At 46.5% G+C, this 144,179-nt stretch overlaps 1 protein-coding gene and 1 long non-coding RNA gene across 2 annotated transcripts; one reads left to right on the forward strand and one right to left on the reverse strand.

Annotated features, from left to right (window-relative positions):
* The first annotated feature begins 1,128 nt into the window (after positions 1-1,128).
* KLHL14 (kelch like family member 14) lies at positions 1,129-82,857 on the forward strand. Its single transcript, XM_068134260.2, has 8 exons — positions 1,129-2,603; positions 53,360-53,481; positions 69,422-69,511; positions 69,797-69,875; positions 70,763-70,953; positions 71,129-71,287; positions 73,342-73,499; positions 80,068-82,857. The coding sequence occupies exons 1-8, from the start codon at positions 1,726-1,728 to the stop codon at positions 80,206-80,208; spliced, it is 1,818 nt and encodes a 605-aa protein (XP_067990361.1). The 5' UTR covers positions 1,129-1,725; the 3' UTR covers positions 80,209-82,857.
* Positions 35,896-37,832, reverse strand: LOC144888662 (uncharacterized). Its single transcript, XR_013621199.1, has 2 exons — positions 37,571-37,832; positions 35,896-36,999 (listed from the first exon to the last, which is right to left on the reverse strand). It is a non-coding gene; the product is annotated as an uncharacterized LOC144888662 (long non-coding RNA).
* Positions 82,858-144,179: the final 61,322 nt, after the last annotated feature.

A 144,179-nucleotide genomic window follows, 5' to 3' on the forward strand; every position in this document is an offset into this window, starting at 1 on the left:
GAAGGGACCTCGCAGTCTCGGTCGCGCCAGGAGACGCGCGGAAAAAGGGCGGCGCAATTTTTTCCCCGCAAAGCCCTTTATTTTGCAGCTGCGGAGGCGTCTCGCTCCAGCGATCCGGACATCAATCCAGGACGTGACCGGGCGCTCCCGATCTCCGTCCCTCGAAAAGCGCACGCGCTTCGCGCCCCCCCCCCCCCAAAAAAAAGTTGCCGACGGGAAACGCGCCTAATTGTTCGAGGCGTCTCTTTCCGTCAATTCGACGGGAGATATAACGTGGGGCACCAGGAGAGCGCGTCTTCCTTGGCCGCCAACGTCTCTCCGCACAGCTCCCCTTTTTCACGCACAACAGTTTTACTGGAGCCTCGGGTAATTATTTCCCGCCGTCTCGAGGCTCCAGCCGCGTCACCCTCCGCCGACGGCGCGAGACCGTTTGCCTCCCCGACCGTGCATTTCCCATTACTCTTGTCACGTCTCGGTGCGTTCCCTGGCCCAGGGATAATGACGTGTTGTTTCTTGCGAGCATAATTTGTCATGCGTACCTTCCACCGCTGCTCTCGCATTTCTACCCTTCGCTTCTCCCGGCTGGAAGCGCCCGTCGGAGGCACAAAGCCGGGGCCATGAGCTCGGGAGCCTTCGTCGCTTCACTTTGCGCTCAAACGTCGCGGCCGTTCGACGTCTGAGCGAGAGACCTCGGGGCTTCGTGTCCTCTTGGCTCCCGAAGGTTCGGTTCGGATTTTCGGACGGGCCGAGTGGACCATCATCTTGGGGGTGAGTATGTGGAACTTTGGGGACCACGTGTGCGCTTTCCCGACACCACGAGGGACGGTCGCGATCGCTTCTCCGGGACGAGACCCGTAGCTCGCACCGCGACGGTCCGAGTCGGGCGAACGTTCTTTTTTTTTTTGTTGGTGTTTTCGCAACTTACGAGTAGATGGAAGTCGGACTCCTAATCGGTGTTTCTTGGGATGTTATTAGGATCTCTTTCCGAGAACTTTTTGAACGGCGCTCGAGAACGCATTTAATGCTCAAAAAGCGCACAAACCTGCTCGACCCAGGTGACTCGACCCACGGGGTTTTTATTTATTTATGACGGTGTTTGGTAGTGGTCTAGTCGTTGCGGGTCACGGTGCCCGTAAACTTTCAGAGGTTCGTTGCGAGTCCGCGCTCTAAGGCCGTTCATATTTAAAGGGGCTTCGACCGCGACGACGGGGGGGTCTTGCAGGGGTCGTTCACCTGGGCTAGTCCCAAACCCCCCGAAGTGGATTCCCGAGCGTAGTTCGCGATATTATTGGTTCGATTCCATGAAAATTTGCCTCCTCCAGGCTCTTGGCACACAACGTGCTGCATCGTTAGATCTATAGGGATGGCATGATGACGTGGACGCCATGACCCCAGGAGGGTCTCTCACGTGTCCAGGTCACCATGTGCTGCGCTCTTTGCGAACGTGGACCCCGGACGGACGTTAGTACCCAGGTAGGGCGTGCAGACGGACGGGGTGCGTTCAGGGTCTACTGGGTTCGTACCAGTGTAGGTATAGTGCATGAGCGCCGCCCTGCACGCGCTGCACGCACCGCACGGCGCGTGGTCCTAGAATAATGGGGGCGCGCGCGCCCGTGGGAACGCGCTCGAGCACGCGCGCTGCGCACTCCGGCGGGCGGTCAGACGCTCCCGAGACCGAGTATGTGACGGTGTGCTCTTGTGACCTCGTGCGTGTCCGCTCAAGAAATGTCCAAGGCGGCCGAGCGCACGTCCACGTTCGACCCGACGCACAGCGACAACGTGCTGAGCGGACTGAACCTGCTGTGGCGGAGGCAGTTCATGTGCGACGTGACCCTGTACGTGGGGGAGCGCGAGTTCCGCTGCCACCGCGCGATCCTCGCCTCCTGCTCGCACTACTTCCGCGCTCTCTTCGAGACCGGCCTGGCGGACCGAGACTCGCCCTGGCGCGACGCCGCTCACTCGAGCCCTCGGAGCTCCCCGGGCGGGGAGGCGCCCACCGACGCACCCAAGGTGGCGCCCGCCAGCAGCCTGACCCTGCCGGGATGTCCCCCGGGGGGGTTGGCGCTCGTGCTGGAGTACATCTACACGGCGAACATCACGCTCAGCATGGACACGGTGGAGGAGGTCCTGGTGGTGGCGAAACACCTGCACATGAGCGCCGTGAACAAGCTGTGCGCGCAGTTTCTCAACGACCAGATCTCGGTGCAGAACTACAAGCAGGTGAACCGCCTGGCGGCCGCTCACGGTCTCGACGAGACCCGCAAGCTCGCCAACCGGTACCTGATCGAGGACGTTCTGGCCCTGAGCTTTTCCCGGGTGTGCGCCGTGCTCGACGGACTCCCGCCTCCCGTGGATTCGGAGCTCGCGCTCTTCCAGATGGCCGTCATGTGGTTGGAACACGACCGGGAGGAGCGCTTGGTGCACACGCCCGAACTGATGCGGCGCCTCCGCTTCGCGCTCATTCCCGCGTCCGAGCTCGTGGAGCACGTGCAGTCCGTGGACTTCATGCGCACCGAACCCGTTTGTCAGAAGATGCTGTTGGACGCCATGAACTACCATCTGATGCCCTTTCGGCAACACTTCATGCAAAGCGCTTCCAGCAGGTGACTCGTCATTCAATCACTCTTCCAATCGCTCGCACAACTGTCATCCTCCTCCTCCTGCACATTCCTCCTCCTCCTCCTACATTTGCAGGCTACACCTATACCTATATCTACATGTACACCTGCATCTACACCTCCTCCTCCTGCACCGCTCTCCTCCTACACCCCTCGCCTCCTACACTCCTCTCCTTCTACACCCCTCTCCTCCTACACCCCTCGCCTCCTACACCCCTCTCCTCATACACCCCTCTCTTCCTACACCCCTCTCCTTCTACACCCCTCATCCTCCTACACCCCTCTCCTTCTACACCCCTCTCCTCCTACACCCCTCTCCTCCTACACCCCTCATCCTCCTACACTCCTCTCCTCCTACACTCCTCTCCTTCAACACCCCTCATCCTCCTACACTCCTCTCCTTCTATACCCCTCTCCTCCTACACCCCTCATCCTCCTACACCCCTCTCCTCCTGCACTCCTCTCCTTCTACACCCCTCATCCACTTACACACCTCTCCGTCTACACCCCTCATCCTCCTACACCCCTCTCCTTCTACACCCCTCATCCTCCTACACTCCTCTCCTCCTACACCCCTCATCCACCGACACCCCTCTCCTTCTACACCCCTCATCCTCCTACACCCCTCATCCTCCTACACCCCTCTCCTTCTACACCCCTCTCCTCCTACACTCCTCTCCTCCTACACCCCTCATCCTCCTACACCCCTTGCCTCCTACACCCCTCTTCTCCTACACCCCTCTCCTTCCACACCCCTCATCCTCCAACACCCCTCATCCTTCTACTCCCCTCTCCTTCCACACCCCTCGCCGTCCTCCTCCTCCTACACCTACATGTACAACTGCTCCGTGCATGCCTCATGGTGTTAGACCTTCTTTGGTCTTATTCTTATGACATTCATTTGTTTTCGTTTTCATTCTGCTTCTCTCCTCCATCGAGTCATTGTTCTTTTTACTCCTCTTTTTGTTTCTTTCTTCTCTTTTTTTGTCTTGTCTAAACTTACACGACACATTGTCTCACCTTTCATGTCTATTCATATCATTTACTCCATTAACTCAAACATGCACATCACACCTGTACACTCATAAGTTTACTCTGGTAACCTCACATGACCTGTATCTGTAACCTCTGTAATTAACATCTGTATATTCACATGGTACTGGTAGGATCGGCTATATGTATTCACACTCCTCTCTGAGCTGTCTAGCCCAGGTTTGAATCCCAACGCAGCTATAAACCTCCATCCTGGTGTTTCACATCCAGGGCGAGGCATCAATGTGTGCGCCGTCCACCGGATGGACGTTCAAACGGAAGACCCACCTGTCACTGGCAGCGTTAGTTGTTGCTGAACTTCCAAGATCTCACGGTGTCTTTTGCGAAGAGGAGGTGAGTTATCGCCGACACCCTGAACAAATTTATCATTCCCGCCATCTTCAATCGAGTTTCCTGTAACAGAAGTGGCAATTTATGTTCATGCCTGTTTCAACCCTTGAAAAGTTTCTCGATCTGTGGTGGATACCCCAAAGCTCAAGAATAAGGGCCTATCCGCCTTTATTAACCTCATATGCCCTGTACCTTCATAAATTAACTTTGGTACTGTCACATTACCTGTATCCTCACAAAATGACTTTTTGATCCTCATACTACCTGTACACCCAGGAATCGCTGTTTTTTTTTTTAATCCCATACGACCTGTAGACTCATAAATTGACTTTGGCACCCCCGTATGACCTGTAGGCTCATAAATTGACTTTGGTACTCTCACATTACCTGCAGTCATAAATTGACTTTTGTACCCTCATATTACCTGTAGACTCATTAATTGACTTTTATACCCCTGTATGATCTGTAGGCTCATAAATTGACTTTGGTACTCTCACATTACCTGCAGAGTCATAAATTGACTTTTGTACCCTGATATTACCTGTAGACTCATTAATTGATTTTTATACCCCTGTATGACCTGTAGGCTCATAAATTGACTTTGGTACTCTCACATTACCTGTAGAGTCATAATTTGACTTTTGTACCCCTATATTACCTGTAGACTCAGTAATTGCCTTTTATACCCCCGTATGACTTGTCAGCTCATAAATTAACTTTGGTACTCTCACATTACCTGTAGAATCATAATTTGATTTTTGTACCCCCATATTTGCTGTAGACTCATGAATTGACTTTTATACCCCCCATATGACCTGTAGAGTCATAGTTTGACTTTTGTACTCTCATATTACCTGTAGACTCATAATTTGACTTTTGTACCCTCATATTACCTGTCGACTCATAAATTGACTTTGGTACTCTCACATTACTTGTATCCTCACAAAAGGACTTTTTGATCCTCATATTACCTGTACACCCAGGAATCAGCTTTTTTAACCCCCGTATGACCTGTAGGCTCATAAATTGACTTTGGTACCCCTAAATGGCATGTAGACTCATAAATTGACTTTTCTACCCCTATATTACCTGTAGACTCCTTCATTGACTTTTATACCACCGTATGACGTGTAGGCTCATAAATTGACTTTTGTACTCGCACATTACCTGTAGAATCATAATTTGACTTTTGTACCCTCATATTACCTGTAGACTCATTAATTGACTTTAATACCCCCGTATGACTTGTTGGCTCATAAATTGACTTTGGTACTCTCCCATTACCTGTAGAATCATAATTTGACTTTTGTACCCTCATATTACCTGTAGACTCATTAATTGACTTTAATACCCCCGTATGACTTGTTGGCTCATAAATTGACTTTGGTACTCTCACATTACCTGTAGAATCATAATTTGACTTTTGTACCCCTATATTACCTGTGGACTCATTAATTGACTTTTATACCCCCGTATGACTTGTCGGCTCATAAATTGACTTTGGTACTCTCACATTACCTGTAGAATCATAATTTGACTTTTGTACCCCTATATTACCTGTGGACTCATTAATTGACTTTTATACCCCCGTATGACTTGTCGGCTCATAAATTGACTTTGGTACTCTCACATTACCTGTAGAGTCATAAAATTGACTTTTGTACACTCATATTACATGTTGGCTCATAAAATGACTTTTACATCCCCCATATGATCTGCAGACTCATAATTTGACTTTTGTACCCTCATATTCCATGTGGACTCATTTATTGACTTTTATACCCCCATATGACCTGTATCCTCATAAATTAACTTTGGTACTCTCACATTACCTGTATCCTCACAAAAGGACTTTTTGATCCTCATATTACCTGTGCGCCCAGGAATCAGCTTTTTGTTTTTTTTACCCCCATACGACCTGTGGACTCATAAATTGACTATGGTACCCCTATATTACCTGTGGACTCAAAAATCGACCTTTATACCCCCGTATGACCTGTAGGCTCATAAATTGACTTTTGTACCCCTATATTACCTGTAGACTCCTTAATTGACTTTTATACCCCCGTATGACGTGTAGGCTCATAAATAGACTTTGGTACTCTCACATTACCTGTAGAATCATAATTTGACTTTTGTACCCTCATATTACCTGCAGACTCATTAATTGACTTGTATACCTCCGTATGACTTGTCGGCTCATAAATTGACTTTGGTACTCTCACATTACCTGTAGAGTCATAATTTGACTTTTGTACCCCTATATTACCTGTAGACTCAGTAATTGACTTTTATACCCCCGTATGACTTGTCGGCTCATAAATTGACTTTGGTACTCTCACATAACCTGTAGAATTATAATTTGACTTTTGTACCCCCATATTTGCTGTAGACTCATGAATTGACTTTTATACCCCCCATATGACCTGAAGAGTCATAGTTTGACTTTTGTACTCTCATATTACCTGTAGACTCATAAATTAACCTTCATACCCCCATATGACCTGTATCCTCATAAATTAACTTTGGTACTCTCACATTACCTGTATCCTCATAAAAGGACTTTTTGATCCTCATATTATCTGTACACCCAGGAATCAGCTTTTTGTTTTTTTAACCCCCATACAAACTGTGGACTCATAAATCGACTTTTAACCCCCGTATGACCTGTAGGCTCATAAATTGACTTTGGTACCCCTAAATGGCATGTAGACTCATAAATTGACTTTTCTACCCCTATGTTACCTGTAGACTCCTTCATTGACTTTTATACCCCCGTACAAGGTGTCGGCTCATAAATTGACTTTGGTACTCTCACATTACCTGTAGAATCATAATTTGACTTTTGTACCCTCATATTACCTGTCGACTCATAAATTGACTTTTCTACCCCTATATTACCTGTAGACTCCTTAATTGACTTTTATACCACCGTATGACGTGTAGGCTCGTAAATTGACTTTGGTACTCTCACATTACCTGTAGAATCATAATTTGACTTTTGTACCCTCATATTACCTGGAGACTCACTAATTGACTTTTATACCCCCGTATGACTTGTTGGCTCATAAATTGACTTTGGTACTCTCACATTACCTGTAGAATCATAATTTGACTTTTGTACCCCAATATTACCTGTGGACTCATTAATTGACTTTTATACCCCCGTATGACTTGTCGGCTCATATATTGACTTTGGTACTCTCACATTACCTCTAGAGTCATAAAATTGACTTTTGTACACTCATATTACATGTTGGCTCATAAAATGACTTTTATATCCCCCATATGATCTGCAGACTCATTAATTGACTTTTATACCCCGGTATGACTTGTGGGCTCATAAATTGACTTTGGTACTCTCACATAACCTGCAGAATCATAATTTGACTTTTGTACCCCCATATTTGCTGTTGACTCATGAATTGACTTTTATACCCCCCATATGACCTGAAGAGTCATAGTTTGACTTTTGTACTCTCATATTACCTGTGGACTCATAAATTAACATTCATACCCCCATATGACCTGCATCCTCATAAATGAACTTTGGTACTCTCACATTACCTGTATCCTCACAAAAGGACTTTTTGATCCTCATATTACCTGTACACCCAGGAATCAGCTTTTTGTTTTTTTTACCCCCATACGACCTGTGGACTCATAAATTGACTTTGGTACCCCCGTATGACCTGTAGGCTCATAAATTGACTTTGGTACCCATAAATGGCCTGTAGACTCATAAATTGACTTTTGTACCCGTATATTACCTGTAGACTCCTTACTTGACTTTTATACCCCCGTATGACGTGTAGGCTTATAAATTGACTTTGGTACTCTCACATTACCTGTAGAATCATAATTTGACTTTTGTACCCTCATATTACCTGTAGACTCTTTAATTGACTTTTATACCCCCGTATGACTTGTCGGCTCATAAATTGACTTTGGTACTCTCACATTACCTGTCGAGTCATAATTTGACTTTTGTGCACTCATATTACATGTTGGCTCATAAGATGACAATTATATCCCCCATATGATCTGTAGACTCATAATTTGACTTTTGTACACTCATATTACATGTTGGCTCATAAAATGACAATTATATCCCCCATATGATCTGTAGACTCATAATTTGACTTTTGTACACTCATATTACATGTTGGCTCATAAAATGACAATTATATCCCCCATATGATCTGTGGACTCATAATTTGACTGTTGCATCCCCCCGATATTTGCTGTAGACTCATGAACTGACTTTTATACCCCCCATATGACCTGTCGAGTCATAGTTTGACTTTGTCCCCTCATATTACCTGTAGACTCATAAATTATCCTTCATACCCCCATATGACCTGTATCCTCATAAATTGACTTGGGTATCCTCACACATGGCCTGTATCCTCTACATTGTAAGCGGAGTATGAAAGCAATGATGCTGTACAAATGGCATTGTGTTTTATGAGGAGTTTTAAGATGTTTTATGATGAATCAGTGATTAATTCCTCGATGAATGATGCACGCCCAAATGTTAAGAGTTCAAATGTAGCCGGTCTTGCCAGATCTTGGAAGTGAAGCATTGATCCTGGTGGCTATTGTTGTAGTACTTGGATGGGAGTTCTCCACGGAACATCGAGTGCTTTTGGCCGACGAGCGCTGTGGACCATGGGAGTGTTTCATACTGATGGAGTGCTGTATGCTGATGGGTTGAAGAGCAAGGGAGTGTTTTACTGTATTTTTCTTTTTTCTTTTTTATATATATTTTTGTATACAAAGTCGAGGCTCGGGTAAGAGCTGACACATAAAACAAATAATGGATTTGTTCTGTATTATACCAAAAAAACTGCAGTTGCAGTTTCGGCACAATAGTGAGCAAAACTCTACTGCAGTTGGCTGAAGAAGTGCAGTCGGCCAAGGTAGCGCTGTAGACAGAGGGAGTGCTATAGGCTGATTGAGTGCTGTACTGCTGCAGGCCGAGTGACTGCAGTATACCGAGGGAGTGCTGTACTACATGCAAGCTGAGTGAGTGCTGTATACCGAGGGAGTGGGCGCTGCAGACTGAGTGAGTTCTGGAGACTGAGTGTTGTACGGCGCTGCAGGCCGAATGAGTGCGATAGGCCGAGAGAGTGCTGTACGCTGTAATGTTCTCATTCGTTCCTTTGTAAAGTAATTACAATTGAACCCTTTCCCTCTTGGTGCAGTGCTTGTCGGGGGTGCTGCATCTAGAGTCTTTGCAGTGGGGCCAGATGTCCCGTTTGCATTTAGACCATGAACGTAACAATATTTTTCTACTGAAAAGAGCAGGTCATTGCGTGGTGGCACCCTGAGTGAAACTGTCTGTGTAGGAATTAAATGGGGCAGGTAAGTTAATGAAAAAGTTTGCCTTTTGGCATTAATTAATTGTTCAAGATTCTAGAATCCCAGGGTCAAATCCCCATATTTTGTCTCGAAACGTCCCTGTGGTTAAGTTAATGTAAAAATACAATGAGGTCTCATCTTGCCTTTCCCTTTCATGCAGTGGATGGAAAGATCCTCCAGAAGTCAAAGATTACAAAATAAAGAATAAACAAGTACAGACACATTCAAGGTACACCGCCCCCATGCCAAATAAATATATATCCTCCAGCGCGCGGCATTGCCGGGGAGCCTCTGGCGCCCTTCACAAATTAAAAAAATTAACTTAACAGCCCTTTACAGCCAAATCACTTGGTCATTGTCATGTCCAAATATCAGCTTCCTAACTCAAAAGGTGCCTGAGATAATACCCCAATGAGAAAGGAAATAAATAAGTGATTAATCAATAGATAATAATTAAGTAATTAATCAACTAATCAATTAATCAAAAAACAAAAAATATCGTTTTTGCCAAAGCAAGTTCTCACTATTGTACCGAAATTCCAGCTTCCTAGCTCAAAGGATGGCTGAGATATCACCCGGACAAACAAACAAACAATTAAGCAAGAAAACAAACAAACAAACAAACAAGAAATAAACCAGAGTGAAAACTAAGTACTACCTTTCAGCGCGCTTCATTGTATCATGATGTCATGCACCACCTGGTGATGGAATAGGAAAAGAGCGGTGTACAAAATTGTTATTTAGATATTGTGAGGTTAAGTTCTTGATAAGTACAGTATGTAGGTGTGGGACAGAAGGTATGCAGCACAGCCATGTTGGGCCAAATAGCCACATTTACTTTCTTCTGCTGCGAACTGCATATTGTACACCGCACCTTTCCTATGCCATCTCCAGGCATTGCAAATCGTCATTGCCGGGCACCGAAGGGGGCTCGGCAATGACGCACGCCGAAAGGGAGTACTCAGTTTTCACTCTGGTTGTTTGTTTGTTTGTTTGTTTTCTTTCTAGTTTTCTTGTTTGTTTGTTTGTCCGGGCAATATCTCAGCCATCCTTTGAGGTAGGAAGCTGAAATTTCGGCACAATAGTGAGCAAGTACTTTGTCAAAAACAGTATTATTATTTTTATGATTAATCAATTAATTGATGAGTTGTTTAATTATTAGCGATTAATTAAGTACTTATACATTTCCTTTCTCTTCTGCCCATTATCTCAGTCACCTTTTGAGTTAGGAAGCTGATATTTGGGCATGCCAATGACCAAGTGATTTGGCTGTAAAATATATTTTTGATTTATTGATTAATCAATTAATTGATTAGTTATTTAATTATTAGTGATTAATTAAGTACTTATAGATTTCCTTTCTCTTCTGGCCATTATCTCAGGCACCTTTTGAGCTAGGAAGCTGATATTTGGACAGGACAATGACCAGTGATTTGGCTGTCAAGGCTGTTTTTGATTTATTGATTAATCAATTAATCAATTAATCAATTAATAGATTAATTATTTAATTATTTGATTAATGACTAAAAAAAAAATCCTTTTAAGTAACAGATTCGGATGAAATGGTGGTGGTTTATGTGTTCTATTAGGCAATTGATTAATGTTTTTTAAAAACCATTATTATTTATTTATTTTCATTAATAATCATTTATTTATTTTCTTTCTCATCTGGCCAATATCTCAGGCACCTTTTGAACTAGCAAGCTGATATTTGGACAGGACAATGACCAAGTGATTTGTCTGTAAACGGTATTTTTGATTTATTGATTAATCAATTAATCGATTAATTATTCATTGATTGATAAATTAATTATTTGATTTTTTTAAATTAATGACTTATTTAATTAAATTTCTAAAAGTTACATCTTTGGATGAAGCACGAGTGGTTTAGTTATGCTATTAGCCAATTGATTAAGAAAATATTTTATGACAGCCTTTTATTGATTTTAATTATGCAATTAATTAATCAATTAGTGTGTACCTCTCCCTCCAAATACAGTCTCCATGAGCTGCACGGCGGTATTGCCGGGCACCGGAGGCGCCCCGGCAATGTCGCGCTGTAGGATATTTAAATATTTGGCATGGAGGCGGTGTCCTTTGAATGTATCTGTACTTATTTTTGTCTCTGTCTCTCCATATTGTACACCGCTCCTTTCCTATGCCATCTCCAGGCGCTGCATGACGTCATTGCCGCGCACCGAAGGGGGCACGGCAATGACGCACGCTTAAAGGGAGTACTCAGTTTTCACTCTGGTTGTTTGTTTGTTTTCTTGTTTCTTGTTTTATTTCTTGTTTGTTTGTCCGGGCGATATCTCAGTCATCATTTGAGCTAGGAAGCTGATATTTGGACATGACAATGATCAAGTGATTTGGCTGTAAATACTATTTTTGATTTATTGATTCATCAATTAATCGATTAATTATTTAATTATTCAATTAATGACTTAATTAATTAATTTTTTTTATAGTTACAGATTCGGATGAAATGGTGGTGGTTTATGTATTCTATTAGCCAATTGATTATCTATTTAATTTTTTTATGATTATTATTTATTTATTTGAATTATTTGTCATTTATTTATTTTCTTTCTCATCTGGGCAATATCTCAGGCACCTTTTGAGCAAAGAAGTTAATATTTGGACACGACAGTGACAAAGTGATGTGGCTAAAAAGGATATTTTTGATTTATTGATTAATCAATCAATCGATGAATTAATTTATTGATTAATACATTAATTATTAAATTTTTTATTAATGACTTATTTGATTAAATTTCTAAAAGATACATCTTCAGATGAAGCATGAGTGGTTTAGTTATGCTATTAGCCAATTGATGAAGAAAATATTTTATGATAATCTTTCATTGATTTTAATTATGCAATTAATTTATCAATTATTGTACACCTCTCCCTCCCAATACAGTCTCTATGAGCCGCACTGCGGTATTGCCGGGCACCTTAGGCGACCGGCAATGCCGCGCTGGTGGATATTTAATTATTTAGCATAGGGGCAGTGTACTTTGAATGTATCTGTACTTGTTTGTTTTCTTGTTTGTTTGTCCGGGTGATATCTCAGCCATCCTTTGACCTAGGAAGCTGAAATTTCGGCACAATAGTGAGCAAGTGCTTTGGCAAAAACGTATTTTTTGTTTTTTGATTAATCAATTAATTGATTAGTTATTTAATTATAATCAGTTAATTAAGTACCTATTTCTTTCCTTTCTCCTCTGGGCAATATCTCAGGCACCTTTTGAGTTAGGAAGCTGATATTTGGACATGACAATGACCAAGTCATTTGGCTGTAAAGGCTATTTTTGATTTATTGATTAATCAATTAATCGATTAATTATTTAATTATTCGATTAATCACTTAAATCATAAAAAAATTGTAGTTACAGATTCGGATGAAACGTTGGTATTCTATTAGCCAATTGACTAATTTATTTAACTATCGTTTCCGGTCCCTCGAACAAGGAAGCGACTTCAACCTCTGTACGGCAGCAAAGTTAAAGTATTTTTTCCATTCGTGTCTTCATCAATTTCTACTCGTTTTTTATTGTGCATGTGCTGCAGTGTGTTTTCCAGTTGGTGTTGATTTGCAATTCATGCAAACTTTTGTATAATTTAATCGTTTTCTGTTCCCCCCGTGTGCGCGGCCTGGTTTCTCTCGGCTTCCCTCCCCCCATCGGTGTTTTGTGAATTTAAGTTCTTTCCTTCGCTGTATTGCTTATTTCTTAGATTTTCTCTTCTCCCCCTAACTTCCCCGAACATCGACCACTTGTCTAACGTTTTAAATACCGTCTGGCAAATACCGTAATTAATCGTGTTCTGCTCCTCGTGTGCGGCCTTGTACCCCCATCGGTGTTTGTTAACTTAAGTCCCCTACTTCGTGTTTTGCTTGGTTCTTAGATTTTTCCCTTCTACCCCGAACATAATACTCTTTGTCTGACGTTTTAAATCCCCACCCCCCCAAAAAAAAAAAACCCAGAAAATAAATAAATAACCAAAAACATTTATTTTCCTTTCTCCACATGTGCTGTTGTCTCATCCTGTACTTCTGTCCAGGTGTGCTGTTCGCCCTGCCCCCATTATCTCCTTGCCATCCACCTTTTGCCCTGTTCACGTGACTCATGGTGGTCCCTCTTGGCCCTCCCCCCATTGGAATTTTGTGCATTTAAGATTGTTCACGGTTCTGTTTAAATATTATTTAAATATGTTTAAACTTTCCCCTTCAGTGTTTTATTCAGTGGTATATTACAACACGCTGTTTTTCTTCATATTTAAAAGGCTTCTTTCAATTTTCTCTCCAACTCATTCCACTTCAAAAAAAATAAATTCAATCCCTTACACCTCTAAATCACTGCATGCTCTAAATTCACATTCATTCCATCCCTCCTCCATCGTTCTTAATCGGATTGCTGACTTGAAAATCACAATAAACCCAATTTGTTATCAATGTTCGTCTTTCATTAATCATCCACTTTCTAAACTCCCTTCTTGCCCCTCCCCTCCAAATCCCCCCCTTGCCCCTACAGCCTACACTCATAAACTCCCCCCTTGCCCATCCACTCCTAAACTCCCCACTTGCCCCTCCACTCCTAAACTCCCCCCTTGCCCTTCCCCTCCTGAACTCCCCCCTTGCCCCTCCCCTCCAAATCCCCCCTTGCCCCTACACTCCTAAACTCCCCCTTTGCCCCTCCCCTCCTAAACTCCCCCCTTGCCCCTCCCCTCCTAAACTCCCCCCTCACTCCTCCCCTTCAAAACTCCCCCCCCAACCACTCCCATTCAAATCTCCTCCCATACCATTCCTCTCCAATTCTCCCTCCCCCCTCCTCCTCCTCAAAGCTGCCTCCTCCCCTTCTACTTTCCTCTGCCCCCCCTCAAACAACCCCTCACTGTGCCTCATCCCTTCACCATCAAACCTTTCATTGTCCTCATCCTTCCCTTTCTTGTAACTCTTCTGTAATCTCTGACACATCATCAACTGCTCTCCCTACCTCCCCCTCTCATCCTTCATCTTACCCTACCTCTCCCCGCCCCTGTCCTGTACCCGATGCTCCCCCTCTCTCTTCATTAACGGTATGGACCTCAAACATCTGGGGCCTTCGCTCAAACCTGACTGATCTCTCCATACAGGTTGCTTCTGACAATCCAGACTTGATCTGCTTAACAGAAACTTTCCTCCTTCAAGATGTCTCTGATTCCTTAATATCCCTTCCTGGTTACTCCCTCCTCCGGTATGATAGACCTGAGCCTCGTCCTGGTGGTGGGGTGGCTATCTTTATCAAAAACTCTCTTCCTCACTCTCCTTGCACTGCCCTCTCTCCACCTCACCCCCAGGAGTACCTCTGGCTATGGCTTCCTCTCTGCTCCCACCTTTTGTTCATATGTGTTCTGTACCGTCCTCCAAACATTGATGACTCCATTTACATTTCACTGTCTGACAACATGGACCAACTTCTATCCACTCATCCCAACTCTCTCTTCCTCATGTGTGGCGACTTCAACTGTCATCATGCCAGCTGGCTGGTTGTGGGTTCATCTCTCACCAGCCATGGCACCTCAGCAAAGGACTTCTGCGACTCACTGGGATTGACACAATCTGTCAATTTCCCGACCCAGATCTCAGCCAATGGTGTATCTTCTCTTCTAGACTTGATTATGACAAACTTCCCTGCTAATGTCTGCTGCTCTTCTTCTGCCCCAATCGGTTCTTCTGATCATGTGCTTGTTAAAGTCTGGCCATTCTCAGAGAGCCTCCTCAGCGTCGACGAGTCTGGCGTTTCACTCAGGCCGACTGGCACGGGCTGCAAGCAGCCATCAATAATCTGGACTGGACTCCCATCTCTACTGCCTCTGACATCAATTCTTCCTGGGAATTCTTCCAAAGCAAACTGCTCTCTCTCATGCACAGATTTATCCCATCTCGTCTTCAGTTGTCTTACCCTTCCTCCCGTCCATGGTACACTGAAGCTTGTGGTGAGGCAGTTGCCATGAAACAACTTGCCTTTGCCTCTTGGAAGGCAAATCCAACTGAAGGCAATCTCAGTTCCTTCCACCAAGCTCGGAACAAGTGTGTGTCTACCCTCAGGAGTGCCAGGAAGCACGATCTCTCCACACTCAAGAATGAACTCTCAAACCTGTCTCCTTCCTCCAAATCCTGGTGGCGTCTGGTCAAATCCGTTTCTGGTGTTTGTTCCCCCTCCATCCCCTCCCTTACCTCAAATGGCTCCACAGTTGACACCGCACGTGACAAAGCCGAATGCCTCAACTCTGTGTTTGCCTCAAAATATTGTGTCCCAAACCCATCTCCCTCTGTTCCCACCTTACCCAGTCGAACTCAACTGTTCCTGGACTCTGTGTCCTTCTCTCCTGACAAGGTGGTGGAGTTTTTGTCAAACCTCGACTCTGATTCTGCAACTGTACCAGACGGCATCAGCCCACGGGTCCTAAAATCCTGCTCTGCCGCTCTATCTCACCCTCTCTCTGTTCTTTTCACCCTCTCTTTTGCTCAAGGTCATCTGCCAGCATCCTGGAAATCAGCAAACATTACTGCTTTACACCAAAAGGTGCAAAAACAGATCCTTGCAACTACAGACCAATCAGCCTGCTTGCTCCCAATTATCAGCAAAGTCATGGAATCCATCATTGCATCGGATATCAAATCCTTCCTCTTCTCCAATGGCTTGATCTCCGATCATCAATTTGGATTCAGACCAGGTCATTCTACTCTGGACATGCTGTTTCTGCTGTCTCAACAATGGATGGAGGTCCTCAATGCCAAACAGGAAATCAGAGCCGTCTCCCTTGACATATCACGTGCCTTCGATACGGTCTGGCACCCAGCTCTGCTCACCAAACTCTCCTCCTATGGTATCCATGGAAATCTCCATGCATGGCTTGCGGACTTCCTCTCTGATCGTAGACAACTTGTGGCCCTGAATGGATTTCTCTCATCTCCCCTTCCTGTTCAGGCTGGAGTTCCCCAAGGCAGTGTTCTGGGCCCTGTGCTTTTTCTGGTCTTTATCAATGATCTCTCCGACTCTCTGGAAAATCCTCTCTATCTCTTTGCTGATGACTCCACTCTCTGCCGCTCCATTCCTCTTCCCTCAGACCGGCAGTCTGCAGCCTCCTCACTCTCTGAAGATCTGGACAAAATCACAGACTGGTCAAACAAGTGGAACATGTCTTTCAATCCTGACAAATCTCACACTCTTACTATGTCTCTCCGAAAAGATCGACTGGACAACCCTCCCATCTACTTTCTCAACAATCCTCTCCAAGAAGTTCTGTCGCTCAAGCTTTTGGGTCTCACTATCTGCCATGATCTTTCTTGGGAAAACCACTTTTCCAAGCTGGCCTCCAAAGCCAGTCGCCGACTGGGCATCCTCCATCGTGCGAAGTCCTTCCTCGGCACACCTGAGCTCCTCACCACATACAAGGCTTTCATCCGCAGCTCAATGGAATACTGTTCTCCCCTATGGGCCGGTGCTCCTGCCTCACACCTAGCTCGACTTCACGCTGTTGAAACCAAAGCTTTCAGAATCATTGGAATCTCCCTTGATGAAGCTATCTCCGAGGGCCTTTCACTCACTCACCACAGACAGGTAGGTGGTCTTTCTGTCTTCTACCGACTCCTATCCGGACTTGCTCCCCCAGCTCTCTCTGTGCTTTGTCCCCCAAATATTCCTACAGGTCGCACAAGATCTGCCAGCGACCCTCTGATGGTTAAACTGCCGAAATCTCGGCTCTCTGCTCACCTTCACTCTTTCAATTCCTCTTTTCTCCCGCCTCTGGAACAAACTCCCACACTCCCTTCAATCCCACTCCTCCCTCCAGGTCTTTAAAACAGCTGTTCACCACCATCTCTTATCTTTCTCCATCCAAAACCTTGATCTTTTCTACACCCACTAATTCACCCCAGATCCACCTTGTTTGAAATTCCAACTTCTTTCGTGGAAGCCCTGGCAGTGTCCATATGTTTTATACCTCTCCCACCCCCCCTTCCCATGCCTTCCCCCCCCCCAAAGCCCTCTCCCTCCCACAGATCTCTCGATGTCCCTGCTCTCAGATGTTGTGTTTGTGTTCCTCCCCCTCTCGCCCCATCTTGTTGACCGCTCCCCATGTTATATGTTTTATGTGTCGGTTTGTCTTTCTGTGTGATTAATGTTAGCTCTTTCACGAGCCTCGATCTTGTATACAAAAAAACAAACAAAAAAAAACAAAAACTATTTTATGATTATTATTTATTTATTTTCATTATTAATCATTTATTTGTTTTCTTTCTCATCTGGGCAATATCTCAGGCACCTTTTGAGATACGAAGCTAATATTTGGACATGATATTGACCAAGGGGTGTGGCTTTAGAATATATTTTTGATTTATTGATGAATCAATTAATCGATTAATTAATTATTTAATGACTCATCAACTAATTTTTTTTCTCTTTCGATTAATGACTTATTTAATTAATTTTGAAAAAGTTATAGCTTCGAATGAAGCACTGATGGTTTAGGTGTGCTATTAGCCAATTGATTAAGAAAATATTTTGTGCTCATTGTTTATTGATTTTAATTATGCAATTAATCAATCAATTATTGTACACCTTTCCCACCCAATTCAGTCTCGAAAAGCTGCATGTTGGTCTTGCCGGGCGCCACAGGTGCACCGGCAATGCCGCGCTGGAGGATATTTAATTATTTGGCATGGGGGCGGTGTACTTTGAATGTATCTGTACTTGTTTTCTTTCTTTCCTGTTTGTCCAGGCGATATGTCAGACATCATTTGAGCTAGGAAGCTGATATTCGGACATGACAGTGACCAAGTGATGTGGCTATAAAATATATTTTTGATTTATTGATTAATCAATTAATCGATTAAATATTAATTGATCAGTCATTTAATCAATTGATCATTTGATTTTTTCAATTAATGACTTATTTAAATCATTTTCAAAAAGTTACAGCTTCATATAAAACACTGGTGGTTGAGGTATGCTATTAGCCAATTGATGAAGAAATTATTTTATGATTACTATTTATTGATTTTAATTATGCAATTAATCAATCAATTATTGTACACGTCTCCCTCCCAATACCATCTTTTTGTGCTGCATGGCGGTATCGCCGGGCGCCTAAGGTGCCCTGGCAATGTCGTGCTGCAGGATATTTATTTATTTATGTGGCATTGGGGGGGTGCACTTTGAATGTATCTGTACTTGTTCTATTTATTTTGTTGATATCAGCATTCTGGGGCTGGCAGGATATCCTAGCGGTGTGCACTCTAAACTCTGAGATGGTTTTGAATCTCAGCTCAGCTATAAACTGCCATCCTGGTGTTTTGCAGGCATGGAGAGGCATCAATGCCTGTGTCGTCCCTCAGATGAACGTTAAGCCGGGTGTCCCGTGTCCTAGCATCAGTTGCCTTCATGAATAGTGGGCGAGTTATCACTGGCACCTTGAACAAATTCTAAAGTTTTACCCTGACTCCCTGTGTCAGAGTCATGAGCCATTCAGGATTGTAACCCCAGCCAAGATACTTCTTCAGCAGAACCGACAATCCGTATAGAGGATGGCACATGACGATAATGATGATGACGAGTGGCAACAAATTTCAGGACATTTTCCACATTCATAACTGAGACTTGGAAATTTAACGAAAAGTTTTGGGACTCATTGTTGGAAGCGACTGATTGAATAGTTTACACGACGAGGATTGGTACAACAGGATTTGGGACAAAATTGTGGTCAAACGCTGATGACTTAATTCATTTTCTTTGAACTTATTTTATGTCTCAAGAACATGTTTTTGAACCGTCACCACCAACAACCACCCACAGCCACTCCCCACACATACCTGATGGCTATTCCAAAGGATTCAAATACATTCCATATCTTATCGATTGCACAATCTCACTTTTTGAAATTTCACTCCAGACCTTTCTTTCGCTCACAAGAGTCAGGTTGCTTCTGACCGATTTGGTTATACTGCTGTTTCTGTTTTTCATTAAGAGTTGCAGCCAACTTTTTAACGTGTTGGTAGGACAGTTGTTTTTTCACTCCATAAAACATCCTTCACAGGTGAACACATGAAAGTTGATAACGCTTGGTCTTTGTGGACCTCCGTAGGTGGGCACATACTCCTCTAGATGTGGCAAGGCAGTCCGATGTCCCAGCCATGCTGCGTATCATGAGTATGAATCCTTCTTGCTGTAATAGCTATCGGACTTGCTAGAGCAACGAGGTGGAAAGACCGATGACCATAGAATTTCGTCATCAGCTCATTCTACCAGAAACATCGCCATCGCATCACATCACTGAGCATCTGCTCCGTGGGTGTTCATTCCACCAAAGAGTGCATCCGCATTATTATCCGTGAAAATGCAAACAAAAGGACAGCACATGAGCCACACAAGCACATATAACTGTGTAGGCACGGAGCAGACAGCTATAAACTTTTACAACCACCGATGAATAAAATTGTTCAACATTAAAACAATGAAATGGTTAATGACATCGGGACTGAGATTGAACAAGGGAAACAAAAATCCACTGAATGTGTTATATCCCATTGTCATATATATATATATATATATATATATATATATATATATATATATATATATATATATACACATACACATTCGTGTTCAAAAATATTGGCGCCCTTGCATTAAAAAAAAAAAACTCACAATTTTCTCTAAAAAGAAGTTGAAATTGACAAAAGTATTTGGTCTCCACCTTTATTTCACTGTTAATATTACAAAACCTTTGTTTTTGATTTAGAACTTAATATATTCTTTTAAATCAGAAAATAAAAAGAAATGGCATTGACAAAATTATTGACACCCGAGACTTAATATTAATTGGTAGCACAACCTTGGACAAAACAACTGCAGTCAAGCACTTCCTATAGCCATGAATGAGCTTCCTACACATCTCTACTGGCAGTTTGGCCCACTCTTCTTTTGCAAACTGCTCCAGTTCTCCCAGATTTGAAGGGTGCCTTCTCCCAACTGCTATTTTTAGATCTCCCCACAGGTGTTCAATGGGATTTAGATCTGGACACATCGCTGGCCACTTCAGAACAGTCCAGCGTTATGTCGAACCATTTCTGGGTGCTTTTTGAAATGTGTTTGGGGCCATTGTCCTGCTGCAAGACCCATGACTTTCGTCGGAGACCCAGCTTTCTGACATTGGGCTGAACATTGTGCTCCAAAATGCCTTGGTGATCTCCTGATTGCATGATGCCATGCACACATTCAAGGCACCCAGTGCCAGATGCAGCACAGCAACCCCAAAACATCACTGAACCTCCTCCATGTTTAACTGTAGGGAAGGTGTTCTTTTCTTTGAAGGCTTCATTTTGTTTTCTGTAAACATAGAGATGATGTGCTTCACCAAAAAGCTCGAACTTGGTCTCATCTGTCCAGAGGGCATTCTCCTAGAAGGATTTTGGTCTTGTTCAGGTGTGTTTTGGCAAACTCCAGTAAGACTTTTTTGAGTTTTTTTGGAGTTAAAAAAAATCTCTCTATAGTGCCGAAGCCTTTTTGATTAATGACACTTATAATTATATACAAGTACACATTCACATAAATAAATACAAAACCCAAACATTTGAACACAAAAAATCAAACAAATAGTAAAGCTTCTTCTTCTTCCTGAAAGTCATCATACTTAACTCAGAGACGTGATGAACCACCAGCAGATATTCAACAAAAAGGTGAAATGATGATTTGACATTTGTGATGGATTCTGATTTGGATGGAATTGCTTTTCCATTATATTTGCCCTAATTTCTCAGTGAGGGCAAATATAATCTCAGACATCAAAAATTTCAAATTTGTTCATGTTTCTTTTTCGCTTGAGCAACACCGTGTACTCCAGCTAAAAACACATATACTTTACTCGGGGTACAAATACAAATACAACTTTGGCTGAGGGGTAACATAGGCTAAGTGACCACGGCCTCATTTGGGGAAATGGGGGACCGGGAGAGTGGCATAAATTCTCTCTGTAAATGTGTACGGTGTAGCGCCACCGGGTGATGGTGGCAGGGGTTATTACTATTTCCTTTTTTTTTACCTGGGCAACACTGAGGTTAAAGCACTCTTTCACGGGTAAATTTTTCCTCCTTCTCTTACCCCCTCCACAACAACGGAAGAGCCTGTCAAAGCTCATGTATGTAGTATATATTTTCCCTCCCACTCCCTTCCCCACTCACCCCCTTCCACTCACCCCCTTCAACTCACCCCCTTCCACTCATCTCACTCCCTTCCTCAACCCTCTCTCTCCAACCTCCCCCACTCATCCGGCAACGCCGGGTACTCCTGCTGGTAAACAATAACAAAAAATATGTCGTGCATAGATACACGATACTTGCGAAATTACTAAAATAAGTTGTTGGCCTATGATGACCTCAAAAATAATTGGTGGTTGAATTCAGTGACCTTATATGCAAATCTTCTTCAAATTAAGTTAATCGGATGAAAATTGTCAATTTTAGAAATTTGGCCTATGTTGACCTTTTGGCCGATGTTTACCTCAAAAATAGTTGGTGGTTGGTTTCAGTAAGCGGATATGAAAATCCTATTCAAATTTAAAGTCAATCGGATGAAAATTGAGGATTTTAGAAATTTGGCCTATGTTTACCTCAAAAATAGCTGGGGGTTGAATACAGTGACCAGATATGCATACCGTCTTCAAATTCTAAGTTAATCATATGAAAATTGACAATTTTAGAAATTTGGCTTATGTTGACCTTTTGGCCAATTTTGATCTCAAAAATAGTTGGTGGTTGATTTCAGTAAGCCGATATGAAAATCCGATTCAAATTTCAAGTCAATTGGATGAAAATTGAGAATTTTAGATACTTGAAAAAAAATGGTTGACCTTTGGCCTATATTTACCCTTTTGGCCTTTGTTGATCTCAAAAATAGTTGGTGGTTGAATTCAGTTAGCCGATATGTAAATCCTATTCAAATTTCAAGTCAATCGGATTAAAATTGAGGATTTTAGAAATTTGAAAGAAAGTGGTTATGTTGACCTTTTGACCTTTTGACCTCAAAAATATATAGGATTTTGTCGGACCACGTCCGCTACCATGTGGTGAAGTTTTGTGAGGATCGATTTGAAATTATTGTGACCTGTAGGCAAGTATAAGTGAGCGGACAGACAAACAAACACACAAACCAGAGTGATCAACATACTTGTCCAAAAACGTTTTTTTGCCAAGTAATAACGCACAAGACCAACCAATATATTTGAAAAATCTTCAATTTTCGCAAGTAATAAACAAGCAAGAGCCGACCCGTGAGCAGACCCCGTCTCAGACATCGTTTCACCTGCTTCCCAGCAGGCTTCCTCAGGCGTGTCCGTTTTTATTATTGAGGCAACCATCCATTTCTGGTCATTGGTGGTCAAAATTTACCCATGTGCCGATGCTCGAGGTCAAATGAGGAGCATTTTTATTTTGTCATACTTCAAGCAATTAAACGTAAATCACATCATCGATGGTCTGCTCTGCTCTTTTTATTATTTACTCGTGATCTGGTATTGTACTTGTGTCAGTGAGTGGGTGTGTCTGCTTGTTGTAGTTTTTGTGTTTCCAGGTAACCACGTGGCTGGGTTCATGTCCAGGTATGACGTGATGATACAGTCACGTGAAAAAGTAAGTACACCCCTACATTTATCACTACTTCAAATACCTAAAATTAGAATCAGGTGCACCAGATCAGGTGCAAATGATTAGAACATGGTTAGAGAGGATCTTGGAGGAACATGTCTTATTTAAACCTCAGACATTTAGTTTGGTTTGCTCTTTGTTGTTGAAGTGTGCGGCGTCACCATGCCTAGATCAAAACAGCACTCTGAGGCCTTCAGAAAGAAGGTTATAGATGCCTACGAGTCTGGGAAGGGATTTAAAAAGATCTCCAAACAATTTGAAATCAATCATTCAACTGTCCGGAAGATCATCTACAAGTGGAGAAGATTCCAAACAACTGCTAACTTGTTCAGGCCAGGCCGCCCCAGCAAGTTCAGCCCGAGAGCAGACCGCAAGATGCTGAAAGAAGTCTCTAAGAACCCCAGAATGTCATCATGGGACCTACAGGTAGCTCTTGCCACTGTTGATGTCAAAGTGCACGAGTCTACCATTAGAAAGAGGCTGCACAAATTTGATCTACATGGGAGGTGTGCCAGGAATAAATCTTTGCTATCCAGAAAGAACATCAGGGCAAGACTAAAGTTTGCCAATGAACACCGAGGCAAAGACCAGCACTTCTGGAACAATGTGCTCTGGACAGATGAGTCAAAGGTAGAGCTATTTGGCCACAGTACCAGAAGACATGTTTGGCGAAAACCAAAGACAGCATTTGAGCACAAGAACCTGATACCAACTGTAAAGCATGGTGGTGGAAATATTATGGTTTGGGGCAGCTTTGCTGCATCAGGGCCTGGGCAGCTCACCATCATATAATCCACTATGAATTCTTCATTGTACCAGAGGGTGCTTGAGGATAATGTGAGGCCATCTGTCGGGAAGTTGAAGCTCAACCAAAGGTGGACCTTGTAACATGACAATGACCCTAAACATTCCAGTAAATCCACCAAGGAATGGCTGAAAAGAAAGAAATGGAGGGTTCTGGAATGGCCAAGTCAAAGCCCGTATCTAAATCCCATCGAGATGTTGTGGGGAGATTTGAAACGAGCTGTGCAGGCAAGAGAATGAATGGGATGGCAACATAGAGAGTAACCCAGTTTTAGGACCGGCAGAGAAGATAACTGAGAAGGAAGTTGAGGAAGCGATAAAAGCAATGAAGAGTGGAAAAGCGGGAGGGCCGACGGGAGTTGTGGGAGATATGTTGAAGGCAGCAGGAAGTTGGGGTGTGAAGAGAATGACAGAGATCTGTAATCTGGTGGTGAAAGAAGGCCGCATTCCAGTGGCTTGGGAACTGAGTACCCTCGTCCCTCTATACAAGGGGAAAGGTGACCCTCTGGAGTGTGGCTCGTACCGAGCGATAAAGTTATTGGAGCATGGAATGAAGGTATTGGAAAGGGTGTTGGAGAGGAGGATAAGGAAGAAAGTGAAGATCGACGAAATGCAGTTTGGATTTATGCCAGGAAGAGGAACGACAGATGCGCTTTTCATTGTGAGGCAGTTGCAGGAGAAGTACATGGATAAGAGGAAGAAGTTGTTTTTGGGTTTGTTGATCTGGAGAAAGCATTCGATAGGGTTCCACGCAAAGTATTGACATGGGCATTGAGGAAGTTAGGAGTGGAGGAATGGTTGATCAGAGTAGTGATGGCAATGTACAAAAGAGCATGCACAGCTGTAAGGACGAAGGACGGGAACAGTGGTGAGTTTGAGGTGAAGGTGGGAGTGCATCAAGGGTCGGTACTAAGTCCACTACTATTTGTAGCTGTGATGGAGGTGCTGGCTCAGACCGTAAAGGAGGGTTTACCGTGGGAGTTGTTGTATGCAGATGATCTGGTGTTGATTGCGGAAAGTATGGATGGACTGAAGGAAAAGATGAACAAGTGGAAGGAATGTATGGAGACAAAAGGTCTGAAGGTGAATATCGGAAAGACAAAGGTGATGGCAAGTGGTAAAGCATGTGGTGAGGTGGAAAGAACTGGGAAGTGGCCGTGTGCTGTGTGCAGGAAGGGTGTCGGAGTGAACTCCATTCAATGTACAATGTGTGCTGAGTGGGTTCATCAAAAATGTAGTGGTCTGAGAGGGTCATTAACCAGTGTGGCAGCTACATTAAAATGTAAGGTGTGCACAGAGGGAGCTGCAGATGGAGGAAATGTTGAGTTGGATCTTGGAGACGGCGTGAAGCTGGAAGGTGTGAAAACATTTTGCTACCTCGGAGACATGCTGAATGGAGAAGGTGGATCAGACTTGGCAACGGTTGCTCGAGTGAGATGTGCATGGAAGAAGTTTTGGGAACTGAGTGGCGTGCTGATGAGGAGGAGAGTGTCGCTGAAGCTGAAGGGAAAGGTGTATGCTGCATGTGTGAGAAGTGTTATGATTTATGGGAGCGAGACATGGGTAATGAACGTAGAGCAGCAACGAAGGCTGGAAAGGGTGGAAATGCGAATGGTTCGATGGATGTGCGGAGTATCGTTGAGAGAGAGGAAGACAAATGATGAATTGCGAAAGATGATGGGAATATTGCCTGTGATTGATGCTGTGAAGAGGAACAGGTTGAGATGGTTTGGTCATGTATTGAGGAAGGATGAAAGTGACTGGTTGAGAAGAGTGATGGAAGTTAATGTAGAAGGAAGTAGAGGACGGGGAAGACCGAGAAAGACTTGGCTAAAGATGGTGGAAGAAGAAATGCGGGCAAGGGGGTTAACAAGGAGAGATGCAGAAAATAGGGCAAAATGGAGAAGATTGTCATGGGGACCACAAGGCTAACCCCCGCTCTAGCAGGGAACATGGCCTTAAAATGCATGTTGTTGTGTTGTTGTTGTGCATGCAAGAAACCCCTCAAACATCGCACAACTGAAGGAATTCTGCATGGAGGAGTGGGCAAAAATTTCTCCCAGTCGATGTCAGAGACTGGTAGACAGTTATAAGAAACGCCTACTTGAGGTTGTTTCTGCCAAAGGGGGCAATACCACCTATTAGAGCCAAGGGTGTACTTACTTTTTCCACATGCGAAATTTGCATTTATGTTTATTTAAATTATACAATGGACTACAAAATGTAAATGTTTCATGATATTTGTTATATTATATCACCTTTATCTATCAATATTGTTGAAATGAAGATCAAATAGCTGTATGTTGAAATATGTTGAAAAAGTCAAAACTTTGCATGGGGTGTACTTACTTTTTCACATGACTGTATGTGGGTTGCGTGGTTGATGGAGCTTTTGTTCGGTGTTGTGCATGTGCGGGTGTGGTGTTGGAGACTGAGCACTGTTTTTGCTCTCCTTGTCCAGTTGCTTGCACTATATCCAGTTTTTGCCTTTTTTATCAGAGGTGTGTATTGTGTGGTATGTGTGCACAGTCTCCCCAGTTAGACTACCATGTCGGGTGTTGAAGTGCCATGCTTCCTGTATCAATCTGTGTTGTTTGTTGGATGTCATGTGTAGGATACGGGTCCCATCCAAGTCAAATTTGCGGCCAGATTTCAGGCAATGCCTCACTATGGCTGTGGTGTCACCTTTCCAAGCCGAACTGCTCTATCATGTTCACCTAGCCATTGTTTAAAATTTGTTCTAATTTCACCAATGTAGAATTGATCACAGTCTCTGCATGACGAATGTTAAGCTACTCCATATTTGTCACTAGTTGGTATTGTGTCCTTTAGTGTTGAAATGACTTTACGGATGTTGCGTAGAGGCTTGCAGGCTACACCAATCAGTGCGCTGCATACTATCCTTCCAAATCTTTTTGGAAAGGCCATGGGTAGTACGGCAGAATGCAGTGCCCAAGCATGTCTGGCTCCTTCTGTTCTGTCTATTTTGGTTCTTTCAGGGTAGTGAGTATCCCTTTGCTATACCCATTTTTTAGCAGGAATCCTCTAACTAATCTAATTCCTTTAATTGCATCGGCTTTGGAGGACGACACAGCCGATGCCCGAGCTGCCATGGACCGTGCTACATTGTGTTTGTGGGTGCTTGGGTTGCAGGAATTGAAATCCAGTAATCTGTTAGTATGAGTTTGTTTCCTGTAAACCTATTAATGAAAACTTCGAAATTGATCACTTGGCGTTTTACGTCACAAAAACTCTACAGTGTTGTCCAGCAAGGCAAAATATGACGACAATATGTCCCAAAATTTCAGGTTTACAGTGTGTCCCAAAAAATATAACTTTGTGGAAAATTATATTTTTGTTACAGCACAAAAACATTGCAGTATGGTCCAGCAAGGCTGTTTACAGAGTATAATTTTTTTTCAAGTGTCCAGTGTGTTCCAGAATATAGTATCACTTTGTGGAAATACCACCACTTTAAATTGCCCACGGAGGTGGGCCGAGTGCCAATGCTAGTATACTAAAACCGGAAACGGCCATTCTGACCCAACAAAATCAACACAACATTAAACGTCATAAACATACGGTGCCTTCAGAAAGTATCCACACCCATTGACATTTTCACATTTTGTTGTGTTACAGCCTGAATTTAAAATTGATTAAACTGAGATTTTTTGTCACTGATCCACACATAATACCCCATTATGTCAAAGTGGAATTTGGTTTTTCAAAATTTTTACCAAATAATTTAAAATGAAAGACTCATTTAAATAAGTATTCACCACCCGTGAGTCAATAACTCGTAGAAGCGCCTTTGACAGCAATTACAGGTTTGAGTCTTCTTGGGTATGTCTATCAGCTTTGCACATCTGGATTTGGGGAGTTTTTCCCAATTCTTCCTTGCAGATTTGCTCAAGCTCTATCAAGTTGGATGGGGAGCATCAGTGAACAGCAATCTTCAGGGCTTTCCACAGATTCTCAATGGGATTCAAGTCTGGGCTTTGGCTGGGCCAATAAAGAACTTTCACGTTCTTGTTCTGAAGCCATTCCACTGTTGCTTTGGCTGTATGCTTCGGGTCATTGTCCTGTTGGAACGTAAATCTTCACCGCAGTCGAAGGTCCTTTGCACTCTGAAGTAAGGTCTCCTCAAGGAGTTACCTGTATTTGGCTCTATTCACTGTTTTACATAAAAAAAACCTAAATGCGTATGTAAAAAAAAAAACCTCAATCTATATCTAACATTTGAAAATTGTAATTTATATAACTGTAAACCGTGACATTAAAATCTCAATGAAAATTTACGTAAACACAGTAAATGCTTCCGGGAAATTATAAAAATAACCAAATTGATATCTCGTAGCAGGTCAGTGGTGCTTGCCTATAATTCATAAAACTTCTCTTTATTATGTACCTATGTACAAAGTACGGTTTGTTATTGCTTACACAATGTGTAAGCATACCCCCACGCCAATCGGGGAGCACACCATATGTACCCTCTGGCGGTTTCCTTTGTTCCTAGATGGAAATTTAGACGGCGGAGCGAAAACCGTTGGTCACCGTCAGAGGGATGCTCATGTCGTTACGGTGGATGTTAACCTGGATACGAACAATGGCGGATCAATGAAGGAAAAGACATTCATGGACAGAGAGAAAAGGAAAACGTTTTCACGATTTGATTTATTACAAATATTTACAGTCTAATTATTAAAATAGCAAAGAAAAAGGGGTAGAAGCAGAAACGTAGCTTATTCTACGCCTTATGACGATTACTATGGATAAACTTCACATGGGTCCAGCACACTTTCACGGGGAGGGGAGAGGAACAAACGAACGTGGGGAACCTGATAGCACAAATTCCACGATGCTCCGGATACCTACCAACACGGTGCCAACCGTCCCGTTGTCGCCACCGAGAAGCATGAGCAGGTAACGATTATCCCAACACGTACAGGTAGAGTGAGATCGATCATCAGCCCAGGCCAAAAGAGGAGCACACATGCCAGGCCAACCATCCAGGCCCCAAGAGTGGAGTACACGTGCTCAGTGAACCCAGCAGAGTGAGCCAGGCCTGGAGTCGCCAACGAGACAGGTCCAGAGTGTCGCAATGCAGGTGTCGAGGCCTTCGAGAGGGCTACCAGCCAAGAGCACAAAATGTCCACTGACTGAGTGGGGCGATAGAAACCGGCCAGAGAGCAAAGTAACCGTGACCGCTTCTGATGCTAGCCACGAAATAAGAAAGTCAAAAACGTGTTCAATATCCCTTTGTTCACCCTCCAAAGGGGGGGGGGGGGGTAAGAAATATTGGAGGTGTCCTGGCTCCCTATTGGTCGAGCCCAAAGCCCCCCCCCCAAGTTCCCCCACAGTAACTTTCACCCCGATTGGTGGGTTCCTGAACCTGGACACCATGGTGTGCCTTGGAGCCTGCTGCATGCCTGGTAAATTATCTCTTATGGGTGGAGGACCTATCTTTCCTTTCCCCAACCCATAAAGACATACTAACCCGAAACGGCTGGGCCTGTCTATGAGGTCCATTTAGAGGCGGGGCTTAGTCTGATTGGTAATGTTCGGGTTCTGTCGGTGGTTGTCGTTAAATGGAGGTTTTTGCATGGCCGGCTTTGTAAATGTAAAACGTAAAGGGAAAATCACACAGGGAAATCAAATACTGGGGAAAACTAACCTTAATCCCTAAATAATTATCACTGCTTTGCCCCTTGTGTGTTGCGTGGTGTTTTGCGCCCCTCAGCCAATGATGCCTCCCCTCAGCCAATGATGTCGCCCCTCAGCCAATGATGCTACCCCTCAGCCAATGATGCTACCCCTCAGCCAATGATGCTACCCCTCAGCCAATGATGCTACCCCTCAGCCAATGATGCTACCCCTCAGCCAATGATGCTACCCCTCAGCCAATGATGCTACCCCTCAGCCAATGATGCTGCCCCTCAGCCAATGATGTTGCCCCTCAGCCAATGATGTCGCCCCTCAGCCAATGATGTCGCCCCTCAGCCAATGATGTCGCCCCTCAGCCAATGATGCCACCCCACACATAAACAATCTTAAGTGCAGTCTCCCTACTTAAGTACATTGAGATTTCTCTTACACGTCCATGGTCCATGCTAGATTATACAATCATACCTTTACTATGGGATTCTTTAATCTACCCCCATAAACATACAATAATATATACACACATACATTTACATCCAAATATAATATGTGAGGGCATGTTGAAAAGTAATGCCTCCTGTTCTTTTTCTCCAAAGCAGATAAAGAAAGATGTTCGCATGAAACAAAGCACAGTCCACATATTAGGTCTTTCCACCACTGAGAGCGAAATTTCATGATTCTGACATGAGATGTCTTAGTGGCTACATTAGTCAAGATGGCAGAGGGCAGCACGACATTGTCAGTGCTGTGAAGCATGAAGTGCTGGAGATGAGAGTTGTATGACTGATCGGATATGAGATGACTGCAGATGAAAGTTGGGATAAATGACTGGAGATGAGATGACTGGAGGTGAAAGTTGGGATAAATGAATGGAGTTGAAAAGAGTTGGAATGACTGGAGATGAGAATTGTGTGCACCGTTACGATCCTGTGAGTAAGAGATACTCAATGGAGAATCACCAGCCCCGACTTGGCTCCGTCAGATTTTCATCTCTTCCCCAAACTTAAGTAACAGCTTCATGGAGAACCTTTTTATTCTGGCAATGATGCCAAGGCCACGGTGAAGAGGGTTCGAATTCTTATTGAGGTACCTCCACACGCAGGTTAAGTCCTGCTGGTTAAGTCAGCTGGATGCGCAATTCTATTGTGATGGCATCACAAAACTACTTGAACGTTGGCAGAAATGTGTGGCCCACAGTGGTGATCATGCACAGTATTGCAATACATTGTGTCAACAATAGCAGAAGCAGAAGCAACAAATTCTCAGAAAGTGAAGGCTAAAAGGAAGGCACATAGCACCATGAAAGTTGAACTTGAGCAGGCACAAAAATTCCAGAATCCATTCCATTACTGTATTATTTTACAACGGTGCTTGTGAATTGCAATCGCGAACTACGACAGCATTCCATGCCGCGAGAGTAGTTGCAAAAGTGAAAAGCGGGCTTTTGGTCTTGAGTATCACAGACCACCAAACGTGGGTAAAATCACAAGGATGAGAAAGAGCGTGTGAGGGATCGGATCATCCTGCTAGGCTAGATCATTCCTCCAGATAAGATCAACACCAAAGTTCATGAAAACATCTTTTGTGGTCCTGTCAACATGGTCATTTAGATCTGTGTTCAATCACAAAACCAGATATAAACATCCAGTCCTAGATAGAACTGTTGGTGCAGAAGGAGAATTGTTGCAGGAAGAAACCGTAGATTAATTTGTCGCTGCTTCAGAAGCAGTAGGGTGTCCTACAGTTAGTTGAACGAATCATGGGAATGTTCAGCAGTAGGAAAATCACAATACATTCACAAGAACAATAATTGTTCAAATTCTTCTTCTTATCATGTCCACAGAAAGTCTATACATGGCCCAGTCAAAACTGGACACATTTTTGCGCCTCGTTGTTGAATTCGTCAAGATCTGCAACAGTGCAGGGTTCCTCTAGCGATGGACATTGCAGGAGATGTTGCATGGTCTGTGGCTCAGTTCCACATTCGCAAGTTGTCGGGCTGCTTGTACATCCCCATTTGTTTAGTGACACCTTTGAACGACCTACACCAGTCCTAAGTCTGTTAAGGCACTTCCATGTTATCTGGTTGCAATTAGCTCTTGGGGGAGGCTTTCATCAGGTAGAATTTCCATCGCTGGGGGTTGTTCGAGACTGGCAAGCCAGTCTTTCCACAAAGCGATGCGGGCTTCAGATGGGTTGAATGTAATGAAACGATACTGTTCTTGAAGCTCTTCCTTGACTTTAGGCGGCTGAGTGTTGGTGTGTGGCCATGCAGAGAGTGCCTCTCTTCTGATGTTTGACAGAGTTGCTCTTTCTTGCTGGGTACTGTTCTTCTTGTATCAGGGGGAGCTATACCCGCCAAGATATATAGGCTGTTGGTGTTTGTTGGTTTTAAACAACCTGTGATAGATCGGCAGCTTGCATTCAGAACGGTATCCATTTTCTTAGCATGAGTAGATCATTCCCATACAGGGCAGGCGTGTTCAGCAGTGGTACAGCAAAGAGCAAGTGCACTGGTTCTCAATGTTTTCGAGCTTGCTCCCCATCTTGTGTTCGTGAGCTTATTCAGGGTGTTGTTTTGTGCGCTCACTTTTGCCTTTATCTTCTCGATGTGGTTCTTGAAGGTAAGGCATCGGTCAAGAGTGACTCCTAAATAGATAGGGTGCTCGCAATGCCTCAGTGTTGCTCCACACCAGGTTACTTTAAGCTGGTGTTTGGCTTTGTGGTTTCTGAGGTAGAATGCACAAACTTGCGTCTTTGTTGGGTTTGCACGAAGGTGGTTTTCTTCATAGTAGGATATGAGTCCCCCCAAGGCCTCAGACAGCGTTTTCTCCACGGTGTGAAAATCAGTGCTTTGGGCAGTGACACATAAGTCATCAGTACATATAAAACGGTGTGTAAAACCGTCTATAGGTTGGTCATTTGTGCACATGTTGTACAGCAACGGTGCAAGCACGCTTCCCTGAGGAAGACCATTCTTCTGAATGCGCCACCTGCTGCGCTTCCCACCTAGTTCAACATAGAACGGACGATTCTGAAGCATGCTTTCTACAGCTCTGTTAAGTGGATATATTTTATCATCTCTAGGATGTTGCAGAGGAGACACCTATGGTTCACTGTATCATATGCTGCTGACAGTTCTGCAAAAACAGCACCTGTTACCATCCCTTGCTCAAAAACCATCTTCCATATGTTGTGTGAGGTTGAGCAGTTGGCTTGTTGTTGATTTGCTGGGGTATGAACCTGCTTGCTCTGGAATGATCCTCTCCTCTACAGCTGGTGTTATCCTATTGAGCATCAGGCGTTCAAACAGCTTATCGGTGTGGCAAAGCAGTAAAATTGGCCGAAAACTCTTAGGATCAGAGGGATCTTTTCCAGGCTTTAATAGTGCTATTACATGTACCTTCTGCCAAATCTTAGGTAGTTTGTGTGTTTCCAGACGGTGGTTAAACAATTATTGTAGGAGCCATTTCTTTGCTTGCTGTCCAAAATGCTTTATCTTCTCCGTTGCCATGTTGCCAAGACCAATTGCTTTCCCGTGTTTTGGACTAGATATACCAGTTTCCAGCTCTTTCATGGTGAATGGTCTAGTAAAGCCAAAGTCATTGCTGTATCATTGTTTTTGTACAATTATTGAACACAATCCGATTTGGTATCATCTGCTAGGTTTTAGCACCCCCTAATTTCAGGTGAGGAATTACTAAACTACAGGGATAACTCGATGCAGGTTGTTATTAGTCATCCAGACAAGTTAAATCAGTGAAAGTTTATAATTGAAAAAGCTGGACTTATCTTGCCTTGTTCACGGCAGATGTTGAAGTGAAGAAGAAGCTTGAAAATCGCCACGTGACCTCAACCGTTGGTAGGGTGAATTGGTCTGTTGACCAATACAGGAGTCCTGTGCTGATTGATGATCAAATCGCATATCGCCCTTTTTGTTGAGAGACTGCGATTCAACTCTTTCCCAAATGGATTCCTTTGCACCTTGAGCAAACCACTTTTTTATTTGTCTAAGATGACCACTTCACTGTTATGAAAGCTGTGATCATGCAGGTTCAAGTTCATATATACAGCAGAGTTCAACACCTCTTTTTTTAAGTGATTCTTCACCATTGAGAGATGGGGCCAAAAGCAATATATAGCATGATATTTCAAAAAGTTGGGGTGGAGTTATAATAAAACTTGATGGACGAGTTGGTTTGGTGACAAGAACAAGCCGATTCTATTTTGGTTCAGGTCCGAATCCAGATCCGGCACATCAGTGGGATACAAAACAAACTGTTCAGCCTGGCGGAGCCTGGCCTGGCGGAGTGCTCTACGAGAGCCATTCTAGTTCAGTCCTGTAGTACAGAAGATATCATTAATATTTTGACCCTACATTTAATCACAACCATTTTGCTATAATTTACCAAATGTCCGTCTGTCTGTCTGTCCGTCCGTTCGAAGGTACCGCAAAAACGGCTAAACCGATCGCAACGATATTTTGGGTGGTTAATCCTGGGATCTCCTGGAGTAAAATAGGCTATATATTTTTTTCCAATTTCAGCTTTGGCCTCCAGCATTTTCAGGTTTGGACTCCCGCATAACGTTATTTTCCCGGGTGCCGCACAAACGGCTGCACCGATCGGCTGCACCGATCGGACTTGGTGGCCTCGGACAAAGACCTTTTATAAGGACATGGGTTGAATCCCTGCTTGAGAGAATGCCAACCCCCTCCCCGCCATCACGGTCGTCTCTCCAACTCACAATCCCATGAGATATGCGGAAAGAACGACCCAAAACCAATTATCTTCTTTTTGATTCGTATATAAACATCATTAAAAGTAAATAATGACCTCGGCCAAAGTTCAAATGACGTGGGTTTAATCTCTACATGAGAGAATTCCACATGGCTATTTGGGCGGTGTATAAGCCAACAGATCGCTGTCTCCATCGATCTTGCCAAGACCGCAACACCTATTGGCTCAAAATCCTTTTAACTGTTGACTTGGTAGTTTTTACAATGAAGGAAACTTTAACAATGTTGTTAAAAGTTTATTTGTGATTAATTTGTGATTGGAGTTATGTTGTTTGGAATCAAAAAAGAGATATCGAGTTCAAGTGAATGACGACATGCCGTGATGGTTTCTACTTTCTGAACGTGAACTTCGCGGATCGCCATATGCAGATTCGTCACGGTCCCACGATCGATGTTTCTATACGTGAACGTACCCGTTTGTTTGCGAAAGGGTACGTTTTTCATGGAAGTCTTTCAAGAACTTGCTGTCCATGTCTGATGTGCGACTGAAGGTGCTACAGGAATGTGGAATTTATTGGTTTCATGCTTTAGCATTCGCCGTATCTGCATTGCCTGTTTGCTTCTGGCCTCCCACCCATGTGTATCACGGGTATCTCACTAGTCGGGGGTAATATAACATTCCGCCAGGAAACGTCAACAGCAACCATCCTCTTTGACTCAACTTCTCTTAGTAGTCAGGGCCCTTCGGGATATTTTGGTTCAAATTCTTCCAAAAGCATCAAATTTGGCGCAGATGTTGCCCATACCATACTCTTTCGATTTTTGACGGGCGCCAAGGGCGGTATGACCCGGGACCACGGAGGTATATAATATGGAGAGCCAATTGGCCACCTCGCAGCATTAGCCGCCGTGAAGCCACCGGAAATAGTCTGGTGGCCATATTGGGAAGCCGATTGTTTTGTAAACAAAGCCTGTCAAAGCAAAGGCGTGGCGCAATGATGATGCAGCTGGAGCGAATTTTAGGACCGCCGACTATTTAATTAATATAGAATACTAATATTTGAACTGATATTCGGGCTCAGAATCCCGTTCTTTAAGGAAATGGTGTTCATTAAGTTTGAAGTTGATTTTAGACGCATTTTTCCTGAGGAATCCAATGGTTTAGAGCTTGTTTGAAAAAAAAGTGCCCAAAATTACCGCTCGGTGTTCTTTATCGTCCTTCTCATGACCCAATCACCCACTAGTAGGAATAAGAATCCTGACATGTTACACCCCTGTTTAACTCCTGTCTTCACCTTGAACCATTCTGTTGTTTCACCTTGGTCGACGACCGCACATTGAAAGTCTTGGTAAAGGGCTTTTACAAGGTTCACTAATTTTCCAGGTATGCTGTATTTCTTCATTATGACCCAGACTTTCTCTGGGCAAGGAGTCGAAAGCTTTCTAGAAATCTATAAAATTGAGGTACATCGTCGTTTGCCATTCTTTGGCTTGTTCTATAATATTCCTCAATATAAAGATCTGATTTGTTGTCATGTTATATGATGTTACTTAATTCAGTCATTATATTGTAACTAAGATGTGTATGTTTCTATTACCGAGATGTTAGAAACCAGTCACATAAATGACATGAAACGCTGTCATGTAGTTAACCCACACAATTCTTGGGTTTCGGAAGTTTTTGCTATTCATAACATACAAGACTTACATGTTGCAATGGAACGTTCAGCAGGACATGGTAATTGTTACATGAATAATGGAGCGGAGATATAGACATCTCATGCAACACATCTTTTACAGTTTAAATATTTACATGAAGTGTTGGTGAACTCGCCATATCAGACAAAGGGCAACCCACTTGCAGACTTGATGTCATGTCGCATCAAGAGGCGCTTATATGCGGCAACAAACTGCCGGGCCGTTGGGTTATTCCCACTTCCACATGCAATGCGGACCGCTCCAAAGAAAAGTTCAATGTGGTCTTGGCTCATTTTGTACGTGAGCAGGTATCGCAGGGGAGATGAGGCAGGTTTGACATATGTGAAATACAAAATTGTGACACTCTCTATGCAGATCATGAAACCAATGAAGGGGGTTTTCAAACGCGTATTGGTCATAACTTGACCATTCATGTTTTTGATGTTGGACAAGTAACTGTAGGCAGTATCCAGGAATGGCAGGAAAAGTCCTTCTTGTGATGTCATGAGTGGTGCCTTGTAGTTTCGTGCCAATGGATTGCGAGAATTTAGAATGTCAAACAGTTTGTCCAATGTTTCAATGTATTGGCAGGTAGCCTCACTGCCCTGAAATTCTGATAGTTGCAAAGTGTCCCTGCAAAACCGAATTGCATCTGCCACACTAGTGCTCAATGTCTGAGCGGCTGTGTCCACCTTCATGACATTGCTCTTCCACTCGATGTGTTTCCGGGAGAGCTTATTTCCCAGACGCAAGCCTTCCCTCTTCTGCAGATCAAAGAGTGCCTGGATGTATTTCCACGCGATGACTTTTTTGTTGCCATCCTCCATCATTTTCATGGATCCAAGACAGTTTCTTGCAAGTTTAAGCATGTGACATGCATCGAGTACTTCGAGTACTTCGGCTTCAGTCGGACGGTTTGACCAGTCCTGTCGAAGTCACTCTCATTGAAGTGATCACTGCACAGAACTGTGGTGCCTGGGGTGGGGTAGAAGGACTCCCTTCTCAGGGCAGATGTCCATCGAGAGCACAAGTCCTTATCCTTTGGAAACCTTGAAACAAAATACATTGTGGTCACAAAATGTGGTTGCGGGTCAAAACCTCAGAGGGCAGTCAAAACATCCGAGTCAAAACGACTCCATATCAAAATAATATTTTGAGTTTCATATGTATAGTTAAATACAACTTCATCTGCTAATGTTTGCCATGTGTCGGACTTTCGTACCTTCCACAAGTAACCCCCATTTGCTCTTTCTGCTCACGAGTGACACAGGAGGGCATGGAAACCCTGACAATAGTAGACTGGACAATTAAGTTAAGCTCATCACAAATTAAATCACTTGACAATGATCACGAGCTGACGAGTCAATCTCGATACTTCAATCTGAATCAATGAATGAGTCAATCAGACATCAGTCTGACATACTCACATAGCCCGAGTGAATACACAATACAGTTATATTTGAGATCTGTGTCGTATTGCACACCCTGCGCGTGGTCTAACATCATCAAATTCAAACACAGTGTTCAAACTTCATTGAAACTTAATTACCTAGCCCCACCACCGTGACCACGCCAAAAACTGAAAAAGCAGAACACCCGCGATCGCGGTTTGTCACTGACTTGTGAAATGTGCATGTGGAGGCCTTCCCTGAGGTATTTGTGCAGTCAAATGCAACACACTGTGGCATTTTGAAACAGCGCGTTCACAAATAAGACTCCTTACAGTCGGTAAGCATCCAAAATGAATCAGAAATTGTGAGATCAGCTGATTGTGAGATCAAACACGGACGCAGACACAATCGGCTTCCCAATATGGCCGCCAAGCAACTTCCGCTAGCTTCAGCCGACAGCCGTCATTGGCTCTCCAGGTTTATTATATACCTCCGTGCCCGGGACCATACCGGTCCATCCCGCCATGTCACCTGACCTATGACGTCATAATTAGGATATGCATCCAATGACATGGCGTACTATAAGTGGTCAAAGTTCAAAATGAATCGATCGAAAAATGAAGGCAGGGATCCATTTTTAAGGTTTTCATAAAATCCAATATGGCCGCCAGGTCACATGACCTATGACGTCATATTTATGACATGTATACAATCATGTATACATGAACCCGGATCATGATCGCACAAAAATTAAACACAAGGATATGGCATACAGTTCATAAAACATCAAAATCCATACCTTTGTAATTAGACTGATGAACTGCATATGCCTGAAAATGAGGAAATAGACATGTAAATATTTCCTCTAATTGTCAAAAATAAGGTCAGAGTTCGATGACCCAACCCAGAAACATAAAATGTTGAACCTCGCGTAAATCTTGACAAAAAACTCAAAAACCGACATGTTTGACTCAAAAATGACATTTAAGATGACCTTGAGGGTTGACCTTGACCTCGAATCATCAAAATAACATTTGGATTCCTCGACCTCGAAAACCCCTGAAAAGTGGTATTAAAGCGCGGCGTTACGCGCGCTGCTTGTGAGCAAGGAGGAAGCGAACAAGCGGTAACATATAAACGTCTTTATTGAAAGACTACACTGTAACACTAAACTCCTCCGGGCTGGTCGCCCGGGGTATATCATGAGGCCACGCCTACCCCTCGGGCGTGGCCACCGCCCACTCGGTGCGTGGAATGATGTCACCACGCCAGTGGGCTTTTGTGTCCGCCACACGCGCCCCCCCAGAATTCCCGCGCACCTGGAGGGCCAGTTTGCGGGGCAGACGAATGACCCGGCCGAAGCGCCCCCTGGCGATCGGCGGCGTCCGGGGTGCAGGGATACCAGGTGGGATGCCCCTGGCTGCCCCTGGGATGGGTGCAGGACCGGGGGGCGCCGTGGCGGCGGGGCTGGGCGGTGCCGGGGGTCCGCCCGCAGGAGGGCGGCCCCGACGTGGGGGTCGGGCCACTGGCGGTGGATGGTCCACATCGAGGTGGGCCGGCTTGAGGCGGTCTACCGAAACGCGGTCAGGAGTACCGCCGATGTCCAGGGTGAAGTGCTTCGCCCCGGTCTCCAGCACGCGGAAAGGCCCGTCGTACGGGGGCCGCAGTGGTGTCCGATGGGCATCGTGGCGGACGAAGACGTACTCCGCCGTGCGAAGCTCCGGGGCGACGTGCGTCGGTGGGTGCCCGTGGCATGCCGTTGGCACCGGGGCGAACCTCTGGGCGGTCTCTTGCAGAGCGGAGCGCTGCTGTGCCGCGGACCATGGTGCCGTGGAGTCGGGGAGGAACTCGCCCGGCACCCGCAGCGGTTGCCCGAAGACCAACTCCGCCGCGGATGCGCGCAGGTCCTCCTTGGGCGCCGTCCGGAGGCCCAGCAGGACCCAGGGGAGCCTGTCGACCCAGCCGCCGTCGCGGAGGGTGGCCCGGAGCGCGGCCTTCAATGAGCGGTGAAATCGCTCACACAGGCCGTTAGCCTGGGGGTGGTAGGCCGTGGTTCGGTGCAGCCGGACCCCGAGCCCCTACGCAACCGCCCCCCAGAGCTCCGAGGTGAACTGGGGGCCGCGGTCGGATGAGATGTCTGAGGGGGCGCCGAACCGGGCGACCCAGGTGGCGATGAAAGCCTGCGCGACATCGGCCGCCGTTGTCGACGCCAAGGGCACGGCCTCCGGCCACCGGGTGGTGCAGTCCACCATGGTGAGGACGTAGGTGAAACCCCGCGAGGGGGGCAGAGGTCCCACCAGGTCCACGTGGACGTGGTCAAACCGGCGTTCCGGCACCGTGAACGGGGCCAACGGGGCCTGGGTGTGCCGGTGCACCTTGGCGCGCTGGCACGCGAGGCACGTCCCGGCCCAGCCGCGGACGGCCTTCCGGAGGCCATGCCAGACGAACTTGTCGGCGATCAGCCTTTGGGAGGCCCTCGCGCCCGGGTGGGACAGGCCGTGGATGGCGTCAAACACCTGGTGCTGCCAGCCCGCGGGCACAATGGGGCGAGGACGCCCGAGGGAGACGTCGCACAAGAGAGCCGCGCCCGCGCCGTCGAACGGCACCTCGGTGACGCGGAGGCCCGTGACGGCGGTCCGCAAGGCCTGGACGTCGGGGTCAGCGGCCTGGTCCGCTGCCATCCGGGCATAGTCGATGCCGAGGTGGACTGTGTGGGCGACGGCCCGGGAAAGGCAATCCGCCACCGGGTTGTCCTTCCCCGCGACGTGCTGGATGTCCGTCGTGTACTCGGACACGGCCGAGAGGTGACGCTGCTGCCGGGCCGACCACGGCTCGGTGACCTTGCCCATCGCGAAGATCAGCGGCTTGTGGTCGACGAAGGCAGTGAACGCCCGGCCCTCGAGCAGATGGCGGAAGTGCCTGACCACCAAGTGAAGTCCGAGCAACTCGCGGTCGAAGGTACTGTAACGGCGTTCGGGCGGGCGAAGCTGCCGGCTAAAGAACGCCAGCGGTTGCCAAGCTCCACGCACCCATTGCTCGTGCACCGCGCCCACCGCGTAGTCCGAGGCATCGGTGGTGAGGGCGATCGGTGCATCGGGCGCCGGGTGCGCGAGCATGGTGGCGTTAGCCAAGGCGAGCTTCGCGCCCGTGAACGCCGTGTCCATCTGCTCGGTCCAGGTAACGTCGCCTTTGCCCGGCTTACCTCGGAGAGCTTCGTGCAGGGGGCGCAGGAGCTGGGCGATACGGGGCAGGAACCGATGGTAAAAGTTCACCATGCCCAGGAACTCCTGCAGCCCTCTGATCGTGCGGGGGCGCGGAAACCCCTTCACCGCCTCCACCTTGGCCGGCAGGGGGACGGCGCCGTGCCTGGTGACACGGTGCCCCAGAAAATCGATTGTGGCGGCGCCGAACCGGCACTTTGCGGGGTTCACAATCAGGCCATGCTGGCCCAGGCGTTCGAAGAGCGTGCGGAGGTGGCGTAGGTGCTCTTCGCGGGACGCGCTGGCGACGAGGATATCGTCCAGGTAGACGTAGACAAAATCCAAGTCGCGCAGGACGCTGTCCATCAGTCGCTGGAACGCCTGAGCCGCATTCTTCAGACCGAAGGGCATGCGCAGGAACTCGAAGAGTCCGAATGGCGTGATGACCGCCGTCTTCGGGACGTCCTCCGGCCTGACGGGGACCTGATGGTAGCCGCGTATGAGGTCCACCTTCGAGAAGAAGGACCTGCCCGCCAAACGGGCGGAAAAGTCCTGAATGTGGGGGACGGGGTAGCGGTCGGGAGTCGTGGCGTCATTGAGATGGCGATAGTCCCCGCACGGTCGCCATCCCCCGCCGGGCTTCGGCACGATGTGCAGCGGCGACGCCCAAGCGCTCTCTGAGCGCCGAACGATGCCGAGTCGCTCCAGGGTAGCGAACGCCGCTTTTGCCACCGCCAGCTTCGTCGGCTCGAGGCGGCGTGCCCGGGCGTAGACCGGTGGCCCGACGGTGGGGATGTGATGGGCCACCCCGTGCTTGACGGCCCCCGCCGAGAAGGTGGGCCGCGTGAGGGCCGGGAAGCCGGCGAGGAGGCGGGTGAATGCGTCCGTTGCCGGAAGCGTACAGACCAACGTGGCCGGAACCGAATCGTTCGGCAAGCCGCTTGGCAAGCCGCTCGTTGAGCTGGGCAACGCACATGCGAGCGAGCTGAACGTCTCGGCCTGGACAAGCCGTCTGCGCTTGACGTCGACCAGGAGCCCATTAGCGCACAGGAAGTCCGCGCCAAGCAGTGCCATGGGCACGTCGGCGGTGACGAACGTCCATCGGAAAACCTGCCCTCCAAACCGCAGAGAGAGGCAGCGTTTTCCGTACGTACGGATGGGCGTCCCGTTCGCGGCAAGCAGCGCGGGGCCCCCACCCGCGGCGTGCTTGTCTGACGTGCCGGCGGGAATGACACTCACCTGTGCTCCCGTGTCGCACAGGTAACGGCGCCCGGAGAAGGTGTCCGTTATGAACAGCAGGCTGCTCGAACGGCCGGCGCTCATCGCCACAATTGAGCGCCGGCCCGGGCGTTTCCCGACCCGTTGAAGGAGCACGGCGGATGACACCGCCGAGCTTCGTGGCCGAACTTGGCGTGGAACCAGCACCAGGTGGTGGAGCTGGAGGAGTGCGGCTGGCTCCGCCAGGCCGGTGGAGTCGACGGGTTTCCCCGCGGTGGCGGTTTTCGCCGCGGCGGTGGGCGGGGCGTGGCGGCGTTCACGAGGTGCGTATCAGCATGCTGCTGAACCACAGTGTGCTGTAGAAGATGATGCTGTGGAACATCAGCGTCCTGTAGAAGATGATGCTGTGGAACATCAGCGTGCTGTAGAAGATGATGCTGTGGAACATCAGCGTGCTGTAGAAGATGATGCTGTGGAACATCAGCGTCGAAGGCCGTGACGGCCACGCCAACGCTCGCCCGCGTGTCCGAAGCGGCGAAGTACTTGTCCGCCTCGGCCGCCAATGCTCGGGGTTCCGTTAGCCCGGTCCCGGCCAATGCGAGGCGAACCTGCGCTGGAAGTTGGCGACGGAAAAGCGCCCGGAATAGCGAACCGGGGGCTTCGTCGCCCAACAGTGACAGCATATGGTCCATTCGGACCGACGGGCGCGTCTCACCGAGCTCGGGGAGATCCAGGAGGCGGTCGGCCCGTGCGTCGTCCGTGAGGCTGAACGTGGCTAGGAGTAGCCGCTTGAGTGCCTCGTACTTGTGGCCGTCCGGTGGGTGGCGAAGGACGGACACAACTCGAGCGGCCGTGCCGGGCCCGAGGGAGGCGACGACGTGGCAGTAGCGCGTGTCATCGCCGGTGAGGTGCCGAAGCTGAAATTGGGCTTCGGCCTGGACGAACCAGACTTCGGCCTGAGCCTCCCAAAATTCCGGAAGTTTGACGAAGGCGGCCATGGCGATGGCGTCGCGTGTGGAAGGATCGCTCCGGCAGATCCAACGTCGAGGGTCACCAGTAAAGCGCGGCGTTACGCGCGCTGCTTGTGAGCAAGGAGGAAGCGGACAAGCGGTAACATATAAACGTCTTTATTGTAAGACTACACTGTAACACTAAACTCCTCCGGGCTGGTCGCCCGGGGTATATCATGAGGCCACGCCTACCCCTCGGGCGTGGCCACCGCCCACTCGGTGCGTGGAATGATGTCACCACGCCAGTGGGCTTTTGTGTCCGCCACAGTATCATACATGATTCCAACCCTTTTGGTTATTTAACTGATTTTCCTCTAATCCGGGTGGCGGCCATTTAGTATTTCGCCCATATGCGCCCCCGGGGGGGGGGGGGGGGGCGCCCGTCTTGGCGCCCGTCAAATATCGAAAGAGTATGGCATGGGCAACACCTGGGCCAAATTTGGTGCTTTTGGAAGAATTTGAACCAAACGGCTCCAAAATATCCCCAAGGGCCCTGACTATAGGAATTGAAAGGAATTGTATTAACGAACTGGATGTCTTTTATCATTTAGCTTTAGCAGAATAATTGAGGCCCTTGATCATCATGTTTCTGGCGCTATTCAAACCCGAGGTGGTAGAATCCACTACTGCATTAGGTTCACAATATTAGGTTCACTTTTTTGTCCAATGTTGTTTCGTATGTAGCCTGTGGCTGCTGGTTGCATGATTTCTCTGGAAGCACGTTTGTGCCGCTGATGCAGTGCCCCAATTACCAGTGAGCTTTTTTTTTTTTTTTTTTTTTTTGTATACAAGATCGGGGCTCGTGAAAGAGCGAACATTAATCACACAGAAAGACAAACCGACACATAAAACATATAACATCGGGAGCGGTAGACAAAATGGAGAGAGAGGGGGAAGGACACAAACACAACATTTGAGAGCAGGGACCGAGAGACATGGAGACATCGAGAGATCTGAGAGATCTGAGAGAGGGCGAGGGCTTTGGGGGGGGGGGGGGCATGGGAAGGGGGCGGTGGGAGAGGTATAAAACATATGGACACTGCCAGGACTTCCAGGAAAGAAGTTGGAATTTCAAACAAGGTGGATCTGGGGTGAATTAGTGGGGGTAGAAAAGATCAAGGTTTTGGATGGGGGAAGATAAGAGATGGTGGTGAACAGCTGTTTTAAAGACCTGGAGGGAGGAGTGGGATTGAAGGGAGTGGGGGAGTTTGTTCCAGAGGCGGGAGAAAAGAGGAATGAAAGAGTGAAGGTGAGCAGAGAGCCGAGATTTCGGCAGTTTAACCATCAGAGGGTTGCTGGCAGATCTTGTGCGACCTGTAGGAATATTTGGGGGACAGAGCACAGAGAGAGCTGGGGGTGCAAGGCCGGAGAGGAGTCGGTAGAAGACAGAAAGACCACCTACCTGCCTGCGGTGAGTGAGTGAAAGGCCCTCAGAGATAGCTTTATCGCGGGAGATTCCAATAATTCTGAAAGCTTTGGTTTGAACAGCGTGAAGCCGAGCTAGGTGTGAGGCAGGAGCACCGGCCTATAGAGGAGAACAGTATTCCATTGAGCTGCGGATGAAAGCCTTGTATGTGGTGAGGAGCTCAGGTGTGCCGAGGAAGGATTTCGCACGACGGAGGATGCCCAGTCGGCGACTGGCTTTGGAGGCCAGCGTGGAAATGTGGTTTTCCCAAGAAAGATCATGGCAGATTGTGAGACCCAAAAGCTTGAGCGACAGAACTTCTTGGAGAGGATTGTTGAGAAAGTAGATGGGAGGGTTGTCCAGTCGATCTTTTCGGAGAGACATAGTAAGAGTGTGAGATTTGTCAGGATTGAAAGACATGTTCCACTTGTTTGACCAGTCTGTGATTTTGTCCAAGTCTTCAGAGAGTGAGGAGGCTGCAGACTGCTGATCTGAGGGAAATGTAATGGAGTGGCAGAGAGTGGAGTCATCAGCAAAGAGATAGAGAGGATTTTCAAGAGAGTCAGAGAGATCATTGATGAAGACCAGAAAAAGCACGGGGCCCAGAACACTGCCTTGGGGAACTCCAGCCTGAACAGGAAGAGGAGATGAGAGAAACCCATTCAGGGCCACACTTTGACGACGATTAGAGAGGAAGTCTGCCAGCCATGCGTGGAGATTTCCATGGATACCAAAGGAGGAGAGTTTGGTGAGCAGAGCGGGGTGCCAGACCGTGTCGAAGGCACGTGATATGTCGAGGGAGACAGCTCTAATTTCCTGTTTGGCATTGAGGACCTCCATCCATTGTTGAGACAGCAGAAGCAGCATGTCCAGAGTAGAGTGACCTGGTCTGAAACCAAATTGATGATCAGAGATCAAGCCATTGGAGAAGAGGAAAGATTTCATATCCGAAGCAATGATGGATTCCATGACTTTGCTGATAATTGGGAGAAGGCTGATTGGTCTGTAGTTGCTAGGATCTGTTTTTGCACCTTTTTTGTGCAAAGCGGTGATGTTGGCTGATTTCCAAGCAGATGGCAGTTGACCTTGAGCAAAAGAGAGGGTGAAGAGAACAGAGAGAGGGTGAGATAGAGCGGCAGAGCAGGATTTTTGGACCCGTGGGCTGATGCCGTCGGGTCCAGTTGCAGAATCAGAGTCGAGGGTTGACAGAAACTTTTCCACCTTGTCAGGAGGAAAGGACACTGAGTCCAGGAGCAGCAAGGTACGACTGGGTATGGTGGGTACAGAGAGGGATGGGTTTGAGACACAAGATTTAGAGGCAAACACAGAGTTGAGGCATTCAGCTTTTTCACGTGCGGAGTCAGCTGTGTCGCCGTTTGAGGTAAGGGAGGGGATGGAGGGGGAACAAACACCAGAAACGGATTTGACCAGACGCCACCAGGATTTGGAAGAGGGAGACAGATAAGAGAGTTCGGTCTTGAGAACGGAGAGATATTGTTTCCTGGCTCTCCTGAGGGTGGACACACACTTGTTTCGGACTTTGTGAAAGGAAATGAGATTTCCTTCCGTTGGATTTGCTTTCCAGGAGACGAAGGCAAGTTGTTTCTGGGCAACAGCCTCACCACAAGATTCCGTGTACCATGGACGGGAGGAAGGGTATGACAACTGAAGACGAGATGGGATAAATCTGTGCATGAGAGAGAGCAATTTACTTTGGAAGAATTTCCAGGATGAGTTGATGTCAGAGGTGGTAATATGGGAGACCAGTCCAGATGATTGATGGCTGCTTGAAGACCGTGCCAGTTGGCCTGAGTGAAATGCCAGACTCGTCGACGCTGAGCAGGCTCCCTGAGGATGGTCAGAGAGATGTCCACTTTAACAAGGACATGATCAGATGATCCGATTGGAGCAGAAGAAGAGCAGCAGACATTTTCAGGGAAGTTAGTCATAACCAAGTCCAGAAGAGAAGATGTTCCGTTGACTGAGATCCGGGTCGGGAAATTGACAAATTGTGTCAGTCCCAGTGAGTCGCAGAAGTCCTTTGCTGAGGAGCCATGGCTGGTGAGAGAGGTACCCACACCCAGCCAACTGGCATGATGACAGTTGAAATCACCACATATGAGGAAGAGAGAGTTGGGATGAGTAGATAGAAGTTGGTCCATATTATCAGACAGCGAGATGTAGATGGAGTCATCACTGTTTGGTGGACGGTACAACACACATATGAACAAGAGGTGGGAGCGAAGGGGAAGCCGTAGCCAGAGGTATTCCTGGGGGTGAGCTGGAGAGAGTGCAGTGCAGGGCGAGTGAGGAAGAGAGTTTTTGATAAAGATAGCAACCCCACCTCCAGGACGAGGCTCAGGTCTATCATACCGGAGGAGGGAGTAGCCCGGGAGAGATACTAAGGAATCAGAGACATCATAAAGGAGGAAAGTTTCTGTTAAGCAGATCACGTCTGGTTTGACAGAAGCAACCTGTATGGAGAGATCAGTTAAGTTTGAACGAAGGCCCCGGATGTTTGAGGTCCATACCGTTAATGAAGAGGAAGGGGGAGCATCAGATACAGAACAGGGGAGAGGATGGGTAGGGTAAGATGTGGAAGAGGTGGAAGAGGTAGGGAGAGCTGTTGAAGGTGTGTCAGAGAGTTCAGAATAGCTCGGAGAAAGGGAAGGATGGGGCGGACAAAAGGTTTGATGGTGATTGGGTGAGGCACAATGAGGTGTTATTTGAGGAGGGGGAAGAGCGAGGCAGAAGGTTGGGGGAGATGGAGGTGAGAGTTGGAAGGGGGAAGAAGCGGGGAGGACGCTTTGAGGAGGGAGAGTGAGAGGGGGGAAATTGAGAAGCAATGAGGGTGGGGAGATTTGAAGGGGAGGGGCGAGGGGGGAGTTTGGGAGGGAAGGGACAAGGGGAGGGATTTGAAAGGGATGGGATATGGGGGAGATTTGGAGGGGAGGGGTGAGGGAGGAGTCTAGGAGGGGAGGGGCGAGGGGGCGTCTTGGCGGGGAGGGGTGAGGGGGTAGTTTAGGAGGGAGGGGGCAAGGGGGGAGATTTGAATGGGATGGGTGATGGGGAAGATTTGGAGGGGAGGGGTGATGGGGAAGATTTGGAGGGGAGGGGTTATGGGGAAGATTTGGAGGGGAGGGGTTATGGGGAAGATTTGGAGGGGAGGGGTGAGATTGGATTTTAGAAAGTGTACGATTTATGGGAAACGAACATTTATTGCAAAAAGAGTTTCTTGTGACCTTCGAGTTAAAAATACGTTTAAGGACGCTGGATGGAGGATGGAGTGCAGGAGAGTTTATGGAATGTCGAAAAAAGGCACTATAGAAGATGGATATTTTTTTTGGGATGAATTGATTTGGTGAGCAAGTCGAAAGCAGCCTTTTAAAGAAGAAGAAGAAAAAGGTGTTATAATATATGACGGAATACATAACTTGAGGGGAAAGTGTAAACATTGAAGGTTAATAACAGTGAAAACTATCTGGGGAAATGGGAGAAACACGTGGTCGAAGAACGAACGAACGAATAAGAATGAATAAACGAATGAGAACAGAGAAGGAAATGATTTTTTTTTTTTTTTTGAGTTGAGATTTACACAAGGAAGTAGGCTATGGGTTAAAAGACTGGGAATACAGAGAACGAAAGTTATTGGATCACAAACGACGGACCGCTGAGAGTAAAACAAAGCCTCAAGGTTGTACAGTGTACACTGTACAAGGCCTCAAGACACGACACGAATTAACACGATTTTCAATACAGGTATGAAAGATTTGCAACGAAAAATCTTCGTCAGGACACAATATACGTACAACACCATAAATAAATACAGTTTTAACGAAAATACAAATGGGAACAATCACTTAACTTCGATTTCAAATCGTTCGCGACGCGGCAAACAGACGATCAATTTATGAAAGATAAACACCGAGAAACAACCAAAGTTGCACACAATAACTTCACACACCGAAAGATAAATACAGTTTCGACAAAATACAATTGTGAACAAACTTAACTTCGAAAAACGTGGAGACCGTGTGGAGCTTCGAAAATCCCTGCCACCGTCTCCGAGATCTCGCGAGATCTCCAATAAAGCACAAATGCTGAATCACGTGGTCAAATAGACACATGCATCCCAGCCAACAGGGTCAGGGTCATACAATAACTTTATCAGTTGGCCACCCTTTGCACAAAGTAAAGACAACTCAGAAAGTGAACTGAAAATGGCAGAACTCAGAAGCTGGTACTCAATTTTCCGACCTCGGAAGGATGACAGGTTGAGTCAACCCCCCTGGTGTTAATTCAGCGATGACTGGGATTCGAACTCAGGATCCTAGTATCCCAAGCCGGCACCCTAACTGCTAAGCCAACACCAGGCTTTTTGGCCAACGACTGTACGATTATGGTTTCTGCCATTTTCAAAGAAATACGCTCAGAGAGGGAAAGTGAGATTCGTTAAGACGAGGCCTTTTTGGCCTCTGAAGCTGGTGCAATATTCACACTCCGCTGCTCTCAACCTGCTCCAGGGGTGGTGGTATTTTGAAGGATATTGAAATATCTTTAACATCAAAAACATGAATCTATATGGCACAGCAGGTGGTCATCTAAACTCTAAAGGACTGAGTGCATGGAGATTGAAAAGCTATGGGGTTATTGGCCTCATGGTGGTTACCTTTTCCTATGGAGTTAAATGAATGAGTTACCCAACCTGGCAGGCAGTGTTTCATTAAGTTTCACCTTGTCGTTGCCGATGCGTGTTGATCAATGGTGGAGTGGATTTCAACATTGCTACACGAAGGCATTCCTCTCACATCCGCTCCATTTCTTAACCATCAATGGACCAGATCATCTAGCTTCCAACAGGTTAACGTTGTAGTATCTGCAAGTGATGGCAGCTACTGACTCACAAGTTAAGGCCTCTATTATGAGCCATTATTTCCTGACTTCCCCAGTGATTGGAATTGTGTTGTTTTCAGCTTAAATTTTCACCAAGCCATTCTTGAGGCTGGATGTCTAGGATCCGATGCTGAGAAGAACCTGGACCTTGTCGGGACATTTTCAAGATAACCTGGATGACTCTACTTAATTTGATGTTTTTCAGTGGAACTTGTTCGGATTCACATTGTGTGTGTGCTGGGTCTATCAGGTTGTCAACCTCCCCGTTGCGGTTGAGGTTCCAACGTTTCTGGTGAGGGTTATTACTTGGAGCGGTGCTTGTGCTTTTTTACACTGGTTTGTGGTGCACTGTAGGAGAAGCCCTAATGAAATGCAGTTGCTTGGAATGAACAAGGGAGATAATGGTGCTTCTGCCCTGCTTTTTATTTTGAAATTGAAAACTGTGTGGAAGCTGAAGGCCTCCTCACTGATTGGAGGCAAGGTCTTTTTTTAGAAGATGGAGTGGAGGCGAGCTTTTCTTTTGGTGGCGAGATCTCTGTTGGAAGCTTTAGCTCCGTCCGTAGGGTCTCCGTTGCGTTTTATCGAGAGCTTGAACAGCTCGGTTGATTCTTGAGAGTTGTACGACCCACTTGGCACTAACAATGATGCCCGGTACCTCCTGGTGTCTGTCATTTTCTGGTCCGACAGCTGGGACGTGTCTATGAAAATGAAGCAGCTGGAATCTGCCTGTCTGTGGGTAACAACAAGATCGTTTTGGTCAAGTGGCCCACAAATGGGTAATTTGATTTGATTGATATGTTATTTTAATTGTGTTCTTTTTAGTCCATTGGTTCTGTTATCGTTTATGAAGGTGAACCTTCTCCTTTTTTTTTCCTTTCTCCTTGCAATTGCTCGATTAATCTCTTTCATTCGGTCACGTGATCTCATCTCCAATGTAAACTACACTCCGGACATTTTACAACCTTCATCACACCTCCTAAATAATATCCTAAAATCCCATTAGTCTTGTCACTGCATTCATTCGAAATCCTTTTGCTCTTCTCATATCTTCTCTTCTACAAACGTGTCAAGGCTTTGCGATAGATCTTCATTAGGAGCGGATTTTGTCCTGATGTTCTTCCTCATAAATACCAAATTTACTTAAAGTAACTTCCTTCACCACATATTGCTTGACTCTGCGATTTATTTATTAATTATTTTTTCGTTCTCCATCATGTTGAGGCCTATCCAATGCCCTGCCAGAATAAAATGATGAACATCCTCAATTGTAATTAATCTTGATTTTTATCAATCTGGTGATTATATGATCACAATCAAATGGCCTTAAATGTGTTCATATGAGGTAGCGTGTCCTTCAGTATCATGCAGTCCATGCAGTCAATGATATTCAGTATCATCCAATCAATGATATTCAGCCTGATCGAGTTGTTGCCAAATATGGAGGAGATTTTGTTGCAGTTCTTGCATGTTACTTAGTAGAGTTCTCGTTTTCCATAGTTCCGGGTCCATTTTTTCCCAGCCGTTTTCCGTGGTGCTCGTTTCAGGTCTCTGCTTGATTTTTTTTTTTACTGTTGAATCAATTAAGTAACTTTTTGTAAACTTTCATGTAATTTCTTATCTGCTTTTATTTATTTATTTTTCCTTTTTCTGCCTTTTCCTTTTTCTTTATTTTTCCTTTTTTTTGGCCAAAAAGCCTGGTGTTGGCTTAGCGGTTAGGGTGCTGGCTTGGGATCCTAGGATCCTGAGTTTGAATCCCGGTATGAAAACCGACTATGAAAACTGACAATGAAAACTGACTGATCCGATCCAGTGCAATTGATGATTTGAAAAATAATTACAACAGATGAAATAACGCCAGCTAGTATGATCACGTGTCGACGTGTGGCCATCATTTAAAGAAATACAACCTACGAACATGAGTGGAGTAGCTAATTTGCGAAGGGAAGGTAGACATCTGGAACGAGTTGTTGGAATTTTTTTGTTGGAATTTTTTTGTTGGAATCAGAGAAAATTAAAATACTGTAAATGAAAACATCAGATTTTTAATTCTGTACACTGGGTGATGTAATTGATGGATTATTCAGTTGGTCATATAATATATCACCCCCACCGGCCGTTTGGTGTTGGCACCGGCCGTTGGGAAAAACTTCGTATAATTATGATGTCATCGGTACCTTATTCATGACGTCATAATTCAACAAGTATAACGCTTCATCCGATCAGTATGATTTTTTTTCTCTGCAACTATTGGTCTGATGGACACGAAATTGTCACCATAGAAGCACCTCCTCCTGTAGAATATTTTAATGATAATTATTATGGAATAGGTCACGTGGTACAGGCGCCATCTTGGAAAAGCTGAAAAATTTTACACTTCTATATCTCCAAAACCACTCAATGGAAAAAATTGAAACGTGGCTCAAATAACTCCACATGGGGAATAGGTGTTGTTAACGATGACGTCATTGGTGTCGTAATTATGACATCATAATTTGACATGGACAATGCTTAGTCTGATCAGTTTCAAATTTCTTGAGATTGATCGATGCAACAATTATATTCGAGAATATAAACTTATGATGTCATCGCTCACGTGGTCTGGCAGACATATTGGATCAAATAAAAGAAGAACATTCAAAAACAGAACAGTTGGCTCACACCAAGTTGACTGCGCAGGGTAAGTATTCTAAGAATACCATCTAGTTATCAGAAAAGTTTTCTATAAAGTACCAAATATTCATCTTCCTGAGTACAATTTCATGTAGGGTCAATACATCTCAAAATGGCGTTCATCCTTCTCTGGAATTGTATGGTCTGACTCACCGTTACAATATTGTCTGCATATCTCAGAAATGCGTACGTCCTTGGTACAAGTCTGTCAATTTGGTTCACTAACTGGTAGGGCACAAGGGGGTTAAATGGGGGCTTTGACCAGTCACAGGTGACCAATCACAATGGCTTTGACGTGTGTGTGTTCAGCCAATAAGAAACTTAGTACTGACAACACACGAGTTGGGATACAGCTCATGGATGAGTAGGAAACGTTTTTAAAATGCGATTTCAAGGCAAAACCATTTTGATCAAGTCTTTAAGCAAATTTAATCTGAAGACCAATCAACTGCAGACCAAAGGTATTTTTCTGGCCGAATCTAGAAATCCTAGTTGGCTGCATAGCTGAGTGATAGGGTGCTCATATCAGCTGAGCGGTAGAGTGCTCATAATATAATTGGGTTTTTCCCCATAATTAAATAGTAATTCCACATTTCCTGCAAGGGCTTAGTAAAGATTGGACCACACTAGCCCATTGAGAATTAGTCCGTTTTGCGTTCCCATCTGATCAATGGCTCATGATGCAGGAACCTGGGTTTAAATCCCATAGAGCAAGTATATTTGTCCATTGTGTACTACAAGTGAAGCCATTGGTATACACTCATGTCTACTGATGTATTCGCATGTCTTGCATGCATTTTATGGAGCAGCTCCTCCATGACCCTTTGAACAATATCAATAACTGCTTGTGTTATCACCATTGGAAACCTTTATCGGTGAGATTTCAACTGGACAACTGAGCTAAAGGAGGAACTTTGTTCACCTTGTCTCCAGAACCATCCTTGTCTGCAACCTTGTCTTTCTGGTTCCCATTTATTGGCTTTCAAAAGCCTTGCTGCAGTATTATGGGATAAATCACATGTGGAGTGGTTGGATCAGATTGCCACTTTCGTGTGCATCTTGTAACATGTGTAAATGAATAAAACTTCTAGGAAGTATCTCGCTACTAGAAGGTTTTGAACGCCCCATGTATGTTACATTGTTACAACACTATGGAATGAGACTTGCCGCACCCTGGCCCCTGGATGGATAGAATTGCCTCTCCCTGGATCTACATTTCCGTTCATATCCTGGCATTTCTTGTACTAAGGGGTGGACATCTTGATGGTGGAACAACACACTTACAGGGGAATCTCAAGTGCTGAGTCTCTAATCAAGTCTTGAGTTCAACTCTAGTCCTTCTGAAGTCCTGTCGAACAGTCGTAAACTTACAATCTGGTCATTGCACTTATTGTATTTCCAAGTTTCACTATCTTTTTGCCCTTTATCTTACCTTGAACACCTGGGTGTATAACATGTGTGCACATGCTTCTTCATTGATCCCAGACACCTCTATATCATCAACAGATATGTGTGTCGCATCTGAATTGACCTTCATCGCACATGTCAGTTGCACCACGTGATGTCTACTCGTGCATTTACTTACACACTCTGACTCCAACCCTCCCTCCAACCGTCCCCAGGATTCGCTCTAGCAAGCAAACGCTGCTTCTCCTTGGGGGCTTGCCACCCGGACCAGATCGCCTGCCCAGCAACCTAATCCAGTTTTATGATGAATCGCACAAAACTTGGAAGATTCTTACAGGTAAGTGTCACTCTAGTGTTCATCACATTTCTCCATGAAATCTCCCAATTTTTCATCACTTCACAAACCATTCTTTCCAGTAGACATGCCTCACCAAGTTTGGAAAGCCGAGCGCTTTGAAACGGTTTGAACTGAAAGGCGACCCACGTCTCGGAAGAGTAGGTACAGTTCTAAGGCTTTCCCACAAGGCAGCCGAGCGTGGACAGTTGAAAAGGAGTATTGTTGAAAAGCGACCATCTCCCAACTATTCCTTCTTTGGCAGTTTCTCCCTTGCTTCACAGCAGGCATGTGGAATGGACGCGGAGTGTCTTGTTAGCTGCAGAGGGTCAGAAGCGAGACCCCGTGTGTTTTGGGTCTCCAGAAATCAGTCTTGGTTTGGGTTGTGAGCGGTGATGTGCAGACATCCACTCTCATTAAGGCGTAAGTGCTTGCGAAAAGCAGCCATTTAAAATGATTGCCTATGGCCTGTAGAGTCACTCATTACAATTAATAATAATGGTCTCTGTCAGGATGCACGGAGCTCAGGGGACTACCAAATTACAAGGCTATATAAGGCGCACATGCTTTCTATAGCTCATATTAGGCAGCCTTGGAAGACCCTTGCCCTTTAGGAATTATTGCATTCACCAATTGAACCTTCTGCCATCGGCGTCGAGGGTCCGTGTGGTCACTTGGTGACTTTCGGACTCGGTCTCCTGACTGCAAAGTTTCGGAGATACCTCAAAAAAGGACATGCAATGCTGGGCTAGATTGATGGATGGTATATCACTTTGAGAAGGACAGGCACATAGAGAGCAGGAGGGACATCCAGATAAACTCAGAGAAATAACTGCCATTAACCTTCATACAGGCAGCGTGGGCCGGTTGTGGGAGGAGGTGGGGAGCTTGGAGGCGATGGAAAGAAGCATAAATTGATGCATGGCTGCTGTGCCTGTCATCCGTGATAAAGGGAAGAGGGGTGTGCAGGCGTGTGGAGCCTCGGAGCGCCGCCACCCACATCAATTACCTCACGTGGCACTCCATACGACCCTGGCCCTTGTGCTGGGCCATGCGGCCTGGCGTAGTGATGGGAAGCCGTTCCACGGTACCTCTCTTGGCGTGCTTGCTGACTAGGCCATGTGGCAGACGCCTCGGGAAGACGTACAACATCAGAGATTTTGGCCAGTGTCTCTAACCGGATATTTCGTACGGTGGACATTATTAGAGGAACCGCAATCTGTAAAGGAGACAGCACATGCATTGCTCACCCCGAGTAAGACCAAATGACGAAATGAATCTGTTTTGGATGATCGTTGATTCATTATTTTGTTCATCTCGAACGGTCACTGCACACTGTTTACATTTTCGGTACAGATCTCAAAATGGATCCCTACATTAGAGGAGCCTTCCCTTTTCTTTTTTTTACAATTGATTATCCGTTTCATTTGAGTCGCTCTCCTCTTTGAATCATTCTTACGCACATGAGTGCTTGATCCGATCCGATGCAATTGATGACTTGGTTTTGTTGGCCATTCATCTCGTATTTCATTTCATTTATCTTTTCTATCTCACCTCATCCCTTATATCAACATTTTTATTTTCATTCCTTCACTCAATCCTTCTTCCGTTCTTTTCCTTCCACCCTGGGTGAAATCGTACTCGTTTGGGAACAAATGGCCTACTGCTTGTAGGCCTTTAAATCTGGATTCTCGTTTTTGTTTCCTAAAGTGGTGCATTGGTCGATTTTTCATCCTTTTGAACAACTAAAGGAACTGGCACACATGAGCCTGCCCTTTTCCAAAGGCAAGGTCTAAATGTCTGGGGATGAGAGAGGCATTTTCCCTCTTTTGGCCATCAATAGTTATCTGTGTTTCCCAATGTATATCTCTTCCACGTACATTACGTCTCCATGTACTTGGAAACCCGACCACAAATCCTGTTACATTGCTTCAGATGGGGTTGTCTTTAGGGTTCAGAGAAGTTTCTCTGCGTCACTTGCACTCCTGACTTTCTGTTCCAGTTTCAAACGATTTATATTCATAGTTCCAAGTTTTGCCTAGGTTCGTTTTCCTATCTGAACCCATGGCTCATGATGCAGGGGACCCAGGTTCAAATCCCACTTGCCATGTATGTTTGTCCATTGTCGACTAATGTCCTTGCAATATTCATGTAAAAGTACATTCGAGTCGACTCACATCATTGTCCGGCATGTGATACAAACTCTTCCATTAACCCTAGATCACTGTCACGAACAACGACAAAGATAGCGTATTAGCCAAATTGAGTATTACCCTCGTGGAGCTATTCAGTTTTATGGCTGCTGTTGGTTTGTATTGGTTGCTTTAGTCATTTATATGAACCAGTTTGACTAGCTGAAACTGGAAGGTCTATCATCCCCTATTAGGACTTTTATGCCTTTGGCCTCTTGTAAAAAAAGAAAGATAATGTTTCATGGAATGCTGGTAGTGACCTTTTCTGCAGCGATATGAGGCCCGCAAAGGATGTTGTGCACAAACCACGTCCAGACCGAGGACATCAAGAGACTTCACTGTACTTTTACACATATGACAAGGGTATTAGTAGGCAATGGACAAATAAACAGTGGATATCATGGTTTCAAATCTGGGATCCTATCTCAACAATCAGATTCCCTGGGCTGGCAGGAAAGCTTAATATAATGTACACTCAGCTCTGAGCTGTCTACCTGAGGTTTGAATCCAGACCCAGCTATAAAATCTCATGCTGGTGTTCCGCATGGAGGTGAGATATCAATGTGTGCACCATCCCTCGGAGGGACGTTAAGCCAGATGACCCCTCTGTTAGCACTGGTCATTGGTGCATTTTAAAGATACCAAGCTATCTTTCATGAGGACTAGGTGAGTTTATCATCAGCACCCTGAACAAATTGCAAATTCAAGTGCAAATCACCGTAAGTTGATGGTCAGGTCTGGCCAGCCATTTCCTGAAAGACTTGGCCCAAGAACGTTCCTCCACCAAGCCTACAGAAGGATGAAAATAATCGGGGCTTCCAAAGAAGTTGTAATAGTAGTAGTCTGTTGCATTGACCTGTAGAATATTATCAGGCAAATTATAGAAATCAATCAATCAATAAAATGTACCACACTGTTGACAGCGTATCAGTATCTGTGCCTCTCTGTGGGTTGGTTATGATGGGTGCTTTGATTATGCTGGGTGGTTTGATTATGTTGAGTGGTTCGATTGTGCTGGGCGGTTTTGTTGCGATGGGAAGTTTGCTTGTACTGGGCGGTTTGGTTGTGCTGGGTGGGTTTGCTTATGTTGGGTGGATTGCTTATGCTGCGCAGTTTGGTTGTGATCGGCAGTTTGCCTGTGCTGGGTATTGGTTGTGCTGGTCGGTTTGATAATACTGGATGATTTGGTTTTGCTGGGCCGTTTGCTTATGCTGGATGCTTTGCTTGTGCTGGGCGGTTTGCTTATGTTGGGTGGATTGCTTATGCTGCGCAGTTTGGTTGTGATCGGCAGTTTGCCTGTGCTGGGTATTGGTTGTGCTGGTCGGTTTGCTTGTGCTGGGTGATTTGGTTTTGCTGGGTGGTTTGATAATGCTGGATGATTTGCTTGTGCTGGGCAGTTTGCTTGTGCTGGATGATTTGCTTGTGCTGGGCGGTTTGATTATGCTGGATGATTTGCTTGTGCTGGGCGGTTTGATAATACTGGATAGTTTGCTTGCGCTGGGCCGTTTGATTATGCTGGATGATTTGCTTGTGCTGGGCCGTTTGATAATGCTGGATGATTTGCTTGTGCTGGGCAGTTTGCTTGTGCTGAGTGGTTTGCTTGTGCTGGGCGGTTTGATTATGCTGGATGATTTGCTTGTGCTGGGCGGTTTGATAATACTGGATAGTTTGCTTGCGCTGGGCCGTTTGATTATGCTGGATGATTTGCTTGTGCTGGGCGGTTTGATAATACTGGATGATTTGGTTTTGCTGGGCCGTTTGCTTATGCTGGATGCTTTGCTTGTGCTGGGCAGTTTGCTTATGCTGGATGATTTGCTTGTACTGGGCGGTTTGATAATGCTGGATGATTTGCTTGTGCTGGGCAGTTTGCTTGTGCTGGATGATTTGCTTGTGCTGGGCGGTTTGATAATGCTGGATGATTTGGTTTTGCTGGGCCGTTTGCTGATGCTGGATGCTTTGCTTGTGCTGGGCCGTTTGCTTATGCTGGATGATTTGCTTGTGCTGGGCGGTTTGATAATGCTGGATGGTTTGCTTGTGCTGGGCCGTTTGCTTATGCTGGATGCTTTGCTTGTGCTGGGCGGTTTGATAATGCTGGATGGTTTGCTTGTGCTGGGCGGTTTGATAATGCTGGATGGTTTGCTTGTGCTGGGCCGTTTGCTTATGCTGGATGCTTTGCTTGTGCTGGGCGGTTTGCTTATGCTGGATGATTTGCTTGTGCTGGGCGGTTTGATAATGCTGGATGGTTTGCTTGTGCTGGGCCGTTTGCTTATGCTGGATGGTTTGCTTGTGCTGGGCGGTTTGATAATGCTGGATGGTTTGCTTGTGCTGGGCGGTTTGCTTATGCTGGGCAGTTTGCTTGTGCTGGGCGGTTTGCTTATGCTGGATGATTTGCTTGTGCTGGGCGGTTTGATAATGCTGGATGGTTTGCTTGTGCTGGGCCGTTTGCTTATGCTGGATGATTTGCTTGTGCTGGGTGGTTTGATAATGCTGGATGGTTTGCTTGTGCTGGGCCGTTTGCTTATGCTGGATGGTTTGCTTGTGCTGGACGGTTTGATTATGCTGTATGATTTGCTTGTGCTGAGTGGTTTGCTTGTGCTGGGCGGTTTGTTTATGCTGGATGATTTGCTTGTGCTGGGCAGTTTGATGATGCTGGATGATTTGCTTGTGCTGAGTGGTTTGCTTGTGCTGGGCGGTTTGTTTATGCTGGATGCTTTGCTTGTGCTGGGCAGTTTGATGATGCTGGATGCTTTGGTTTTGCTGGTTGGTTTGCTTGTGCTGGGCGGTTTGTTTATGCTGGATGCTTTGCTTGTGCTGGGCGGTTTGTTTATGCTGGATGCTTTGCTTGTGCTGGGCAGTTTGAAGATGCTGGATGATTTGGTTTTGCTGGTTGGGTTGCTTGTGCTGGGCAGTTTGATTGTGCTGGATGATTTGCTTGTGTTGGGCGGTTTGCTTGTGCTGGGCGGTTGCTTGTGCCGGGCAGTTTGATGATGCTGGATGATTTGGTATTGCTGGGCGGTTTGACTATGCTGGATGATTTGGTATTGCTGGTTGGTTTGCTTGTGCTGGGCAGTTTGATTATGCCTGAAGATTTGCTTGTGCTGGGCAGTTTGCTTGTGCTGGGTGGTTTGCCTGTGCTGGGTGGTTTGCTTATGCTGGATGGTTTGCTTGTGCTGGACGGTTTGATTCTGCTGGATGATTTGCTTGTGCTGGGCAGTTTGATGATGCTGGATGCTTTGCTTGTGCTGGGTGGTTTGCCTGTGCTGGGTGGTTTGCTCATGCTGGTTGGTTTGCTTCTGCTGGGCAGTTTGATTATGCCTGAAGATTTGCTTGTGCTGGGCAGTTTGCTTGTGCTGGGTGGTTTGCCTGTGCTGGGCGGTTTGCTTATGCTGGATGGTTTGCTTGTGCTGGACGGTTTGATTATGCTGGATGATTTGCTTGTGCTGAGTGGTTTGCTTGTGCTGGGCGGTTTGTTTATGCTGGATGCTTTGCTTGTGCTGGGCAGTTTGATGATGCTGGATGCTTTGGTTTTGCTGGTTGGTTTGGTTGTGCTGGGCGGTTTGTTTATGCTGGATGCTTTGCTTGTGCTGGGCGGGTTGTTTATGCTGGATGCTTTGCTTGTGCTGGGCAGTTTGATGATGCTGGATGATTTGGTTTTGCTGGTTGGTTTGCTTGTGCTGGGCAGTTTGATTGTGCTGGATGATTTGCTTGTGTTGGGCGGTTGCTTGTGCCGGGCAGTTTGATGATGCTGGATGATTTGGTATTGCTGGGCGGTTTGACTATGCTGGATGATTTGGTATTGCTGGTTGGTTTGCTTGTGCTGGGCAGTTTGATTGTGCTGGACGATTTGCTTGTGTTGGGCGGTTTGCTTGTGCTGGGCGGTTGCTTGTGCTGGGCAGTTTGTCTGTGCTGGATGATTTGGTATTGCTGGGCGGTTTGACTATGCTGGATGATTTGGTATTGCTGGTTGGTTTGCTTGTGCTGGGCAGTTCGATTGTGTTGGATGATTTGCTTGTGTTGGGCAGTTTGCTTGTGCTGGGCAGTTGCTTGTGCTGGGTGGTTTGACTATGCTGGATGATTTGGTATTGCTGGTTGGTTTGCTTGTGCTGGGCAGTTTGATTGTGTTGGATGATTTGCTTGTGTTGGGCAGTTTGCTTGTGCTGGGCAGTTGCTTGTGCTGGGCAGTTTGATGATGCTGGATGATTTGGCATTGCTGGGCAGTTTGACTATGCTGGATGATTTGATATTGCTGGGCGGTTTGACTATGCTGGATGATTTGGTATTGCTGGGCGGTTTGACTATGCTGGATGGTTTGATTGTGCTGGGTGGTTTGATTATGATGGATGGTTTGCCTGTCCTGGGTGGTTTGATGATGCTGGATGATTAGGTTTTGCTGGGTGGTTTGACTATGCTGGATGATTTGGTATTGCTGGGCAATTTGACTATGCTGGATGGTTTGATTATTATGATGGATGGTTTGCCTGTGCTGGATGGTTTGATTATGATGGATGGTTTGCCTGTGCTGGGCGGTTTGGTTTGCCTGGTTGTTGATGATGCTGGGTGGTTTGATTATGATGGATGGTTTGCCTGTGCTGGATGGTTTGATTATGATGGATGGTTTGCCTGTGCTGGGCGGTTTGGTTTGCCTGGTTGTTGATGATGCTGGGTGGTTTGATTATGATGGATGGTTTGCCTGTGCTGGGTGGTTTGATTATGATGGATGGTTTGCCTGTGCTGGGTGGTTTGATTATGATGGATGGTTTGCCTGTGCTGGGTGGTTTGATTATGATGGATGGTTTGCCTGTGCTGGATGGTTTGATTATGCTGGATGGTTTGATTATGATGGATGGTTTGCCTGTGCTGGATGGTTTGATTATGATGGATGGTTTGATTATGCTGGGTGGTTTGATTATGATGGATGGTTTGCCTGTGCTGGATGGTTTGATTATGCTGGATGGTTTGATTATGATGGATGGTTTGCCTGTGCTGGATGGTTTGATTATGATGGATGGTTTGCCTGTGCTGGATGGTTTGATTATGATGGATGGTTTGCCTGTGCTGGGTGGTTTGATTATGCTGGATGGTTTGATTATGATGGATGGTTTGCCTGTGCTGGATGGTTTGATTATGCTGGATGGTTTGATTATGCTGGATGGTTTGCCTGTGCTGGGTGGTTTGATTATGCTGGATGGTTTGCCTGTGCTGGGTGGTTTGATTATGATGGATGGTTTGCCTGTGCTGGATGGTTTGATTATGCTGGATGGTTTGCCTGTGCTGGGTGGTTTGATTATGATGGATGGTTTGCCTGTGCTGGGTGGTTTGATTATGATGGATGGTTTGCCTGTGCTGGATGGTTTGATTATGATGGATGGTTTGCCTGTGCTGGATGGTTTGATTATGATGGATGGTTTGCCTGTGCTGGGTGGTTTGATTATGATGGATGGTTTGCCTGTGCTGGGTGGTTTGATTATGATGGATGGTTTGCCTGTGCTGGATGGTTTGATTATGCTGGATGGTTTGCCTGTGCTGGATGGTTTGATTATGATGGATGGTTTGCCTGTGCTGGATGGTTTGATTATGATGGATGGTTTGCCTGTGCTGGGTGGTTTGATTATGATGGATGGTTTGCCTGTGCTGGGTGGTTTGATTATGATGGATGGTTTGCCTGTGCTGGATGGTTTGATTATGATGGATGGTTTGCCTGTGCTGGGTGGTTTGATTATGATGGATGGTTTGCCTGTGCTGGGTGGTTTGATTATGATGGATGGTTTGCCTGTGCTGGATGGTTTGATTATGCTGGATGGTTTGCCTGTGCTGGGTGGTTTGATTATGATGGATGGTTTGCCTGTGCTGGGTGGTTTGATTATGATGGATGGTTTGCCTGTGCTGGGTGGTTTGATTATGCTGGATGGTTTGCCTGTGCTGGGTGGTTTGATTATGATGGATGGTTTGCCTGTGCTGGGTGGTTTGATTATGCTGGATGGTTTGCCTGTGCTGGATGGTTTGATTATGATGGATGGTTTGCCTGTGCTGGGCGGTTTGGTTTGCCTGGTTGTTGATGATGCTGGGTGGTTTGATTATGATGGATGGTTTGCCTGTGCTGGGTGGTTTGATTATGCTGGATGGTTTGCCTGTGCTGGATGGTTTGATTATGATGGATGGTTTGCCTGTGCTGGGTGGTTTGATTATGATGGATGGTTTGCCTGTGCTGGGCGGTTTGGTTTGCCTGGTTGTTGATGATGCTGGGTGGTTTGATTATGATGGATGGTTTGCCTGTGCTGGGTGGTTTGATTATGCTGGATGGTTTGCCTGTGCTGGATGGTTTGATTATGATGGATGGTTTGCCTGTGCTGGGCGGTTTGGTTTGCCTGGTTGTTGATGATGCTGGGTGGTTTGATTATGATGGATGGTTTGCCTGTGCTGGGTGGTTTGATTATGCTGGATGGTTTGCCTGTGCTGGATGGTTTGATTATGATGGATGGTTTGCCTGTGCTGGGCGGTTTGGTTTGCCTGGTTGTTGATGATGCTGGGTGGTTTGATTATGATGGATGGTTTGCCTGTGCTGGGCGGTTTGGTTTGCCTGGTTGTTGATGATGCTGGGTGGTTTGATTATGATGGATGGTTTGCCTGTGCTGGGCGGTTTGGTTTGCCTGGTTGTTGATGATGCTGGGTAGTTTGATTATGATGGATGGTTTGATTATGCTGGATGGTTTGATTATGATAGATGGTTTGATGATGCTGGCTGGTTTGATTATGATAGATGGTTTGATTATGCTGGATGGTTTGATTATGATAGATGGTTTGATTATGCTGGATGGTTTGATTATGATAGATGGTTTGATGATGCTGGATGGTTTGATTATGATAGATGGTTTGATTATGATGGATGGTTTGATTATGCTGGATGGTTTGATTATGATAGATGGTTTGATTATGATGGATGGTTTGATTATGCTGGATGGTTTGATTATGATAGGTGGTTTGATTATGATGGATGGTTTGATTATGCTGGATGGTTTGATTATGATGGATGGTTTGATTATGATGGATGGTTTGATTATGCTGGATGGTTTGATTATGATAGATGGTTTGATTATGCTGGATGGTTTGATTATGATAGATGGTTTGCTTGTGCTGGGTGGTTTGATTATGATAGATGGTTTGATGATGCTGGATGGTTTGATTATGATAGATGGTTTGATTATGATAGATGGTTTGATTATGATAGATGGTTTGATGATGCTGGATGGTTTGATTATGATAGATGGTTTGATTATGATGGATGGTTTGATTATGCTGGATGGTTTGATTATGATAGGTGGTTTGATTATGATGGATGGTTTGATTATGCTGGATGGTTTGATTATGCTGGATGGTTTGATTATGATGGATGGTTTGATGATGCTGGCTGGTTTGATTATGCTGGATGGTTTGATTATGATAGATGGTTTGATTATGATAGATGGTTTGATTATGATAGATGGTTTGATTATGCTGGATGGTTTGATTATGATAGATGGTTTGATGATGCTGGATGGTTTGATTATGCTGGATGGTTTGATTATGATAGATGGTTTGATGATGCTGGATGGTTTGATTATGATAGATGGTTTGATTATGATAGATGGTTTGATGATGCTGGATGGTTTGATTATGATAGATGGTTTGATGATGCTGGATGGTTTGATTATGATAGATGGTTTGATTATGATAGATGGTTTGATTATGATAGATGGTTTGATGATGCTGGATGGTTTGATTATGATAGATGGTTTGATTATGATAGATGGTTTGATTATGATAGATGGTTTGATTATGCTGGATGGTTTGATTATGATAGATGGTTTGCTTGTGCTGGGTGGTTTGATTATGATAGATGGTTTGATGATGCTGGATGGTTTGATTATGATAGATGGTTTGATTATGATAGGTGGTTTGATTATGATGGATGGTTTGATGATGCTGGATGGTTTGATTATGATGGATGGTTTGATTATGATGGATGGTTTGATTATGCTGGATGGTTTGATTATGATAGATGGTTTGATGATGCTGGATGGTTTGATTATGATAGATGGTTTGATTATGATAGATGGTTTGATGATGCTGGATGGTTTGATTATGATAGATGGTTTGATGATGCTGGATGGTTTGATTATGATAGATGGTTTGATTATGATAGATGGTTTGATTATGATAGATGGTTTGATGATGCTGGATGGTTTGATTATGATAGATGGTTTGATTATGATAGATGGTTTGATTATGATAGATGGTTTGATTATGCTGGATGGTTTGATTATGATAGATGGTTTGCTTGTGCTGGGTGGTTTGATTATGATAGATGGTTTGATGATGCTGGATGGTTTGATTATGATAGATGGTTTGATTATGATAGGTGGTTTGATTATGATGGATGGTTTGATTATGCTGGATGGTTTGATTATGCTGGATGGTTTGATTATGATGGATGGTTTGATGATGCTGGCTGGTTTGATTATGATAGATGGTTTGATTATGCTGGATGGTTTGATTATGATAGATGGTTTGATTATGATAGATGGTTTGATTATGATAGGTGGTTTGATTATGATGGATGGTTTGATGATGCTGGATGGTTTGATTATGATGGATGGTTTGATTATGCTGGATGGTTTGATTATGATAGATGGTTTGATTATGATAGGTGGTTTGATTATGATGGATGGTTTGATGATGCTGGATGGTTTGATTATGATGGATGGTTTGATTATGATGGATGGTTTGATTATGCTGGATGGTTTGATTATGATAGATGGTTTGATTATGCTGGATGGTTTGATTATGATAGATGGTTTGCTTGTGCTGGGTGGTTTGATTATGATAGATGGTTTGATTATGCTGGATGGTTTGATTATGATAGGTGGTTTGATGATGCTGGATGGTTTGATTATGATAGATGGTTTGATTATGATAGATGGTTTGATTATGCTGGATGGTTTGATTATGATAGATGGTTTGATTATGATGGATGGTTTGATTATGATAGGTGGTTTGATTATGATGGATGGTTTGATTATGCTGGATGGTTTGATTATGCTGGATGGTTTGATTATGATGGATGGTTTGATGATGCTGGCTGGTTTGATTATGATGGATGGTTTGATTATGATGGATGGTTTGATTATGATGGATGGTTTGATTATGATGGATGGTTTGCCTGTGCTGGATGGTTTGATTATGCTGGATGGTTTGATTATGATGGATGGTTTGATTATGATGGATGGTTTGCCTGTGCTGGATGGTTTGATTATGCTGGATGGTTTGATTATGATGGATGGTTTGATTATGATGGATGGTTTGATTATGATGGATGGTTTGCCTGTGCTGGATGGTTTGATTATGCTGGATGGTTTGATTATGATGGATGGTTTGATTATGATGGATGGTTTGCCTGTGCTGTGCGGTTTGGTTTGCCTGGTTGTTGATGATGCTGGGTGGTTTGATTATGCTGGATGGTTTGCCTGTGCTGTGCGGTTTGGTTTGCCTGGTTGTTGATGATGCTGGGTGGTTTGATTATGCTGGATGGTTTGATTATGATGGATGGTTTGCCTGTGCTGGGCGGTTTGGTTTGCCTGGTTGTTGATGATGCTGGGTGGTTTGATTATGCTGGATGGTTTGATTATGATGGATGGTTTGCCTGTGCTGGATGGTTTGATTATGATGGATGGTTTGCCTGTGCTGGGCGGTTTGATTTGCCTGGTTGTTGATGATGCTGGATGGTTTGATTATGATGGATGGTTTGCCTGTGCTGGGCGGTTTGGTTTGCCTGGTTGTTGATGATGCTGGATGGTTTGATTATGCTGGATGGTTTGCCTGTGCTGGATGGTTTGATTATGATGGATGGTTTGCTTGTGCTGGGCGGTTTGGTTTGCCTGGTTGTTGATGATGCTGGGTGGTTTGATTATGATGGATGGTTTGCCTGTGCTGGGCGGTTTGGTTTGCCTGGTTGTTGATGATGCTGGGTGGTTTGATTATGATGGATGGTTTGCCTGTGCTGGGCGGTTTGGTTTGCCTGGTTGTTGATGATGCTGGGTGGTTTGATTATGATGGATGGTTTGCCTGTGCTGGGCGGTTTGGTTTGCCTGGTTGTTGATGATGCTGGATGGTTTGATTATGATGGATGGTTTGCCTGTGCTGGGCGGTTTGGTTTGCCTGGTTGTTGATGATGCTGGATGGTTTGATTATGATGGATGGTTTGCCTGTGCTGGGTGGTTTGATTATGCTGGATGGTTTGCCTGTGCTGGGCGGTTTGGTTTGCCTGGTTGTTGATGATGCTGGATGGTTTGATTTATGATGGATGGTTTGCCTGTGCTGGGCGGTTTGGTTTGCCTGGTTGTTGATGATGCTGGATGGTTTGATTATGATGGATGGTTTGCCTGTGCTGGGCGGTTTGGTTTGCCTGGTTGTTGATGATGCTGGATGGTTTGATTATGATGGATGGTTTGCCTGTGCTGGGCGGTTTGGTTTGCCTGGTTGTTTATGATGCTGGGTGGTTTGATTATGATGGATGGTTTGCCTGTGCTGGGCGGTTTGGTTTGCCTGGTTGTTGATGATGCTGGGTGGTTTGATTATGATGGATGGTTTGCCTGTGCTGGGCGGTTTGGTTTGCCTGGTTGTTGATGATGCTGGGTGGTTTGATTATGCTGGATGGTTTGCTTGTGCTGGGCGGTTTGGTTTGCCTGGTTGTTGATGATGCTGGATGGTTTGATTATGATGGATGGTTTGCCTGTGCTGGGCGGTTTGGTTTGCCTGGTTGTTTATGATGCTGGGTGGTTTGATTATGATGGATGGTTTGCCTGTGCTGGGCGGTTTGGTTTGCCTGGTTGTTGATGATGCTGGGTGGTTTGATTATGATGGATGGTTTGCCTGTGCTGGGCGGTTTGGTTTGCCTGGTTGTTGATGATGCTGGGTGGTTTGATTATGATGGATGGTTTGCCTGTGCTGGGCGGTTTGGTTTGCCTGGTTGTTGATGATGCTGGATGGTTTGATTATTTATGATAGATGGTTTGCCTGTGCTGGGTGGTTTGATTATGATTGATGGTTTGATTATGATGGATGGTTTGCCTGTGCTGGGCGGTTTGGTTTGCCTGGTTGTTGATGATGCTGGATGGTTTGATTATGATGGGTGATTTTTTTTGATTGAATGGCTGTGTTTGTCTCGTCGAACAGTCCTGTGCATTTGCCTGTATGTCCATGTGTATGAAATATGTTAGTGGAATGTCCACCACCAGCCTTACTTAGATCCTGGTAAAAAATAAATCAATAATAAAAAACACCTGTTAATATATTTCCTTTTACTTGTTCATGTTTCTTTGTTTATTTTTCTTCTTCTTCCTTCTCCTGCCAGTACTTCCATTCTAATTTCCTATCTTTCTGTTTATTTGCACATCTTCTCATTTATTTCTTGTCAATAGAGCTTTTATGTGTTGCCCACCTTGCTGTTATAAAGTCAATCCACCTGCACAGTAGGCCCACAGACTTGCGTATTGTTTCTCTGTGTACTATTTTGTCTCATTCAGAAGGAACTTGAACCCCAAACACTTCTCCATCCAATTCTGACACTCACATAAACTTTATCAAATCCATAGAGCACCTTCCAATTTGAATGGTGGTTTTGGTGTCACAGTCTTGTAGAGATTTCTCCATCCTCATCCATGGGGACCATCGGACAATGCTATAGGACACTGTTGCCACCGTCTGTGAAGCCTTTTCATATTTTGTGGTCTTTCTCATTACTGAACACCATATCAGAAAGAATACCTTCCATAAAGCATCCTCAATATTAAGGACTAATGAACTTTGTGAAAGAGAGCAATTAAGTGTGCGCAACTCAGGAGGCATCTGAGTGAGACTAATTAATGACTCCAGGCGCAGTGAAGTGTTGTAAACTGCATTAATGTAGCATCACAGCTTCTGAACTGCAGCCGCAGCTATTAGCATCTCTCTGTTTCCCCTTCACTTTGTGCCACCATTTGTACACTGAGCCTGGGATTTTTTACATGTAGCATATGTGGCATCGCCATGCACCCACTGGATTGTCCATGGCATCCCCCATTCACCTGCTGGATTGTCCATGGCATCCCCCATGCACCTGCTGGAGTGTCCATGGAATCCTCCATACACCCGCTGGATTGTCCATGGCATCCCCCATGTACCTACTGGATTGTCCATGGCACGACCCATGCACCTGCTGGATTGTCCATGACATCCCCCATTCACTGCTGGATTGTCCATGGCATTCCCATTCACCTGATGGATTGTCCATGGCATCTCCCATGCACCTACTGGATTGTCCATGGCATTCCCATTCACCTGCTGTATTGTCCATGGCATTCCCCATGCACCTACTGGATTGTCCATGGCATCCCCCATGCACCTGCTGGATTGTCCATGACATCCCCCATTCATGCTGGATTGTCCATGGCATTCCCCACTCACTACTGGATTGTCCATGGCATTCCCATTCACCTGCTGGATTGTCCATCGCATCCCCCATTCACTGCTGGATTGTTCATGGCATCCCCCATTCACTGCTAGATTGTCCGTGTACCTGCTGGATTGTCCTTGGCAACCTCCATGCACCTGCTGGAGGATTGTCCATGGGATTGTCCATGCACCTACTGGAGAGTTGTCCGTGGTCGTGTAGATGCACTTGCTGGATGGTTGTCTGTAAGGTTGTAGATGCACCTGTTGTTTTCTGGATTTTCCATGTTCCTGATAGATTGTCCCTGCATGTTAAGACCTTGCGTGCCAGGTGTATGAAGCCTTAAAACCTCATTTCAAATCGCCATCAAGAAAATAAAACGGTGCTGCTACCTTGTTTGGGTCACACGCAGGTGTGCGCTTAGCTCTGTTTTAACAGGCAATTCTTTACCATAATAATCTCTGAGATAATTGAAACCTCTTTTTTGGCGATTTCATCACAGTGCTACTAAAGCAATGGGATTGCCACCCCAATTCTTTCCATAGATAACCCTCTTGAAATAACACTGGCCTTTTGGAATGACATTTTCACCAAACCGGAGGGGTATTAATGGAATGTTCATTGGTAACATTGATTTCCCGAACAAACCAATTGAAATTGATATCTCATGAGGTCCTATTGGCACCTCGAGCACATTGAACCTCTGAACGAGGTCCCCGAGCCAGAGTTTGTGCATCATTCCTCGCTCCGCAATGGATTTGTTTCACCTACAAGGTGACTTCATAACACCCAATAGCACAACACATTATTTCGGTCGAAACCGCCATGGGCCTCTCCGAGCAATAGAATTCCTTACATCAGTCGGCTCTGATTGTGGTAGAGCTGGTGTTTTCTTACGAAGCATTTTCCACCAAACGGCTCCGGCTCCCTTTGAATGCTTTGCCTTTTTCTCCGCACCATTAATGTCACATTTCTACGCACTGCCGTACACAATCCAATTTTCCTCCCTCTGTCAAAAGCAAGCGCCATGAGTTTGCACACCCTTCAGCACATGCAGAATTAGCTGGCTGCATCATTTCCACAGATGGGAAAGCTGGGAAGGGGAGGCTGGGAAGGGGGAGGGTAGAGGGGGGTGCATCGTGGAATGTTCACCTCCTGCCATCTTGCATGCGTGACGGTGTGGCACGGAGCAACTACCCCTGGTGTAGTCACCTTGCTGGGTCCACTTGGAGGTACCTGGCTCAGAGCTCATCTTTGACTGAGTGTTCTGCCCATTGCCTGCCCATAGGAATGCCCTACAACAATGCTCACCACTGTGTTGTAGAAGTTGAAAACTTCCTTTTTGTTCTGGGAGGAGAAGACCGGTGGAACCCCAATGGTACGTACATTCCCCCTCAATTTCTCCACCGAGCCCAGGGGAGCTTGAGATGCATCCAGAAACATTTACCGTTTACATTGGTACCCTCCTAAACTGCCTATACATGAAAAGGTTTAGTTTTTATGTTTAGAAAACAAAAAGTTTCAATCCTAAGGCCCTACAGTATGGAGAGCTTGCAGCCATATGATCAACCACAAGCCCTTTTCAGGTAAATGTTTTTGTGGAAAGGGCAGAGCTTACACAAGTTTAATTAAAGGCTCACGTTTTGTCCACATGTTGCCGCAGGTAAACACAGCACCTGCTTTGTGAGCCGCTATGACCCTCGCTTCAATACCTGGGTTCAACTTCCTCCCATGCAGGAGAGGTGAGGGCATTCACGAAAGGGAGCTCTCCGTTCTCGTCGCATTAATAAATATTAAATAGGAATTTCTTTCACCAAGAATTAATGGCTGATGCCTGTTTATGTTTCACTGCAGCAGAGTAATGAAAAAAAGACCATTAAAATCTAATTCTAACTCAGCCAAATTACCCAGGCTTCCTCACACCATTGGTGAACAAGGCGGAGGGAGCGAGTCGCGCTCCTCGGCCCACACCAATCGCAGGGCTCCTCCGTTGGGCCGTGCGCGCAAGGGCCGGGCCTGTCGATGGCTGAGCATTTCTGCATGCTCCGCTGAATCATGGCGAGGAATTAAAGCTTGCCGGGGCTAACGGGCTTCTCCTATCAGCCTAATGAAAGGCGCGGAGCGAGCCTCGGCCGGTGACTTTGCCCAAGGGCTGTGTTCTCGGTTGGTCTTGCCCCGCTGGTCGGCTCTTTTGGCCAGCCCCGATGACCTTCAAGGAACCAAGAAATAATTTTGGGGGTGGCACAGGACGTTTTTAATTAAAATATGACTCCTTAGCTGCATTCCTTGGGGCCTCTTGGCCAATGCAGGTGTTATCTTTTCATATGGTTAAAACTATCTGCTGAGAGCTGATGAAGAACCATGAAAATGCACTTCGAAGAGAAACTAACATTTACATTCTGGATTGTCCTTGGCGTCCCCCATTTTGTGCAATTTCGGCTTTACCACTTCCAGACGCGTCATATGTTCCCTGAAGACCACCAGAAGTACACTTGGTCGTGATTCAAATCCAAATCTGTTGTGTAATAATTCCTGTAACGAGTGAAATCCACAGAAAAATGGAAATGGAAATGCTCAAGAGTTGTTTGAATCAACCTTGCAAAAGTCAGTGTGCCGTGTGTAATTTCAGGCGTGCTAGCTTCTACGCATGCCATGTTAACAAGCAGCTGGTTGTGGTTGGTGGCCGCAATGAGACCGGTTACTTGTCATCGGTGGAGGGCTACAACTTGGAGAAAAATCAGTGGCACTACAGTGCGGCACTACCCAGTCCTCTGGCAGCGCACGCCGGTGCACTGCACAACGGAAAAGTTTATGTTTCCGGTAGGATGGTGGACACGCAACCTCTACATACATTTCCAAATTCAAACTAGGCCTGTTCTAGGGAGATGCTTGCGGGATTCTCACCAAGAGATGTCCAACATGTGTGTGATGCTGATGTATGTTGTATGAGCACGACGGCCATGTTTATTGCTACGCCGGTGGCATGCGGTTACAGGCGGTGTTCACAATGGCGAATACGTGAAATGGCTGCAGTGTTTCGACCCCGAGCGGAACGTGTGGACCAAGAAAGCGAATATGAGCACCAAGAGGGCGATCCATGTGCTCTCGTCCCTTGGGGGATGTCTTTATGCCATCGGAGGAAACCACCTCAAAGGCAGGACCACCACTGCATACCACCTGGAAATTAGACCAAAAATGCAACATTTTGCCATGGAACACACAGATTGAAGTGTTTCTTTCACGAATAACCTTTCTCTGTTGAAAATTACAAGATAATGAATTCATTGGATGATGTACAGTTCTGTGCAAACATTATCAGCCACCTTGAAAATAAACATCTTTATTGTCACATTGGCATATTTTGATAAACTTGTGATATTATGGTCAAGTTTTATGGAAAAAAAATCATCATATTAAAATACGCAATTTGGTGTCTTTCTGTCAGTGTGTATGTCTGACTGTGATACATTCGGTCGTTACTTATCCAATCTCAACAAAATTTGACAGGAGGACTAAGGCTCACACGGTGGAGGTTGTAGCAACTTCATCCCCCCCCCTCTCAAATGGGGGTTTTCACCTTGGGCAAAATCCATGTTAAGGTGTATATCCGTGTTACGAGTCGCTGCTGCTGTTCAACACGAAAGCGAAAGGAAGGAAACCCGATGCTCTTGAGGCATTAAATGTTTATTGTGTCCACCACAGACTAATATATCCGAGCCTAGATCTACTGCAATCTATATACCCCAAATAAGATAATAGGGTGCCCCTTCCTGCTACTCCCATGGGGAGCGGGTGCACTATATAAATCATAAATGTAATTTCAATATCTGGTGTGACCACTTTTTTCATGCAATTTCTGAAATAATTCTGTCATATGTTCATCAATTCTGGAGAAATTTCAGGAATTTCATGAAAAATGTCATCACACTCCTTCCATTTGGTACGTTGTTCCATGTACAGTATTCCACAATGTGTCCCATAATTTGTGTTTTTTTATTTTTGTTTGTTTTTCTTTTTTTTTCCTGTCCAAATAATCCCAGACACCATATATGATGTTAGCATCAGGACTTTGAGGGGGCATTCTAGTAGTTGTGGAGTTCTTGACTCTGCATTTCTTTTAACTGTCGTGTCGGAAAACAAAATTGTCGTCAATTAGCCTCCTTGATGGGATACCATGGTGGATCCAGATCTCCTTGTACTTGTCAGCGTTAATTGTTCTTCAATTCACACCAAATCACGAACACCAGCAGCAGAAATACATCTCCAAACCTGGACAGATCCTCCACCATGTTTCTCACCAACTCTCCTTCTGACATACTGCCTTCTCTTTGTTCCAGAAAGTTTATTTGGCCTAACCAGCCAGTTCTGTCTTTATCTTCTCTGGTCTCGTTATACTTCTGTTTTGTTGCTTGAAAGCCACATCTGGAAATACCTGTTTTGGGGGATATTTCACTCAGGTATTTTCCTTCTTGTTGTATAACTATTATTTTGAGTCTTGTCGAGATCAATATATTGGGCATGTTGGGGGGTTTATATTACCTGCAAGAGAGAAATTACAAATGAGTGAAAAAAAAATGTGGTGGCCTAAATAAAAAAGAAAATGTGGTGGCTTTTGCACAATACTGTATATCGATTCATTGATTAATAGACAAACACATCAGGATTTTTTGAGTCCACACATGTAGTACACACAGTTATGTTTTTAAAGTGACCGAAGATCAAGCCAGCGGGGTCAACAAACTTCAAGGCACATTTCTCTTCCGCCCGGGAAATCAGCTAACATGGCCGTCTTCAATTCTGTGGGGAGAGGAGTGTGGTCAGGGAGAAGAAGGGGGCATGGATCGAGAGAGGGAGAGGGTGGGGGGTAATGGGGAAGGGTGAGGGGTAATGGGGGAGAGAGAGGAGGTAATGGGGAAAGGAGAAGGCAGAGGGGTAGGTACCTTGTCCCACGTTACTCTCACTAAAATCCTTGTAAGTTGAGCATGTTCTGAAGAAACTACTCAATGTACCAAAGTACAAACGAAGTATCATATCAATCATATGATGACGAAACGACTATTGATCGCATATTGTACATTAATTGGAGTGATCATTTATATTGATATCTGAGTGTGTGCGGCTCTGTAAGTATGTATACTCACCGACCATGAGTGTGCAGCACAGAGTGAATACACAGCATGTTAAGTGTCCATGTGTGCATCATTTCAGGCTCCAGCCATCTTGATGTGCTATTGGTGGAACGATATTGTCCCCATACGGACACGTGGAGCGTGCTGCCCAGCGCCATGTTGGAAGGGCGCAGTGGCCCAGGCTGTGCTGTTTTGGACAACCTCGTCTATCTAGTTGGAGGTTACAGCTGGAGCATGGTGAGTTGGACATTTTGCCGAAATGTTCATGGTTTAGAGCCAATCTTTAACCATGGTGACCTGAACAACCGATTATGGTTGTATTGGTGTGATTATGTATTCTAAAAGGCAAATTGGATGTTTAAAAAAAAATAAACTAGAATTATTTTGACAAGGGCGAAGGTCCATCCTTTTCCACTAAGCTCATTGTGGGCTTTTCTATGCTTCTGCTTGTCGCACCCGCCTTCTTTTATGGGTTGAGGATCGCCCCTTTATTACTTGGCACTTGGGCAAGGTCGTCCCACTTCCCTTTCGAGCAGGACTGGAGCAGTTTCCGTGCCTAAACTAGCGCTGACGGCCTGTCAGATGCTTTAAAAGGACACATAAGACAGATTCACAAAAGGTAGAACATAAAACAAAGGCACAAAGGGTCGTGATTTTTAGACGCATACACCAGGGTAGACAGATGTTGTCTACATATTACATACGCGACGCATATGTAATATCACAATTAATTATCATACCTTTGGAATGAAGGCTTACTCTGTGATATTTTACGAAGGACCTAACTAAACTATACTAACCAATGTTATCCCCGAGAAATTAACCCTCATTTCCACAACAATATATATTATCTTTTAGCGGTTGCCGAAGACGATAAGAAGAGGCCATTTCGTTGGGTACAAAAGGTAGTTTATTGCACAGAAATCTCCAGCAACTGCTCACGAACGGAAGTCGTAACGGCTTATATAAAACAAGCACCCTCTTCGGAGGGCGTGGCTCCAACAGCCGTGCGTGCGTCACGACGACACAACCAAACGTCCGTGTGCGTGGGTTAGATCAAACCCATCGTAATGGTAACCGTCACATGCGGATAAGTGAATAAGGTAACCACGACATGTGCATAAGGTAACCACTACATGCGCCCCCCCCCCCAGAAGGCACGCCACGGGCGTGTACGTAGTTCGCGGGTGGAACCGAGCCGGGCCGCGGGTGGAACCGAGCCGGGCCGCGGGTGCTGAGCAGCGGTAGCAGTTGGAGTTGCAGCAGTAGGAAATGCGGGAGCGGCGAGCACCAGTGCGCGCGAAGGTAACAAAGCAGCCGTGCGTGCGCAAGAGATGAGCAGCATCAGCCTCGGGATCCGCCGTAGGAGCAGTAGTAGGAATTGCGGGGGTGGCGAGCGCCAGTGCGCGCGAAGGTAACAAAGCAGCCGTGCGTGCGCAAGAGATGAGCAGCATCAGCCTCGGGATCCGCCGTAGGAGCAGTAGTAGGAATTGCGGGAGTGGCGAGCGCCAGTGCGCGCGAAGGTAACAAAGCAGCCGTGCGTGCGCAAGAGATGAGCAGCATCAGCCTCGGGATCCGCCGTAGGAGCAGTAGTAGGAATTGCGGGAGTGGCGAGCGCCAGTGCGCGCGAAGGTAACAAAGCAGCCGTGCGTGCGCAAGAGATGAGCAGCATCAGCCTCGGGATCCGCCGTAGGAGCAGTAGTAGGAATTGCGGGAGTGGCGAGCGCCAGTGCGCGCGAAGGTAACAAAGCAGCCGTGCGTGCGCAAGAGATGAGCAGCATCAGCCTCGGGATCCGCCGTAGGAGCAGTAGTAGGAATTGCGGGAGTGGCGAGCGCCAGTGCGTGCGCAAGAGATGAGCAGCATCAGCCTCGGGATCCGCCGTAGGAGCAGTAGTAGGAATGGCGAGCAGCAGTACTCGGCCTGTGTGCGCGGAGGCGACGAAGTAGCAGTACTCGGCCTGTGTGCGCGAAGGCGACGGGCAGCAGTACTCGGCCTGTGTGCGCGGAGGCGGCGAGCAGCGGTGCTCGGCCTGTGTGCGCGAAGGCGACGAAGTAGCCGTGCCCGGCCTGTGTGCGCGGAGGCGACGAAGTAGCAGTACTCGGCCTGTGTGCGCGAAGGCGACGAAGTAGCCGTGCCGCCAACGCCCCTTCGGAGGGTCCTGGAGCGGGTTCGCCCCTCCAGTCGTAGAGGAGGAACCGAGCGCGATGCGCGAACCCCATGGCCGCTCGTCATGGCTAAAACTCCGGCAGTTCGAGTTTAGGTCGTGTGGAAGAAATTGCGGTCGCAATCCTGCCGTGTTCATGTGGCCCCCGAATATGTTCGGGGGGCAACGGGGTCACCAGTTTAGCGGTTGCCGAAGACGATAAGAAGAGGCCATTTCGTTGGGTACAAAAGGTAGTTTATTGTACAGGAATCTCCAGCAACTGCTAGCGAACGGAAGTCGTAACGGCTTATATAAAACAAGCACCCTCTTCGGAGGGCGTGGCTCCAACAGCCGCGTGTGCGTCACGACGACACAACCAAACGTCTGTGTGCGTGGGTTAGATCAAACCCATCGTAATGGTAACCGTCACATGCGGATAAGTGAATAAGGTAACCGCGACATGTGCATAAGGTAACCACTACAATCTACTATATAAGAGAGATGTCTGTCTGTGTCACCATTTTTCTCAGAGATGACTGAACAGATCTTCATCAAACTTTCAGAGGTTCATCAGTGAGTGCCTGGGAGTGTTTTAGGCCAAAAATTTTTTTTTTAATGAAAAATAACAAACACATCATTGTTTTTTTAGTTAAAAAAAAAAATCGCTCAATAGTGCCTAAGCCTTTTAAAATTAATGACAGTTATATACAAGTACACATTCGCATAAATAAATACAAAACAATCACCAGACATTTGAATACAAATAAATCAAACAATTCAGGAAGTGCACGAATTTGGCAGTACAGCTTCTTCTTCTTCCTGATCGGCATCACACTTAACTCAGAAACGTGAGCCACATTCACCCACCAGCATATAGTATATGAATCCCCTTCCTCTCCTGCCTCCCCCCTCCTCTTCCACCCCATTCCCCCCCTCCCCTCCCCCTTTCCCCCCTCCCCTTTACCCCCTCCACTCCCCCACACCTGCCCAGCAACGCCGGGTACTTCTGCTAGTCTATATATATATGAAGATGGATAATTAAGTCGTTCAAGCTGGACGAATGCCATGATGACACCATCACAACGGCGTCATGACTGGAGCTATGCATATATAACGACCTTGACTAATTTTGGAAAAGCAAAGGTAGCCAAACTTTATAAGGTATCATTTGAGGTCTATAAAAAAAAATTGTATTTATACACTCCGGGTTCGTGGCATAAACCTACCGAGAATAGACCAACCGTCCTCTCATCTCTGGTACGAGAAGAAGCAGTAAGGTTGCTGTTAATTCGTAATATTATTACGTGCTGCAGCCTAAGACTAGAGAGCGACACAATTTATTGTGCGAAACAAGAGGAGTGAAGCCTCGAACCTGCTCACATATGATATGCCAAGATAATAGAGAGTGGTGCCTCCTTGTGAATCACAGTGCTCTACAAGACCGCTGTTCCCTGGCCTTACCGGACTGGATACCGGTTCAGCAGCATTTACACGAGTAACAGCTGCAGTAAGCTTCTTCCTGATCACTCAAGGTTATGCTTGATGGGATCGTTATTCCTCACACGAAGTGGAGGATTTTTTTTCAACAGATGTCCAGGCTCATATAAGAGCCGAAAATGTTTGAAATGAAGGCAAACAAATACTTTGTCTGGTAGGTACTGTACCTGTAGAAAGTCTACACCCCCTTTCAAATTTTTCAACTTTTGCTTCCTTATAGCCTGGAATTAAATTGCATTAAATCAGACTTTTCTCACCTTTATTTACACATCATAAACCACAACTTCCAAGTGAAAAACATTCTACAAATTTCAGAAATTAATTAAAAGTACAAAACTAGAATATCTTGGCTGGATAAGTATCCACCCTCCTTCCCCCCTTTATAATAACATTTGTAAATTAGCTCAGGTGTAACCAATCACTTTCAAAATCACACACCAAGTTAATTGGCCTCCACCTGTGTTAAATTGTAGTGATTTTGATTATTTCTGAATAAAATCAGCTGTTCCTGAAGGTTTCCTCTGCTGGGTCATGCATTTCATAGTAAAGATTCAACCATGAGCACCAAGGAGCTTTCAAAAGACCTCCAGGATAAAGTTGTGGAAAGGCACAGATTAGTGGATGGGTATAAAAAATATTTCCAAGGCCTTGAATATCCCTTGGGGCACAGTCAAGACAAACATGAAGAAGTCGAAGGCGTATGGTACCACCAATACCTTCCTAGATCAGGCCGTCCGTCCAAACTGAATGACCAAGCAACAAGGAGACTGATCAGAGAGGCCACCAAGGGACAAATGGCAACTTTGATAGAGCTACAAGCCTTAATGGCAAAGAGTAGTCACTGTGTGCATGTGACAACAATATCCCAAGCACTCCACAAATCTGGCCTGTATGGTACGGTGGCAAGAAGGAAGACATTACTCAAAAAATCCCACCTTGAGTGCCGTTTGAGGTATACAGAAAACCACTCCAGAGATTCTGAAGCCATGTGGTAAAACGTTTTGTGGTCTGACAAAACAAAGATGGAACTTTTTGGCCTAAATGCAAAACATTATGTTTGGCGCAAACCCAATACAGTACATCACCCAAAGAACACCATCCCTACTATGAAGCATGGTGGTGGCAGCACCATCCCTACTGTGAAGACTGCACGATAACATGATGTTATGGGGATGTTCCTCATCAGCAGGAACAGGGGCACTTGTCAGGATAGAAGGGAAATGGATGGAGCAAAATACAGAATAATCCTCGAGGAAAACTTGCTGCCCTCTGAAAGAAAGTTGAAATTGGGACGGAAGTTCACCTTTCAGCATGACAACGACCCGAAGCACACAGCCAAAGCTACAATGGAGTGGTTGAGGAACAAAAAGATAATTGTCCTTGAGTGGCCCAGTCAGAGCCCCGACCTAAATCCAATCGAAAATCTGTGGAATGACTTGAAGTTGGCTGTCAATCAACTATCCCCACACAACTAGACTGAGCTTGAACAGTCTTGTACAGAAGAATGGGCAAATATTGCACAATCAAGGTGTGCAGCGTTGGTAGAGACCTATTCCACCAAGTTCAGGGGGTGAACACCTATCCAACCAAGACATCCTAGTTTTGTATTTTTTATTAATTTTCTGAAATTTGTAGAATTTGTTTTTCACTTGGAAGTTGTGGGTTACGATGTGTAAATACAGGTGGAAAAGTCTGATTTAATTCCAGGCTATAAGGCAACAAAAGGTGAACATTTTGAAAGGGGGTGTAGACTTTCTTTTGTCACTGTATATGGTGGATTACGAGTGAATATGAGGGTTAGTGTCAGTCTGTCAGTCTCTATAAATGAAAATTTTAATCTGGTCATCTTCTTCATCATGATCATAAACTCCCCTTAGGAGATTCATAATTCATTGAGCCTTACGGGCCGGGGCATGGGGTCCGAACAAGGCAACTTGTTGATTGACCAATACGGATAATTTGGACTTTGACCTATTCTGATCCTTCAGTCATACTTCTTTGCAAAATATATCATGATATATTTAACGCCGACAAATAAGTACAAACAGACTCAATAGCTGTCGAAAGTCCCCATGAAAGGGCTGTGCCATCCCTGATACACAATGCCCCTTGCAGACTGCACCAGGTGGCACTAGTATTTGAATGCAATTCCATAAGGTATCGTAGACACATTGTAAAATAATAATAACTAGAACGGGCACTCGGTAGAGCGCATACCTTCGCCGCAGCTACTGTTCTGTACTTGGCATGGGAGTGTAGGGAACAGAACAGTGAACAGTTTGGTGCTGATTTCATGCAAATCGGATAAGAATTGACCGAGTTATGACAAATAAAAATACGATTTTGACCTTTTCGTGACCTTGACCTTGACCTTTGACCCGATTGCTCCCAAAATCTAATCAAATGTGTCCCGTATAATAACCAATCATCCCACCAAATTTCATGCAATTCGGTTGAATACTTTTTGAGTTATGCGAATAACATACACACACACACACAGACATACAAATAAATACACAGCGATCAAAACATAACCTTCCGCTTTTGCGAAGGTAATGATAATAATAATAATAATAATCGGGTCCTCACATTGTTGCTGTCATGAAAATGAAGAGCAATGGCAAAACACAAAGAACAGATCGAGCTCAATCCTTTGTACCTCAAACGGTTTGTGTCCGGGGGCACAACCAATCAGCTTTGATTGGATGGGGAAATGGGAAATGGGAAATGGGAAGAGGTCAGTGCAGCCATGATTGCGAATTCCTGTTTTGGAGACCTTTAGTGACGAATGGCAATGGATAGAGAAGACTAGGAAAAATTATTTTCTTCCCCTCAAGTCCTGTGCTAAGCATTCCAAGCAAATTTGTAGTCTCTGTACAAAGAAGCTTTGGAGGTTGGAAGGAAAGCTTAGAAGAAATTATTGTCTTCATGTTGATGGAGTTTCATTTTTAAAAAAAGATGGCATCCTCCGCTTTCATTTACTTTGAAGCATGTCGAATGAGACTAGTTATGGTTTTTAACCAATTGACAGCATGTAGAGGGGAAGAGGACCTTTTGACTTTGGCCTCCATCTGATGAGCTCCATCATAATGAAATGGCAGGACTTGAATGACCTCTTCTTGTGGACCTCCGTGACCCTTGTGTTTTCTGAAATTTTTATGCAGGGGGCGTACAAGTCCAGCACCCTGTGCTATAACCCCGAAACAGACTCGTGGATGGAGCTGGAGGGAGAGATGGTGGAACCGTTGGCCGGACCGTCTTCCGTCACGGCCATGTTACCGACTCACGTGCTCTTCCGAGCCTGATCGTACCGCTTTGAGAAGACGTTTCTAACCGCCAGCCCCGGAAGCAAGTCAAACTGTCCAAGACAGACCCACCGTCACCTTCTGCATATGCAGTGCCGATCACGGTCGCGTGAGGACATGTCGTGCAACAATTCACAACGACCGATCGAGCACTTTCTACACCTACTTCACATCGTAGCAAGCAAGTTTTGAAATCCTCATCTCGCTACTTTTCCATTTCAATTTGCACGTTGGGAAAAATGTTGCTGACCAGGTCAGAGTTGAATATAAAGAGCTGTGTTGCGATCGGCACGTGCAGTGAACAGACAGAGTGCTTCTGCGTTCCATTGGAATACTGGGAAAATGTTGGAACTGTCACGATGATAGAAAGTGGTGGCTTAGGCCTTGGCTTCGACTCACCAAGACACCCGCCCAGTAAAGCTCGTTTGAATTAGGAGCACATGTATCTCGTTTCGCTGCTCCATGCCCCTGAACCTTTGTGCTGACGAGACTTTACCCAAGAGTTCCACCCTTAAATCAGGTTGGTGGAGGTTGTTGCATTAGGTCCATTATAACTTTGCTTGCCCACGAACATTTTTGCCTCTGAGCTCAAGGGTCTGAACTCTGATGTAATGTTCAGCCACATGAGCAGCTATTAGTGAATTAGTCCTGGCAATATGCTTCTCCGTGTGGTCGTGGTGTTACTATATGGCAGTGATTACCCTCATCCTAAAAAGTCTTTCAAGTTCTGGGATGGGTCACAGACCTTTGGAATATTCTCATGCATTTGTTCTCGAAGGAAAAGGCACAAATTGTGCTTCGTCTGTACTTATAAGGCAATTAGTGTTTGCACATCTCCTGATTTCACCTTTCCATCGCATTTCTCCGTGGGTCATCAAATGTGGGCGTTTTTGAAGAATCCAGAATTTCAGCCAAACTAGGAGGCAAAGATGCTTCTGTCTGCAAATTGTGCTGTGATTGGTCGATTTGAGGCCATATACAGATTATGTTTGGACAAAAGTTCTGAAATCACACACTGCCGCTGGCAGGTTGGATGATCTGGCATCAATTTGTTTGGGTTTCCAGTGCGTGCTGCTGATTGAGCACATAAACGTGTAATACTGTAGTCGATGGTGACTATCATCCGTCAATCTGTGACGGAAAATGTGGAAGACCATGAAGAAAAAAACTTTGAGGAAGACTAGGCATGTTCCTGCGATTCTTTCATTGCAATCGGCCTGTGCATTCACAAGACATCTGCTGCACGACCCAATTATCCCCCAATTCGAGATTGGGGCTTTGAGCAGTTGAATGACCATCTTGTGCAGTCCAGCCCAGTCTGGTGTTGGCTCAATGGTTAAGATGGCTGACTTGAGATCTTAGGGTCTTGAGTTTGGGACCCTGTCGTGCCGTTGAAACAACACTAGCTGGTTTGACTCAGCCTTTCATCCTTCCGAGGTTGGCAAAATGAGTACCAGCTGACTGGTAATTGGGGCATTGTATCAGTGGCACAACCGCGCTTCCACAAAAATTGAGCAACCAGCAGCCATAGACTGCATACGAAACAACAACAGTTCAGACCCCCAAATGACAAACATTTGTTCCGGACACCCTGAAATGTCGACATGACCCCTTTGTATCATGCAATTTTCAGACCAAGGACTTTGTACGGCCTCCAAGGCCTAGTTGCAGGAGGAGTCAGTCAAAAGACTTCTGTTTTAATGCCACAGACAGCTAGAGGGGAAAAATGGAGCAAAAATGCATTATTGATTGTTCAGGAGTTGATGCAGAAAAATGAACATTTGATCTTGTTGAGAATATCTCAATGGAAGATCTTTTTCGACCGACACCCACATAGATGAAGACGTCATGACCTAAGCATGCATGGCATGTTATCCTAAATAATACCCACGTGTATACAAAAGAATGTTCGGTGTATTGAAGCGATGACGTTGTGATGTAAACGTGATGACATTCGAAGGAAAGCCTGAAGCGGATTTGGGCCCGATCCCGTGGAGAGGCCTTTGAGGCCATGGAACCATAATGGGGCCACGTCCGCCAAATGCACACTCCGAACCAGCTTGTGGGGTCTCCGCACGACTTGCAATTAGAAACCCATCAATAATAATCCATACATAACAAAGAGTCGAGGAGTTGTTCGATAATGGAGGAGAGACACGTCCGGAACGCGGGCCGGTTGCCTGTAGGCATGCATGGGGTTTCGAGAGCAACAGGATGTTTTCCGCCATTTTGTCACCCATGTGTTGCTGCACAGTGAGCTACAGCTGGGACAACATGTTGGCAAGGTCTAGGGCTTAACGGGCACTTGTGTGTGCCGTCCCTCGGATTGACGTTAAACTGGCATCCCATCTGCCAGCATCCGTTGGTGGACGTTAAAGATCCCATGGTGTCCTTCAGGAAGAGCAGGGCAGATTACAAATTCCTGCCCTGAGGAGCCGAACGTCAGGCCTGGCCAGCCGGTTCGTGAAAGCATCTGGCCAAGCTTCCCCTGACCGACCCAGCAAGAAAACGTGGGTTAATAGTAGCAGTTTAAGAAGAAGAACATTCCCTCATATTTGTACAATCATCATCAGTATCCTCTTCCCTCCTTGTGAACAATCATGACCATGTCAACATTCAGCAACGAAATAAATGTTTCCCGTTCTCTTTTCCCGGTTGTCCAGACAGGTTTCTCATAATTTTAGTTCAATTCCCGCTCCTAAATGTTCCTGTAATTCATGTAAAACTACAATGATGTCTTCTAATGTCCTGGTCCTCCATATGGTTCATGTAAAAAGTCTTCCATGAGTCTTAAATCAATATAAACAAAGCACAAATCACTTTTTCCGAGGAATAACAGGTTGGGGGCTTATGAAGCCCCCCTCCACCACTAACAGCCCCCAACAAAAGGCTCTGACAGTGCAAGGCTGTGATGGACCCATCATGGAAGACGAGGAAAAGGTGCGTGTGAAGAGATTGGACATCAGCCTTCCTGCCAGGCACGTCTTCTCCTGCCCTGCTGGACAAGAAATTCGAAAACTTTCCATTCAAGGGAAAAGCAACATTTTCCGAGCCTCGTGCGGGTGTGTGAGAGTTAGACAGAGCACACCAATTGTAATAGAAATCACACGAAACGTGAATTCACCATATTAGATTTCACAAAATGACATCTTACGTTGGTTGTTTGGAGCAAAGTTCGTGTATGGCAAGGCTTCCCACCAAAAACACATACCAACACACACACACACATCTCGTTTTTTCATTTCTGTTCCTCACAATTCTATCCCTCTCTTTCACACACACACACACACACACACACACACACACACACACACACACACACACACACACACACACACACACACACACACACACACACACTTAATTAATTGTACAGTATCGGTTGTTCCTAAACTTAAATAATTTAAAGGATTGTTGTAAATGATGTTAATTTTACAACATCCCATATTCAACTTTATTTAAATTGTAAACCTCAAACATAGTTTCTCCACCTAAAGCAAGAACGTTAACCCGTAAGCAATTGATTTGTTTCCCGACTGCACCGATCATCAGCTGGGCACCGTTCTTCCTCGAGGTTTCAATCCTTTCAGCCCAGGACCTCTCCAAACGGCGGATCCACAACCTCGATCATGGATCCACATCAATAGATGGTACATCAGGTGTGAAAATGATGGTACATCAGGTGTACACACACACACACACACACACACACACACACACACACACACACACACACACACACACACACACACACACACACACACACACACACACACACACACACACACACACCATATTACTGCACTGGTGAGGTACCCGTGGGTGGGAGGCCAAAAGCAAACAGACGATGTGGAAACGGTGAATGCTAAACCCTGAACCAATAAATTCCACATTCCTGTGCCATCTTTCATCGAACGTCAGGCATTGATAGCTGGTTTGTGAATGACCTAGACAAAAAATGTACCCAGTCTGAAGGGTTCTTCACCCAGTCAATGGCGAATCTGCAAATGGTGAACGATCGTAACGATCACATTTGGAGAACAACGAATCCATAACGATCGCATTTCAAAATCTTTTTATTGCGAAATTTATGAAACCTCCTACCTGCCTTACGACATCCTCTGGGCCCCAAAACTTTCCATAGGTTTGGTGAGCTAGCCCCAAAACTGAAAACACACGCATATTCACCATGTGCACAACAAAAATGAATATAACAGGAGATTTCTTTTTTTTTTGTATACTGAATCGAGGCTCGTGAAAGAGCTAACATTTATTTCACAAACAAATCAACCAGACAAACAAAATATATAAAAAGAGGGAGCGGAAGACAAGATTGGGAGAGAAGGGGAAGCACACAAACACAACATTTGAGAGCAGGGAGAAGTGTGGGTGGGAGAGGGCTTGGGGGGAGGAGGCGTGGGAAGGGGGGGGGGCGGTGGGAGAAGTATAAAACACAAGGAGACCAAGGACTTCCAGGGCAGAAGTTGGTATTTCAAAAAAAAAGTGTAGGATTTTGAGTGAAATTAGCGGGGGTAGAAAAGATCAAGGTTTTGGATGGGGGAAGATAAGAGATGGTGGTGAACAGCTGTTTTAAAGACCTGGAGGGTGCAGTGGGATTGAAGAGAGTGAGGGAGTTTGTTCCAGAGGTGGGAGAAAAGAGGAATTAAGGAGTGAAGGTGAGCAGAGAGTCTTGATTTTGGCAGTTTAACCATAAGAGGGTTGCAGGCAGATCTTGTGCGACCTGTAGGAATATTTGGGGGACAGAGCCCAGAGAGAGCTGGGGGGCAAGGCCAGAGAGGAGTCGGTAGAAGACGGAAAGACCACCAACCTGCCTGCGGTGAGTGAGTGAGTGAAAGGCCCTTGGAGTTAGCTTCATCGCGGGAGATTCCAATGATTCTGAAAGCTTTGGTTTCAACAGCGTGAAAACGAGCTAGGTGTGAGGCAGGAGCACCAGACCAGAGGGGAGAGCAGTATTCCATAGAGCTGCGAATGAAAGCCTTGTAAGTGGTGAGGAGCTCAGGTGTACCAAGGAAGGACTTCGCACGACGGAGGATGCCCAGTCGGCGACTGGCTTTGGAGGCCAGATTTGAAATGTGGTTTTCCCAGGAAAGATCATGGCTGATAGTGAGACCCAAAAGCTTGAGTGACAGAACTTCTTGGAGAGGATTATTCAGAAAGTGGATGGGAGGGTTGTCCAGTCGGTCTTTTCGGAGAGACATCGTAAGAGTGTGAGATTTGTCAGGATTGAAAGACATGTTCCACTTGTTTGCCCAACAACATTGAACATGAACAACAATACATGAACATGAACATTGATTGTATGAACAACAATAATTTTTAACCTCCTCATGCACTGTCTGGACCCAACAGATCTTAAATGAGCTAACATTCAGCATTGTACGTGTTGTAGTTACGGTATTTATCACGATCAGACACAATCAGGCAACTTGCATATATATATAATTAGGAGAAATTCCACAATACGAGCAGGATGCCTCATTTGCATTAAATAAATAATCGGAAGAAATTAAATAAGCTGTGGACGTAGCTTCAAGACGGTCGATCTTTAATTTTCAGACAAGCTTTCGACCAACAAGTCTTCTTCTTAGTCTACAAAAACAGCAGGCATGCATATAAGATGTTGATATGATGTTTATATATGAATAAAATACATACAAAAAGCAGAGTATCGTTAATGCTCACTCACCCTCCTCGAGTTCAACGAAAGACGTGTATACATATATGATGGAAGACGAGTATGATGTACGAGATATGACGAGTACGAATATGATGGATATATATATATATATGGATATATATATATGGATATATATATATATATATATATATATATATATATATATATATATATACATATATATATACATATATATATATATATATATATATATATATATATATATATATATATATATATATATATATATACATACATATATACTGTATATATACATATATATATATATATATATATATATACATATATATATATACATATATATATATATATATATATATATACATATATATATATGCATATATATATATATATATATATACATATATATATATATATATATATATATATATATATACATATATATATATATACATATATATATATATATATATACATATATATATATATATATATACATATATATATATATATATATATATATATATATATATATACATACATATATACTGTATATATACATATATATATATATATATATATATATATATATATATATATATATATACATATATATATATACATATATATATATATATATATATATATATATATATATATATATATATATACATATATATATATATATATATATACATACATATATACTGTATATATACATATATATATATATATATATATATATATATATATATATATATATATATATATATACATATATATATATACATATATATATATATATATATATATATATATATATATATATATACATATATATATATATATATATATATATATATATATATATATATATATATATATACATATATATATATACATACATATATATATATATATATATATATATATATATATATATATATACATACATATATATATATATATATATATATATATATATACATACATATATATACATACATATATATATATATATATATATATACACATACATATATATACATACATATATATATATATATATATTGTTGCGAATATGGAATTTGGCCTCCATATCCGCTTGTAAATATTCCCCTATTTCCCCAATACTCCCCAACTATCCCCAATCCCCCATTCCCTAGTCCCATTGTCTGTAAACAACAATCAGTAGAGCCGACCGTCCCCTTTTTCCCCCATTAAATGTCGTGCCCAGGTCCACCGCATCACACGTAGACAACTTTCGGACATCTTGCTAGTTATTCTTAGTCTATGTCAGTTAAGGACTCGTTTCCATTAATTCTGACTCTTCGTTGCACCAGAATGTGATTATATGGCACCAGTAGTGAGTTTAGGACCTTTCCCATACCTCCTCCCGTCTTCTTCCCCAAACAACAACAACAACAACTACAACTACAATTACAACAACAACGACGCTGCGCGGGGGAGTGTGCGTCATCACGCCGGCTCGGTTAGCCGCCATTGACAATGCGCTCCGGACCATGCGCTCCACGGGGTTACCACGAAGGGGCTCCTTGTCAGTCCCTCGTCAAGGGCGGAGCCGGTAACCCCCCCCCCGCACGCACCCAATGAGAAGCGACGTGCCGATTCCATCTGGGGCGGAGCTAACGAGCCGAGGGCGTGTCACTCCCCGCCGGATATACGAAGCGACTCACCGGATGTGAGGTGAGATGCGCCCCCAGCTTGAGACGACAAGACGCCACCTCGAGCGCTGTGAAACCTCCCGCATCTCTGGACCGGACCGGGTCGATTCTGCCCTGAGCCCAGGTGCACCTGGAGCCATCGCTACCTGCCTTTCCTAGCCATCAATCCCCGTGTGAGTCAGCCTTTTGTCCCGTTTATCTGTCGTCTGTTGGGGTTAATATAAGATTGTGTCTAAGTGCCTATCTTCCTTTGCTGTCCCTCTTGTAGTTGTAATCTAACCTTCCGAACGAATATAATCTCCTCCGGAGGTCTTGAGAACCGTATCCCTGGTGTGTCATTTTAATCCCAGCCGTGTGTCTTTTCCTTCATTGACCTAGCGTAGCGCGATTAGTCAACGTTCGGGTATAATCGGGTAACTTGTGCAGACGTGGTCATACCAAACCGCTCGGTAAATAACATCTAAGCCACGTCTGTAACAATTGGTGTCAGGAGTGGGATTCGAACCTGGGACTAAATCTATTTAGCCCAAATTTTGGAACACCAATTGTACTATTAGAGTAACAATTGGTGTCGAGGAGTGGAATTCGGACCCGGGACTAAATTTATTAGGCCCAAATTTGTAACAATTAGAATCTATTCGGAGCGCGTTTCCCGCGCGAAATTATAACGGCGAAATTTGATTTTGTTATACGAAAATAAAAACCCGAATTTTGAAAGTCGCGCTATGGCGGATCAAGACAGCTGGGGTCCGGTAGGGGAGAGTGAGGCAGGGTCGGTCCAGGACCAAATTGAGGGACATGAGGGACAGGAGGAGAGCGAAGCAGCGAGGGTAGCAAACGCACAAAATGGCGCCTCGCTGGTCACCGCGCCCGCGACCGTGGCAGCGCCACCGGTGGATTTGAACTTGTTTTTAATACAAATGAAGGCCCTTATGGCCCAGAATAGTGAGCAAATGAGGGCTCAGAGTGAGCAATTGGGGGTAATGGGAAACGAAATGGGGGTAATGAGGGACGAAGCGAGGGGTACCAGTGAGGGATTAGACAATAATTTTAGGGGATTAGACAATAATTTTAGGGGATTAGACAATAATTTTAAGGGATTAGACGAGAAATTTGGGAAATTAGACAATAGATTAGGGGAAATACAGGAGGGGTTAATGGGGGTAGAAAACAGAATGGCCGCTCAAGAGAATCAAATGGAAGGGATGCAAAAGGGGTTAGAGGGGGTAGAAAATAGAATGGCTGCCCAGGAGAATCAGATAGAGGGAGTGAAAAATGGGTTAGAGGGGTTAGAAAACAGTATGGAAGGCAAATTGAGGGACATGAGGGACCAAGCGGAAAGGGAAGTTAACCAAATGGGGCAGCAGATAGAGGGGGTCAGAATGGGGGTAGAAACCAAACTGGATGCTCAAAGGGAGGAAATGGAGCAGATGAGGGTGGCATCTGGGCAGGAGATGCAAGTGATGGGGGAGGAGATCAGAAGAGGAGTGAGTGAGGAGGTCGGAGGAGTGCGCGAGGAGGTGAGGCACTGTAAGGAGCACATGGAGAAGGAGGTGAGAAAGGGGACTGTAAAGTTACAAGGGGGCATAGAGGACCTGACGCAGGAGGTGGAGCAGCTGACGGTGGGACAAACGGAGTTAGTGGAGCAGGTTCAAAGGAACACTGCGGTATTAGGAGGTTTAAAAGCGACACAAAACGACATAAAAAACGACTTGATAGCGACAAAGAGGGAATGTCAGATGGTACGTGAGGGACTGACAACGAGGTTGGACGAGGTGATAGAGGTAATGGAGACGAAGGACCGGCAGGTGAGGACGCACCTGGAAACGGTCAAGGTAGCCTTAGAGGATGAGCTTGAGGAGACGTACCGGGGAATAAAAGAGGTGAAGCACAAATTAGAAGAAGTGGAAGAAGGGATGAGCGAAATTAAGAAGCGACGGAGAGGGGATAAGAAAGAGATAAAAGAGGAGATAAAAGAATTGGTCCAAAGTCTGTGTTTGGATCGTGATGATGTGCTCATTAACCGGATGAGGGATTCGCAGGTGATGGAGGAGAAGCGAAGAGGAAGAGGACCCGGTGTAAGTGGTGACCAATATGGTCGTGCGTATGATGCGCCAGGTGATTTAATGAGCTTGGGGGTCGAGATGGACCCGGGTGTTCGTGAGAGGCCACTGGTGAAGTGTGCGACAGGTCTGGTGTGCGAAAAAGGAGGTGTGCGAGGAAGTCCGACTCTGGGGTGTGTGAGGAAAAAGTGCGTGCCAAGGAGTGAGGGTGCTGGCGAGAGTGAGTCGGTCGTAGCGCGTGTGCGAGGGGGCACATGGAAGCGCGGTGTGGTGAGTGTTACAGAGGGTGTGACGGGAGAGTGTGCGCGAGAAAGGTGTGTGACGGACAGGTGCATGGGGAAAGAGTGCGCTGTCAAAGGCAAGGAAGAATGCACACCTGTGGTGAGTGTTACAGAGGGTGTGACGGGAGAGTGTGCGCGAGAAAGGTGTGTGACGGACAGGTGCATGGGGAAAGAGTGCGCTGTCAAAGGCAAGGAAGAATGCACACCTGTGGTGAGTGTTACAGAGGGTGTAACGGGAGAGTGTGCGCGGGAAAGGTGTGTGACGGACAGGTGCACGAGGAAAGAGTGCGCTGTCAAGAGTAAGGGTGAGTGCGCTGTCAGGAATGGAGGTGAAAGTAGTGAGAGTGACATGGAGCGTGAGTTAGTTGTGACAGGTGAGCGAGGATGTACACCTGGGATGGAAGGATGCACACCTGGAATGGTAGAGCGTGAGTGGGAATGCACGCTGGAGTTGGTGGTGAGGCACGTGGTTGGGTGTGCGAATGAGGGCACACCTGTGATTGTCACAGAGGAGGTGACCGAGGAGGGGGCGCGAAGAGGTGTGTTAGTGAGGTGTGCGACCAACGAGTGTGTGCCAAAGTGTTCGGTGGTCAGGTGTGTGACCAAGGCTGTGAGTGGAATGAGTGTACCGAGGTGTGTAAGGAAAGGTACGAGGAGAATGGGAACGGCTGGATGTGTGAGCAAGGAACGGGCTGCGGGGTGTAAGCGTCCAGGTGAAGCATCGACGTTAGACGGGGTAGAGTGTAGAACGACTTATAGCCGAATCGGGCCCTCGGTGCGTGCTGGGCCTCGCGTGGGACGGCCGCGTCCGTGCTCCACTAGGCGGAGCTGGCAGCCCGATAAAAAGGGTCGTCATGGCGACCACTTTTTGGTGAGACGTGCCGGCAGGTCTAGATCGGGGCATTGGATGGCTCCAAGCCGAGGTGGTGCGTGGGATCTCGGCACGGGTAAGCCCCCGTCCCTGCACCGAGTGCCGGACGCATCCTGCCGCCGGCACAAAACAACCAGCATCCATTGCTTGGCTTTACGAAGCCGGGCTTTGGACAGGGATTGGCGCACCGAGAGGCATTAGTGAGTAGACTGGGTGATGAGGTTAGTGTTTTGGACCCAAAATTAGAGAAAAACAAAATTTGATGATTGGCAAGGGATTGGCAGTAGTGATTGGCAGATGATGGGTAGTGATTGGCAAATTTTTGATTTGTTGAAATTTGATGTGCAAAATTGGTAGTGAGAGACCCCCGATGTGGTGGGATGGCATCCCTGCCACCCTTCCCATGTGTGGGGGCAAAGGAGCACTAGATTATGGGGTGTATGGCAGTGAAAACTAGCCCGGGTGGGTTAGGTTATATTGTAGGGATCTAGAAGAGATTGACATTAGGTGACGTTAAGGTTAGTTAGTGACTGATACCTGTAGTGGGGACGCAGGTAGATTAGTATGGATGATAATGACGTGGGAGCGCAATAGTTTAAAGGGACGACTGGGAAGCGCAAGTTTCAGAGGGGAGTAGTTAGCTGAGATGATGCCGTGTGGTTGAGAATTGAACAGGTGTGATTGCACAGGTGTGCAACTGGACAGGTGTGATTGCACAGGTGTGCAACTGGACAGGTGTGTGGAGCAGTGTGTGAGTAGTGAGTTGTGGATCAGCGCGAATGCGCTTGGGGAGAGAAGGGTGCAGGTGGCACCAGGTGTGAGAGCACAGGTGTGCAGGTACAGGTGTGTGGAGAGAGTTGGAGTAAGTGGTACGGAGTGGTGTGCATGGTGCGAAGGTGTGGATGGGGGAAGAGTGGACCCTTTTCACGAGTACCCGGGGCGGGTAGTGTAAGTGTTAGGTAGAGGGTACAGGTAAATTGTGGTTGGATATTGGCATCTGTGGTGCGGTTGCAGAATGGTGTTGTGAATGGGTGCATTAGTGTTGTGGAAATGGCTGGGCGTGTAGCCTGTTAGTGTGTGTAGTTGGTTGGGCACTCCACCACTGTGAGGATGTCGGCCAGGTGAGGCCGCAGGTGGGCTCTGGGAGCCGGTAGAGTTGTGGATGGGGCCCGAGGATGGACCCGGGTAGCCCAGTGCCAGAGAGGGCACCGAGTGGGGAGAGCGCCAGAGGGCCTTCCCCAGGTAGTTAGGTTAGGGTAAGGAGCAGGTAAGCTCGGAGGCAACTGCAGTGGTGGAGGTGTGCAGGTGGGTAGACCCACTGGGAGAGGTACACGCCACAGCCCAGAAATTGTGCGAGGGCACCGGGAGATGAATCGGGGGAGTGAGACCCCAAATTGAAAAGCACCACAGTTTGGCCAATGGGAATTGGTTTTTAGAACCCATAGTGTAAGAGGGCCAATGGTTTGGCCGGAGAAAGACCCCGGGTAGTGTAAAGTTGTTAAAGTCATTTAGGAAATAGTTAGGATTGATGAACCTGTCGCACCATACGCAGCCACTTACCTGTGGTGATGATGATGACTCCACACCTGTGTTTTCTTTGTTCTGTGTGCAGGAAATGAGAATTGCTGTGAGGATTTGTGAGACGCATCACGACGTGGATGAGACATTGGGGTGATTCCATCTCTCCCTCCCTAGGAGGGACTGATGATGAATTGGTAATGGCAAATTTTGATGTTGAGTTGGAGATGGCAAATTTTGAGGAAAGTTGGAAATAGCAAATTTGATTGGTTAGGAGGGAGAGAAGACGAATTTGGTTTATGGGAGGAACGGGGAAGACAGTAGGGATGTTTGTTGATTTGTAAAGTAGATGTTTATGGGTAGTGTTGTGTTTTGTGGATACAGTAAGGGGTAAGGGAGGGGCCATGTAGGTTACCTGGTGGGGGGGGGGGGGCGTACGGTAGGAACGTACCTGTCTCACCTGGTTCCCATGTGCCCCCAGTGTGCATCATCTTATATTGCGTGCACTTTTGCGCCCTTACCACCTTACTCACTTGTCTTTTCTTTTGTCTCCCACCTCCGAGGATCTGGCTTTGGGGTAGAGAGAGAGGAGAGAGAGGTGCTGGCTTCGCAGTTGTGGGCCTGCACTTTCGCTGTTTGCTGCCTGGATCGTTACACCATATGGACCGCAATGTTTGTGGCCACCCACCATGGACCGCAGCTCTTTTGCGGCCAAGCACCACCCGTGGATGGACCTATGGGTCAACGTGGCACCTATGCCATGCAGGTGAACCACTTTTAGTTGACACCACTGAAGGCCACAATATAGAAATGGACGCGGTTGGCGCCTTTCTTTATTTTTTGAAAGAGGCAAGAAGGCCAAGTGCACCACACGAAGGCAAGACCAGCGGCAGAACATCGGCCGGCTGCGACACCACACAATGATTCATAAACACTTTATTGGTGCACCGGATGGTGCTCACTGTGTGATGGGGTGGTGCTTGATGCTTGGAAGGGGTGCTCTGCACATTATTAAAGGCCGTAGGCCACAGAGCACTCGTGGGTTGGTGTATCGATGCTAGCATGCGTGCTCTCTCTATGCATAACATCTGCATGTGTTCCTCCAAAAACAGGTCCTGGATCGTAGTGTAAATATCAGCGTAGTCTTGTGTAAATAATGCTCCCTACCGGCTGTATGTTTAGTTTGAGGATGCTTTCCGGATTCGGTTATCCTGTGGGTGTGTTTCTGTGAGGAGAAGGGTGCAACGTCGCAGGGGGACATATTTACTCATTTGTGAATATCTGTAAAACTGTCGCACTCAGGGTAGAGTTAATAGTAGAGGGAACTACATTGCGTGCCACACTAAAGTAGGTAAAAATTTATCGGGTCGGGACGCCCCGAGGGTAGAGAAGGGTGCAATGTTGCGAATATGGAATTTGGCCTCCATATCCGCTTGTAAATATTCCCCTATTTCCCCAATACTCCCCAACTATCCCCAATCCCCCATTCCCTAGTCCCATTGTCTGTAAACAACAATCAGTAGAGCCGACCTTCCCCTTTTTCCCCCATTAAATGTCGTGCCCAGGTCCACCGCATCACACGTAGACAACTTTCGGACATCTTGCTAGTTATTCTTAGTCTATGTCAGTTAAGGACTCGTTTCCATTAATTCTGACTCTTCGTTGCACCAGAATGTGATTATATGGCACCAGTAGTGAGTTTAGGACCTTTCCCATACCTCCTCCCGTCTTCTTCCCCAAACAACAACAACAACTACAACTACAATTACAACAACAACGACGCTGCGCGGGGGAGTGTGCGTCATCACGCCGGCTCGGTTAGCCGCCATTGACAATGCGCTCCGGACCATGCGCTCCACGGGGTTACCACGAAGGGGCTCCTTGTCAGTCCCTCGTCAAGGGCGGAGCCGGTAACCCCCCCCCCCCCCGCACGCACCCAATGAGAAGCGACGTGCCGATTCCATCTGGGGCGGAGCTAACGAGCCGAGGGCGTGTCACTCCCCGCCGGATATACGAAGCGACTCACCGGATGTGAGGTGAAGATGCGCCCCCAGCTTGAGACGACAAGACGCCACCTCGAGCGCTGTGAAACCTCCCGCATCTCTGGACCGGACCGGGTCGATTCTGCCCTGAGCCCAGGTGCACCTGGAGCCATCGCTACCTGCCTTTCCTAGCCATCAATCCCCGTGTGAGTCAGCCTTTTGTCCCGTTTATCTGTCGTCTGTTGGGGTTAATATAAGATTGTGTCTAAGTGCCTATCTTCCTTTGCTGTCCCTCTTGTAGTTGTAATCTAACCTTCCGAACGAATATAATCTCCTCCGGAGGTCTTGAGAACCGTATCCCTGGTGTGTCATTTTAATCCCAGCCGTGTGTCTTTTCCTTCATTGACCTAGCGTAGCGCGATTAGTCAACGTTCGGGTATAATCGGGTAACTTGTGCAGACGTGGTCATACCAAACCGCTCGGTAAATAACATCTAAGCCACGTCTGTAACAATATATATATATATATATATATATATATATATAGTTGGGGTTTTGAGAACCCTGCACTGTGTAAATTGTTGTAAATATACCCTTTGTAAATAATTCTTTGTAAATACCTCCATTTCTTGTAAAGGTCAAAGGTCGTCCCCTAGTTAGTCCACATTGCAACACGTAGTGAACCATCGGTCCTCTTCGTAGTTATTTCATTATTATGTGTTTCAGGTAAGGCTGTGTTTCCAATAGTTTGACTCTACGTTGCATTAATCAAATAAGATAGGCCCCTTTCATTCTTTTCAAAAGCGGTGCGAGTGGTTTTCCATCCCCACAAGACGCCATTGCCATGTGCTCATCTCAGAGAAGAAGGGGGGAGGAGCCGCCGGATCACGGACGTGGCACCAACTCGTCATCAAAGGTGGAGTCAGCCAGCCCGAACCAGCCAACCAGCACCGCGGTGAGTGACCCGGTAGGCGTGCCCTCACAGCCCGCGGCTTGATCCGGCGACGGCCGATAAAAGGCAAGAGGAGGGACTGCTTCGGCAGATGACCGAGGAGGAAGAACCAAGAGACACCAGCTGAGCTGAGACGTGCTGCAGTTGAATTGAGTCAGAGACGTGCTGCAGTAGAATTCAGAGAGAATTCAGATAACCTGCGAGAGACGAGCTGCAATTGAGTTGAGTAATAACCAGCGCTGACGACCGGGTTTTCGCCGCTGAACCTGAGCGAGGGCGTGCACGCGGGACACCAACGGCGTGCCGTGATCCCCGGACCTCCTTGCCCACCAGCTCTGTGGACCGTCTGCCCCTCTCATCCTTCCAGCCATTCCTGCCTGCAATTCCCATTCGTGTACGTGAGTTTGTTCTGTCTGTATTGTCCTGGGGATAAGTAAGCCTGTTTAAGAATTGCTCTGTGTCCTTCTGCTCCTTCCATTTCCTGTATATACTCGTTCCTTTCATTTCCTTATAGTTAGTTAATAAACCTGTGTTCTTTCTTCTTACTTTGGTTTCTTTCTCGTCCGATCGCTTTCGTGTTTTCCCTATTGATATCTGTGGCACGAGTAGGAACCGCTATAATCAGGTTTAGTCATCGTTAATGGCCCGAGTCGCAGCTCGCTTCGCTCGGCGCAATCCATCCATTATGCTGCGGCCTGGGCGGGAGTATTTCCTCGCTGACGGCCGGTGGTAATACTTAGGTAGTAAGACAAATTGGGCTTACGACCCTACGTACCATCGGCCGGAAGTGACGTCATCCTCCCAGGACCGGTCGGACGGCCAGCTTAACAGGACAAGGGGATTAACCCCCCCTTGCTAACGGGAGTGCCGTCCCCCGGATCCGTAACAATTTATTTATATATATATATATATATATATTGTTGCGGTTCTGAGAGTGTAAGTATAACATCATTAAAGGTTAAAGGTTTGCCCCCATAGTTAGTCCACAAGCAACATGTAGGCCACCTTAGAACATTAGTTATGTCATAGTATGTGTGAGGATAAAGCCATTTCCATTAGTGATACCTGCGTTGTGTAAAAGGAAATAAGCTTAGGTCACGTTCATTTTGCGGCCACCCTCCAATCTACCTCGTTGGGCAGCATCTATCCCGTGCCCTGATTCGGCTAATCCACCTCGTTTGCCAGCAGCATTCGCTGCCCTTGGGTTTTCGCTCGAAACCAGCCAAATGCCACGAGGTAGGCCTGGAAAGGGGGAGGAGCGCGAGGACGAGGTGTGGCCGCATCAAGCAGCACGTCAGAAGGCGGTGACGGTGAGGGCAACGACCAACCAGGGCTCGGTGGGCATGGCTAGGGCGTGGTAAGGGCGCATCTAGCAAGTGCTGGAACGTTCGCTGTAAAGGCTATATAAGCGCATGCACAAAGCCCTCGAAAGGACTCATGAGGAAAGCGCATTGTAAAGAGGACTCGTTGGAAGGTTGGCTTATTGAGGACTGCGCGGAGACGTCTGATTGTACAGGACTCGTGCGAAATAACCTGTTGGGAGAGCGCGCATGATAAAGGATTCGGTGGAAGAGGACTGCAGCGGATACGCGCTTCGTATGAGGACGTATGCTATTGAACTTGCATTGGGGAGGGCCTATCGAGCCGTATTGGGAGCGTATATAGCCGGTTCATCTAATACGAACGCGACCGTGGTCGCCAGTAACCGCCCAGCCAGCCTACCTTTCGCCCCGCATTTAACCTCGTAATTGTCCGCTCCGCGTCAACGACCCGCGGGGAGCTTCTGCCGCCCTGACCATCTGCTTCATGGTACGAGTCGGGGACCGGAGTGAACTGCCTGGACGCCATCATCCCTGGACCATCAACCCAACCATCTACATCCCCGTGTGAGTGTGTCTGAGAGTGAAATGGGCCCATGTCCTGGGATAAGTTAAGACTGTATTAAGCTGCACTGTATGTTCTTCTTCTCCTTCCTGTACAAATTGTAAATAAACCAATCTGTTCTTCCTGCCTTTCCTGATTCGACCGTATCAGTGTTTTCCTCCATTGGGTAAGTGTGGCACAATTCGGAACTGCTCAGATCGGGTTTAGTTCTTGTTAACGGCTCGGATCACGGCTCGCTATCGCTCGGCATTTCGACTTATAACCGTGATTGAGGCGGGGTTATTTCCTTGCTTCCTGGGAGGCGTTTGTAATGAGGTAAAATGAATTCGGCCTACCACCATATTCAACGCCGTCCGGAAGGAACGTCATAGCCCCGGATCGCGTCGGATAGTAAAAGACAAGGGGACTAACCCCCCCCCCCCCCCCTTGGTAAGGGGAAAGGCCGACGAGGAGATATGCAACAATATATCTATCTATCTATCTATCCATCCATCCATCCATCTAACTATCTATCTATCTATCTATATATATATATATATATATATATATATATATATATATATATATATATATATATATATATACAGTGGTACCTCGGCTTACGAGTTTAATCCGTTCCGTGACGGAGCTCGTAAGCCAAATCGCTCGTAAGTCAAAGCAAATTTTCCCATTCAAATGCATTGAAATGCTATTAATCCGTTCCAGCCTCAAAAAAAAAACACCAATTTTTTTTGTTAGGTGCTTTTAAATAACAAAAATGTACTTTATAAATAACAAATAATGTATAAACAAGCACGACCTCGTATATACTGTACATAATACAAGAGAATGTAAAGAAATAAACTGGTTTTATTAAGCAGAGGAGAAGAGCATGCCAGGTGAGGTGTGCGTGTTGTCGACTTGGCGAGGCAGTACGATCGTACTCCTTCTACGATATGTACGATTTTGAAGCAGAAGGAGTCCATAAAGGCTAAAACGCCAGCCAAGGGCGTTACGATTATTTCAAAGCTCCGGACCTCTATCCATGAAGATATGGAGAAGTTGTTGTTTGTGTGGTTGAAGGAGAAGCAGCTCGCAGGAGATACCGTGACCGAGAGCATCATGTGTTTGAAAAGATTGAAACTCGGATATCGAGCACGGACCACGAGGTGTTTTTTCTTTTTTCTTAATCTCGGTTTCAGTGAACTTTTGCTCTGTGCTCACGTGTACTGTACCTGTACCTGTAATGGTACGTCAGAGGATGGCACCTGTTGTCATCATATTAAGTGCAAGATGTTCTGCATCGTAAGTTGGTACACCGTGGTCTTTCGGCGGTGTTTAAGCCGGCCGTCTTGGCTTCTGTCACCATTGGCATTGAGTCTTTCGATGTAGGTAGGTCGTTGTGTGCCGGTGCCTTGGCCGAATTCCTTCATTGCTGCATTGTTAGCTCACCTGGTTTTTTATACCACATCTTTGGTTATCGGACCAGCGAATGACGTCATCTCCTCCAAAGTATGGCTTATTCTCACTTGTCTTGGACGATCTTCTACTTCTAGCCTTCCACCGTGCATTTGGTGTCCACTGTACTTACTGTACAGTGCCTGGTAAAATTGATGTAATGGGTTTTTGACCGTCAACGCCATGAACCGTCATGAACCGTCAACCGCCATGAACCGCCATGAACCGTCAACGCCATGAACCGCTAACACTCAAAAGCCCATTTATCGCGCCTTATAAAGCAAAACGCAAACCGAAAGCCATGCCTCTCAAGCGAGGCGTGCTTCCGTGGTCACGTGATCCACAGGTGTAGCTCATTATACCCGCACGCGCGACACGCTTTGGCGGTCACGTGACCAGCCACTCTGGAGGCGGGGATCCCCGCCGGTGACGTCACCGGCTGGAGCAAGGAGATTCCTCGCTCATGTATTTCGACGATTGCGTGTTTTATATCCAAGCAGAGATGCTTTCACGGCAAGATAACCGCGTGACCGGAACCGGAAGCCACAACCGGAAAATTCCAAAAAATAAATTTTTTGAGCTCGTACATCGGATCTCGGCTCGTATCCCAAAGCAACAAACCGCCCGAGCGACGGCTCGTATCCCGAAAAACTCGTACGTTGGGGCACTCGTAAGCCGAGGTACCACTGTATATATATATAATTATATATATATATTGTATATATATATATATATATATATATATATATATATATATATATATATATATATATACACATATATATATATATGCATATACATATATATATATATATATATATTGTTGCGGCATGGAGGCATGGGTTCGAATCCCACTCCTGCCACCAATTGTTGTGGATCTCGACGCCGGCCTTCTCCCCTTACCAAGGGGGGATTAGTCACCTTGTCTTTGACTGGCCTGGCGGGACCCGGGACCTATGACGTCCCTCCCGGACAGCGCGAAATAGGGTATTAGGACTAGAATTCACTATTACCTAATTACTCATGCTGCCCTGAAACGAGGAAATAAGCCCCGCACGAACCACGCGTGTGGAGACGCCGAGCGGTGCGTACACGCGATCCGTGCCGTTTAGACGGTGAACCCGGTTCTAGCGATCTTATTCGTGCCACGCTTAGTCAATGGATAAATCACAAAAGCGGTCGAATTGGAAAAAGGAATAACAGGTTTATCTATATAATAGTAGCGTAAGGACTCAACTTTGTTATCCCTTTTACGCCGCACCCAGTGACCCGATGCCCACGGCACTAATGGATTTACGATCTACGAACCGCGCTCTTTGTTTATCACATAAAGCCATACTCGAAAAATCAGAATTAGCCGACGTTGGGGCCCAAAAGCATCCGATTAACTGCCGATACGACGCCATCTTATTGGCGTCTGTTGGGTGAAGGCGAAGCAAGCCGTCCGCTGATTGGACAGTCGAAGGCGACAGCAAGCCGTCCACTGAGTGGACAATCCAGAGCATGCATTTGTGCCGGTGTCGTCGATCGTGGTGTACGCTAACCTCATCAGGTGGGTTTACCATAATTTCTTCCATACTAGGGCATGCCCGTACTATATATATATCTAAAATTATATCCCCCCCCTCTATTTACATGAAATGGTTTGGTCCAAAGCGAACGGCTTGCGAGTACGGTGACAATCCCCCCCCCTCTATTTACATGAAATGGTTTGGTCCAAAGCGAACGGCTTGCGAGTACGGTGACAATCCCCCCCCCTCTATTTACATGAAATGGTTTGGTCCAAAGTGAACGGCTTGCGAGTACGGTGACAATCCCCCCCTCTATTTACATGAAATGGTTTGGTCCAAAGCGAACGGCTTGCGGAGTTTGGTAAAGAAATCGCCATAGCTCGGTAACTACTTGTCCGATTGATATGAAACCTTGAAAAGGCACATCCTCAGGTCCCCAGCAATATACCTGGCAAGTTTCAAGTATATCGGACCCGTGGTTGTCGAGAAACAGCGGTCACAGACAAACATACAAACATACAAACATACACACAGAGATTACTGGAATTATAGATAGATACTGTGATTACAACGAAGTGAAACCGATCAGCAGCCCATCAGTATCATATAAAGCAGGGGCGGGCAACCTTTTCAGAGTGAGGGCCAGATGAGACTTTTGGAAGGAGATCGCGGGCCGGAGTGAAAAACGAAATCTCAGAATTACTATATTTTGTTTACATGAATAGATTGTACAAAAATTGCATTGAACACTCTACAAATCAATGAGACTGCTGGTGCTGTTTGCCATGAAGAAGTATTTCCATGTCTGGCTCGATGGTTGAGGTAGACAACAGAAGAATGTCATTGAGGTGGCGGTCCGAGAGTTGGGAGCGAAGGTGAGACTTCGTGTACTTCATTTTCGAGAAGAGCTGTTCACAGCAGTAGGTGCTGCCGAACATGGCCACAATGCATTGGACATGGGCAATGTATTTTTGAAAATTGTTAGAAGGGAGAACGGTGTCGCGGAAGAAGGACAATGGAGAAGAGGTGCGGAACTTCGCCTTCATTTCATCGTTGCACTGCAGCTCCACCAACTCCATCTGTAAGGAGGCAGGGGCGTCTTCCACGGGGAAGTCAAAGGGAGCAGTGAAAAGCTTGAAGTCCGTAGCCAGCACCCTGACTCCTGCAAAACGGGAAGCAAATTCCTCACGTAGAGAGTTGACGACACTAACGCAAGTGCCCAGGTCCACATCGTCAGGGGCACATGCAGCAAGGCGAGGAAAATGCACAAACTGACCAGAAGCCAATTGAGCCTCCCACAAGCGCAGTTTAACCTCGAAGGCAGTGATGTGCGCGTACATGTCTGTCACGAGAATGTCTTTGCCTTGCAGCTTTATGTTGAGGGTGTTCAGGTGCGCCGTGATGTCCGTGAGCAGGGCCAGGCGAGCTAGCCACCGCGGATCAGAGAATTGATCAGCGTGGGGAAGGTTCTTCTGACGTAGAAAGGTGGCAATCTCCTGCTGTAGGTCGCACACCCGAGACAGCATGGCCCCACGACTCAGCCAGCGTACCTCACAGAAGTAGAGCAGGTCGTTGTAGTGCACGTTCACCTCGTCCATCAGTGCCTGGAACTGACGATGGTTAAGGCTGCGGGAGAGGATGGAGTTGACGACCTTCACCACGACAGACATGACACCAACGAGGTTGGCAGACTTAGCGCACAGGGACTCTTGGTGGATGATGCAGTGCATCTTGTTAATGGGCTGAGTGTATCCGGCGGCTGCACAGTGACGCACTAGCAGCGAAGCGGCGCCCTTCTTCTCACCAACCATCGCCGGGGCACCGTCGGTCGTCACACACACAAGACGGGAGAGGTCCAGGGAGTGCTGATCAACACAAAGAAGCACGGCGTCGCAGATGTCTTTCCCAGTGGTGGTGTCGCGCAGCGGGACAAGCTGGAGGAATTCCTCACACACTTGAAAGTCAGCGGTGACGCCACGGATGAAAACGGACAGCTGGGCCGTGTCCTTTGTGTCGGTGCTCTCATCCAGAGCGAGGGAAAAGGCGACGAAATTTGAGCTGCGTGTTTTGAGTGAGTCGTGCACGTTTTCCGACATATCCTCGATGCGGCGACGAACGGTGCGGGACGAAAGGCTCACGTTCTCAAAGGCGGAACGCTGCTCTGGACAGACGGAGTCCACTACAGCGAGGAGGAATTCCTTGATGAAGTCCCCATCCGCGAATGGCTTCATTCGGCGAGCAAGGATGCGGGAGACTTCATAACTGGCGTGCGTCACCTTTTCGGCCTCAGTATTCTGCTTGCGGAAGAGTGAAGTTTGTTTCTCCAAGTTGCCTGATAGTCTAACCATGGCGTCCTTCCTTTCGGTGGCAGACACCGACGCGAAGTTTGACGAGCGGTGCTCTGTCTCCCAGTGGCGGCGCACGTTGTACTCTTTTAGGACAGCCAAAGTCTTCAAGCATATGAGGCACTGGGCCTGTCCAAAGCGCTCGATGAAGAAGTACTTCTCCCACTCAGGGTTGAAGATCCGACGCTCGAGGTCCACTTTCCTCTTCTTAACACGCTGGGTCGCAGACATGATGAGCTGAAAAGGAAGAAAATTAGGTATATCAGCAATGAATAAATGATGTAACAGCAAGCAATCTGGGGCACAAAAAATCTCGGAAGACGAATTGTACAGATGAATGTATTTATTTTGCGCGCACGTGGCCAACGCTGAATATGACACAGTTTCACCGTAAAACTGAAATACAGGAAATGAATCAGTCTGCATACTTTTTTTTTTAAAGAGTTCGTTTTCCTTTTAAACAAAAGTTCGTCAATTTCGTTTTCCTTTTAAACAAAAGTTCGTCAATTTCTTTTTTCTTTTACAAACAGAAAGTTCGTTATATATTTTTTTTCTTTACAAATAGAAAGTTCGTTATATTTTTATTTTTACAAATAAAAAGGGAGAATAAAATTATTTAAACGCAGCAAATGAAAGATAATAACATGTTCTAACAAACAAAACAAAGCAAATTGAAAGAAAGTGAAAATTGAAATAGGTTTAGAGAACTCTGCGTCGCTTACCTCTTTGTTGCAAGTTATTTGTCCCAGACACCAACGTTTGTCGCAAGCTGACTGAATCGGAAGGACGTCCGTATCACATGCCGGCTGATTTGAAAAGACCGCCTATCAGCAAGCAGGCGGTGTCTAGGCAAGACAGTTCCCCGTGCGCATGTCTTCCGGAAGAGGACGGTGCTGAAGACAAAATGTCCCTTTCTTGAATTCAGACCGGCTAAATATAAACTCTTACATTTACAAATGATATGAGTTTTACTGGGAGGTCCGCGGGCCGGATTGCAATAATAAAGCCTAGCAGGGTGGCGGGCCGGACGCTAAGCCTTCGCGGGCCGGATGTGGCCCGCGGGCCGGGGGTTGCCCGCCCCTGATATAAAGCAATAAATACCAAGGCTTCAGCTTCTGAAAGCTTAAAACAAAGTGTACTTCACCGAGTGATGAAAAGTAGGCGTAGGCCTAGGCCCTACCTATCCAGTTGTTGTGTTTCCGTTGTGGCCATGATCTCAACAAATGGCGTAGGCCATGTGGCGTAGGGTAGGTCATGATCAGCCCCCCCCCCTTTCGTTTCACCAACTCCTGCATCTGCCACCGTTCATGATTATCAAAGTAGGCTTTACCCTGTTCACGATAAGGTAGAAATCAGTGAGTTGTATACGAAGAGATAAAAGGATGGCATTGACTTTGATGGCATTAAAAGGACTAGGGCATGCCCGTACTATATATATATCTAAAATTATATCCCCCCCCCCTCTATTTACATGAAATGGGGTGGTCCATGAAATGTTTTGGTCCATTCGCAACGCCAAAGCGAACGGCGAACGCTTTACATGAAATGGTTTGGTTCATGAAATGTTTTGGTCCATTCGCAACGCCAAAGCGAACGGCGAACGGCTTGCGAGTACAGTGACAATCCCCCCCCCCCTCTATTTACATGAAATGGTTTTAATTAGTTTTAAAACATAGTTTAACGCCAACATATGGCATGCCCGTACCCGTACTATCCGTAATGGCGCACGCTCTCACAGGAGCTCCGGAAGGTCGCATATCGCAGGAAAGCGAAAGAATCGCAAATTAGTTTTAATTAGTTTTAAAACATAGTTTAACGCCAACATAGCGCCAACATAGTTTGCCGACGGGAAATAAATGAATACGCTCTCAAATGTGCCATCCGAGGCAGAGTCTGTTCGCCACGTTCGGCACACGTGATAGCTCGCTGCTCTCTGATTGGTTGAATCGTTTTTTGGACATAGCTCGGTAACTACTTCTGCGATTAATTTAAAACCTTGAAAAGGCACATCCTCGGGTCCCCAGCAATATACCTGGCAAGTTTAAAGTATATCGGACCCGTGGTTGTCGAGAAACAGCGGTCACAGACAAACAAACACACACACAGACACACACACACACACACAGACACACACACACACACAGAGATTGCTGGAATTATAGATAGATGACGGTACGTGATATTTTCAAAAGTATATCGTAGCGTTGTCATTTAAGTAGATTGCAATAAATACGTTGTTCATATACGCACTCTTCATTCTCATCTTTCTTCCTAACTCTTACTCGGACAAAGAAATACCCTCTGCCATCCATAATGGTACACTCTATCCATACACCACATCCTCCCTTCCGTGGATGTTCCACGGGTTTCGGCTAGTTTACACTATTCACAATGGTTCAGAGAAAAAGGGGACACAGTGCAGCCTTAAAAAGTCTTAATTACTACCCAGGACAAATGGGCCCGTCACACACACACTCACAAGGGGTTTGCAGCTGCAGGATGATGGTCCGCGTCCAAGGATGGCTCTCGTGCAGATGGTAAGTAGAGAAGGCAGGAGCTCTCCGCATGTCGTTTGGACGCACAAGGGTTATTACGGGGAGAACGGTAGGTTGTGGGCTCTGGCGGTTAATCACTGGCAAGCTATTACCGCATTTACTCGCGTGGCTGAAGTAGGCGCCATTCGCCACCGGCGGGTCTGGCTGCAGCCGTGTACTCAACGCCTCTTCTTCCTCTCCTCTGGCGCGTACGTTATACGATGGCGAGTTACAGTTCAATGCCTCAAAGCGAGTGATGCGAGTCAAGTTCTCCTTCAAAGTCCTGCTCGTAAATTCTCCCAAGTGCTCACAATGCGCTCGCCCCCTCAAGTCCTCCGATGTAAGTGCTCTCCCAAAAGTGCTCCGATAAGTCCTGTTCAAGGGCTTTGTGCAGTGACTTATATAGGCACGCCCCGCGAACCTTCTAGAACTCACCAGACGCGCCTCTCTACGCCCTCTTACGCCATGCCGCTCGAGCCCTGGTTGGCTGGTGGCTCTTACCGTCATCGCCTCTGACGATCCGCCTTGACGCCGACCACACCCCGACTCTGCGCTCCTCCTTCTCAGGCCTACCTCGTGTTACTTGACTAGTGAGCGAGCAAAGGGCAGCAAATGCTGCGGGCAACCAAAGCGTAACAACTGAGCGGGCAGCCAAATGGGGCGCGGGATCAATTACGCCCATCGAGGTGGAATTGGAGGGTGGACGCAAAAATGACCGGGACCTAAACTCATGTCTTTACACAACGCAGATATTACGAGGGGAAATGGCCTATACTTACACATACTATGACATAACTAATACTTAAATCTCGTCCCTACCGTCATTTCTAAATCCCAAACAATATCCTCGCCTGCCCTCGGCTAGTTTACACTGTCATCCCCATAATCTACTGCTCATTTGCCCCAATGAGGGATGGTAATAATAATAATAATAATGCATTTATTTTATATAGCGCTTTTCAGGAAGCCCAAAGACGCTTTGACAGAGTGCAAAACATAATGCATAGCAAAACATAAAAACAATTGCAAAAAAGAAGAATCAATAGGGAAATATTCAAAGCACAAAGGAGGGAGAAGGAGAGGAGATAGTCAGGGGTTAGATGCTGTGGGTTAAATGTTGAATGCAGTGTTGAATAGGTGGGTCTTGAGTGATGTTTTGAATGTGGTGAGTGAGGAGGAGTCTCTGATGGTGTGAGGTAGTGAGTTCCAGAGGGTGGGAGCAGCGATGGAGAAGGCCCTGTCCCCCCAGGATCTAAATTTGGTCCGGATGGGGGGGGGGGGGGGGGTCAGGAGGTTGGTACCAGCAGAGCGGAGGTTGTGGGTGGGAGTGTGTCTGGAGAGGAGGTCAGCCAGGTAGGATGGGGCCAGGTTATGGAGGGCTTCGTAGGTCAAGAGGAGGATTTTGTACTGGATTCTCTGGGAGATGGGGAGCCAGTGAAGCTTGTAAAGGACGGGGGTGATGTGGTCATGGGTCCGGGAATGGGTGAGTAGACGGGCAGCGGAGTTCTGAATGTATTGGAGTTTATTGGTGATTGTTGAGGGTGAACCATAAAGGAGGCTATTGCAGTAGTCCAGACGGGAAGTGATGAAGGCGTGGATGAGGGTTTCTGCAGCCACGGAGGAGAGGGATGGACGGAGACGGGCGATGTTTTTCAGGTGAAAGCAGGCTGTCTTTGTGATCTGTTTAGTGTATTTGTCGAAGGAGAGGGTTTGGTCAAAGATGATGCCAAGATTCCGGATGTGAGGGGAGGTGGATACTGGGATACCGTCGATGTTGAGGGCAAAGTTATGGGTGGATTTTATGAGCGTTTTTGGGCCAATGATGATTATTTCAGATTTATCACAGTTAAGTTTGAGGAAGTTGATTTGAAGCCAGGATTTTATTTCAGTGATGCAGTTTGTCAGGATAGAGTGGGTGGCGGTGGAGATGGACTTGGTGGAGATGAAAAGCTGGATGTCATCGGCGAAGCAGTGGAATTGGAGACCATGACGGCGGATTAAGTGACCGAGGGGGGACAGGTAAAGGATGAAGAGGAGGGGGCCAAGAACTGAACCTTGGGGGACACCTTGGGGGAGGGGAGCAGTGGGGGATTTGCAGTTATTGATGGAGATGAACTGGCGTCTGTCAGAGAGGTATGATTTGATCCAAGAGAGGGCAGTGCCGGTAATGTTAAAGGTGGTTTCAAGTCGGGTGAGGTGGATGGTGTGATCGATGGTGTCAAAGGCGGCGCTGAGGTCGAGGAGGATGAGAATGTTGAGGTTGCCAGTGTCAGAGGAGAGGAGAAGGTCGTTGGTGATTTTGAGGAGAGCAGTTTCAGTACTGTGGTTGGAGCGGAATCTGGATTGGAATGTTTCATACAGGTTATTGGCAGAGAGGTGATGTTTGAGTTGAGCGGCTACAGCACGTTCCAAAACTTTTGACAGAAAGGGAAGGTTGGAGATAGGTCTGAAGTTATTTAGGGTGTCAGGGTTTAGTCCAGGTTTTTTCAGAATGGGGGTAACAGCAGCAATTTTGAGGGACGGTGGGACGATGCCTGTAGACAGGGAGGAGTTTATTGTTGCAATGATAAGTGGAGAGAGAGCAGGAAGGGAGGCCTTGACAAAGCTGGAGGGGATGGGGTCAAGAGTGCAGGTGGCAGTTTTCATTCCTATGAGGAGTTCAGAGAGGTCAGTAGGGGAGACTGGGGAGAATTGAGACAGGGGATGGCAGGATAAGGGGGGGCAGGTGGTTTGAGGGGGAGCGGGTGCGGCAGTGGTCAAGCTGTTGTAGATGTTTTCAATTTTGCGTTGGAAGAATGAAAGGAAGGAGATGCAGTTGTCTACTGTGAATGACTGGGTGGTGGTGTTCAGGGGGCTGAGGAGTTTGTTTATTGTAGAGAAGAGTGCTTTTGGGTTTCCGGAGCCAGAGTGGATAATTTGAGAGTAGTAGGCGGAGCGGGCGCGGGAGAGGGCATCTTTGTAGTGCTGTAGGTGGTCCTTGTAGGCTTGGGAGTGAACTGTGAGACCTGTTTTATTGCGGAGTCTTTCAAGTTGGCGAGCACGAGTTTTCATCAGGCGGAGTTCAGGGGTAAACCAGGGAGCAGAATGGGTGAAAGAAACTGTTTTGGTTTTTATAGGCGCAAGTTGGTCAAGGCAGGAGAGAGTGTGGTTGTAGTAGTCAGTGAGGTCAGAAGGGGTGTGGAGGTCAACGAAGGGAGAAGTGGACATTTTTTCAGAGAGGGTGGATGAGAATGAGGTAGGTGAAAGAGCGTTTAGCTTACGGAAGTTGATAGTGCGATAATGCCTTGGTGCTGGGGCAGGGATGTTGATGGTCAGAGTGATGGTTAGGTGGTCAGAGAGAGTGAGGTCGGAGCCAGAGAGATGGTGCAAAATTAGTCTAGTAGAGCAGACAAGGTCCAAAATGTGACCACGGTTATGGGTAGGAAAGTTGACATGTTGAGTGAGGTTAAAGCAGGTGAGTAAATCAGTGAAGTCAGTGGTTATCGTGGAGTCAGTGGAGTCCATGTGGATATTGAAATCACCAAGGAGGAGGATTGAGGGGGAGAGGGAACAGAGCTGGGTCAGAAAGTAGGAGAAGTCAGACAGGAATGATGGGTGTGGTTTGGGAGGGCGGTAGCCAACAGCCATGACTGACTGTGTGTGACCAGATAGTTTAAAAGCCAGGTGTTCAAATGATGGAGCAGAATCGATGGAGATGAGGCTGGTCCTGATGTCTTGTCGGTGAATAACGGCAATTCCACCACCTCGGCCCTCCAAGCGTGGTTTATTATAAAAAAAATATATATATAACCACCTTTAGAGGCCATTTTTCCCCGCAAAGCGGGGGTTGGCCTTTTTCGGGAACCGTGGTTGTTGTTGTTTTTCGGTCCCCTTTTTGAAGCAATGTTTTACGGCCGGATGCCCTTCCTGACGCCAACCCTTTTTGCCGCCTTTAACGACAAACAGGGAATTACCAGTGAACTGGTACTCAATTAGCCGACCTCGGAAGGATGACAGGCTGAGTCAACCCCCCTGGCATTAATTCAGCGATCGACCGGGATTATGAACCCAGGATCGTAGGATCCTAAGCCGGCACCCTAGCCGTTAGCCCAACACCAGGGTTAAATGATGATGTTTATTGATGTAAGAATATCCATTGGGTGTGGTGAGGTTGAGTGCGAAGTAGTCCAGAGGTTGTTGCCAGGTCTCAGTGAGACAGAGAAAGTCCAGTTTATTTTCCAGGATGTAGTCGTTCAGGATGAGGCATGTGTTGTTGAGGGACCGGGTATTGAACAGGGTGAGCTTGATGTTGTTTTGTACGACGGGTATGAATTCAGGTGATTTGGCCAGGGTTCGCAGACAGGAGGTGCGATTGTGTGCGTTGTTGTGACCAGGTGCGCTGGGACGATGAGTGGGAGTGCGCTGAGCCGACCAGAGGACGGGGATGGAATGACCTGTTTGTAAATACACAAACTTACGACCGGAGCCACGGTGAATGTACCTGGGTCGACGCAGGAGTCCATTTGATTTGATTGCAGAGATGCATGATGGGGTGGAGCGGGTATTAAGCAGGAGAAGCCTTGCGGCGGAGTACCGCAGAGCCATGCCAGGCAGGAGCGAAGGGACGAGCACGAGGCCAAGGTTGAGGAGGCGAAACAATCGTCACAACCCACGGGAGCGGGCCCGAGGAAACAGCGAAGGAGCCGGGCAGGTGAAGCAGAGCCGGGACCGAGCAGAGGGCAGACAGGAGCGAAGAGACGAGCACGAGGCCAAGGTTGAGGGGGCAAAGCGGCAAATGCAGCGAACCGCCACCACCACCACTGCAAACAATGGGCACAACCCACGGGAGCGGGCCCGAGGAAACAGCGAAGGAGCCGAGCAGGTGAAGCCAGGAGCAGAGCCGGGACCATGCAGAGGGCAGACAGGAGCGAAGAGACGAGCACGAGGCCAGGATTGAGGAGGGAAAGCGGCAAATGCAGCGGCAAACGACCGCCGCCGCTAATCAAGATCACGGCGGCAAACCGCCATCACCACCGCTGCAAACAATGGGCACAATCCACGGGAGCGGGCCCGAGGAAACAGCGAAGGAGCCGAGCAGGTGAAGCCAGGAGCAGCAGAGCAGAGCCGGGACCATGCAGAGGGCAGACTCAATGGCCAAAAATCCGCCACGACCACCAGAAAAGCAAGATATGGACAATGGTCCAGTCAGAGAAGCGGCGAGCAAGTGACGCCAGCGTCCTCTCAGGACCGGACCGGAAGCGGCTCAAGAAGGAGAATAACTTGTTTGAGAATATTAACTGTATATCAAGAGATGGGCACCTTGTTTGAGAATATTAACTGTATATCAAGAGATGGGCACCTTGTTTGAGAATATGAACTGTATATCAAGAGATGGGCACCTTGTTTGAGAATATGAACTGTATATCAAGAGATGGGCAACGACCATCCCTCCACACCGGGCACCATCCCCCAATACTACTTCCATTTGTCCACTATACTTGAGCCTCTCGGTGCGGAAATACATCGTCGTCGTCACAGCTCAGCTTCGAAAAGCCGAGCAATGCATGCGGGTGGTTGGTCGCCTGTTGGTTGGGACCGTCCGGCATTTTCGATTCAGGGGAGGAGGTTTTGTTGGGCCAAGGTTCCAGGCGCCATCTCTGCGCAGGGCCTTTCGGTCCCATACACGGTGGCCCAACCGCCCACGGTCGGAGCACCGCGCCCGCCAGGGGGTGAAGGTCCGACCTCTCCTTCCTCCCCTCGAACCGTGCCAATCGCCTTTCCCGCCAAGGCGCGGCACCGACCATACAGGGCGGGGCCCGGCACGAATCGTGCACGGCGCTCCCGCAACGATCCCCGCTGCACACAAAGTACGCCACGCACCGAAAACTCGCGTCGGCTATCCGTCGCCATAAACGCTGCCCCGGTCTGCATCGATGCTCGAGTCGCATTCTCACACCCACACGTGACCCGCTCCTTACTCGCACACCGAGGCGCTCCAGCGCCTCCCATACACTCCCTGCATTCCGTTATTGCACTTTCTCTCCGTGCACGGTCCGGTGTGCACTCGTTCCCTGCACACCACTCAGGCGTACTCACGCCACTCGCACACTCCATTATCATACACCCTCACGCACATCCTGGCGCACTCCGTTACACACTTGGCCATCGCACACCCTCGCGTACACACGTTTGTTACACCCTCAGTAACAACCACGGGTGTGCACTTTTCGGGTACACACCCAATCAGCGCACTTACCCACGGGTGTGCACTCTCTTGTTGCACACCCAATCACGCATTCTGGTGTGCACTCTCGCACACTCCCTACAACACGCTCCGGTGTGCATTCGCTCTCACTCTCCTCCATTGCACACTCTGTTTCACACTCGGTTTCACACTCTCGCTCCGGTGCACACTTTTTCCTCACACACACGCCATTCGCTTTCACACATCGCACCACGGTTCCACGAGCGCCCGGGTGACGTCGCGTCCCCAAAAATCTTTTCGCACCAAACATTTTCGCGCCATACACGCTCCTACTCACCTTAAGGACCCTTCTCCGCGGCGTTCGCACCAACACCTGTAAACTCTCATTGAAGTTAGACAGCACGACGTGAACACAGACTTTGGGTGCATTCCATTTCCTTCTCCGATTTAACTTCTAACTCTGCCGTCTCTTTGACCCCAATTTCAACTATACACATTTCTTTTATTTCAATTATTTCTAGCCCAACGACCGCGGGTGCACATAAAATTTTATTTCCCAATTCGGCGGCCGTCGGCTTTCCCATACCCAAGTCGCAATTTCTACCCTGGTCAACTTAACTGCGCTCCGCTCTACCCGGCTCTCCACGCGTTATTCACATCGCGTTACCCCGTCGCGTACCAATGCGTCTTTCCCGCTCGACCTGGGCCTTATGTCCTCCCCCATCTTTTTTATTAACTCCCCTCGGGTGTCCATTTTGTTGAGATGGTTTGTGCATGTGTTGAGGAAGGATGAAAGTGACCGATTGAGAAGTGATGGAAATGAATGTAGAAGGAAATAGAGGATGGGGAAAACCGAGAAAGACTTGGCTAAAGGTCGTGGAAGAAGAAATGCGGGTAAGCGAGTTAACAAGATAAAAGCACTATCTCTCCACACTCAAGATTGAACTCTCGAACCTGTCACCTTTCCTCCAAATCCTGGTGGCATCTGGTCAAATCCGTTTCTGGTGTTTGTTCCCCCTCCTTCCCCTCCATTACCTCAAATGGCTACACAGTTGACACCGCACGTGACAAAGCCGAATGCCACAACTCTGTGTTTGCCTCAAAATCTTGTGTCCCAAACCCATCTCTCTCGGTTCCCACCTTACCCAGTCGAAACCAACTGCTCCTGGACTCTGTGTCCTTCTCTCCTGACAAGGTGGAGAAGTTTTTGTCAAACCTCGACTCTGATTCTGCAACTGGACCAGACGGCATTAGCCCACGGGTCCTAAAATCCGGCTCTGCCGCTCTATCTCACCCTCTCTCTGTTCTTTTCACCCTCTCTTTTGCTCAAGGTCATCTGCCAGCATCTTGGAAATCTGCAAACATTACCGCTTTACACAAAAAATGTGCAAAAACAGATCCTTGCAACTACAGACCAATCAGCCTGCTCCCAATTATCAGCAGAGTCATGGAATCCATCATTGCTTCGGATATCAAATCCTTCTTCTCTAATGGCTTGAACTCTGATCATCAATTTGGATTCAGACCAGGTCATTCTACTCTGGACATGTTGCTTCTGCTGTCTCAACAATGGATGGAGGTCCTCAATGCCAAACAGAAAATCAGAGCTGTCTCCCTTGACATATCACGTGCATTCGATACGGTCTGGCACCCAGCTCTGCTCACCAAACTCTCCTCCTATGGTATCCATGGAAATCTCCACTAATGGCTTGCGGACTTCCTCTCTGGTCGTAGGCAACGTATGGCCCTGAATGGATTTCTCTGATCTCCCCTGCCTGTTCTGGCAGGAGTTCCCCAAGGTAGTGTTCTGGGCCCTGTGCTTTTTCTGGTCTTCATCAATGATCTCTCCGATTCTCTGGAAAATCCCCTCTATCTCTTTGCTGATGACTCCACTCTCTGCCGCCACATACCTCATTCCTCCAATTGGCAGTCTGCAGCCTTCTCACTCTCTGCAGACCTGGACAAAATCACAGACTGGTCAAACAAGTGGAACATGTCTTTCAATCCTGACAAATCTCACACTCTTATGATGTCTCTCTGAAAAGACCGACTGGAAAACCCTCCCATCTACTTTCTCAACAATCCTCTCCAAGAAGTTCTGTCGCTCAAGCTTTTGGGTCTCACTATCTGCCATGATCTTTCTTGGGAAAACCACATTTCCAAGCTGGCCTCCAAAGCCAGTCGCCGACTGGGCATCCTCCGTCGTGCGAAGTCCTTCCTTGGCACACCTGAGCTCCTCACCACATACAAGGCTTTCATGTACAGCTCAATGGAATACTGTTCCCCCCTCTGGGCCGGTGCTCCTGCCTCACACCTAGCTCGGCTTCACGCTGTTGAAACCAAAGCTTTCAGAATCATTGGAATCTCCTGCGATGAAGCTAACTCCGAGGGCTTTTCACTTACTCACCACAGGCAGGTTGGTGGTCTTTCTGTCTTCTTCCGACTCCTCTCCGGCCTTGCTCTCCCTGTGCTCTGTCCCCCAAATATTCCTACAGGTTGCACAAGATCTGCCAGCAACCCTCTTATGGTTAAACTGCCAAAATCCAGGCTCTCTGCTCACCTTCACTCTTTCATTCCCCTTTTCTCCCGCCTCTGAAACAAACTCCCCCACTCCTCCCTCCAGGTCTTTAAAACAGCTGTTCACCACCATCTCTTATCTTCCCCCATCCAAAACCTTGATCTTTTCTACCCCCGCTAATTCACCCCAGATCCACTTTTTTGAAATTCCAACTTCTTTCCTGGAAGTCCTTGCAGTGTCCATATGTTTTATACCTCTCCCACCTCCCCCCAAGCCCTCTCCCTCCCACATTTCTCTCGATGTCCCTGCTCTCAAATGTTGTGTTTGTGTCCTTCCCCTTCTCTCCCCATCTTGTCTACTGCTTCCCCAACTTCTATCAACTCATCCAAGTTCTCTCTTCCTCATATTTCAAATTAGAAATCCCCTTATTTTGTGTTTTATGTGTCGGTTTTTTTTGTGTGATTAATGTTAGCTCTTTCACGAGCCTCGATTTGTATATAAAAAAAAAGAAAAGAAGGGGAGATGCAGAAAATAGCGTGAAATGGAGAATATTGTCATGGGGCCCGCAAGACTAAGCCCTACTCTAGCAGGGAAAATGGCCTATAAAATGCCTGTTGTTGTTGTGCTGTTTCGGTTGTGCAATCGTATACTGAGACGCAATAGAAACTTACCGCTTGTTTTGGAATAGCATAATAAAGTGGTAAGTTTCTATTGCGTCTCAGTATATTATTGGTTCCGGCGTCTTTGGCCAGTTTCATTCACATTGATTTGGCAATCGAGAAAAACTGCAAAGTAACAAAAATAGATTGTATTTTATAATATTAATTAATTGAATTTAAATATTTGGTGGAGTCATCTTTTTCTTGTAAAACAACAGATATCCGTTTTGGAATGCTTTTCTGCAATTTCTGGAGAAATTCCATTGGGAGGAATAGAATCTCATGAGATTGTGAATTAAATGTTGTTTTTTCGTTTTTTTAAAATTTTAACGTTGTTTTGATGCATCACGAAGAAGAAAATTAATTTAGGATAATTTATTAACACAATTAGTCCACTCGCACTCACTTGAGAGTGGAAATATATCTCTAGAATGTGAATTGGGATCTGAAGGTAGTTTGGATAGTTGTTCTTGCAGACGTATCTCACTGCTACCAAGATTGTGAGTGGAGTGAAAGTAGAAGTTGGGAATGTCGGAAAGGAGGTTATGAGGAGGTAGGAGAATAGTAATGAAAAAATAATATGTATTGATGTAAGAATGCACTCTTCCTTTGAAGAACGGGAGTAAAGGGGTGGGGAGGAGAGAAATCTGCGGCGAAGGACAAAATTGGGAGAGGGGGCGAGTGAGGTTTTGGGGAAGGCGATTGAAGACTTGGGGTTGGGGGAGTTGAGGAATTGGGGTTGTATGGAGAGAGTTGAGGGTTTGGGGAGTTGAGGATTTGGGGTTGGGGGAGTTGAGGATTTGGGGTTGTATGAAGAGAGTTGAGGATTTGGGGTTGGGGGGGTGCAGTTGAAGCTTTGGTGTGGGGAGATTTGAGGACTTGTAGTTGGGGGGTGGGGATGCTTTGGTGTGGGAAGAGTTGAGGACTTGGGATTGATTTAATCAACCAACATATTTAAGGAGTATATAACTCGACAACATTAAATTCCCATGATATATTAAATATTCTTTGCATAATATAATGGAAGTCACATTTTACATTATGCGGAATTTCCACTGGTACCTACTCGTCTCTAGTAATTAAACATATTTGTGCAAAAATAACAAAAGGTATGCAGTTGAATTACCTGCGAGTTGTTGGGATGAATGAATGCACCTGGAAAACTTCATTTTACTTCGAAATTACCATTTCTGAGCATTTTCGATGGAAAAATCAAATGGGTTGTTAACGATTTAAAGAGGTGTCAATTATATTAATCTGAAATTCTTAATACATGCTTCACACATTGTAACTTCACAATCACATCTTGTTTGAATGAATAAATGCATCAACAAATGGAAGAAAAGGTGCCTGACTCCCCCTGTTGGACTGGGTTTAGGAGGCAAATAACCCCCTGTGGGCTGTAGGAAGGTGTAGGACCCTTGGTCATGGTGGTCGCTCGGTGGGGAGCCAGGTGGTGCCCCCCCCCCCCACCCCCAATTTTTGGAGGAAGGGAACAGCATATCGATTATCTCCCCTACTAAAGGATAACAAAGCAGTTTTCCTTGCAATTGATTAAATGCATTTTATGAAAAGTTTGAAAGAGCAATTAATTACTTAGCGAGTGGAATATTTATAAATGGATTTTATGCTTTTTGGGAACAATGTTTACCATTTACGTCAATGCAGTACGGCCCGGACATAATTAATTATATTCGGCACAATTGGTCCACATCTTGTATCGCTCCATAACACGGACCGACACATTAGAGCGCTAGTTGGAAACACTTCTTAGAGGCTTTATAGTTAGATACATCATCATCATCATCAACATCAACATCAACATCAACGGCATCAACGTCAACGGCATCAACATCAACAACGGCATCAACATCAACAATGGCATCAACATCAACGGCATCATCATCAATCTTCATCAGCATCAATCTTCATCAGCATCATCTTCATCATCATCATCATCGGCATCATCATTATCGTCATTGTGATCATCATCATAATCAGCATCATCACCAATGCCACTATCATCACTGTCATCGTGATCATAATCAACACTGTCGTCATGATCATCCTCACTGTCATCATCACTGTCATCGTGATCATCACCACTGTCATCGTGATCATCAACACTGTCATGGTCATCATCAACATAGTCACTATCATAGAGATCATCATTATCATCGTCGTCATAATAATCATCATTGTTTACTGTCATCGTGATCATCATCATCATCGTTTAATGTCATCATGATCATCATCATCATCGTCACCATCATGATCATCGTCGTCATGGTCATCATAAACATCACCATCATCATCATGACTGTCATGGTGATCATCATCATCATCATCATCATCAGGGGCTATTCATAAATGATGTAACGCATTTTTCCCCGGGTTTCTATTCATCCCGTTTTTTACGGCGTAGCCCAGAGGGAAAAGCAGTCAAGAACAGTGTTTGTCCATCCGTATGTATGTATTGTCTACTGTGACCACCCTGTGTGGTGAACACCGCAACGTGACACGGAGGACCAAACGAGCTTTAACACTCCGAGGCGTTCATAGCGGAGAATACGCGTGGGGGCAAGTGGGGGGTGGGGAGGGGGAAGCTGAAGAGCTTACAATTTCGGATCCCACCGGCAGTCTTCAAACCTGCAATAAATAAACTCAAAAAGACGAGTTTCAGATGTACAAAAACTAAAATGATTCCGAAATTGGGACGTCCCCACAACAGACCCAAACACAGACAAAGGTAAAAATAACTGGAAAATAATTATGTGTGATTTATGAAGGGGACCTAACTCAAATCGGCTGGGGTATCTTGTCAAGAATCGTCCAGGCCCCGCGCGCGCAATTCGGATGCAGATTCTGCCTTGGCGGGAAGAAGGCCTCAGTACGCCCTCTTTCATTAGGCCGCGCTCGTGAGCGTGACGTAGCCTCCTGCACGAGGCGAACGAGCAAGCGTGCAGCCCGCTCCCTCCGCCATGCACGTCCTCACGAACTCTGCATGGGAACTGCAGCTCTTCTGCCTTTTCATGACCACCAGCAAGATGCCGAGACATGGCCACCCACGATGAGGTCTCCCCGTGCAGAGAGCAAAGCACAACCGTCCACTATCGCTTTTTGGAACGAGAGGGGCAAGAGGGAACGTTCGCTCTCAACCCAGACAGCAGACGCAAGAGGGGACTGAGGGGAAGATGCCAGTACACGACCGTTCACTGCCAGACCCAAACCGAGAAGGACGAATGTCCGCCGCTCCAACCACCCTGTACACGTCGCTCTGACGTCATCTGTGTCTGCCTCTTTCTCATCCAACCAGTGCGTGCCACCTCTACCAGTCCTTGTCAATCAAAACCCTGACCAATCACGGCTCTTCGGGGCGTGGCTCTCGGCCTGCCTGTCCTTGTGGTGATGTAGCGGCTGCGGTGCCAGCGGTATTGTTCGATTCCTGATTTCCGGGTCGTTTTATTAATTAGTGGTGTTTAATGGGTGATTTTGGCTAGTGTCTAGTGTGGTGTCATAAGGAACAAACTACAGAGGCCATGACACACAGGGGATTAATTCACCCATAATCCCTCAGCCAATTAACATACCCCACTCCTCTGATGGGGACGAAAATAACTTACACGACTGTCTGGTCTTATACAAAGTCCCTACTTATGGTACATCGAGATGGTTCTTCTTCTTCACGACAGTCGGAGCACACTAATCTATGCAAATCTACCTGGTTCGAAGTTATCACTACACCCTACAAACGTAACAGTATGTATGTATGTATGTATGTATGTATGTATGTCCCCTCAAATGTACACCAATCAGAGCTGAGGATCTGGTCACATGACAGGGTGATGTGATTACGTCTGATGTCATTACGGCGTACAACAGCTGACTCCACACGCTGTCATTTTGATTCCAATGTCGTTCAGGCTGAACATATCGTCGAACCTGTCATATATCACAATCGCCATGCTTTACCTTTATGTTTTTCATTCACTGTGAAACACAAACAACCCGATTCATAAAAGGACCATCAAATATCGAAAGCAGAGACGTTATGGATCTTCCAACGACACAGAACATATAGGCCTTAGGCTTCATGCTTCACCTTCAGACCGCTTCAGACAAATTAGCCCGGTTTTCTAAATACTGTTGCGGGTTTGAGTTTTGTATAATAAAGGTTAAATTTCCCCCTCATAGTTAGTCACACAAACAACATGCAGCCTCGCGATAGATCAGTTATTTCATAGTATGTGTGAGAATAGTCCTTTTCCTGTGTTAGTTTTGCATTGAGTAGAGTAAGGAGAATAGGTCCTTTCATCGCTTCCATTGTCCTATGCCGCCTCCATCGCCTTACGTCTCTTTGTGCTGCTGTTGGCTTTTTGGCGCGAATTAACACGAGGCCGGCCTGGAGGGTCGGGGCAGGACTGAATGAGGGCGACAGTGAAGCTGACGGTAAGCGCGAGCCGCCAATCAGGGCTCAGAGGGTGTGGCGGTAGCACTGCGTCACAGGGCGTGGTTGGAAGGTTCGAGAAGGCTCAGGGCGTGGCAGATATAAGCCGTTGTGCAAATTCCCCAGGAGGTCTCGCGAGCAGTAAGAGCGTCGAGCAGTTGAGTGAGGACTCGCGAGTAGGAAGGGTCGAGCAGCAGTTGAGTAAGGACTCGCGAGCAGTTGGAGGAGTTGAGCAGTAAGAGGACTCGCGAGTAGAAGGAGCGCGGTGAGCAATTGAGGTACGAGGACTCGCGAGAAGAGAGCAGTGCGGTGAGTTGGCGGTCAGCAGAGGACTTTGAAAGATACGAGATCGGCGAGAGACGCGCATGAACCAGGATGCGCGCTCGTATGAAAGTGATGCTCGGTTGAGCTTGAAGCCGGGCCGCATATAGTGCATTGAGTTATGCGAGTGATAGCGCGCTGTGTAACCGCCAGCCACGCTGAGAGACGCGTACATTCCTTTCGCCTTCCTGCCTCATCATCTGCCTTTGTTCGGGAGACGCGCTACGAGGATCCTTCCACTGCCTGTTTGCCATCTTCGCGGGACGTGCTGGGACCGTGGAGCTGGATGGGGCCGTTCCTGGATGACCCAGCCGGCGCGTTTGGCCTGAACATCATTCTGCCTGCAATTCCCTGTGTGAGTGTGAACGGGCCCGAGTCTGGGTTTAAGGATAAGACTGATTAAGTGCTGCTCTGTGTCTCTGCGTCTACCGATCATTGTAAATACTTGTGGGAATAATAATTAAACCTGTGTTCTTCCTTCCATTCGATCGTTCTCGTGTTTTCCTCATTGACTAAGCGTGGTATGAGTAGAATCGCTCGAATCGGGTTCCACTACTAGAAAACTGCACGGACCACGTGGTACTCAATCCGCTCGGATTACCCAAATCACACATGGCTCGAGGGAGGCTTGCTTCCCCGCTTCCGTGGCGGCGCAGGGATTTAGGTACGAGCAAGACTTGGTCCCGAAACCCTACCTTGCGTTTGCCCGGAAGAGGCGTTTCAAGTCTCTCGGTTCCGCCAAGCCCAGAAAGAACAAGGGGCTTAATTCCCCCTTTGTAAGGGTAAGAAGGGCAGTGGAGAACCGTAACAATACAGTCGTGTTGTTTTTGTAATAATAATATTAGCGTTAACACTAATAATATAGTAAATATAATCGTAACACTGCAATCCCTTAGTCGTTGTTGCAAAGTTTCTAGATTAAACGTGTATGGTTCATGAATAGCGGTGTACAGTACAAATAACGCGGAAGTAAGGAATTAGCGTAGTTTTTTTTTAGTAATATCATTTTTAGAATAATGATAACGTAACGTTAATATTATAGTAAATCTAATCGTAACACTAATCCCTTCGTGGTGACTACAAAGTTACTGGAGGTTAAAATATATCATCTTCTATATATTAAAGGAGCGGCAGTTTTGTATCCGGCCGTCACGCCACGTCATTACGTCTATGATGTCATTACTGTTATGGAAGTACCAGCTCATACATATGCTAATGAGGGAATGATGACGCGTTCCTGTGACATAGGTATAATAAAGTGGTTCCATCATGGCTGCTCACTGAACGGGTGTGTCTCCATCATTCCCGGGCTTTCGGCTACTGTTACATGGTGGCAGCGGTGTTACTCGGCGATTGTTAAATCGGTCGAATTGTAGTTAAGTCTGCAGTTATCGTTTTGGAGATCGTTCTGGGCCATGGCGAAGTTTAATCTACCGTAAAACTTCGACTTTTCAAAGCCTGCTGGATGGTCCTGCTGGAAACGGCCGTTTGATCGATACTCCCAAGCGAGGAAGCTCACTGGAGAAACGGGGGAGGTTCAAGTGAGTACCCTTATTTATGCGATGGGTCCGGATGCAGAAGATGTCGTCAGCACCTTTACCTATACTCCTGCTGTTGATGGTGACCATCCTGGTGAAAATGAGAATGACTTACAGATGATGTTGAGGAAACTTGATGCCTATTTCATTCCCAAACGTAACGTGATTCATGAAAGGGCTGTATTCCGATCAATGAAACAGCAAGCGGATGAATCTGTGGTGTGCGGCACCTTCACGCTGGTGCTAAGTGCTGTGGTTTCCATGATAACAAGCGTTACGCCTAGGTCCCCCGTCGGTGAAGTGATGCGAGTTGACAAAGTGGAAGACGCAGAAAACATGCTATGATATGATATTTCGCTCACAAGGTTCAGACATACATGGAGGCGGCCATCTTGGATTTTGACGTGGCGACCCAATTTTCAATGGCGTTCTTCCTTATGCCTAGATACACCCACACACCAGATTAGAAGTTGGTACTTCGCTTATTTTTCAAGATATTCATCTCACAAGGTTCAGACATACATGGCGGCGGCCATCTTGGATTTTGACGTGGCGACCCAATTTTAAACAGCCTTCTTGCTTGTGCCTAGATACACCCACACACCAGATTAGAAGTTGGTACTTCGCTTATTTTTCCGAGATATTTCACTCACAAGGTTCAGACATATATATGGTGGCGGCCATCTTGGATTTTGACGTGGCGACCCAATTTTCAATAGCGTTCTTCCTTATGCCGAGATACACCCACACACCAAATTAGAAGTTGGTACTTCGCTTATTTTTCAAGATATTCATCTCACAAGGTTCAGACATACATGGCGGCGGCCATCTTGGATTTTGACGTGGCGACCCAATTTTAAACAGCGACCTTCCTTGTGCCTAGATACACCCACACGCCAGATTAGAAGTTGGTACTTCGCTTAGTTTTCGAGATATTTCGCTCACAAATTTCAGACATATATATGGTGGCGGCCATCTTGTATTTTGACGTGGCGACCCAATTTTCAATAGCCTTCTTCCTTATGCCGAGATACACCCACACACCAAATTAGAAGTTGGTACTTCGCTTATTTTTCAAGATATTCATCTCACAAGGTTCAGACATACATGGCGGCGGCCATCTTGGATTTTGACGTGGCGACCCAATTTTCAATAGAATTGTTCCTTATGCCTAAATACACCCACACACCAGATTAGAAGTTGGTACTTCGCTTATTTTTCAAGATATTCATCTCACAAGGTTCAGACATACATGGCATCAGACATACATGGCGGCGGCCATCTTGGATTTTGACGTGGGTTGCACCCACAGACCAAATTTGAATGCGGTCCTTCGCTTACGCACGCACGCCCACACGCACGCACACACGGACGGACGGACAGACGGACGGACACACGTACGGAGGGGAAAGCCATAGTCCCCCTTTCGCTACGCTGTGCGACGGGGGACAAAAATGAGGAAATCCGGGATCGTGTTGGGACTGGCTGACAAGAAACTCACCTTGGAATTACAACTGAAGGCAGATCTCAATCTGGAAATGGCAATTCAGATAGAAAGAGAACGAGAACTCGTTATAGATCAGATGGGTCTTAAAGAGGACCACTCAACCGCTGTTGAAGAGGTGAGCAGACAAAAGGAGAAACCACACAAAATGTTTGAACATTTTGAGGACCATGAACAGAACAAAAAGAGGACCACACAACTGCTGTTGAAGAGGTGAGCAGACAAAAGGAGAAACCACACAAAATGGGTCTTAAAGAGGACCACTCAACCGCTGTGGAAGAGTTGAGCAGACAAAAGGAGAAACCACACAAAACGTTTCAACCTCGTCCCATGACCAAGTGTAATCGCTGCGGAGGTTTTGCACATAAAGACAGTCAGACGTGTCCAGCTGCCAAAGCAAAGTGCTACAGGTGCATGAAAATGGGGCACTACAGAAGGTGTTGTCGTGTAAGGGCAGTTGATGTTGTGATTGGTCATGAGGAAGATACCATGTTTCTGGGAGGTGTGAGTGTTCTGGGTTCCCGAGATCATTTGTGGTGTATGATGGTTGACTTGAACAACTGTTCGGTGTGTTTTAAAATACACACTGGGGACAGATGTGAATATTCTCAATAAAACGATGTTTGACAAACTTGCTCCAAAACCCAAATTGGAACCTGCAAAATTAGCACTTCGAGGTGTCAGTGGGGAAAGCCAATGTGATGGTGTGTTCATGACCGATGTTGTGCACAAGCAACGATGACAAGGCCAAGAAAAGAGGTGCTTACTACTACAATCGGAGGCATTCCCCTCAGCCTCTCCCTGAACTTCCAGTCGGTGAAAAAGCTAGAGTAGGAACTGGTGATCAATCGACTTGGGTACTATCTATTCCACCCCGACACCTAAAACTCCTCGCTCGTATGGTGTACACATTGGTGACAAAACTTTTAAAAGGAACAGACGCCACCTCAAACCTGATACTTCCGTACCTTCTTCATCTTCTGCATTGCCATGCTCAGAAGACTTCAAGCACCTCAAGAGCCCGAGGATGAAACTCCAATTTATATTGGAACTGAAGGCTCTGAGAAAGCTGTCGAGTATAAAACTCGCTCTGACAGAAAAGTTAAGCCAGTTGAAAGACTTGATCTTTAATTAAAGAGAGAAGAAGAATAGTGACGGATATTAGTGAGAATAATCCTGACAAATGTCTTGACAAATGTCATGTCTTTCAATCCTGACAAATCTCACACTCTTACTATGTCTCTCCGAAAAGATCGACTGGACAACCCTCCCATCTACTTTCTCAACAATCCTCTCCAAGAAGTTCTGTCGCTCAAGCTTTTGGGTCTCACTATCTGCCATGATCTTTCTTGGGAAAACCACATTTCCAAGCTGGCCTCCAAAGCCAGTCGCCGACTGGGCATCCTCCGTCGTGCGAAGTCCTTCCTCGGCACACCTGAGCTCCTCACCACATACAAGGCTTTCATCCGCAGCTCAATGGAATACTGTTCTCCCCTATGGGCCGGTGCTCCTGCCTCACACCTAGCTCGGCTTCACGCTGTTGAAACCAAAGCTTTCAGAATTATTGGAATCTCCCGCGATGAAGCTATCTCTGAGGGCCTTTCACTCACTCACCGCAGGCAGGTAGGTGGTCTTTCTGTCTTCTACCGACTCCTCTCCGGCCTTGCACCCCCAGCTCTCTCTGTGCTCTGTCCCCCAAATATTCCTACAGGTCGCACAAGATCTGCCAGCAACCCTCTGATGGTTAAACTGCCGAAATCTCGGCTCTCTGCTCACCTTCACTCTTTCATTCCTCTTTTCTCCTGCCTCTGGAACAAACTCCCTCACTCCCTTCAATCCCACTCCTCCCTCCAGGTCTTTAAAACAGCTGTTCACCACCATCTCTTATCTTCCCCCATCCAAAACCTTGATCTTTTCTACCCCCGCTAATTCACCCCAGATCCACCTTGTTTGAAATTCCAACTTCTTTCCTGGAAGTCCTGGCAGTATCCATATGTTTTATACCTCTCCCTCCCACCCCCCCCCCCCTTCCCATGCCCCACCCCAAAGCCCTCGCCCTCTCTCAGATCTCTCGATGTCTCCATGTCTCTCGGTCCCTGCTCTCAAATGTTGTGTTTGTGTCCTTCCCCCTCTCTCCCCATCTTGTCTACCGCTCCCGATGTTATATGTTTTATGTGTCGGTTTGTCTTTCTGTGTGATTAGTGTTCGCTCTTTCACGAGCCTCGATCTTGTATACAAAAAAAAAAGAAAAAAAAAAGAAAAAAAAAAAGAGGTTCTGGGCCAGAATAATGGCGGCCTGGATTATTTATCCCGGATACTAATGTCCGGTACTCCACCCTGATGGTATCGCTCAGTTTGCTTTGGTTTTTGTTCTGATATGTGGTCGAGTTTGATACTTTAGAAATAACCGTTTATGAAACATTTTTTTTTGCTTATGAGTAATTGGGGGGTTGAAGCCTTTCAGGCTTATTTGTTGGGGAAGATGTTATAGAAGTACAGCTAATACATATGCTAATGAGGGAATGATGATGCGTTCCTGTGACGTATGTATAATAAAGTAGTTCCATCATGGCTGCTCACTGAACGGGTGTGTCTCCATCATTCCCGGGCTTTCGGCTACCGGGCTTACTCCACCGACGACATTTTAATTTACGAGTACACCTGTTCACTACGGGAGCGGCAGGAAGGGTCATTCCTCTTTGGGGTATAAAGATTACAGTCTCTCTATGGTTGGGTCTCAAGAACATTGGGTGTGTGTTCATTTCCCAAGTTTCTTGTGAAGAGATCGCGAAGTGGTTTAAGCATTCGAGCAAGCACTCCATTCAAAACCCTTAAGGAATGGCTGGCTTGACAAGCGATAGCTAGCTGCTTGGTAAATGAGCACACCTCTAACCCTTGTGGGGTGTATAGATTACAATAGATCTTCGCGCAGTTCTGCAAGTAAAACTTACCTCACGGATGTCGAGATTCCTCAAAATTTCTTTGTTTAATGTTATAAACAGCATTAGCGACTGTTTAAAAAGCCAATCATGTGTGTTTGTGGTATATATTGTTGCGGTTTTAGAACCCTCACTTGTAAATAATTACTTGTAAATATCCCATTATTAAAAGGTTAAAGGTTGCACCCCTAGTTAGTCCACAAGCAACACGTAGGCCACCATATAACTTTAGTTATTTCATTATTATGTGTTTTAGATAAGGCCGTGTTTCCAATAGTTGAATCTGCGTTGCGTCAATCAAATAAGATTAGGCCCATTCCGTCCATTTTGCGACCTCCCTCTCCAAGCGACGCCATTACGCGCCCCTACAGTCGGTGCCTTAGCGTTCGCTCAAGTGCCGCCATAAACCATGCGGTCAGGCCCGAGGAAAAAGGGGGCGGAACGCCAAGAAGGTGGTGTGGCCTGTCAACCAGCCGTCAAAGGCGTGGCCGGTAAGCCCTCACCAGCCAACCAGGGCTGATGTAACATCACCGACAGGCGTGGCCTTGAGGCCCGCGTAGTGATCACGTGGCACGTTATATAAGCGCGAACGCAAAGCCCTTTGATAGAGAGAGATGCGGCAGCACTCGAGTGGAAGGTTGGCGGTAAAAAGGACTCGGGTTGGAGACGCGCTTATACGAGTGATTGGGAAATGCGCACGAGGTTGGTTGGAAATGCGCACGAGTTTGGTTGGAGACACGCTTATTAACGGACTTGTCCAGGAGCGCACACGGACGGGACACCAGCCTCCCCCCCTCCCCGCTATATGTAAGGTCCGGTCGCGTTTCCAAGATACGCGGAGCTGCCTGCCGGGTTCTCACCCGCTGAACCGGAGCCTGGACTGGAGCCTCACCTGGAGCCTGGACCCCATCACCGGACCCTCTACCTGACCACCTACCAGCTACAATCCCCGTGTGAGTGTGTGCGTGTCTGGGGTATAGAATAAGACTGCTTTAAGATTGCCCTGTGTCCTGCTTCTTCTTCTTCCTTTCTTGTACATTCTTTCCTTTCCTCTTTTTGTTTGTAATAAATTCACCTGTTCTTTCTGGTTTCGTCTTAATCCCTTCGCTTTCGTCTTTTCTCAATTGAGTACATGTGGCACGATTAGGACCACTCAGAATCGGGTTTAGTCTCATTGTTAACAGCTCGGATCGCTAACCGCTCGGCATTTTCCAACATATCCGTAGTTAGAGCGGGAGTTATTCCCTCGTTTCCGGCCGGCGTTGGTACTTAGGTAGTAGTGAACCCCGAGGCCTAACAAACCCTATCTAACGCCACGCCGGGAAGGACGTTATAACCCCCAGGACTCGGGACGGCCAGCTAAAAAGACAAGGGGATTAACCCCCCCCCCCCCCCCTTGATAAGGGGAGCGCCGATCCCGAGATCCGTAACAATATTTTACAAGCCCAGCTACGTCGCTGTTAGACTTCCGGTCCTCTTTCAGTTACTAATAAATGTTTGACAAAGTAAAGGCGGTACAGTTGTACTGTCAATAAGACCAGGCAGCAGTCGGAATCCCTGTAATGACATCATCGGGCTAACCGCTCGGAGTGATGTAATCGTTTCTAAATATGTTCAATTGCTTTCATTTGCAAATGAGATTGTCTTTGGAAAAAGCAATGATGGAATTTAAATAAGGTGATTTGCTTTTATCATTAATGTATTGAAGAAGGTATTGTTACAGACGCGGTTTTAGATGTTATGATGGGCCGAGCGGATGGTCCAACCGCGACCGTTACAGGATCCCCGACTCACCCGATTCCACCCAAACGTTGGCCGGATCGCACCGCAGCTATTCAATAGGGAAAAGACAAAGGCGACACGGATGTGAAGAAGAAGAAGAAGACAAAAAGGTTGGAAATACTACTAAATTTATTCCTACTATTTACATGCTCAAAGTAACCAAGGAGAAGGAAAGATAATAAAATAATATACAGAAGAATCAGAGACAGTGCAATTATTAGCTTATACAGACTTAATTAACCCAGGGACAGAACAAACAAAACAAACTCACGTACACAAGAAGGGTGGAAAGGCAGGAGGTGGATGGCTGGAGGGAGAGGAGGGTCCAAGGGGGTCCTGCAGCACAACCGGCGCGTTTAGCAGCCGCCGTTCCTTCACGGCCCTGCTCCAAACCGCCGTTCAGGCCCCCAAGCTGCTGTTGTGGCTGCTGTGGACGTCGCGTGCTTTGCCAGGCCTTGTCCGACTCGTCTGGTCCAAACCCTCAACTCTTTCTTGTGCGTTCGTTCACTCTTTACCACCGACTCCTCACCGCAACCAACGCAACCAACTGACCACCACCACCGACTCCTCACCGCAACCAACGCAACCAACTGACCACCGACTCCACTGACTGACTCCTCCACTGACGACCAACTCACGACTCTCTCTCTTGCTTCTTGCGTGCGCGCCTTTATAACGCCTCCGGCGATTAAGCCGCCGGCCTTCAGGACACGCCCATCGGGGTGCTCACCTCGGCCCTGGTTGGTCGCGCGACCCTCTGGCTCCGCCCTTGATGACGACGGGCGGGCACGCCTTTCTTCCCCGACTCGAGCACATGTTCAATGGCGGTTTTGGAGGGGAGGTAATATGGGCAATCGAGGCTTGGCAATGCCGAGAGGGGATGTAAAAGGGAATGGAGATTTTGGGGATGGGAATGAAAGGGGATCTATTCTCTTTCACTGGTGCAATGGAGTACTTCAATTAATGGGAGACACAGCCTTACTCTAAAACACAGAATAAGAGATAACTATCAACAGGGGTATTCTATTATTTGGCTGATGTGTATGCTTGTGGACTAATTATGGGATGCCCTTTCACCTTTACACAGCTCCGGAGGTAGGGGGGCGCAGAATAAACAATAATAATAATAATACAGCACACAATCAAAAAAATACAGTCCTCATCTCCGCAACACTGCACCCTCCGCTCCTCTTAGGCACGTCCCGGGCCTACAACTTTTATTTAGTGTGACACGTAGGTGTAGTTCCCTCTACTTTTAGCCTGACCCTGAGTGCGACAGTTTTAAAACATAAATAAATGTGTCCCGCTGCTCCATTGCACCCTGCCTAACAGACTTACGCCCACAGTTAACCGAATTGCGGAATGGTCTTCAAACTATACACTGACGGTGGGAAGCATTATTTACAATGACGCTATTTTTATTTACAAAACTAACCCAGGACCTGTGATTGTTCTTTCTGGGGGGGAGACAGTCTGCTCTGCATCAATGCACCATGAAAGCACCCAAAAACGCACCAATACACACCCAAGCACCAATCGGTGCAGTCACCATTGTTTAACAATAAAAAATAAATCAACAACCCCTAACCCTGCAGGTGATCTCTTGCTCTTCGGCTCCCTCTGCTGGTTATTATATTTGGTCTTCCAGATGTTGTCATTCTTTTGCTTTGCTTACTGGCGGCCTATTTGTATTAAAACTGGCACCCAATGTGTCCATTTTTATTTATTTTATTTATGGCCCACAGGGCCGACTAGTGTGGTTCACCTGTGGGGCATCGGTGCCCTGTGGCCAAGGTCCGCCAGCAAGATTTCGGGCCCTCATGGCCGGTTCCAGCAGAGGGGCCATGCCCCAACCCATGGGGTCCATAAGTGGTGCTCGGCCACAGACCTGTGGTCCATAATGTGGTGCATCGATGCAGACAGCTGGTTCTGGGAATTCCGGGCGCACAATGGAGGACTCACGCACGCTCCCCTCGGCACCCAATGGCGCACAGGTCATGTGGGAGACAAAAGATAGACAATTGAGCGAGGGGTAAGGTCACAAGGGTACACATCAATAAGGCAATGCAAGGCGAAATGCGTACGGAGGGCGAAGTGAGAAAGCTCGTCCCTACCGTACGTCACCCCCCTGTCACCTACCCTACCCTTGCCCTTACCCCATATGTACAAAAATCTACACATTTACAAATTCGTCACTACTGTCACGTCTTCCCCATATTTCCCCTATACCAAATTCGTCTCCACAATCCCTCTACTTCAAAATTTGCCATCACCAAATTCATCATCAATCCTCATAAGGAGGCAGAGATGGAACATCAAAGCACAATGTCACACCCACGTCATGATGCGTCTCACAATCCAAACATTTGCACAGTAAAAATAATTAAACATGGCATGGTGCGGAGTACCTGTCACCTCAGGTGAGTGGATGCAGATGGTGCGAGGAGACTTCATCCTAACTACTTTCTAAATGACATTAACACACTTTACACTACCCGGGATCTCTCCCTGCCAATCCATTGGCCAACTTACACTATGGGTCCTAAAAACCAATTCCCATTGACCAAACTGTGGTGCTTCTCAATGTGGGGTCTCATTCCCCCGATTCATCTCCCGGTGCCCTCGCACAATTTCTGGGCTGCGACGTGTAGCTCTCCCAGCAGGTCTACCCACCTGCACACCTCCACCACTGCAGTTGCCACCCGAGCTTACCTAGCTCCTCACCCTAACCTAACTAACTGGGGAAGGCCCTCTCCTGGCTCTGTCACCCCTTGGTGCCCTCTGGCACTGGGCTACCCGGGTCCGTCCTCCGGATCCTCGGGCCCCATCCACCACTACTACCGGCTCCCAGAGCCCACCTGCGGCCTCACCTGGCCGACATCCTCACAGTGGTGGAGTGCCCAAACCAACTACACACACTAACAGGCTACACGCCCAGCCATTTCCACAACACTAATGCACCCATCCAAAGACCATTCTTTCACCCGCACCACAGATGCCAATATCCAACCACAATTTACCTATACCCTCTACCTAACACTTACTCTACCCGCCCCGGGTATCCGTGATGGGGGTCCCCTCTTCCCCCATTCACACCTTCGCACCATCCACTCCACTCCACAATTTCCACCATACTCACTCCACGACCATCCATTCCAATACTCCATACCATTTATTCCATACACCTGTCCTCCATTCACCTGTCGTTGCACACCTGTGCAATCACCTGGTGCCACCTGTTCAATCACACCTGTTCAATCCTCACACACACGGCATCATCTCAGCTAACTACTCCCCTCTGAACCTTGCGCTTCTCAGTCGTCCCTTTAAACTATTGCGCTCCCACGTCATTATCATCCACCCTAAACTACCTGCGTCCCCACTACAGGTATCAGTCACTAACTAATCTTAGCGTCACCTAATGTCATCTTCTAGGGCCCTACACACGATATCCTAACCCACCCGGGCTAGTTTTCACTGCCATCAACCCCATAAACTATAGCGCATTTGCCCCACTGTCTGTGAGGGATGGTGGATTTGCCATCCCACCACATCGGGGAGGTCCTACTATCAATTTTGCACATCCAAATTCCACAAATCAAAAATTTTCCATTTACTGCCAATTCTACCCACTATTATAAATTTCGTATCAAATCACTACTATCATCATCACAGTCCACTATATCCTAGCCTCGGTGCGTCGTGACATCATTAAACTCGGTTCGTAAAGCCGAGCAATGAATTCGGGTGGTTTGGTCGCCTGCAGGTTGAATCCGTCCGGCTTTCGGTTCAAGGGAGGTGGTTTGGTTGGACCGAGGCTCCACGCAGCATCTCGGCGCGGCACCTTGCGGTCCCGGGCCCGATGGCTCAATCTCCCCCGGTCGGAACCCCGTCCCCACAAGGGGGCACCGTTCCGCCTCCTCCCACTCGCCCTTGAACCGGACCGGTCGCCTCGCCCGACAAAGCCCGGACTCGACCGTGCGGGGCGGGGCCAAGCCCGAATCGGCAACGACGCTTCGAAGAGAAGCGACGCAGCATCGACCCGCGCCGGGCCTCGCACCCAACAAAGCACCCCGCGCCCCGAGTGCTCGCATCGGCTATCCGTCGCCCTAACCGCTAACCCGGTTACCGTCGATGCTTTACTTGCATGCTCACACGCATACGCTACCCCTTTCACCCTCACAAAACCCGGCGTTCCAACGCCGTCCGTACATTCCACCAACGCTCTCCCTGTTACACACCACACCTCTCGCGCACACTCTTGCGCACACCTCTCCTCCGTTACGTCCTCCGTAACACTCACCATGGGCGTGCACTCTGGCATCCACCCACTAACGCGCTCACACGGGCTCTACCACACTCGCGCTACCACCAACTCAGGTGTGCTTCCTCGCACACGTTCCACCACCACCTTACTCTCCGTGTCACACTCCGTACACCCCGACGTGCATTCTCGCTCGCACTCGGTTTCACACTCGCGCTCCGATGTGCCCTCTCGCACCTGCGCCATCACCAACTCACTATTCGTGTCACACTCCGTACACCCCGACGTGCATTCTCGCTCGCACTCGGTTTCACACTCGCGCTCCGATGTGCCCTCTCGCACCTGCGCCATCACCAACTCACTATTCGTGTCACACTCCGTACACCCCGACGTGCATTCTCGCTCGCACTCGGTATCACACTCGCGCTTCGTAACACGCTCACCCCTTGACGCACACTTTTTTTCCACACGCGTGCCATTTCCACTCACACGGGACCCTTCACCAACGCCCGGATGCTTCCTCGATCCCAAGCGCGCGACAATTCTTTTGTCGCTAAACATCCTTTTACAAAATCTCCCAGCACAATACACAGCACGTCTCACCTTCGGGGTTCTTCTTCGTCCCTGCACCAAAACCTGCAAACTTCCATTTGGATTAGCGAGTACATCATCATGATTTGAGCAGGGACTTTGTACATTTTCCATTTCTCCCTGCAATTCCCGGGCTACCTCCGTCATCTCTTCAATTTCAATGCCCACTTCCGCTTTTTCTTTACTCACCTCGACGACCGCTGGCTTTAATAAAACACCCTCTACCTCATCGGTCGCCGGCTTTTCCAAACCCCGTGTCGCGATTTCTACCCCCGTCATTGTACCCGTGCTTTCCTCCACTTCGCTCAACCAGCGCTTCTCGACCCGCTTTACCTCCTCGTGCACCCCTGGGACCCTTTCGCCCACCATGCGATCCATGGTCTCCCCACATTTTTGCATGCGGTCACCCATTCTGTTCGTTATTGCTTCCATTTTGTTTAACAATCGCTCACTGTTAGCCCTCCTTTCGTCCCTCATTCGCTCACTATGAGCATCCATTTTTGCCCTCAATTGGTCCATAAAAAAATCGCATGTACCCTGGTATCTCCGGCTCGGCTGCCGCGATCACGTGCGCAGCGCCATTTGGTGCTGCTTCGGTCACGGGTGCGGCAAAATTTGGTGCCGCTACAACCACGTGCGCGAGGACGCCATTTTGTGCGTCTGATACTCCCTCAACCGCCTCCTCATTGCTCCCCTCCATTTGATCCTGGGTTACTCCTAACCCCTCTATCTCTCCCACTGGCATCCCGTCGCCTTGACCAGCCATGGCGCGATTTCAAAGTTCAGGTTTTGTAAAACAAAACAAATTTCGGCCGCTCCAAATTTTGACCAAATTTTTTATTTTTATTTTATTTTTTAGATGTTTTTAAAATTTGGTTCGGGCCCCGAATCTCACTCCCAGACACCAATTGTTACTGATAACACAATTGGTGTTCCAAAATTTGGGCCTAACAAATTTAGTCCCAGGTCCGAATCCCAACTCCTGACAACCAATTGTTACAGACGCGGTTTTAGATGTTATGATGGGCCGAGCGGATGGTCCAACCGCGACCGTTACAGGATCCCCGACTCACCCGATTCCACCCAAACGTTGGCCGGATCGCACCGCAGCTATTCAATAGGGAAAAGACAAAGGCGACACGGATGTGAAGAAGAAGAAGAAGACAAAAAGGTTGGAAATACTACTAAATTTATTCCTACTATTTACATGCTCAAAGTAACCAAGGAGAAGGAAAGATAATAAAATAATATACAGAAGAATCAGAGACACAGTGCAATTATTAGCTTATACAGACTTAATTAACCCAGGGACAGAACAAACAAAACAAACTCACGTACACAAGAAGGGTGGAAAGGCAGGAGGTGGATGGCTGGAGGGAGAGGAAGGTCCAAGGGGGTCCTGCAGCACAACCGGCGCGTTTAGCAGCCGCCGTTCCTTCACGGCCCTGCTCCAAACCGCCGTTCAGGCCCCCAAGCTGCTGTGGACGTCGCGTGCTTTGCCAGGCCTTGTCCGACTCGTCTGGTCCAAACCCTCAACTCTTTCTTGTGCGTTCGTTCACTCTTTACCACCGACTCCTCACCGCAACCAACGCAACCAACTGACCACCACCACCGACTCCTCACCGCAACCAACGCAACCAACTGACCACCGACTCCACTGACTGACTCCTCCACTGACGACCAACTCACGACTCTCTCTCTTGCTTCTTGCGTGCGCGCCTTTATAACGCCTCCGGCGATTAAGCCGCCGGCCTTCAGGACACGCCCATCGGGGTGCTCACCTCGGCCCTGGTTGGTCGCGCGACCCTCTGGCTCCGCCCTTGATGACGACGGGCGGGCACGCCTTTCTTCCCCGACTCGAGCACATGTTCAATGGCGGTTTTGGAGGGGAGGTAATATGGGCAATCGAGGCTTGGCAATGCCGAGAGGGGATGTAAAAGGGAATGGAGATTTTGGGGATGGGAATGAAAGGGGATCTATTCTCTTTCACTGGTGCAATGGAGTACTTCAATTAATGGGAGACACAGCCTTACTCTAAAACACAGAATAAGAGATAACTATCAACAGGGGTATTCTATTATTTGGCTGATGTGTATGCTTGTGGACTAATTATGGGATGCCCTTTCACCTTTACACAGCTCCGGAGGTAGGGGGGCGCAGAATAAACAATAATAATAATAATACAGCACACAATCAAAAAAATACAGTCCTCATCTCCGCAACAGTATCATTAAATACCTACATCTTTAAATTAAATGGTACCTGGTACAAAGTTGTCATTGATTGATTAATTAGCGTTTGTTACGACCTGGCCGCTGCATGAAGGGCTCGGGGTACTGCCTATTGCTCTGGAGATCCTAATCAACGTGCTCAAGAGACCAATACGTTCCCCATGGGCGGGTCGTGCTGTATGAGCAGTCGGAAGTGACCGAGCGAAGTTACCATCCAAATGCTGACGCAATTTTACACCCTCCCCAAAATTCAACACAGTATGCCAATCAAGACATGCAATGCAAATTCAAAACAGGGGAATAAATGCAAATCCTTTACTCAGAATCAAGAAAAACAACACAGGGTACAACATCCAGGAAAATATCAATCGTAAGGAAACGAAATCCCGCTGATATGCAGAGGCAAAGTTGAAGTAATTAAAGGACAGACAGGCACCAAGACAAAACAGGCAAGACAATTAAACGAACCACCCGGTATCCCTAGCTAATCCCAAAGGGGAAGGAGAGGGAAGCAAAATAACAAAGAAATATTCGCCAGGATATAAAGAAAATAAAAGGTAAAATAAAACCGGGAGGGGAGGGGAGGAGGGGAATTCAGGCCTGTTTCAGATGGCGTCCTGGCTGTCTCGCCCCAACCACGTGTCCCGAGGGTGGTGCCTCCACTCCACTACACTCTTCTCTTTCTCAATGGGTGTCCCCAAACTCCACGAACGACTTGCCCAGGGCAGTTTCTGCAAGACCATGAAGCCGCAGTTTGCCTGCGGCCACCTCAGACGAAACTTGACGAGGAGCAAAAGCTTCTGCTTCCTCTTCCATTTTGCCTCACAATCCCACGTGCACCGAGAAAATCCTCCTCCACCCCAATCTCTCCGGCACCGACTGTGTCTCCAACAGGCAGCCCTCAGAGATATTGATCAAAAATCCTCAAAAAGCTCACACAGGCCGAGTTTCTCGTCAAGACTTGGACCACGCGTCCTGCGTTCGTTTTTCGCCTTTTTCCACCCCCTCAATGCGCTCTTCTTCCTCCTCCCTCTCCTCTTCTTTCTTTCCAAAGGTTCTTTTCTCTATTCAATTATGGAGAGCTCCGATGGGAGGGAGAAGGTTGATAAGGAAGATCTTTGTTTTTCTTTCAAACAAAACAATAAAAATAAAGTCGAAAGGGAAGAAAGAAAGAAAAGAGCAAATCTGGTTTCACAGCCGGCCCGGAATTTCACATAAAGTACACCCCAACGATCACAGCTTCTCGTCATTGCAAGCCCAGCCCCATGAGTGTACCATCATTAAACAATCCACCCCACGAGTGCAACACTGCTCCCATCCTTCTTCCAGAGCCGTCCCGGCTCGACTATATAATCAAATCTAAGCAAATGCGGGTTCTCTACTCTACACCCCTGTTTAGTCCTATAACACAGAACATATACTTCCACAAAATTCAAAACATAGGGAGCATGGTCCTCCATCACAATAGAGTCACATGGCACAGTTAAAAATAATAATAATAACAATAATAAGCATCATCATCATCATCATCATCATCATCATCATCATCAACAACAACAACAACAACAACAACAACTGTTGCATCCTGATGGTTTGCAGGATTCAAGTGACAGCAAGCAAGGTAACCAACTTGCATCCCTCCCTCTCTCTTCCAAGCTTGAGGTGAAGATGGGGAATGCCACGCAGAATATTGCCAGTAGCTTCCGCCGAATCTAGGGGAGGGAAGGGGGGGAACAAGGACAACCCCTCCCGATAGACCTATCCCCGCATCCTCTCAAGTCAAGTCATAGTCGCGGAGATAAGCTGGACGCTGAATATTGCGTTTTCCCCTTCCACTTTGGCCGGCCAAATTGTTATTACCGATTCCATCCCCCGGGTCAGGCTGTTGTGGAGTACAGTTATTTGGGGTGTGGGTTTTCAGTCCCTTCCCCAACTTATTTTGGCCGAATTGTACCCACTCAGGGATGGAGTCCCCATTATATTCCCTCAGCCTGTTCTGGTGGAGGACGTGTGGCGCAACTCGCTGTCCTTGCCGCACGCGATAAATGACGTCATTTTCTTGCTTCATCACTAGACACGGACCCTGCCAACGATCGGCAAACTTGCGACAGAGCCCTCTCTGCTGCCTCATGTTGCTCACCCATAGTCAGAGAGCCTACTACACTCTATTTCAACCCATAGCATACAAAAGGTTTGACCCCCTAGAGTTGTTGGGGGTATCAAGCTGAGTAAAAAAAAGTATGTAAGATTGACCCCCCCTGCTGGAACTAGTCACCAGACCCCCCTAAAATGACCCCAATAATGGGTTATTTCAACCCATCTCATACATGGACCAAATTTGGTTACAATATAGTGTCATGTCAGGACATTACAAAAATGTCAAATCTAACAACTTACCCTGCTGGAAAGGTGATGTTAGACCCCCCGCAAAGTACCCCCCAAAATGGGTTATTTCAACCCATCTCATACATGGACCAAATTTGGTCACAATATAGTGTCATGTTAGGACATTACAAAAACATCAAATCTAACAACTTACCCTGCTGGAAAGGTGATGTTAGACCCCCTGCAAAGTGCCCCCCCCTAAAAACGGGTTATTTCAACCCATCTCATACATGGACCAAATTTGGTTACAATATAGTGTCATGTCAGGACATTACACAAACATCAAATCTAACAACTTACCCTGCTGGAAAGGTGATGTTAGACCCCCCGCAAAGTACCCCCCAAAATGGGTTATTTCAACCCATCTCATACATGGACCAAATTTGGTCACAATATAGTGTCATGTTAGGACATTACAAAAACATCAAATCTAACAACTTACCCTGCTGGAAAGGTGATGTTAGACCCCCTGCAAAGTGCCCCCCCCTAAAAACGGGTTATTTCAACCCATCTCATACATGGACCAAATTTGGTTACAATATAGTGTCATGTCAGGACATTACACAAACATCAAATCTAACAACTTACCCTGCTGGGTAGGTGATGTTAGACCCCCCGCAATCTCCTATTGCATATACGAACCAAATTTGGTCACGATGTACAAATATAACAAATCTAACGTTACCCTTCTGGAAAAGGTGGGTGATGTTAGACCCTTCCTCAAAACAATCTACACACAAAATACATGATACTTCAAATATATAAACTCACCATCAGTCAATGAGGATTACTATTTATTATCACAAGACTCAAACATAAACGAAACATGACTTCCTGTCAGCAACAGAGCTCTTATTTTAGGGAAGACATCATGATTTATCGTTGTTTTAAAATTCATTTAAAACAATAAATGATACAGGAATAGGTCATTGGTGTGGTCATCAGCATCATCATCAGCGTGGTTTATTAAGTTTATTAAGGCTACACAGAGAGAAATGTTTACACAGCTTGTGTACAATTTTACACATTTCTGATGTTAAAATAGAACTCCAAAACTGTTATGTAAACATTTACATAGGACCTGATATGTAAAATTTTACTAATTAATTATGTTAAGTTTTACATAATTCATATGTAAAAAAAAATTACATATCTCTTATGTAAACTTTTTGCACAGTAATTATGTAAAAATAGAACTCCAAAACTATAATAAATAATATATTGTTTACTGAACTAATTATGTAATTCGCGATTCCCGGTGCACACGAAGCGGTGAGATGCTGTCATAAATATCTGCCAATGTTACCGTAGTGCAGTTCAATCTGAGGATCCTGACTTAACGACTGTGTGACATGAATCCTACTTGATTTTTGCTTTAATTATCATCGTGTCGGCAAATTTGAAATAATCACAGCATTCTACAGTGTATGTGAGTCATAATAATTGCAAAAGAGAATGTATAATTACCTTCAAACCATGCAAAATCGGCAGACATTTATGACAGCTTCTCACCGCTTCGCGTTCACCGAAAAAAAATGGCGACGGGAATGGCGACTCTAACATAATTAGTTCAGTAAAAGAAAATCGGCCTTTACTTAATATTTATGTATTTTACAATATTCACAACACGTTTTGTAACAAAAAAACTTTAGTAAACTCCCTTGATTACATAATAAATGTGAATATGACAAGTTTACACAAAAGTTATGCTCTATTATTGTACATACTATTAGGCCTATGTTATACTTTTACAAAATAATGAGAAATGAAAGAAAACATAACTTTCTTTACATTATTTTGTGTAAAAGAATACCAAACTCTGTAAAATGCCAATGTTACATTACAAATGTGTAATATGAAATTTACGCAAAAGTTATGTTCCATTTTGGTACATAAAATTGGGTTAGTTTTACCGAATAATGTTAATGAAAGAAACACATAACTTTTTTTTACATATCGTTTTCTCTGTGTATAGTTTTCCATGCCCATGGAGTGGGATAGATGTGTGTAAAATATAATGTTTTACAGGCCAAAGTCCAATTGAGATTCAAACATGTTCCATGAACCAAAAAGCAAGTGAGAGTCATTATTCTGACGTTCTCCAAGAAGGCCCTATTTCATGTACATCGAGTCCTTTCACCACTGGTCTCAACAAATGTTTCAAATTGAATTGCTTAAGTTTAAAGAGTCTGTGCATCATTCATCGTTTTCTAAGTTTGAAACCACTAATAAAATGTTAACCAATGAAAACTCTTTATGTCAAGGTAACTTCATATCTGTGAAGTGTTTTTCTTGCTCTTAGTTTACTCCTCGTCATCCTCGCTGTCGCCGCTTTCATCTTCGCTGTCGCTGCTTTCATCCTCGCTGTCGCTGCTTTCTCCTTCGCTGTCGTTGCTTCCACTTACCACTTCTGCAATACAAAAGAAGCAAAAAAATACGGTCAGATCAAATATAAATGTATATGATTTGCTACCTTTTGGAATGATGAGTTTTCAAGAGAACATTTTACATTGAGACAAATTCAATCCTTTTAGCAATCCCTTTCACTTAAGTAAAATTCATGCTCAATTCTTTACCCAAGAATAGATCCTCATCACTTATCAAAATGTGCGATATAAACCCTGATAAAACATACAATGTATGATTTGTATCTTATCGCTTGCATATTAAACTTTCAAAAGTAAAGATGAAGTTTATTCATCACCCTTAAGTCAATTTTGCTTACCTTGGTCATGACTTTTTTTTTTTTTTTTTGTATACAAGATCGAGGCTCGTGAAAGAGCGAACATTTATCACACAGAAAGACAAACAGACACATAAAACAAATAACATCGGGAGCGGTAGACAAGATGGGGAGAGAGGGGGAAGGACACAAACACAACATTTGAGAGCAGGGACCGAGAGACATGGAGACATCGAGAGATCTGTGGGAGGGAGAGGGCTTTGGGGGGGGAGGCATGTGAAGGGGGGGGAGGCATGTGAAGGGGGGGAGGCATGTGAAGGGGGGGAGGCATGTGAAGGGGGGGGGGGGTGGGAGAGGTATAAACATATGGACACTGCCAGGATTTCCAGGAAATAAGTTGGAATTTCAAACAAGGTGGATCTGGGGTGAATTAGTGGGGGTAGAAAAGATCAAGGTTATGGATGGGGGAAGATAAGAGATGGTGGTGAACAGCTGTTTTAAAGACCTGGAGGGAGGAGAGGGATTGAAGGGAGTGTGGGAGTTTGTTCCACAGGCGGGAGAAAAGAGGAATGAAAGAGTGAAGGTGAGCAGAGAGCCGAGATTTCGGCAGTTTAACCATCAGAGGGTTGCTGGCAGATCTTGTGCGACCTGTAGGAATATTTGGGGGACAGAGCACAGAGAGAGCTGGGGGAGCAAGGCCGGAGAGGAGTCGGTAGAAGACAGAAAGACCACCTACCTGCCTGCGGTGAGTGAGTGAAAGGCCCTCAGAGATAGCTTCATCGCGGGAGATTCCAATGATTTTGAAAGCTTTGGATTCAACAGCGTGAAGCCGAGCCAGGTGTGAGGCAGGAGCACCAGCCCATAGGGGAGAACAGTATTCCATTGAGCTGCGGATGAAAGCCTTGTATGTGGTGAGGAGCTCAGGTGTGCCGAGGAAGGACTTCGCACGACGGAGGATGCCCAGTCGGCGACTGGCTTTGGAGGCCAGCTTGGAAACGTGGTTTTCCCAAGAAAGATCATGGCAGATAGTGAGACCCAAAAGCTTGAGTGACAGAACTTCTTGGAGAGGATTGTTGAGAAAGTAGATGGGAGGGTTGTCCAGTCGATCTTTTCGGAGAGACATAGTAAGAGAGTGAGATTTGGCAGGATTGAAAGACATGTTCCACTTGTTTGACCAGTCTGTGATTTTGTCCAGGTCTTCAGAGAGTGAGGAGGCTGCAGACTGCCGATCTGAGGGAAGAGGAATGGAGCGGCAGAGAGTGGAGTCATCAGCAAAGAGATAGAGAGGATTTTCCAGAGAGTCAGAGAGATCATTGATAAAGACCAGAAAAAGCACAGGGCCCAGCACACTTCCTTGGGGAACTCCAGCCTGAACAGGAAGGGGAGATGAGAGAAATCCATTCAGGGCCACACGTTGACTACGACCAGAGAGGAAGTCCGCAAGCCATGCATGGAGATTTCCATGGATACCATAGGAGGAGAGTTTGGTGAGCAGAGCTGGGTGCCAGACCGTATCAAAGGCCCTTGATATGTCAAGGGAGACAGCTCTGATTTCCTGTTTGGCATTGAGGACCTCCATCCATTGTTGAGACAGCAGAAGCAGCATGTCCAGAGTAGAGTGACCTGGTCTGAAACCAAATTGATGATCAGAGATCAAGCCATTGGAGAAGAGGAAAGATTTCATATCCGAAGCAATGATGGATTCCATGACTTTGCTGATAATTGGGAGCAGGCTGATTGGTCTGTAGTTGCAAGGATCTGTTTTTGCACCTTTTTTGTGTAAAGCGGTAATGTTAGCTGATTTCCAGGATGCTGGCAGATGACCTTGAGCAAAAGATAGGGTGAAAAGAACAGAGAGAGGGTGAGATAGAGCGGCAGAGCAGGATTTTAGGACCCGTGGGCTGATGCCGTCTGGTCCAGTTGCAGAATCAGAGTCGAGGTTTGACAAAAACTCCTCCACCTTGTCAGGAGAGAAGGACACAGAGTCCAGGAGCAGTTGGGTTCGACTGGGAAAGGTGGGAACAGAGAGAGATGGGTTTGGGACTAAGGATTTCGAGGCGAACACAGAGTTGAGGCATTCGGCTTTGTCACGTGCGATGTCAACTGTGTGGCCATTTGAGGTAAGGGAGGGGATGGAGGGGGAACAAACACCAGAAACGGATTTGACCAGACGCCACCAGGATTTGGAGGAAGGAGACAGGTTTGAGAGTTCATTCTTGAGTGAGGAGAGATAGTGCTTCCTGGCACTCCTGAGGGTAGACACACACTTGTTCCGAGCTTGGTGGAAGGAACTGAGATTTCCTTCAGTTGGATTAGCCTTCCAAGAGGCAAAGGCAAGTTGTTTCAGGGCAACTGCCTCACCACAAGATTCAGTGTACCATGGACGGGAGGAAGGGTAAGACAATTGAAGGCGAGATGGGATAAATCTGTGCATGAGAGAGATCAGTTTGCTTTGGAAGAATTCCCAGGAAGAATTGATGTCAGAGGCAGTGGAGATGGGAGACCAATCCAGACGATTGATGGCTGCTTGAAGACCGTCCCAGTCGGCCTGAGTGAAATGCCAGACTCGTCGACGCTGAGGAGGCTCTCTGAGAATGGCCAGAGAGATGTCCACTTTGACAAGCACATGATCAGAAGAACCGATTGGAGCAGAAGAAGAGCAGCAGACATTAGCAGGGAAGTTTGTCATAACCAAGTCTAGAAGAGAAGATACTCCATTGGCTGAGATCCGGGTCGGGAAATTGACAGATTGTGTCAATCCCAGTGAGTCACAGAAGTCCTTTGCAGAGGTGTCATGACTAGTGAGAGAGGAACCCACACCCAACCAGGTGGCATGATGACAGTTGAAGTCATGCAAAATTTTCATTTATGTTTATTTAAATTATACAATGGACTACAAAATGTAAATGTTTCATGATATTTGTTATATGAAATCACCTTTATCTTTCAATATTGTTGAAATGAAGATCAAATAGCTGTATGTTGAAATATGTTGAAAAAGTCAAAACTTTACATGGGGTGTACTTACTTTTTCACGTGACTGTATGCATTATAATTGTTGTTGTTTAAGGGAAATGGTTATTGTGGTTAAAAGGTTAAAAGCGTTCATGGTAAAAAAAAGAGACAGGAAGCAGGATCGGGAAACGGAAGAGGAGGAGAGAGAAGGAAAAGGAGGCGGGGCGAAAGAGTCGGAGAAGAAGCTGGTTGCTTTGTGGTCTGCAACGAACGTTGTCGAGCAAGAGTCGCGTACTTTGGGTTCCTGGGGAAAAGGAATTCCTGCGATAAAGTTGTTATCGCTGTGGCTGATCATCCTGCGTGTCAGGTGGCGTTAGATTCCGAAGAATCATCGCTGGGTTGTCACGACTCGAAAACGAGCCGTCGGCCATTTTGACTCATGCGCTTCGCGCGTCGAGCAGACTTTCCTTGCTTCGTCAACCGTTTCCACCGCTTTCAGACGTATCTGTGGTGGGTGTGTGCACGGAGGCTTTTGATGATTATTTTGCGGCTTGCCGACAGTGAACAGTGAAAGTTCATACCTGGAGGGTGCCTTTGGATTTCCCAGTCGCCGTGAGCGTGCCTTTGTGCTGCTTTAACCACGTGACCATTTTCTCCGCTTTGGGCTGTGTGCGCCTTGGTGCCGTTTTGGGCGGCGTATCTGTGCCCGTCTTCTGAACGAGATTCTGGTTTCGATTCGACATCGTTCCGTTGATCACTGGAGGGGACCAACTCTGAGCTCGAAGACAGGAATATAGAGACATTGGGGAAGGTTCTTTTCCACTCACTTGGAACAGTGAGTTACCTTATGCATGTCAGCTGATGGTACCATCATAGGAGATATTGATTGTACTCTTGATTCCTATTATTGTTGTACTGTTATTTTTGTGTGATTTTTAATACAATATTTGTTTGTATTATTGGTGTTTGTATTATTTGCAATTGGTGTGGTTTCACCATTGCTTTTGGGCACAGGATAACATATTTTTTTGGCCGGGGCTCCTCTCGGGGTTCTGAGGTTTACCGGGACCAGGAGATCGTAGAGGAACCAGTAACACAGACAGGCGCCAAGACAAAACAGACAAGACAATTAAACGACCCACCCGGTATCCGTAGCTAATCCCAAAGGGGAGGGAGAGGACAGCAATAAAACAAAGAAATATTCGCCAGGATATTGTAGGAGTTACAGGCAACAAAAGGCTGAAACTTCTTGAATAGCTCAAGGCTCCTTTATTCCAACAAACCTCGCAAAACCAAACCGGAACTCCTCTAAATAACACCCCCGTCACTTCTGCCCGATTCTCTTAAAGGGGTGTGGCTCCAATAACCGAGCACACACAACACCCATACCGTCAATAATCCCATTGGTAACGTGACAGTGAATTATGAACAACCCAGCCTCTATGGGGTATCACCCACTTGCGCCCCCCCAGAATTCACTCGCACTGGCAATGTCAGTCGTTGGGGGGCCTTAACCACCCGGCCGAAACGACCCCTGATGACCCGAGCAGGGACTGTTCGGGGCGTGGCAGGTCCCCCGCCTGCCGGGGGGGGCAAACCGGGGGCTTACCCGACGGGGGATGGCCCCGCCTTGGGGGTTGGGCAAACCGGAGGGGGGGGGGGGCGCTGGTCCAGATCCAAGTGAGCCGGCTTGAGGCGGTCCACCGAAAGGTGGTCCAGTTTTCCGCCGATGTCGACCACGAAGGACTTGTCCCCGACCTCCAGAACGCGGAAAGGTCCGACATAAGGCGGCCGAAGCGGCCCCCGGTGTGCGTCATGGCGAACAAAGACGTACTCCGCTGTACGTAGATCCGGCGGGACGTGGGCCTGAGGCAAACTGTGTTGAGATGTGGGCACCGGTACAAACACCCTGGCGTTCACCCGGAGAACAGACCGCTGACAGGCAGCGGACCAGGGGCTTGTGGCGTCAGGAATAAACTCCCCGGGAGCCCGCAGCGGCTGGCCATAGACGAGCTCAGCGGATGAGGACAGGGGTCTTCCTTAGGGACTGTCCTGAGGCCCAACATGACCCACGGGAATCTGTCGGCCCAACTGTCATCCCGGAGGCTGGCCCTGAGAGAAGCTTTCATCGAGCGATGAAACCTCTCGCACAATCCATTAGCCTGGGGATGATATGCAGTGGTGCAATGGAGCTTTACCCCAAGCCCCTGGGCAACAGCGCCCCAGAG

The sequence above is a fragment of the Myxine glutinosa genome, chromosome 13, assembly GCF_964187855.1.
Source record: "Myxine glutinosa chromosome 13, kmMyxGlut1.1, whole genome shotgun sequence".
In the NCBI taxonomy this organism is placed as follows: Eukaryota; Metazoa; Chordata; class Myxini; order Myxiniformes; family Myxinidae; genus Myxine; species Myxine glutinosa.

What these genes read in the sequence shown, in the direction of transcription:
- KLHL14 (XM_068134260.2), top strand. Translation starts at nt 1,726, where the DNA reads ATGTCCAAGGCGGCCGAGCGCACGTCCACGTTCGACCCGACGCACAGC. An exon ending in AGACCGGTGGAACCCCAATG is followed by an intron (nt 69,512 to 69,796) that starts GTACGTACATTC and finishes ATGTTGCCGCAG; the next exon opens with GTAAACACAGCACCTGCTTT. An exon ending in CTTCCTCCCATGCAGGAGAG is followed by an intron (nt 69,876 to 70,762) that starts GTGAGGGCATTC and finishes GTGTAATTTCAG; the next exon opens with GCGTGCTAGCTTCTACGCAT.